This window comes from Gymnogyps californianus, chromosome 13 (assembly GCF_018139145.2).
Source record: "Gymnogyps californianus isolate 813 chromosome 13, ASM1813914v2, whole genome shotgun sequence".
NCBI lineage: Eukaryota > Metazoa > Chordata > Aves > Accipitriformes > Cathartidae > Gymnogyps > Gymnogyps californianus.
In genome coordinates, this window is record NC_059483.1 from 12,867,964 (window position 1) to 13,010,139 (window position 142,176).

General features: G+C 56.4%; 1 protein-coding gene across 1 annotated transcript; it reads right to left on the bottom strand.

The window, feature by feature from the left end:
* Positions 1-12,460: 12,460 nt before the first annotated feature.
* On the bottom strand, positions 12,461-119,770 carry PLXNA1 (plexin A1). The gene is given in 33 exon segments (XM_050904413.1): positions 12,461-12,985; positions 16,509-16,659; positions 20,293-20,505; positions 22,833-23,002; positions 23,907-24,097; positions 24,796-24,892; positions 25,367-25,470; positions 26,052-26,211; positions 27,070-27,216; positions 32,175-32,241; positions 36,576-36,832; positions 40,069-40,211; positions 41,559-41,793; positions 42,561-42,704; positions 42,885-43,124; positions 43,609-43,702; positions 44,594-44,642; positions 44,645-44,760; positions 45,326-45,462; positions 45,808-45,928; positions 46,286-46,437; positions 50,063-50,253; positions 50,627-50,723; positions 60,179-60,222; positions 60,225-60,378; positions 66,447-66,561; positions 75,772-75,871; positions 76,508-76,661; positions 78,779-78,902; positions 79,371-79,471; positions 81,660-81,800; positions 111,982-112,164; positions 118,432-119,770. Coding segments are annotated over 33 exon segments (5,691 nt in total). The 5' UTR covers positions 119,635-119,770; the 3' UTR covers positions 12,461-12,889.
* Positions 119,771-142,176: the final 22,406 nt, after the last annotated feature.

The window sequence follows — 142,176 nt, forward strand, 5'->3', positions numbered from 1 at the left end:
CATTTGGTTTAAAGACCTCAATTTAACACACAGCACAGCAACCTCTAGCCAAGGTATTCTCAGAGATGTGACCCAGAGGTCTGCAAGGTCTCTGCACTTGCAGTGTTTCAACCGCTTTCCCTGGAGCCTCAAGCATCGTAAGACCAATACCTGATGAGAGGTTTACCAGTAGACAAGCCTTTCTTTAAATGGGAAAACTGACTTCAGTTTTCAAACCATGTGTTTTTGGGGACTGCTGCCCCTCTGAGAGCTAATGCTGGACTGGAAAAAAAACTGGTCTGCCACAGGTAGGTTCATCTAATGCCAGGAACCAAGACCAATTAGCAAACTTCAGATGAGGAGCTGGACATCAAGGACATCTGTAACATGAAGCTGGGAATGGCTTCTTGGGTCACTGTACCAAGTCCCTGCCGTCACAGGCACTGTGTTATATTATCCCTTAATAAACATAAAGCTCAAAGCTTTGGTTCAAATCCCCCAAAAGAAGGGTGGAGTAGACATGAGAGACTGAGTGGCTCCCAAAAGCCTTGTGAACCTGAGATTCATGACCTAGCCCTCCTCCCTGCCTCAGACCCGTCCTCAAGCGTCAAAACTTTCCTCAAGGCACAGTGTTCTCCTGCTACTGTGGCAAAGGTGAGAGTTCCCCCCATGCCTCACCCCTTCCAGTAGGAAGGTGTCAAACTCCTTCAAAGAGGCTTTTTCTGCCCAGAGAGCCTGCTTTCAGCCCCAGATCATTTGGAGGCGGCTGAGAAATTCAGCTGCTGCTGGCTCAGCACAGGCAGGGATGAATTATCAAATGCTGTTCCTGAAGGCATGTAAAATGTTCTAGTTGCAGTCACGCTGAACTCCTGGCCATCCTCTTGCTTTCAGTGTAATTTGTAATTTCAATTTGGGCCCCAACAGTTCAATGGCCCTTGGGGCTTGGTTGGGTCAGAAAGACCAGAAGAAGAGGAGGAACAAGGAATTAACGTTTTCAGAGTGCTCTGTCCCAGCAGCTTTCCCAGCTCCCATCTCACCCAGACCCACCTGGGCCCCCAGGCAGCTCCTGCCCTGTAAATCCCATCAGGTTTCACTGACTCCTGCCCGTGCGACCAGCTGCAGCAGTCAGAAGCAAAGGCTGAAGCTGGTGCAGAGGTTCCCTCCTTCCCAGGCAGTGCGTTTCAATTACCACAGCGCAGGCTTCCAAGTGGATTTATCAAACTGGGCCTATAAAGCAAATTGAATAATCTCATGCTTCAGACCTATAAAATATAAGTATTATACTTGAAAGTACTTTGATAAAGTAATAAAGATGGAGAGTGAGGGAAAGGAGTGAGGAGAGCAACCAGCTCTTTGTTAATGTGTTGTAACTGAACCCAATCGACGCCCGACTCCAAGGCACCTCTCCGTCGTGGGAGCCACCGGGGCGCATCCAGCTGTGAGATTGCACAGTCTGGATGGAAAGCTGATAAACTTTAAGATATAAGGCTGTTTGATCACTCATTTTGCCCAAGACCGCTCCCTCGCTGCTGAACCTCCAGATCTCTCCAAAAACAAGACCTGAGGGGAGAGTTGGAGATAACTGAGACCTTGGAGGGGACCTGATAGGAGTTAGATACTGTTCCAAAAACAGCATCTGTGAGCAAAAACAGCATCTGTGAGCAATCTGGTCTTCACGTCTCTGCTGAGCAAGACCAGTAGAAAGGGAATTAAATTGCAACAAGGAAGATTTAGGCTGGTCAGTGGGAAAAACATACTGAGTGTGAGCATGGGGAAGCCCTGTTGTGTGTTGCTAGTGGAGACTGCAAACCTGCAGTTGTTTCAAAGAAGCAGTTAGGGGAGTATCTTGCCACAGTTTGGGATGCGGAGAACACTGATGCATTGGGCAGGTCCAATGTGAAGTCTTTCACGATACTAAATAATTTGAAAATTGGAGTACCAGGCCACGTGAGACACAGCAACAACCCTGGCTCTTTGGGAGCTCTTCTGCTCCACCCGGTTCTGCAGACACTCCAAAGCTCCATTTTTTTAACCCTGTCCCGGACTGTAACACTAACCCTCACCTCGGGTAGACTTTTTCCCATACATCCTGATAGTAAAAATGAACACAGGTTCCTCCCCACAATGGTGTGTTGTCCTTCCCCCTACCTCCATGAGACCCTACATTCAGAGGGACCTCCCAAATCCGGGCCACTGTAACACCATAATACTGGGATTAGCTGCGAACTTCTGCTCTCTCTAGCATAAAAAGTCATCCTCACCCTGCCAGTACCAGTTTTCATCATTTGGTATCCAATGGTAGGAAGAGCACTCCAGGTTTTGCTTTCATGAACCCCAGTTCACTCCCTGCCCTCCATCAGCCCCTGGCAAACCACGCTACCACTGAAGACAAACCACCTATGAAGGAGGCAATGCCAGGAACAACCATCAACTGTGATAATCCAGACAGGATCTGTAACCCCAAATCAGCAGCAAACTACAGAAAGGGCTTAATTCCTTGGCTCTGCCTCCATCCTACCTCTGCAACCCTTACATGATCCAGGAACATTAATCCAAGAAATGGAGCCATGAGTCCCCCTTCTCTATCTCCTCCCAAACACAAACAGGTGGGAGCCCACATCTCCACACCATTCTATCTGCTAAGTCTGGAGTAGCGTGCTCACATACTCATCCAAACTGACAACACACGTTGAGTCAGCCCATGGCACGCACAGTCCTTCAGCTCTAGCAAGCCCTGCTTTGGCCTGAAGCCCCATCCCTTGGCAGGACACCAGCTGAGGGCCACATTTCCACCCAGGTGGGACACGTGCCCAACCTTCCACATCACAGCACCCGGTGTTTCCCCTACTAAATCAGCACGCAGAGCTGCAAGGTGTGATGGAACAGGGTGGTAAAATCATCCAGCCAGCCTTTCAGAAAATTAAAGATAATTATCCAGCCTACGAATTTACCCCCGCGATTTCCCATGGCAGTGAAACCCCCTCTGGCCGTCTGCTCGAGCTCAAGCAAACGTCAGATCCCTCTCCCTTGCTTGTTATTTACTCTCAGCTCGCTGCCTTTCTTCTGCCCCAGTGACCCCACTGTTCACACATCCCTGCTCCGCCTTTAACCCCGTTTTGGTTTAGGGTCTGATTAACTCTTGATGCTGAAGGTTTTCGCCATCAAAAGGCTTTGTTGCCATGGTAACTCCTGGGGGGGATTATTCAAACCAATGTGTCCAGCTAGCGCAGGGTCAGCAGGATGGAGGAGCCCCCAGGGATGCTCAAGTCCCACTCCGCAGCGGTACCTGTGCCTCCTCCCCACCGCCAATTACTGCAGATGAGCGACGAAATCCTGCTGCCCTCTTTAACTCTCTCTCTGCATTAGCACCAGCTCACGCACTTTTTTTTTTCTCCTTTTTTTTTTGCACCATGTGTCACTAATTTTACTCATTTTCTGAGTTTGTCTAGAATAGTAAAAGATTTGATTAGAGTGTTCCTGGTTTTAATTGTAATTAGGACAGTCATTGTACGAGCTATAAAAGGAAATTGGGCTACCGCTGAGTGGAAGAGCCCCTGAGAGAATAGGAGCTGCGAACGGAGAAATTCGTTCATAAAAAAAGAAAAAAAAAATCAGTTTGGGGAAGAAATAAAACTCCAGCTCAGGATAGTGTGACAGCCAAAGTGGCCCAGGCATCTGGGACCATAACAAAAGCGTGCTTCCTAGGGATTTCATGGGTCGCGAGCGGTTTCTTCCTTCTGCAACATTCTGCGTGACCTTGGGCGAAGCATCTCTGCTCTTGTGCCTCAGTTTCCTCTGCTGGGACCGATCTGGGTGGTCTGTGAGCTAATGACTTATTTTACAATGTGCATTGTGATCCTTTGTGATATGGGAGAGGTGACCATTGAAATAACCCGCCCGGTCCCCATCACTTACCAGGAGCCACTTTGCTGGTGGCACCACGGCTGCTGAGGGACACCACCTGCAGCCAGGGGACAGCAGGATGCCCCTGGCCGCCCTCCAGGTCCCAAGGATGGACATTGGACATTTCTGCTTTTTTCCAGCAGAGGGAGGGGAAGGCCGGTTCAGGCCCGTCACAACAGTATTAATGCTGGGAAGAACACCTAGGAATAGCGTGTGCAAAGTCAGACCAGTCACCGCCTTAAAAGCCCCCAGAGAAGTGGGGCTCCCCCAGCGATAGCATCACCCCAGGGTTTGCCAGCCCAGGGTGACCTTGTTGGCCACCCGTGGCAGGCACGTGGCGGTGAGCCACCAAGTCGTTGGGGACCAGAGGGACGGGCAAGACGCCTACAGTGGTGTTTCTAGACTGACTTCACCGCACGGAAAAATTGCTCTTGACAGTCATGGCCAAGATTCCCAGTCATGGTCTCCAGCCCGGCCACCGTGCCCCACCGCCAGCCCCTTCAAAGGGGAAGCCTCTGAAAAGGGGCCCAGAATCATGTCACCTGCCCACCTCCCCACAGCTCTGCAGGGAGGGTGGCTCGTGTCTCTGGAGCTGTCAGTCCGATGCCATAAAATTCAAGATAAATCAATTTTCCCCCTTCCCCCTCCTCTAATTCCACCAGGGGAGACGGTCGTTTTCCTGAAGCAATAATTTGCCTCAGTTAAAAAAAAAACCACAGTGAAGCTCTGACTGCTCATGGCACATTAATGTGTATCAGCCGTCGCCTGCCACCTCCTAATGATCCCACCTCCAATCCAAGCCCAAAACTGTGGGCTTTTTACCACTACATTTAAAGCAAAGAACAAACATAAACCAGTCGCCTCCCAGCATGGCTGCGATTTTCATTAGTCCAGGCGGGGAGAGGAAGGGGGTGTTGCTCTACTCGGCCCTCACTGCCTTCACAATTTATGGATTTTTTTTTTTTTTTCTCTTCCCAGCAGCTCAGAAGAAACTTAATCATCACCTCTGAGTGGGAAGAAACCCCCCGTCGTATCCTTCAACTTGCAGGGCCACGTGATGCTGCTCTGGCCTTTCCTATGTGATATCTGAACCCAGCACATGACCTGGCACTCACAGCCCATGTTAATACTCTAGCTGGGTTTTAATTTATATTATATTATATATATAGTTACAGATTTTATGTATGTATTATGAATATATGTTATATATTATATATATATTTATGTATTTTATATATATCTATATATCTCTTAGGTGTGAGAGCTGAAAGCCTCTCTCCTGTGGGAAGTGGCTGCTCGAGGGCCCCCGTGCCCCCCAAAGACGTGGCAGGTCCCTTTCCTGCAGGATGATGGAGCTCGAGGAGCAGCGATGTACCTGGGACAGCCCAGTTAGCCTGGCTGCTCTGGGACGTGGGTCGGCAGCACCATGGGAAGGACCGGGGCTGCGCGGGGTGATGCTGCAGGAGGGGCAGGGAAGGAGCAGGCTGGTGCTCTCTGCGCTTAAGCGGATGGATCTGGCTGTTAAAGAATTACAGACTTCTCATCAGCTGGAAGAGCAGCCCCACTCCCAGCCCAGCCGCTTGGTCCCGACCTTTCGGCTAAGCCTGAAGAAGAGGATGAGTCTAACCACGTCTTTAGCGGCTTAGCTGCTGGTGGCTCAGCCTCTGGGGCTCTGAGCACATCAGTGGCAACACCAGAAGAAAACACGCACTGGGGGACATCGGTGGCAGGTAAAAGGTGTTAAACCCCCAAGTCAAACCCTCTTGTCTTTCTGGAGCAAAGCTCACCAAAGGCAGGAGGAGCTTTACTGGTGACTGACACACGCACCATGGGCACATGGCTGTCCATGACTGTGTGCCCGGGGACGTGAGCATGACACGTCCCTGTGCTGCAGACCGTGGGTCCCCGTCTCCTGCACCCACCTTACCCCAAGGTGACACACGGCACTGAGCACACAGTGCTTTCTGGAGGAGCAGTGCTACCACATGCATGTCCTGGCCCTCACTGCACGTGTAAGAGAAAAAAAGGAAGGATTATAGAGGGACCCCCAAAGACAGGAGAGCATCTCCACAGGGCTGGAGAGGACAAGGAGCTGCACAGGGAAAGCACAAGACCACGGCCATGGTGTAGGGATAGAGGTCTTGCGCAAAAAGCCCTGGACGAGACCTTCAGACCCCACGTGGGTGCCCTGGGATGTACCACTCACCTGGAGCCCGAGTTCGGGCGAGATGATGGCATGTGGGCCTCCAAGCCCCCCAGGGTCAGCCAGGGTGGCCACGGGCAGAAGGAGGCATGCTGCCGCAGGGAGCGGGCTGCCTTCATTGCCAAGCCCCGGCTGGCTCCGGGCACGCTGCGGCTGCTGCAGATTTGTTGGATTACTGCCGTCTCAGGCGGCAGTGGTGTATGTTACTGCTGGAAGGTTCACATTTTATCATTTAATCAAATAAAGTGCATTTGTGGATTACACAATCATTTGCAGGCCTTGATAATCTTTTTCTGCTTAGCTCTGCACTAGAACTGAGGAGGCAAACAAAGACATTTGTAGCTGTCGTTGGAGGCCCTGGCTTCATGCCAGGAGCTCTTACTCCTTGGGAAAACTGGTGCCATTTGTATTGAAGAACGTCCTGGCGATCGTGAAATACTAGATATTTATTTATTTGGCCAACCAGGAGGTTTTTAAGCTTTTGTTCCCTGGTAAAACAATAGAACAAATACTAAGAGGGAGGAAAAAACATAAAAAATCCTGCCTGCAAAGGGCTCAGAGTAAAGCAACAAGGTCCAGCAAGAGGGTTTATGCGGACAACAGCACATCCCAGATGGGTGCCAAGGACACCCCTTCCCCTCTCTGCACCCTGTCATGGCACACAGATGTCCTCCAGCAAGAAATTTCAACTCAAAGCAGGAGAAGATCCATGGCTGTTGTCCCCAGGGAAGGCAGGGAACCCCAACAGCACTGAGCCCCTAAAGAGGGGAGGGGAGAAGAGGGGTCGGTTCTGCTTCTTGCACTGGTGGGGGGCTGCTGCAGGCTGGAGTGTGGGGTCCCCTCCAACACATCCAACAAGGATGTGCCACCATAGAAACCCAACCTGACTCTTTGGGGAAAGACCCTCACCCCTATGCCTTGAAAAGACCCCAAAAGCAATGAAAGCCCCACTACGTGTTGGACTGAAAACTTCTGGAAAGTGTTATTTAAATACAGTTTCCGTACCCAGCATGGGGCTCAGCTGCCACCAGCTCCCTTGTGGCCACCAGGACGGTGTTTGCAGCTACAAAATTTGGGGAGATGAGGGTCTTTTTCCCATTGCCCTCAGTTAAATCCTTCCAGAAACCTGAACAGAATTCAGTTCAAACATGATTTTCTTAAACATTTGAAAGGTTGGTAAAAGAAAACCTTTTTTTTTTTTTTTTAGGATAGAAAAAAAAGATCAAATTAATCTTTGTTTTAATGGCACTACGGCTAAAATAGTGGATGTTTAATACTTGCTGCTGATGTTCTTCTCGCTGGAGAGTGGGAAAACTGCAGGAGAAAACGGAAAAAACATCCAGTTTATACACACACTAAATGCAGAGAAAAGATGTATTCAGGATCCACAGTACACAACCAGCCCTGTCAGCCCAAACCCTCAGGAGATTGGCCCCAGGAAGGGAAGACGCTAAGGAAAGCAGGAAAAAAAAAGAAGCAGCTTAATTTGTGTGATTTTGGTCTGCGTGCTGGGCAGAGCCCCGGTCGCAACCCCACACCCTGGGGATGCACCCCCCAAACTCACCTCCTTCTGCCTGGGAATGTCTCCCTGCGCCTGCCATGGCCACCCAGCATTGCTGGGGAAGGTCACCACCGTGAGGAGGGTGCCGTGGTGGCCGGCTGCGGGCATGGGCTTCCTCTCCCGGTGCTTTGCTTTAGGATCCTGCACACCCTATAATGCATTTTTGAGGTACCCAGAATTGCAGGGTGACACAGCGGCTTTGCAAGGCTTAAAGACAAGGACCAGGAGCTAGAAAAGACGATGCCGTACAGCGTGCAGAGCCTGCAGAGACATGACGGCAGCATCACCCCACCACTGTGTACCTCTTCCCCATCTTCCCCAAGCACTTGTGCTGTCACCGCCGTTATGTCCCCGTGGGAGGAAGGACCAGGATGGCCGAGAGGCAGAAGTGAAGCTGTCCCAGCCCCGGTCTGCTCCTTTTGACCCTGGCGAGTAGCAGTGCAGCTGGGCAGGTATTTACCTCTTCTTGCTTGCAGCGTAACAGATTCAGCTCTTCTGCATCTGATCAGCAGCTCTGAGCACTTTGAAAGGCAACAAGTGAAATCAAACGGTTTAAAACAATTTAACGTAAGCCACCTGGGAAAGCGGCTGACAGAGAAGCCCCCTCCCACCCCGCATACATCGACTGCCCAAATCCCCCCGTGAGCACCCGGAGCAGCCCCCAGGGCTGCTTTGGGGGAGTAAACAGCCACAACTCAGGGTCCCCATACCCACACATGCACACAGCGGCCCCAGTGATGCTGGCCCATCCCGATGCCGTTTTACATCATGCCACTCTGGCATGGCTGCGGATTCGGCCACTGCTCCCAGGAACAGCCCTTTCCCAAAGCCACCCGCTCCTCCCACCTGTATCACCCCCAAAAACAAAGGCGAGACACCAGCTTTAGCAAAAATGTTTAATCTCTCCTTGATGCGTGTGTTTATTTACAAGTACTAAATCTGAAGAACATTAAAATAGGAAATAGCAGGATATTTACACAATCAAAGGGCGTTCGACCAGCCGCGCTGGTCTGTTGCTTCAAGTCTGAAACAATCACAGAAAGGTAATCAGGACTCCGGATTTTTTTTTTTTTCTTCCCCATTTAATTTTTTAAAACTATTAAAACTCTCTGCCTTTCGCCAGGTCCGCGTTAGGCTTCCCCCTGCTTTCTTAAAGGACAGCTCGTTGTGCGCTTTGGTCGGGAGCGGGTGAGCCCGGGGAGAGGGGGGGTCCCGCCACCAGTCCCCCTGCTCCCTGTCCCCAGGCTGGGGCCAGCCCTGGGCGTGGCACAGGGCTCCTGCCGGAGGGGGACATCGGGGGACACCGGAGCCAGGCACGGGGCACACTTCCAGGCTGGACTGCACTTTTTTTTTAACCCCAAACTAAAGAGAAAAGGCAATGTGAGCAGAAGGGGGCAGGGAGCGACCCGCTTGCTGCAGCAGTCAGGGATCGGCCCGCAGGGTCCAGCTGCCTCCGACAGCGGGGGGCAGAGCAGGAGCTCCCCAAAACGCAGGCTCAGGGTAGGGGATGCTTCTCCGTCTCACCCCATTTTGGGGCACAGGCAATACCACCGGTAAGAGGAGTCCTGCGAATGCTTCCCAGCCCCTCCCCACCTTTCCCCGTTCGTAGGCAGGGTTAGACGGGGACGGCCAGCCCGGCTCTGCCACCCGCCAGGCTGGGGCGAGGAAGAAAGGACAGGCTGCCTGGCACGATTAAGGACGCTGGGCATCACGCGAAAGGCAAAGGTAGCACCAAGAAGCGCCGGAGGCTGCGGGCAGCATTGCAATGCCCACCTCGCCTACCACCACCCTCCCTGTTAGAGGCAGCATGGGGACCCCGGAGGGGTGGGGAGGTGCTGGGGGGATCCTTTGGTGGAGCAAACCGCAGACACCCCAAAGGTCCCCAGGAGGAAGCCAACGGGAACCCATCCTCAGGACCACACCACAGGCTCTCAGCGTCGCCATGGGGTGGGAAGAGCCAGGCTACAGCGCAAGGGGAGCCCAGAGAGCACAGCCACACCATGGCACTGCCAGCCTGCCCGGCATGACCTCCCCTGGGAACCTCTCTGCTGCCAAATCCGACCCAGGCCCACCATGGCCAAGAAACTCGCCTGTCCCTCCAGCCCGGCCGAGGGAGCACCCACAGCATTGCTGCTAGGAAAGCAACAGGCTAATAAACCCTCTGCTCTTAACATTGCTTCCAGCCCTCGTTTATCAACAAGGAAATTTTCAGGGAGATGCTCTTAGAAACACATCTCCATCCCCTCCAACCAGCAAGGGGGAGGGTCCCACCACCCCCTCTCAATCACCACGAAAACTACGCGCTTGGCTCCCTCAACGGCAACCGAAGCTCCCCAAGACGCTCTTACCACTGCAACAGGTAGGACCCACGCCACTTTCGGATAGAGACTTCAAAGCAACCGCTCCCCTTCCACCGGATCGCAATGACCACCAACACACAACTGCCGTCCTCCGCGTGATTTCCAGGACCTCCGCCAATGCCGCCCAGCCGGCAGCGGCGTGAGGAAGGAGCTTTGGGCCAACCTTACACCAAAAGGAGCCATGGGCACCTCTCCGCCCCATCGCAGCAGCAGCAGCGAGTTCTGCAAAGGACCCCCTGAGGGACCCCTGGGGAGGATTTTGTCCCCTTGAAGCGCCCAGGGAGATGCTGGCAGCTGGTGGTGGCCCCGGCGTGGGGCGGGTGGGCACACAGCTGTCCTTTAAGGCTCTCCGAGTACCACATTTGAGATGTGAACCTCTGAAGTCTTTCTTTTTGCTTTTTGTTCTGTGTTTTTTTCTTTTGGACGAGAAAGTGACAAATTAATTTCAAATAAAAAAAAATAGATAACAGGTCTAAACAAACCTCTAGTATTCAACACTTGCAGTTTTTTTGTTTTATGGGTTTTCTTCTGTTTCTTAAAAAGATCAACTCAGACTAAAATCTAGCACAGTCATGCAACAGCCCACAGCTCTCAGAAATCCAGTGACAGCTCAGGGTTCACAGGTTTGGGAAACAATTATTACTTCTTTTTCAAACATAGTTTTGCTGTTGTGGTTGGGTTTTTTGTTGTTGGGGTTTTTTTTAATCAGCATCTTCTCCTTTCCCTCCTTATTAAAACAAAACAAAACCAAACAAAATTACAACATAATGAGAGATGTGCAGGCTTCAAACGATTGTTCTGCATGGTGAGAAAGGCTTGGAAATTTCTTCCAGACCATTTGGCATTCTTTCTTTTTTTTTTTTGTAGTTGTTGTTTGTTTTGTTTTAACTGGCTGTGTAAATTCATTTCATATTTATATTGGTTCGATTCTCCTTCAGTTAACTATACAGCACCCCACTGGGGCACGAGAATTAGATTGTAAGCACATATATATATATACACACTTTTATTTTATTTTTTTTTAATTAAAAACTTCATTATTTCTCCCTCTCCCCCCCTTAACTTGCGATTTAAGGGAACGGACAGAAATCAGCTGCGCTTATTTCCACTTGGATTTCGACAGCCACCCGCTCCTGGCAGGGTTTGGCCCCGTCTGCCATGGCCTGGGCAGCGACAGGAGCTCTCGGTACAGTAAAGGAAAGGGGTTTGCTCATTTTTTTGGAAAATTTTGGTCACCTGCTGCCATTCAGGGCAGCATTCGACACCTTTTCATCTCTGGAAAGCACAAACCTGCAAGGATCTGACATTTCGAAGGGGGCAGCCAATGGAGCGACCTCGGGTTTCCAGCGAACCCCCCGGCAGGGCAGAGGCAGCAGAGGGGAGACAAGGTGACAGCAAGGAGAGAAAGGGGGAGAAAGAAGGAAAAGACAGAGAAAGAAAGGTCAATCTTGGGCGGAAAGTCCTGCACACATTTGGGCTTTCCAGGTGGAGAAGTGGACGACAGCCCCGTGGTGGCCAAGCATCCCAGTCCCTCCGCGGGCTGGTCACCCAGTGGGGTTTGCTGGGGGGGATCCTGTCAGGAGATGCGGAGGAGCTGCCTCCCCTTTCTGCGGGGATCTGGTCCCTTCCCCTGCCATCAGCACAAAAAGATGATGGGGGGCGGAATAAAGGGGCTTTGTTAAGGCTGCTCCAGCACCAGGGGATCTGCCAAAAAAACCCAGGCTGGCTCTCCACAAACCCTCCTGACAGCCCCCAAGCCCTCGCAGCCGTCCTCCACCCCACATCGTCCCGGGACAGGCAGGCGCAGGCAGCGCTGCCCAGACCTCCCGCGGCCACCGGACCGGGAAAATGAGGACGAGCTCAACAAAACACCGACCATCCCGCAGCGAACCCCCAGGAAAAGAAAAACCAACCTTGGGATCTCCCTTCCTCTCTGATCGTGACCTCCAGAACCACTCCAGCAGCATTTAAATAAGAGCATCTATTCAGCTAACAAAACTCCCACCTTTTTTTTCAGTTTTTTTTTTTTCTGCACTAAACAACATTCAAATAAAACATGGCACAGGACATATTTTTAGAAATATCAAAGCTCAGGGATTTCTCCCTTTCCTGCCCACCCCTACTGCCCCCACCCCCAAATCTCCCCAGCATCAGTCCCTTAGCTTATTTTTTAAAACCATTTTTGTTAGTTTGTTGCAAAAATTTAGAATCTTTTTTTTTTCCCTCCCATTTTTTCTTATAATTTTTTTTTCTTTAAATTAAAAATTTTGTTTGTCTCGTGTAAATTGTGCAAATATAGCAGTTAACACTAGTGGCAGAAGGCCAGAGAGAGAGAGAAGGGGGAAGAGACAGAAAAAGAGAGGAGGAGGAGGAGAGGGGGCGGCCAGCTGAGGGGAAGGAGGGGAGAGCAAGTCAAGTACAGTAAAAATAGGAGCCCACCCACCCTCCCTCCACCAAAGTAACAACAACATCCAAACGCCGTCCTAGAAAGCCCCATGGTCCCGACCCTCCTTTCTTGCAGGCTCAGGGGCTCTGCCCGGGCAAGGGATGCCCAGCGGGTCCATGGGGCAGGCGACCCCCTTCTCCTCTGCCCGGCACCGCCTCTCTGCAAGGTCCCTGCTGCATCCCGGTTGGATTGGGGGATTTATGTGTGTGTCAGGGGGTTTTATCGATCTTGCTGCTGTCATCGGGATTTGTTTTTTTTTTTTTCCGCTAAAGCGTGAGGTTTCCTTGTTCGTTCGTGGGAAGCGTGCGGGCGCGGCGGCTCCCGCGGGTCCGGCTGGCCCCAGCCCCAAAGTCTTCTTCTGCCCGTGGCTGCCGCTGGCCAGCCCTCCCTCCTGCCGCCTCCGCTGCCCGGGATGCTGGCACCGCGCCGCCGCCTTCTCAGCTGCTTAAGGCCATTGTGTCGATCGCCTGCTCCAGCTTACTCCTCAGCCGCTGCCTCCGGGCCTGCTCATCCTTCTCCAACGCAGCTAAAATCTGGGGGAGAGAGGGGAGAAGAGAGGGTGAGGAGATGCCCTCCTACCCAAAGCGGCTCCTTTTTGCCCATGGCCACGCTGGCTCATTGACGGCATCAGGGCATGAGGATGTGGCCCCACGGGAAGCGGCACACGCTCGTTCCTGTCCCTAACAGGGCCAGGAAAGGGCCAAAGGAAGAGGACACCGTCTGAGTGCTGCCACCCCACAGACAGAGCCTCCCGGGACCCCCAAGGGGCTGCAGTAACACCAGGGACCTGCTTGATACTAACGAGAGCCAACTTGCACGTGGGGAAACGAAGAAAACGAACATCCATCATCAAATGGAGGGTGAACCCCAAACCCAAGACAAGGACAGCTTCCCACCACATCCATGACTCCAACAAACCTATAACGTCCTAGGGAGGCAGGGGCTGGTTTCAGAGACAACGATCAAGCCATGAACTGGTTGCATGAGCACAAAAAGACCAAATCTATGAGGCTTCAGCTGCTGCCAGTGGTAAAACCCTGCTCATCTCTCCCCAAGGGGGACAACTGGGGGGCACTGAGGTGATGGAAGAGGACACCAGATGGATGCACCAGCAAAGCCTGCCTCGCTGGGAGCCCTCAGCCCTGTGCAAGGTGTGCACCCACAGACATCCGAGGATGACTTTCCTCCCTTGAAATCCCCTTTCTCTAAACAAGCTCCTGGCCATGATGACAGATCGCAGGGTGGAGGGACGGTCCCCTGCCCTGGGCTGGATGCAGCCATGCCCCAGGGCCGGGGAAGGACTGGCGGCAGTGGGAGGGTGAAGGACGAGGCTCAGAGTGGGGAGAAGGGAGTAATCAAGTGTAAAACAAAGGGGCAGTTGCCCTCCCAGCAGCCAGGAGTCTCGTCTCACTAACATCATGCCAGCAGAGCAGAAAAGCTGATTTAAAAAAACAAACCTGAGAGAAATCTCATCTCCTCGGGTGAGCTAGTTGAGAGAGCAAATTTTTTGCAATTAAATATCAAGGCATCCGTCAAAGGGGACTTGATTAACCATTTCATTGGCCGCATAATTGGAAACAAACTGTTGTATAATTAATAGACTTACTAGGAGGCAGGCAAAGTCCATCAGGAGCCCTACAGGTAACTTCTTAATGGGGAATCAGCTCCCTTTGATTAAGAGCTGCTGCAGCGCCGGCGGGCTGTGGAGCGGCGTGCAGGGCGTGCTGTGCAGCATCCACCACGCTGCCATGCAGCAGCCTCCAGCTACTGACAGGCTCTGGCTCTCTGCCAGCCTTTTTGGGACAGGACCAGGCTGGTCCCTGGCTGCTGGGGCAGTAAGAGATGCCCGATGGAGAATCTCTTCCCAAAGGAAAAGGGAAAGCTGCATCTTGACACTGGCATCAGCTCCCGAGGATGGGAAAATTTGCCAGCGAGAGCTGGGCACATCTGATTTACCTCCCCTGGCAGCAACAACCCTGGGCTGCAGCTGGACTCGCGAGAGCTCACAGATTCTGCCACAAACCTGCTACCAGGGACACTCCCCTGCCATCCATCTCCGCAGCCGCTGTTGGCTGTCATGCTACACACGGAATAAAATAACTACAATAACATTCACGCAGAAATCAAAACGCCACGTGCCTGAAAGGTGGCTGAGCTGGAACCAAATGAGATTGGTTCGAGAAGTGGAAGAGAAGCCTATTCCCCCCACCCGCCTCCTCCGCCTCTCCCGACACCTGGGATGCTGAGGTGTCGAAAGATTCACAACCTGCCCCTGCATTTATTTGCTCCTCTTTTATCTCAGCCTTATGGAAACAACGCAGTCAAAGGAAACCTGTACTGAGTGTAGAGAGAGACCCAGGTTTGTCACCTGCTGTAAGGAGCCAGGACCACTGATTACCAAGATGCAAGTACCCAAATGAAAATTAATTATGATTTTCATTCACAGCCAATGACAGAATATTATTGCACCGAACAACAGGAAAAATTATTCTCTCCCATTTTGCATCAAAGAGGGTGCAATCGGGCTGCATATAATTGTGCTTAATGAATGAAAACAAACAAAGGGAACAGCTGCGATTTATTAATCCCATTACAAATAATAAAAGAAGTTCCTGAAAGCTGTGAACACACTTGTGATGCTCAGAGAGCACGCGACAGCAAGACACTCAACAGATGTCAGGCTGCCGTTAGTGGGCAAGAAGAGGACCTGTGCCCCTAAAGAGCAGTTCATTAATGCCACATGGTCCCCTCCCTGCTCTCACCCAGGGCTTGGAGGATTTATTTAAGGCTTGGGGGACTTTTAGCCTGGAGGAAGCGAACACTTGATGATAGCTGAGGGATGACGGCTGCCCCACAGCAGATCTAGATCCTCCAGACTGCTCCTCTTCCACTCTTGTGGTAGCCACAGAGCTGTTGTACAAACTGTAAAACCCCAAAAACCTCCACAGCCAACTGATCACACAGAGCTATGGGGACCTCCTGGATGTGCCATCCCAAGTCGTTTGGGGAGTGGCACAGAGGTCCCACCAGCACGGTCATCACTACATGGCCACCAGCTGCACGGTGACCACCACGCAGCACCTTCCCAAGCACCAGGGTTTCCTCCCATCTCTGTAGGCAAGCTAGGCCCTCCTCCTCCTCCTCCTCCTCACTCCTGCAAAGCACCTAGCTCCACAAAGATTTTGGCCACCACGGTCCCAGTGCTGACCCCTTAGACCCAGGGGCCAGGTCTGCTACGACCTGCTCGTGGACTCCCTAAATTCACACCTCAAAGAGGCGCTGGGAGATGCCTCTCGGGATTGCTGCAGGGTACGACGGGGACCCTGCAGGTCCTCTCCCAGCAGGGCGAGAGGCCAGCTCTCCCAGCTCTCTCTGAGCGAGACGTTCTGGCACTCTGTCACCTAAATAAGCCACCATTCAAACATAGTTGTCAATCCCCTTTACTGGGACAATAAAACCTATACTATCATGTTATATGTATAGATCCATATTTTACTGTAGTTACATATTTTATTGCTTTAATAACAAGATGCGGGGTGTGGATTTGAGCGGTGCTTTACAAAGTTAATTTGTATAAATTACAACAGAGGGGTTTTTAACCATTCTTACTGATGTTCGCAAAGCAAGCACTGAAGAGGCCACCACATCCTCTAGCATCCCCGGGGAGCGGAGCTAGATGCTGCCTGTATAATCACATGGCAGTGGTACCACTGCAGCACCGGGTCGGTGGTGGTGGACAGAGGAGGCACACTGAGATAACGCCGCAAACTCTGCAGCCCCACGGAGCTCATGCGCCAAATGTGTACAAAAATAAGCGTTTCCCACATTACTCACTGCAGCAAATATGGGGAATGAAGCGCTGCCTACGCCAGCGCCTGGCTCCACACCTCCCAAACTTTTCCTTCCCCAGCAGCCCAAGCACAAACACGGACTACGTTGCTCTCCCTCATTTCACGGGGTGTTTTTCTATAGGAAAAAGCAGGGGACTACAGAAACGCAGGCAAAGGGACACGGCTCGCAGCCCAGGCTTGACTCCCCATCGCCGCATCATCTTACCTCGTCCTTGTACTTGGTGATGTAGGAGTAGATCTCGTGCAGCGCGCTCATACTGTTGAACTGGCTGAGGTGTAACCGCGACTGCTCCGCCAGGTACGCGCTCATGTCCTGGTCACTGATCGCTGGCATTTTAGCTATATCTGCATAATATCTGCAAGGGAGAAACAGAAGAGTGGGTCAGAAATAGGGACAGACAGAAGGGGATGGGTCCCCGCCATGACGCTCACTGAGAACAGCCACTGGAGAGGCAAGGTGAAGAGCATCTTGCCTCCGAGCAGTGATGTACCACGATCACCCATTATAACGCCACTGCTCATCAAGAGGTCTCAGAGTACTCCGCGGAGCAGTCAGCATCACTAGGAACACGCTCCCAATGGAGCAGCGCCGAGCGCAGGCCAGCCCAGCTCGCCATGCTGGGAAGCCAGGAGCTGCTGCTCTGAGGGATTTCCCATCCTCTCCTAAACCACACATTTTTCCTCCTTCCCATCCCATTGGCATGTTTTGCCACCAAACCATATCCACCAGAATCCTCCATGCCTGCAGCAACACTTAAGGCTTTGCTACCATTCTCCTAAGGTCGCTGTGTCGCTAAAGCCAACAATGCCCCTTTGCATTCAATTAAATACTTGGTGCATGAACACAAGACAAGTTCACATCCAGCCCTCGCAGTGATGCACACCCGTGTGGTTACGTCTTCCTCGGCAACAGGCATTCAACACAGCCTATGACTGCCGCTGGCCATGCTCAGAAGTTACCGCTGACCAAAAAGCTACAAGGAGCTTCGGTTTTTAGTGAAAACCGAGGTTCTGCAGACACGCCTGTAAACCCAAAGGATCCTGGGCAGCAGAGGAAGTAGCTGATGTCTTAGGGCATGCCTGGGTCAAACGACTTGGTGCTTTCCTGCCCTCCTTGTGCTTCTCTGATGGTTGCTACCAGCAGGATACTACCTTGCATTTCCTAGGACACCTTAAGATTTACCGTCCTATCTCACAGCTGCCTCACTGACACGCTCAGCAAATACAAGGAAACCCAGACACAGCTTATATGGTCCAGAATCGTAGTGGAAAAACAGAATATCCAACAGGATATTCATCAAAACCCAGGGAGATCAAAGCTGCAGCATTCCATTGCAGCAGGAGGGTTAGACCAAGCAGGCACACCAGCGGACTGGCCGCTGAGGTCCTTTTGGAAACCAGGGTTGTATCCACAGGCCTCTATTAAAAAAGAAACCCTACCCACAGCAAACGGGACCTGGCCACTCCTACCACCTGGAAATACAGCATGCCAGTCTCTCCCAGGTTTGCTTTACTCCTCATGACTCCTGACTCAGTGAAGTTTCTGGCACAGTGATTAGCATCATTAGCATCATCAGCTGAACACTGAGATGGAACATGGCTGAAGCACTTGGATAGGAGCAGATGGCAGCAAGACCATTTGAGGAGATGAATACAAGGATCCACTTCATCCCATGGCACTGAACTCAGCTAGTGATAAAATATTTGGGCAGTTTTTACAAGGGGGCTTATTCACACCTGGAAAGTGATGCAAGAGATTTCCTGGATGCTGCCAAGAGAGCAGTGGTCTGAGGTGAGGACCTCTGACTAAACCAGGCATCAAGAGATCTGCTACGCCGCCAGAGAGATCACCCCCAGAGTGACATTTCCTAAAGCTGACATTACTTCTACCTGTGCTGAGGAATATTAGGGACAATATGCCCAACCTTCTCAGTTCCAGCCAGCTTTGATTAGTAAAGAAAACCCACAGAGATCCTCCTGGCCACCCTTTAACTCCATAGGTGAAGGCCCCTCTGGGGAGGGACTCGTGGGAGATGAATGTACAAGGGAGACCTGCTGAAGAAGAAAGTTTTTGTGGCTGCCACAACAAGATGTCCAGGTAACATGCAGCAGTTTTACGTTCTGGGTTTTATCATGACACAAAGGATGGCAGGCAACCATCATTTTTCAATACAAGTGTGCATGGCTCGTATGGACCAAGATCCCAGTCACACCTACCATTTCCAGAGGACACCTACCACAGCCATGACCCCAGCAGCAGTCCCCTTGGGTTTCCCCAGGCTCCCCACCTCCCAAGCCCTTTACACTGTGCTATTCCTGCCTCAGACTGGCAGGATGCCCTTTTTTCAACTGGTGCCTGAACCATGGTGGCAGACAGACCTGCCGTTGGGACTAGCAGTCCCACTCAGCCACCCTCGCACCACTCCCATCCTGCCTCTGCAAAGCTTTGCGACGATAACCATGCCAAAAGCCAGAAATGCTGATTATGCCGTAAATCCCTGCAGCAGAGGAGCGGTAGGAGACGCAGTCACACTCTGCATGGGGCAGCTCTGCCCCCTGCTCGGCTGCCTCTGGGACCGTACCGGTGGTAAGCGATGGCAGGAACATCCGTCACCGGTGAGATCTCCCACCTCTTCCCCAGGGACACAGCATGTCTAGACCAATGTTTTAACTCTGGAATGGTTTTATACCTTTTTTTCTCCAGGCACATGCAGAGCTGAATATTTTTGTCATAGAGATGGCAAGGTCAGAGAAATTCACCTTATGAAGTTTGTGATATTCCTACGGGACCCCACTCCAAAGCCCCCGCCAGCCCCCCCCAAAGAACCTTCTCCTATTACAATGCAGCTCATCTCACCCATCATATTTCAGGGGCACCTTTTCTTCTGATCCTTCCTCGAGGGAAGAAGCTTGTCTTTGTATCTGCCTGTAAAGCACCAGCCACGCCAATGGTGCAACAAAAATAACTGTGTACAAGCGGGTATCCAAAGGATGATTTAGGCTACAAAGTCCCATGCTTGCAAACTAGAGAATATGACGCTTATCGTTGCCCGGACATCTTTCATTTGGTTCATTCTGTATCCAGTCTAGATGCTGAAAAAGGGAAGGGTCCTCAGAAGAGTATGATCCATAGCACAGCATATCAGCACAAGGGGAAAGTTGCATCAGCAACCTGAAATCTGTCATTTTTTTAAGCTTGATGAAGTCCCACTTCACAAGACAGCAACACTTTAACAGCAGCTCTATTTGGAGGGCTTTGGAGGACATCTCCTAGGTTTCTCTCCCAAAAGGATAAAGCTAAACACAGAATTATGCCTGAGCGCATCAATTTGCAATCAGTAGCATTCAAACCCTGAACCTTTAACACTGCATTAATTCAGCGGGACAGAAGGATGTCTCTCATCAGCTAACAGTGACGGTGGAGGGTGTCAGAAGGAGTCAGGGGACCTGCTCCTCTCCCTGCTCCTCAGCACAGCGACAGCAGCCCGAGCACTGCCTCAGAGCATGTGCTCTCATCAGGATCCCAGGCGAGATGTACTGACGGATGAGAGATGGGAAATGGTAATTTTCAACCATTTCAGCAAAACCTGCGTGTATTGTCGTGGTACAAAAAAGGCACTTCTCTAGTCCAAGGCTGACTTCTCACTGCTCTTCGAAAGCAGTCAAGGGAGGTGTTAGCAATTCCCTAGCACAGACCAAGTTTTTACAACAGAAAACATCAGACAACCTGAAAGTGGAGGTTGCTTTTAGCATCCCTTAAGCAAGTCATAAACAGCTATGTCAAACAGTCATTGCAAACTCATTCCAGGAGACAATCACGAGAAAGCATCATCTCCCAGAAGAGAGGATCACCTTCCGCAAGCGTTCGTATGGTCCCTCTTCAGACAGCTGCCAAGAGGAGTCCTCCCAATGACCCAAGGCCCCACACCCACATATGTCCACTGTAAGTCCTCCAGGTGAAGCAAGGAGCTATTGCCAAGTCTACTCACCTTTCTACCCAGCTCTTGTAGTTGGGGATGTCCTTGGCGTACAGTAGTTTATTGGAGGGAGAGTCTTTTCCTAGCTTGTGCTCAGAAGTTGAGCAGGAGTCCATGAATGTCTGAGCCACCACGGATAGGCAGGCATCAGTAATACTGTTCTTGTGAATGTCGAACACAAACTGGGGATTCTTAATCACATTCACCCAAAAACGTAGAGGTAGACTGAGGGATGAAGGAAACAGGAGTCAGCATCTGAACCAAGCCCTACAGGGCAGCTGGCACACACATGCACCTCCAGTTGTGGAGAAGGAGCTCCCAGAACTGGGCAGGATGCTTTTCCCAGCACCCCAGGGATGCAAACATCCTGGGGTAAATGGCCGTTCCCCTCTGCCCACCCCCACACGGCCACAGCTCTCGGTGGAGAAATTCCTCAGCACTGTCAACATCTCCAAAGGCAAACCAGGGCAGTGCAGATCTGCAGTTTCTCCAAGGACCCACTCATACTGAAGAGCCCTTGCTGAGCCCATGGGTCAAACCAGGCATGGTCCCCTTCTCTCGCATTAATAATCCCTTCGAAGGCGCCATGTGACATTTCACACATCTCCCGTGTCAGAGGAAGGAGTTAACTGGACTCCTCATGGGACTCATTAGCACATTTAACACCAGAGGAGAATTTAGGCAGCCTCAGATGCTGGAAATAAAGCTCTCAGCTGTAGAGGCAGCAGGTCTCCTGGCCAGCCACCGACTGGATGTTTGCTGCATACTGACACACATGCCACCTTCCATGGATCCATTTCCCAATCCTGCTGCCCCTCTCCTCTCCCAGGAGCATCTCAGGGCCTCCCCCCATCAGAAAGCCTCTCTGCTCTGTCATCCCTCAGCACCAACACCCACCAAATGCTTTTATCTTAGACAAAACACACTTCGTTCCCCAGGACTTTCCTAATGAGGGTACTGGGTGCATGTACATATTTCATTTGTGAAGGGAATGGCCTCAAGAAATTAGCTCCACACATTGAATTAGCGCCCAGAGATAAGCACAGGCATTAGTATGCAGGAGCCTGCATGCCCAGCCCCTGTGGAGTGGGGCTTTTTTTTCCTCCCTTGCCTTTCGCTCCTTCTTTTAATATAGAAAGCTGAGTTATAAATCAGTTCCAAGCACTTCCGCGCTCTCACATCTCCGTTTAAAAATGTTTCTTTTCCTGCCCTGCTAATTGCCAACAGTTACTGAACTACACAAAAGCAATTTGGCTGCCATTTAACAAATGCCAGACACGGGAATGTACGTACCCGTCGCCAGTAACGGCAAGATCAGAGAGATGAAATCAGTGAGGCAGCAGAAAAGAAAAATGCTGAGGGGGGGCTGCGGAGCAGGAGCCAAGGCCTGCTCGAGCCCTGGCCCCAGCACGGCACTTATGGAGGTCTCATCAGCCGCTCCGCCCCGCTTTTCAGAGAGCGATCAGCAGAGCCGACGGGCTGGCTCTGCGGGCAAGGTTAGGGAGTGTCCTGGTTTTGGCTGCGATAGAGTTAATTTTCTTCCTAGTAGCTGGTATAGTGCTGTGTTTTGGATTTAGGATGAGAATAATGTTGATAACACACTGATATTTTAGCTGTTGCTAAGCAGTGCTTACACTAAGTCAAGGACTTTTCAGCTTCTCATGCTGCCCTGGCAGCGAGTAGGCTGGGGGTGCACAAGAAGCTGGGAGGGGACACAGCCAGGACAGCTGACCCAAACTGGCCAAAGGGATATTCCATACCATATGACGTCATGCTCAGCATATAAACTAGGGGGAAAGGTGGCCAGGGGGCCACTGCTCGGGAAGAGGCTGGGCATCAGCCAGTTGGTGGTGAGTAATTGTTTTTCATTTGCATCACTTGTTTTTCTTGGGTTTTATTTCTCTCTCTTTTTGTTATTTTCCTTTTCATTACAATTTTTTATTATTATTATATTTTATTTCAATTATTAAACTGTTCTTATCTCCACCCACCAGTTTTCTTACTTTTACCCTCACGATTCTCTCCCCCATCCCACTGCGGGGGGGGGAGTGAGCAGGCGGCTGTGTGGTGCTTAGCTGCCAGCTGGGGTTAAACCACAACAGGGAGGATGCACACACGGCTTTACGCTGACTTTGTTAGGGCACGCTCGGCAGAGTGACGGGAGGGAGGGTGGAAACACCTTTAGGACAGTCGAGATGAGAACTGGGGCTGGCATCTCTGGAGGTGCCCGGAGGATGGAGAAGCCTGAGCGGCGTTTGCCCAAGGTGAGAAGGGAACGGAGCCGCTGTGGTCCTCGGCCGAGTCCAGCCGTCAGGGGGAGCGTGGTGCCTGGGATGCGGGGAGGGAAGGGCTGAGGGAGCACTGCATTCCTGGGATTTTTTTCTGCTGCAGGAAGGCATGCAAGGGATTTACCCACACCCGAAATACAGAGATATGGGCCTCTCTTGTCCTGGATCGTTTCCAGGGACATATTTCCGCTCCCTGTGGGAGGGGTTGGAAGTATTGTCAGCTGTGATATTGTTAGCCCCCGTCCCGCTGTCCCTCTCCATTACCAGTTACTCTTCCAGGTGTGCCTGACATCGTAATCATTGATCTGATGCTTATCAGCTTGTTCATCCAGGAAATCAAACATGTATTTGATGGCGAGGGGCAGCGCGCTCCCACGATGCGCTGTGCTGAAGATGGTCTCAAACAGGTCATCCACGAATTTCTGCAGGGTGCCCTGAAGAGGAGAAAGAGAGAACAGCAGAGATGATGAGCCTTTAACTAAAGGTCGGCCTTTAAACCAATTTCACTTCTATTCCTACCACCTGGAAGAGAAGCGCAGCACAGTCTGTGTAACCCTACTGGTTCTCAGTGGTTTATACTGGGAAACAGACACTGCAGTGATGAGATTTCTCCTTCGCTGCATGATCTGGCACACTAAAAGCATACAAATAAAAACTCCATATAGAGCAAAAACCAAGTGAATGTATGTCATATTATGGTCTTTTTTGGGTCCCACTAAGGTACCCAAGACCTGATGACAAACATCGCCGAAACAAGCCATCATCCCACTATGCAGCGAGCCAAGTCACAGGGGAGATAGCTGAGCCCAGTCTCTGCAATCCTGAGACTGCAGATCCTGCAATCCAGTATCTTCAGCACAGCCCTCCGCTCCTCTCTAGGGACATCTCAGACACGCAGCACCCGCTCGGCACTAGAGACGGTTTTGTATGTGCTGAGGGAAGGGGAACCCACTAAGATGCCAAATGCCCCGGGTAATTACGCTTCCCACATCACTGATTTTGGAGCTTTATCCCAAACACCAAAGGGGATGAGGAGCCTGCCCCAGGGCATCTCTGCTTTGCAGTCCAGCAGCTGCTCAAGGATACAGGGAACACTAAAAACGCCAAAGGGTGCAAAAAGCAAGTAGGAAAATCCACTCAAGGGATATTCACTGAGGGTTTTGACACACAAAAACATCACCTCCAGCTCAGGAAAGAGACCAAGAGAGTAGCTCCTCCTGTGCTGAAGCAGAAGGCTAATAAAAAGCGGTGCTTACCACATTTGGACAGCCCAAATCACTGCCCTTCCCCACTCAGATTTAAAAAGCCAGGCAGCAGCTCTGCATCTCTGGGCCATACCTTGGTGGCTAACAGGCGGGTCAAGTAGATTTCGGAGACCATCTTGCTGCCCCGGTCGCCCTCCCGCTGGTCCATGTGGTCGTGGTTTTTCACCAGGTGCCAGAGCTTGGTGCCGCTCTCCAGGTCAGGAGTGATCATGGGGGTCCGTGAGCGCAGGCTGTCGGGGCTGCTGGCTGTCCGCAGCATGCTCTCTGCAAGCACCGAGCAGAGGGGGACGCTCGTACCCTGCCCACCTCCACCTTGCCGCCAGCCCCTCCGTCCCCTTCCCTCCACTGTGGCTTCAGGGCACATCACGGCCATGAAACGGGAGCTTTGGGATGCAGCCTCTGCAGTCACCGTGGACTGGGAGCTCTGCTGGGACCATCCTCACAGCCTGCTGGGCTACGTTCAAGCCTGGCTGATGTACAGGAGCCAGGACCATCATGGAAGGGATTCCGCAGAGGCCTGTGCTGCTCCCAGCACGCAGGTGCCAGGGTCACAGACGCCTCCTGTGTCAGTCTGAGCTGACCACGCTATTCCCTTCCAAACCAAGGCTGAAGTACGCTTGCCAGCACGTTCGCTGGAGTCCTCAACTCTGCTCATTTAAGTGCAAAGTGCCTCTGTGCCTATTTTAATTGGATTTCAGGGGAGTAAAATGGACGGCATCCCTTAGCAGCAGTCATCCGACACGTCTTTCTCCCCTGACACGTCGCAAAGAGAGATGGCTCTGAGGGCATCTGCTCCCTCTCCAACACCAGAATAAATAGCACAGTGCAGGAGAGCTGGGGGTTTGGAGGACCTTGTTCATGTGAGCCACAGTTACAATCACCTGCCCTGTGCCTTGGTCTGCAAGCCCAGCCCAGTGCTGCCTCCCCTGCCAGCACAGCGGAGGATGCCCCTGCGTGCTCACCATATCTGCTGAGGGACTTGGTGAAGGTGGAGGAGTTGGAGATGTTGTACGCCGAGTTCTGCTTGGGCACCAGGGCTACCGAGGAGCCGTCCGTCACCTGGGGGCAGAGATGGCGTGAGCAGGCTGCAATACTGGAGAGGCACAGGAGGAACTGCCCCACAGTATGGAGAAGCCAGCCCAGAAGGGATAAAGCTACACTGCACCCCACCCCAGGGACATCCATCTCCAGCAAAGGAGACCTACATATCTACCTCTGCAACAGCTTGAGGGAAGCGGTCAGAACAGGAACACACCAGAAACCTTGGCATGAAAATGGCAAAGTAAGGTCAGAGCAGGAAACAGCCTCTATGAGTCCTGGAGATGCCCCATTTAGTGCTTCCTCGAACGGAAAGACCATAAACGTGGGGCCCAGGCAGGAAAGTGACCGCAGACCTGCTGCCCATGCTCCTGCATGAGCAGCACGGTCTGGAGAGCTGAGCCCAAGCCCTGACCAAGCTGAGGAGGGAGAAGAGATGCTCAAGCTCAAAGCAGCTGGTGACTGCTCAGTGCTCTCCACCACGGACAGCCTTACCTGGTAGTGGGCCAGAGTGTTCAGCCTTTTCCAGTCATTGTCAATCTTTGTGGTGACATCTTCATCCTGCAGTATGATCCGGGCCATCCTGCCCTGCCGCCACTCTGTCTCCATGAGGAAGAAGGGCTCATGGTTAGGGGGCAATAGGAGCACAAAGCCGAGGCGAGGCTAGGAGCACGGTCTGGGCACAAAAGAGCCCTTCCACCACCTTCTGAACCCCAAGACTGATGACTATCAATATGGTGTTGGACAAAATCTGTTTCTAAGTACTCAAGGAAAGACAGCATCGATTTGACCCTGGCAATCGTTTCCTTTGCTCCTCGCTTCTTCATTCTCCTGCCCGTCCTTTAAGAACAGGACTATTAACACTGTTTTCAACTATTGTTGGCCTCCTTGGACCTCATCCACCTCAAGCCTGCAATCCAGACCACAGCCAGAACCGAGGCGGCTCCTCTCCCCATCCTCTCTACTGGCAGGATCCACACTCTCATGCCAGGGGTCCCCACACACAGTAAGAGCCACCAGCACAGCAGAAGTAGACTGGACAAGCACAAATGCTCTGGTCCTCCCAGGTCCCCTCTCCTGTAGGAGACGGGGATTTTCCTGCCTTGAACAGTTTTTTTGGCACTTCTGCTCTTAGTCACATCCCTGCTCCCCACAGGGAAGTGCTTGGCCTCTGTCTTACCCAGGTCCATGTCTCCGGCTTTGGGTCGCTGGGAATAGGGCACTCCCTTGTAGACAGCATCCAGCAGCTTCTCTTTCACCTGCGTGATGGTGTCGCAATTCAGCACCTTGACAGGGATCTCTGGGGCGTTCTCATTCTCAGGGTTCACGCAGTTGAGGGTCTGCACAGCACAGGGGAGCAAAAAGACTCAAGTGAGAGGTTGTGACGCACTGGCTGCAAAGGCAGGTCCAAGGACACGGGGCTACAGCTGTCTACAGTCCATGTCTTCTCACCTCCCGGGCTGCTGTGGAGATGCAACCACATGGCACATTCCTGCTCCCCCTTTCTCCCCACCTCTCCCCGCCACCCTCAAATCTCCAGCTATTCCCAGAAAGGCAGCACAGTGTCAGTGAAGGTTGGGCCAGCCCAACCATGCCCAACTCACCAAAACCTATCTAGCCTGAGCGATGCCCGGGCACGCTCCACTCCCCTTCCCAACCCCACCCCGGTGGAGACGAGGTGGTGAAGAACGAGCTGCAGGCTCAGCCAGGGGAAGGGCCTAGCTTATCATTCAGCTGGACAGAGGAGATGGCTCATATGGAAGAAGAGAAGTATCTCTTCATCTCCTGCAGTAATCTCAAGGCTCTAACTTCAATCCCCACCCAACATGAGCTGCTGGCTGCTCCAGGTAGAATGTGCTCAACAGCATCTCTGGCCCCATATCTGTCAGGGCCATGGGTTTTGCTGGGAGAGGCATGGAGGGGGATTCAGTTCATGTTTGGCTTTCTCAGCTCCATGGCAAGTGCAAACCTTGCCATGCAAAGGCCCCGTTTCTGACGCTAGCTGAGATGGGCACCACACAGTCAAGGAAGGGGCACCACACAGACAAGGAAGAGGCACCCCACGGATGCTGGAGAGAAGAACAAAAGACAAACCACCCTCTGCAAAGTACTTTGGGTGCCTCCAAGATCTTGTTAAATAGCTGGACCTAGCAGTCCTGGCAAGCACCAGTACCAGTGAGGCTTCCGCTTGCACTAACCAGCGTTTTGTAGTCAATCTGCTGCCGGATAAGCTTGTCTTCACTGAGGGAGTAGCGAGCCTCTCCTGTGATGGCATCAATGGGTCCCTTCTCCATCTGCTGCTTGATGGCGCAGTAGAGCATGAAGAGCGGTTCCCCAGCACACTCCTGTGGGACAGGGGATGGAGGAGAGGGGGAGAGAGGGGTGAGAAGGTGCCAGGCACCACCTTGCCTTTCAAGAACCACCACTGTGTCAGGAGCCTGCTGTGGCCCTGCAGCATTGAGTCCCATGTGTGGCTTTAAAAAGAGTCTCCAGCCCCTGCTCACAGCTGCAAGGAAGGGGGCACATGGCAAAATTCATCCCATGGAGGAACTCATTCTGTCTTTCCAAGCCTGCTGGAGGTTGTTCCCTTGTCTATCAACCCCTAGGCTCAGCTTCCCAGAGTTTCCAGACACTCCCTGGTGAACTCTGCTCATTCTACAGGCCAAAAATGAGCTAAAAAGGTTAAATTCAGGGCTAGCGAAGAGCAAGTTGGGTCTGGGGACTTTGTATATGATGGGATGTAGCCTATCTATTGAGCTGGCCCAGCCTAGAGAAGCCCCTGAGGACTGGAAAAGGCACGCTGCAGTTGTACAGCATGAGGGCTCTTGCCCAGGTATCACAATGCAGTTCTGGCATCTACCAGGAGCCCAGTCTCACATGAGAGAAGGTCAAAGGAGGTTTCTCCATATAACAGCTGGACACAGCTAGCCAGATCCACTGGGAAGGAAAAGCAAGAGGAACTCACTGACAACCCTACTCTGAGTCTCCAGCTGATGGAGCGGACCAGGCAATGAGGTTTCCTGCAGTTAAACTATTTGCCACCTACATGTCCCCACTGCCAAACCCCTATAGTCAGAGCCAGCTTTAGCCACCAGCCAGAGCCACATCAGCATCTATCTCATAGGTGGGAGGAAGGGAGAGGGAAACTGGACCAGACACTTCCCCTGAAGATGCTGGATACTGGAACTGCAGCGACCCAGGAACAGAAAAGGACCCACCAAGGCTAAAAGCACCAACCAGCCTGGAGCCATGAGCTGGCACAGAGGCGCTGGAAGTGGACACCCCTTTATCACCCAGGGCCCAAACCTCTCCCCTGAGCTGCATCCCAATGAGCCCTTCCAGATACAGGCATTAGCCCTAATGGAGAAAAAAGGGTACGATGGGAGCAGAGAGGATGGCGAGAAGTCCCAGCAGATTTTACCCCACCAGCTCTCACCCCTCCCTCCCAGCCGCCTCACAAATAAATTGTACTTTGGTGCAAAGTGTGGCTGCTCTCCCTGTCACCATATGCTGTTAGCATCTCGTTAGCATCTGCGGTAATTAAAGAGACAGCTGCTAACGAGCAGGAACAGGCATACATCATCCCCAGACCTTCCGACAACATGCCTGTCTTTGAAATTATGTTTCATTTGCAAACTTGGCTTCATTAAGTCAGCTTGGAAAAGTGAGAGACCCAAGGTGGGTGCTACGCTGCACATTACCGGCTGCCCAGCAAGGCGGGAGTGCCATGCTGGCTGCAGAGCGGTGAGCCCCCCGCGGCTCCCATGGCACCCTGAGCCCACCCCTCCAGCCACGGTGGAAGGACTCAAGTTGCTTCTTTTGGTTGCTTGTAAAAAATTCTCATAAAACTTCCAAGTCTGTGGAAGTGGTGCGGATGGAGGATAGCCTGGAGCGGGACTCATGCTCACATCTGGCATGGCTGCTCCCATCTCAGCCCACAGATTTCTCTTCTCCAGCGAGGCATGGTTGCTGCCCCCCCATCTGCAGCTCTGTGCCCACCTCTGGGGATCCCCACCGAGAGAGGTGGGTTCAGCCCTTCCCACACTGGCGGCCCGGTTGCACTCCAGACATCACAGCATCACCTCCTCCGCTCCTCGGACGCCAGCTGGGCTGATGGGGAACAAATCTCTTTTTGGATGCATAGATTAGAGCTGGCTCTGTGGCCTCCCCAGAGGGATGGAGGCATCAGTGGTCCTGGTGATGGGTACGTCACTCCTCCAGCACCATGCAGGCTTTCGGGGGCTCCTGCATGACCCTGGATTCTGGTCTCCTTCTGACCTGTCGGGCACCCTAATGTCAACTGAAACAGCCCCTCTGCCCTGTCCCGACTTTGCACATCCTCCACGTTGCAGCTTGGCTTCCCCATCTGTTCCCAATGTGGGTCCTACCCTTAAAAATCCAAAACCTCACTCCCAACCTCCCTGTCCGCACTGGCTCTTGAGGACTGGGGCCGAGATGCTGCTGTAGGTCACCGCTCACTGAGCCACAACCAGATGAGGTCTCTGTCCCTGACAGAGACCAACAAAACGAACAGGGACCACAGAAACCAGCGCCGGGCAGTTGCCCCGAGATGATCTCTGTCGGGTGAGATACAGGAGGGGACCGCTGAGACAGGGCCGGGCGGCCCCGCAGATTGATGGAGGGCAGCCTGCCCCCAAAATGCGGCTGTGCCCACGCTGCCAGCCCTGATGCAGTTTGCTCTCCGCTGGCAGCCTGAGTGAGGGGGGCTTTGGGGGGGGCTCTCCATGCGAGCCGAGCTGGAGGAGGGCAGCTGCAAACACCCCTGTGCATGCACGTGTCGGTACGTTGAGAGCAGGCTGAGGCGAGCCAGCTAACGCTCAAACTGTCTTACTGACTAGATCTAGCTCATCAGGCACCTAATATCGTGCATTTTTCAGCACTTGTCTCGATTTATCCCTCTCCCTTTCCCCAGAGCGTCTCATTAAGAGTCTGATAAATGCTACTACGGGGTCCCCATGAAAGCGCCAGCCCTCGCTGGCTCCCCATGCTGCAAGGCAGGGGGGCCTGGCCTGTCCCTGTCCCCATCCCTCACCCCAGCACATCAAGGCTGCGCGATGCCGAGCATCCAGCCCTGCTCCAGGCAGGTTTGCTGAGAGCCGATCTGGCAGCTGGGCACACGTCCGCCTGCCTCATTTACATGCACAATTACCGCAGTTTGGTGCAGTTTCCCTGCTGGGAAACTGTCTGCTGTGATACCTCTCCATCTACTCCATGGGTTTCTCCTGCTTTTGATGCCACCTGTGATCCTTACTGCCGGGAGACAGGCGGAAACAGCCCCGTGGGTTTCCTCTGGTGGGACTGACCCAGGAGAGGCCATGAGCGCATCCTGAAGTCTCTTCCAGTCTAACTCAAGTGACCCAAGCAATGGAGTTTCAACCACTTCCCCGGGGAAATGACCCCCAGCGTAACAAATTTCACAGCCAGCGGGTTTATCCAGGCCCTCTGCATGTGTTCCTCCTGTAATGGTGCATCTAGATCAGACTTCTCTCTCCTGCTGCTACCACCCAGAGACTGGAGGCGTCTTTCCCCCACCAAAGCCATGGTGCAGCCAAGGACTTTATAAAGAGGCATTGCCCTGGTCCCATCCCCACATCTCTCTCTTCTGCTACTCCTTATCCTCAGACCTGCCCCGCACCGGCGATGCGCCTGGAAGCCTCTCCGAAGGGGGACAGGGCTGTACAAGGACAGGTGCAGGACAGTGGTTGCACATGAGCTGATCCAAAGCAGCTTCTGAACAAGGTGAACATGCCCCTGTCACCTGCCCACATGGCCCAGCCCAGCCAGGGGCAGGCCAAGGCTGTCAAGTCATGCACAGGAACGCAACGTCCCCAAACGCCGCTGTGGGCATTTGAAGGCTGCGCACTGTGCTTTGCTCAGCCAAAGCACAACCTCGTCCACTTCAAGGAGCCCTGAGGGAGTTTATCCACAACGAGAGCTACTCCTGCCTGTCCCACCGACCCCACAGAGCCCAAAGAGCCATCTGCCGATGCCCTACCTGATCCCACCGGGCACTGCCGCTGCAGGGGCGGAGGGTGGCCCTGCTGAGCAAAGCCCCGGCACAAAGAGGCGGTGGGAGGCTTGACATCTCCCTGTGACCGGCACAGCTTTTCTCCTATCCCACCCCTAGAAAGCAATCTCCGCCACACGCTACAGCTAGATTTTTATAGATACAGGCTATCCCTCGACGGAGGCAAAAAGCCAAGTGCATGTAAGTGATATTATAAATCACCTCTCGTTGACGATCACTTGAGTTCTGCACAGACTCTTGCTCGCTCTCATCTCTTGGCTGGAAATGGTTCAAACCCTCTTTATCTTAATGAGGGATGAAATCCCACAAAAACGGCGGCGTGCCACCCAGCCTCGCTGCGCTGACGCCAGGCAGGATCCCAAGAAATTGCTCTGCTGACTGACAAACCAGCGGCAGGACCGCAGGCGCTGTTCACCCCACCGGTGTCATCCCGAAGCAGCAGCAGGACCGAGCCAGGGGTCCCCGGGCTGGAGCTGCAGCTGTGTAACCCACAAGGCCCAAAAACAGCCCTTACACTTTGGCATCCTCTTCAGCTACCCCAATGAAATTGGGAAAAAGGCGAATTCAAGCTAACGGGCTCTGCACCCTCGTGCACGCGCGGTGGAGAGAACTGTGTTCCCGGCTGCCAACAGGCCCCATGGGGTGTCCATCCCCACCGGAGCACCTTTTGGAGGGGAAGCAGCAGCAGAAGTGGAGATGCCTGGGGGAAACAATTCCCCTATCACGGAGCCGCAGTGTCAAAGAGATGAAGGAAAAGCAGCAGCGTTACATGAAGAGTGCAGCACATCAAACTACAGCTCAAACAGGCAGAAATATCCTCCGATCACAGTCATGTCTACAGAAGCACCAGCTCCTGGGGCTTTTTCCTCCCGAGTTACACAAGCAGAGGCAAGAAGGGAGGAATGGGGACCACTCCGAAGGGATTCAAGACTCGGCTGAGTTGCTTCAGATTTATCCTTTCTCCGGGCACCGTTTTTAAGAAGATCTCAAACCCACTACGCATTAAGCAATTCCATTCTGGATTTCATTTCTCAATCATCTCAGCTATTTCCCCAAAAGGAGACCCAGAATCACTAATCACATCTCAGAAACCCAGGATGGGAACGGAGGCCTGGGAACCAATCTCTGCTCCAGGAGGGAGCGGTAGCGCTCAGGAGCACATCAGCCCAGGCTTTGGGTATCACGCTGCCCGTCCCGGCGAGGCAGGAACCACCTCCCTGCCCACGCGGGGTTGCCATCCCTTCCCAGACTCACCTTCAGAAACTTGTACAGCAGAAACGTGAACCAATTCGTCAGCATCTTCTCTGCCACCGACTCCGTTCTGTAGGGAAGGCAGAGAGCAAAGCCGTCAGCAGTGGGTATTAAAGGTCTCTGATCTCACCCGTTGCCACCTCAGCCTTAGATTATGGCTAAATTATTTTTGGCTTTAAAAGGTCACATCTGGAAAGGCAGGAGCCTCGAAGCAAAGGGGCACAAGCAGACAGCAAAAGCTCTAGTGGAAAGCCTACCCGTCTGCAAGGCTGAGCCACAGCAGCCCCCCAGGAGGGAGAAGCAAATTGGTCTCCAGCGTATTTGGAGAACTGGAGAGCCGAACACAACCTTGTCCCATGGGGAGTCTTGCCCAGGGGATGACCAGCTTTCTGCTTCTCCCTGGTACCTTCTGCTTCAATGAAGTTTGTTTCTTCCATCGTGTCCCATTGGAACCAGGCAGTTCCCTCCACAGGAGGATTGTATGAGACACCTCAGCCAGGTAAAATGTCACCAACCCTACCTCAAGTTCCCCAGTTAAAGCACAACCTGAAGGGAAGAGCTGAGGTTGCAAGGCAAAGTCAGATCCTGACCCATGTTCTCACGACAGGAGCACCTCCTCCCACATCACAGCGTGCCTGATCTAGCTGGAAGCCCCTCTCCCTGCTTGGGAGCTGCTGCTGACTTCTGCTCCTGCAATGCACTCAATTGCCCTGACACAGGCCCACCACTACTGGGTGACATGGGACTTCCTGCAACCCCCAAAGTAGCCCTTGATCTCTACAGCCTCAAAGCCCAGGACCCGCAGTAGAGGAGGAGGACAATCACCACCAATACTGCAGGGATAAAGAGAGTTTTCCCCAGCAGCCTGTGCAAGGTCTGCTCAGAACTGCTGGAGGAGAGGACACCTGGTTCTTGGCACTCAGCGGTGGCGACAGTGAAGCTTTAGGAGGCCACGCTCTGCACCCTCGCTTCTCTCCATGCCCCTGCCCTTGGGCCTGGATCTGGGTGGCTCTTGGGCAGGGATGCAGAGCCCTGCAATGTAGAGAGGGCACCGGTCCACTGGCACATGGCCTTGGTTAAAGCCACAGCTGGATTTAGGTCTGGACACTTTGATCCCAGTATGTTGTTGGTCAAACTTATCCCCAGTACTAATTCAGCCAAAACCAAGAGGATTAAAGGAGGAAGGAGTAAGAGTAGTGGCTGGAAGCTTAAGCTGTTTTCCATGTACCTTTGAAGCACCGTGCAAAGACACTGTGCCAGGCTTGGGATTTAACCCTTCCCTGCCTGCATGGTGGAAATCCTGGGTCTCTGTGTGTCTCTGTGATGTAGGAGTTTGCAGTGAACAATGCTGCAACCACCTGCTCCAAAAGGAGTTTAAAAATGGAGCCGTGCCTCTCAGCTTTTGGAGATGCAGTTGAAGGAAGCAGCCAAAACTGCCTTGAGAAAACGTATATATTGTCCCTAATTTCCTAAAGCATGGTTCAAATCCAGATGCCATCGTGCTCCAAAGCAGCATGGCAGGGAAGGTCCAGGGGAGTTGCCCGCGTCTGTTTCGGACCATCGCCGCGCAGCATGTGCACAAGAGGGAGAGCAGGATCCCGCAGGATGGGTGTGAGACATGATGGGTCCGAATAGGACGTGGGGACCTCGGGGTGGTGGTACTGCAGCCAGGATGTGCCACATGAGCAGAGGAGAGGGACAGGCTGGCATGAAGGGAGCTGAGGGTGACACAGGACCCAGGTGAACCATGCAGCCCTACAAGGGCAGCTTAACACGCCTGTCTCTGCACCACAGCCTGGTCTCACTGCCATAAGATTAAAATTCCCCTTAACATGTCCATTTTTTTAAAGTGGTTTTCACTCCCTTTAAAGTAAAAATGCCAGCCAGCCCCTCAACCCTCTCCAGTTAGGCTTCTTCAGCTTATCCACCCATTAATCATCAGATCAGTCACTTCCAAACGCAGATGCTCCTGAAAGCACAAGTAATACTAATAACCTCAGGGACGTGGCTGCGTTCCTGTTGCACCAGGGGAATGGATACAAACGAGTTGACTCAAGAAACAAAACCCAGAAGGAACCCGAACCTCAGAGCCACCAGAAGGAGTCCCACTGCCCAAGGTCATGCACTGCCCAACGGCAATGCCATGCCCGGCAGATGGGCCAGGAGCAGTTCCCGATGGCCAGATGGCTGGGGTAGGAAATCCACTTTCCCAGAGTTTATTCAAGCTGACTCAGGGTCGTATGGTCCCTTCCAAGGCCTTCTCTCGTGCTAATGGGGCTTAGCCCTTTTTGCTCTCCCTGGAATAGCACAGCCCTCCTTAAACCATTAGGGGACAGCAATACCTGAGCCTCCAGGGGAGGGAAGCCTTCCTGCGCCCCGCCCGGGAAGATTAATCCATCAAGAGGAAGAAAAAAGGGAGAAGGAAAGGGACATGGGGAGAAAGCCAAGGGAAGGGTGGACTGAAGTTATTCAGCAGACATCCTCCCCGGCCCCAGACCAGGTCCTTTGCTGACAAGCCTGTAACACTCATCTGAAGTGTCACCACCCGGGGTTCCAGCGGATGTTTGTCTTTATCCACGATAGAGCCAGATGCCACAGCAACGGGGGGATTATCCAATAACAAAATAAATAAATAACAGCTCTCCCCAGTCAGATCAATGTTAATCCAGTTGCCCTGGGCAGTAAGCACACTCTCACGCCCAACAGCAGGGCTAATCAAAAGGATAGAGAAGCACAGCCCTCAGCACCACTCACTCCATGCCGTGGCTGCAGGAAGAACAAAATCTCTTTGTTAAATATCACTTGGGGAGGCACAAGCAAGGTACCGGCCAGGGGACCTCATCCCTGTCCTAAGCCTCCTGCAGCTCCACTTGCGATGAGCCCTTGAGCTCCGTGGCTGGGGACCGACAGTCCTCGGGCTGCCAGCTCTCGCTGCGCTGGCGTGGGCTGGGCTCTGCCCCTGTGCTGCTCCCATGGCTCAGCCGCTGCAGCTGCTGGCCTCCCTGCGCTGCCTTTTATTTATATTTTATTGATTTACTTCATTCCGGAGTTTTGCTCCGATGGCAGTGGCTTCATGATGCTCTAAGAGACCCAGGAGCTGAAAATGCCATTTAAATATTTCAGTGAAGCCTGGTGTCGTGGAGGGACAGTAAGAAGGGAAGACCCTAAGGATGTGCTCAGGGAACAGGGAGGGGGGACAGGGGTCGACACCTCCAAGACCCACCTCTCTCCCAGCCAGCCACAGGTCTGCACCACACACCCTCTCTGGCACATTGCTAATGAGGTACTTTGAGAAATTAAGGGCACTCTTTTAATGTGATAAATGAAGCAGACAGAGTAAGAAAGCAATGTGCCTAAAGAGACTGGCCAAGGGAAGGTAGCAGGGATGTAACTGGGACCAGCTCACATCTGTGCCTTCTCTAGGCGTCTCCCCAGGGCCAGGCATACAAAACCCAATAGGCTTTGTCTGGTCTGGCCATGCCACGAACATTGGTTGATGTTTGAAAGATGCTCTGGTTTTCTTGAGCCTTTCTCATGACACGCCAGCCCCGTGGCTGTCAGCCGTCGCTGCATCTCCACTGGAGGCTGGTGGCACCGGGCTGGTGGAGGCGGAGATGGGGAGGCACGGCACGGCGTGTGAAGCGAGAAGATGGCATGGAGGGCCTTGAGCTAGGCTGGTGGAGCTTATTAATTGTTTTTGTTCAGCACTTGGTGTATCTTTCAATATTCATCAGCCCGTGATGAAGGAGAGCTCAGAGCTATCGTTAAATATTGATGGGCCAGGCAGACTCACGGCAGGGCTTGGCAGGCTGCCTCCTGCTCGCGCTCCCCCCGGCCCCGGCGAGACTCCCAGCTTGCAAAGATCCGCTTGGCTTTCCCAGAAAAACCCCCACATGCCCAGCAAGGTGGGCAATCCCCGAGGAGGCAGCAGGGAAAGGAGGACTCCTGCCTGCTGCCAGCCTGCGGAGGCACCCACGCAGCAAGGCAGTCGCCAGGCAAGGCGAGAGCTGCCCCACGTGCTGAGAGGTGTGGGGGACTGCCTGGTCACCTGGAGAAGGGAAGGGAGGTGGGAGCATCCTCCCTGCACCAGCCTACGCAGCCGGCAGCTGCCGAGCATCTTGCTCCCTCCTTCCCAGACAACATGAACCTGCATGGGCCAAACCAGAGGGAGAACATCCCATCCGTGACTCCTGAGTTGGCTGGGTCCAGGTGGTCCCACATCCCTCTCATACTTGCATGCAGACAGGCAAGGAAATGCTTGACCACAGACCCAGTCCCGACACTGCCACAGCCAACACCAAAGCCATTGCTGATGGCATCCCTAAAGGACACCAGCTCGTGTCCACACACTCAGAAGAGCCTGGGCACTGTCCCACAGCTCCGACCTCTCGGATGGACACTCACCTCCGCAAGAGCAGCTTGGGGTGGTTCTTACTCTCCAGGTTCTTCTCGATGAGGTCGGAGAGGAGCTGCTTCAGCACACCCGTGGCATACTCCATCTCGCCCTGCAGCGCCGTCATGATGAGGGAGGCCACGTTGCCGCGGTCCCGCATGGAGAAGCTCCGCTGAGCCTCCAGAGTGCGGATGAAGGTCAGCAAGAAGTGCTTCTTGTTCAGGAGCTGCCCAAAGAGGGTCAACGACTTCTCCACATTCGCCTGGACCTGCAAGGATACAGCAAAGCTGGGAGACGGGCACAAGGGGGAGGGCGATGAGAAGGTGGTTGGGCTGCACAAGACCCTGGATTCACCCTCATCCCCCAAGAGGAAAGGATGAAAAAGGATCAAAAAGTAGCTGGATTTGCTCTCTCCATACTACCAAGCTTCCGCTTTGGTGATCAGCCTCAGTTCCCTCCAGAAGTATTATCTGGTTTGTAATATCTCAGCATTGGCTTAACACAGTCTCAGGGCATCAATGTGTATATATATATACGCACACACACACACACACACACTTCCACACAAAGAATCTCTCCCACGCATGTGCAGACACATACACACACTTCCCTCTCATAAACAAACTCTCTTTCTCTCCCAAACACACACACAAATTATAATTTTCAATTTCAGCTAACAAGCAGCTCAATTCCCACCCAAGACGCTGCAACACACGCTTCGGGTATTGCACAGAAAGCAAATAAAGCCACAACCCTGAGCTCTGCTGGCAGCAAACCCGCTTGGTTTTGGGGGACTGGATTTTAGACAGGGAAGCAAACAGCAGAAACTTGGGCCTGCCCCACTCCAGACACAGCCTGAAATATTCCCTTTCCTTTTAAGACATTTGAAGGTGTATTTCTGGCCACACTTGGCTGTGTAGGACCCAGCAGGGACTGGGCTGGGATGCTTTCATTCCTGCGCTGCCATTGTCAGCCCAGCTCTGGTCAGCCCTGACCGTATTTCCTATCAAAAATGAACATTTCTACAACACAAACATTTTCCCATTAGAAAAGATGGTTTCCTCTAAATAAAAGCCTTGCTGTGGTAAAACGTCAATTGTAATAATTATTTTTTTTTTCCCCCTTGTCTTCCTGATTGGGAGAATAAGTGAAAAATTTCATTTCATGTTGATATTTGGAGACAAAAACAACACTTTTCATTTCAAAACACCAACTCAAAATGAAGAACAGGGTTTTGACACATCAAATCATTTCACTTCAATCAAAACTTTGGATCGGCACTGTTTGGTTCAGCAAAATTCCTTGTGCTTCTAACTTCCCCCTCCAAAATACTCTTTCCCACTGGACAAAAACCCCGTTTCCCACCCAGTCCTTGTCAATCCTGCGATACAAGCCCCAGGTGCCACTGTTGCCCTCACCACCCAGGCGACCGGGGACGCCTGCCCCAGAGCATCCCAGAAGGGCGATGGGGGAGTGACAAACCCTCTCTGCCCCCGTCCTCGGGGTTCCTCTCGCAGGCACCGCATGAGCAAGCACGTGTCTCAATTTCCCTTAATGCAGGTCAGAAGATAACGTCCTGCTAGGAACAGAAATGCTTTAAATTATGTTTTCCTGGAGTTCCTCCCTCCAGCCTATGCGGGGACCTCGATGCAATGATGCTGGTAACTCAGGCAGATGCCCGAGGTTCAGCAGCATTAGCTGCTCCCTACGGGGACGCAGAGACGCTGGTTGATTCCTCAGCACAGGAAGACCCGAGAGCCAGCTGGAGCACAGTGGCTGCGCTGGAGACCTACCAGGCCCACCAGTAAAACTGAGGCAGAGGGAGACATGCTGCATCCTCACCCCTGCGCATTGCTGGTGCTTTTGCAACCAAGACCAGGCAAAGGAGACCACGGGATGAGAGGCTTTCTCCCTTCAGCGGAGCAGTAGGATCTTGGTAAGATGGGAAACGGGTCCTGCCTAACAGTGACCATCCCACTGGAGCCTTGGCAGGGAGCACGGGAGGACATGAAATCCCCATTGCAAGCAGGACAGCAATGCCTGAGCCCCCCACATGCCTGTCACCTCCCTGGGCTCCCGTGTTTAACTTGCTGATCATTAGCATAAATAAATGAACAATACTGAATTAAATATTTAATCAGGCTTAAATTCACACAAAGCAACAAACCTCCCCCCCAAAACCTAAAGAGAAAGGGAGCTGGTACCGGCAGCCTGATGCTCGCTGTGGATTACCATGTGGGTGAGCAAGTGCCGTTTCCTTCCCGTCACTTGCAATAGCTAATGTTACACTCTGAGTAAAGAGACAAATAAAAGCAAACCTGATTAAATTATATGAAGCTTACACAACTGTAGTTGCTTTATTTAATCTCTTTGGGGGATTTTTTTTTTTTTTTGCTCCTTTGCAATTTAACCCCTTGTTTCCCAGGCCAGGCTGAGCTGGCGTACTCTCTGGAGTGGAATGTTTTGAATTAGGAGCTGGAAGTGGACAAACTCCGCCCAGCTTGCCGCGGCCAATGCAAAATTGCCCCTCTGATACCCTTTTTGATACCCTTTCCACCCCTCTCTCTTTAGGGAAAATCCTTAAGAGCAAGAGCAGAGGTGAGAGGAGAGCCAGGCGTTTGCACAGACAGGAAGGGTTGTGCCCCAGGGAGGGCTGCGCTCACGCCTGCTGTGGCTCAACAGGCTCTGAGCATCCGGAAACCCGAGCTGCAAGGGGAAATCCATGGAAACGGGGTGCCTGCCACCATCCAGAGCTGGGATTAGGGACCAGGGAAAGAGAGCAGGCAGAGGGCCAGGGCCCCACGCTGTAGCCATGCTGGCGTACACACCAGCATGTGCACTTGCAGTTGGTAAGAGCTCGTTGTGTTGTAATTAGTGACCGTGCATCTTGCACCAGGGCCAATTACTTCTCCTAAATACATTGTGAAGCCCACGTCGACATTAATTACTGTGCTGGGTCAGCAGCGAGGGGAAGCTAAGGTCACCCCCCCTCCTTTGTCTAATCAAGAGTGGCCTCGGCAGCCAGCAAACGAGAAGCCAATTGCTGTGCAATTGCATGCACTAAATTAAACAGACGTGGGGAGGCCAGGAGAGGAGAGGGAGCTGGTTTGGGGAGCAGGGGAAGGATGCCAAGGATGGGTTCTGCATGGAGAAAGGGAGCCAAGCAAGCAGGCGATGTCAGACAAGCCTGCTAGAAACGAGCGGCCGGTCAGGCATCAAACAAACCCAATTGAATAAAGCAAGTGCTGTAGAAAATGACAGCAACAATGATATTAAGATAAATATTGATATTAATGTCAGAGAGTGCAGTAACCATTCGCAGCTGGTCTGCATTCGCATTGGCTGCCGTGTGGCGAGATGCTCTTTGCCACGCCAGGCCAGGCCAGCATCCGACCAAAGCATCTCTCCAGCCCTACGCTTGGGGCACAGGGACTCGTGCCGGGGACTTTGCAGGGGCACATCCCCAGCGTGAAACACTACAGAGACAGACAGACAGAACCACACCTCCATCTCCTTCAGCACGGGGTGGTCTTCTATCCCTGGGAAGAGAACCCGCATGGCGTAGGTGCGGTAATCCAGAAAGGGGATGCCAGCCCCGTCCAGGTCGTTGGTCAGCTCGTTAATGTCAGTCTGCAGCTCAGCGAAGGCTGGGGTGGGAAAAGCAGAATTAAGCAACACATCCTGGAGTCCCAGCACACAGCATTGGCACCCAGCCTCTGCCGCACCCCCGGCACCCCATGGGTGGGCCCCCCCCAGGCATGAATTGGCTCCGCATCCCTCCCCCTGGCAGGCTGTGATCGCTGTCCCCATCTCACAGATTGAGAAACTGAGCTGTGGAGGGTGGGGATGACTTCCCCAGAATAAATCAAGTGGCAGATTTGGGAACAGGACTGCCGGGTCCTGGGGGCTCAAATCCCCCTGCTCAGCACTCGTCGCCACAGCAAGGCTTGAACAAAGCCAGAGCTTCTGGGGGAAAATGTTAGCCTAAACCACAAGAATGTCCTCATTTCTTTTTGACCTAAATACTGCTCGAGAGAAGAGCTTGAACACACCCACCCGGCACCTCCCGATCCGAGCAGAGGCAGCTGCGACTCCCAGGGGAACACGATGCGGGGGGGGGGGGGGGGGGGGGGGGGGGTCCTGAACCTTTAATTGCAGCTATAGGGAAAAGCTGACGGGAGAGGAGTCCTGGAGATGCACCAGGGAAAGGGGCGGGGGCGGGGGAGAAAACCCTCAGAAAAATCAAATTAACGGCACTTTAAAGGGAGCTGAAAGCCAGGCAGAGGACTGTAGGCTCGTCAGCCTGATGAGAAAAAACAAACCGTCAGCTTGAAAGGCGTGCTATCTTATCTGTAACTAGTGGGACTAGAAAAGAGAAAAGGCAAGGAAGAGATTGTGCCTTTTAATTAAAAGCAGATCCTTTTATCTGCCAGCTGTGGAAGACAAGACACCATCCCCTCCACCAGCTCCCTCCCCTCTCCCTGTCACCAGTGCCGTCCACAGGCGTGTGTAGGGATCGGGATTTCGGGGAGCAAAGAGTTTTTCTTTCTTTCCCCTTATTATCTTGTTTTCGGTGCCTGCTCCATCCACAGCGCCTGGGCTGGTTGTGGCTGTGGCTGGCAGGGTCGGGGCCTCGGGAGCCAGCTCAGGGGCATAATGGGCAATTAGGTTTTATCAGCAGGATCATACAAGGAATTCTGTCCAATTTCACAGCATCCGTCTGTCACATAATGAGAGACCGACTGCCCGCTCACAGGCAGCCCTCACTACCCTCCTCGCTCTCTTTTCTCCCTTTTGGAGAAACGGAGGGGAATTTCTTAACTGGAAGAATTCCCAAATCCCACCCAAAACAAGTTCGCTTCCTCTGACAAAGCAGCTTTGCCTATTCCCATTCCCTCTCTGGGAAGCAGCAGGGAAGGGTGGGAGCACACTGAGCCTTGGGACGGTACGAGACCCTCCAAGACCCCCACGTTAATGGCACAGGGATCCCTCACCCTCTTTGCACTCCAGGGCCACCCGGGACTCCAGGTTGTCCATCTGCAGCTGGAGGCGTTTCAGAGTCCGGTCGGCATCCCGGGACTTGCGCTTGTAGGCAATGAGGACGATGATGATGATGAGGAGGAGCAGACCACCCCCACCGCCGATCCCGATGATGGCGGGCAGGGTGAGCAGGCTGTCCGAGTAGATCTGCAGCGTCCCCGGGGAGAATTCGAACCCTCCAGCCTTGATCTGCACCATGGTGGGGAAAAAAACGGACCTGGTGTCAGGGGGCATGCGCCCAGGGCAGCCCTCCCCACCATGCCCACTGTGCTGGGAACTGGGGGATGACTCCCAGCCCGGGGGAGGAAGGATGCAGAAAAACGCAGGGATGGCAGGAGCCAGTCCGGAGCAGTATGGTGCTCTTTAATGGGATGCAGGACACACGCTGCCAGCACGCGCACGGAGTGGGCAGAGAGTTTGATGTCTCATTCAGACAACATTACAGTAACAGATGGGATATGAAGTGAGTTCCCCCATGGGTGGGGAGCCTGGAGGGGACCGTGCTAGGTCCCTTTCAACCTGGTGGGGTCCTGGAGCGCGAGCACCGCGGTGCTACAACCCCACAAACAAAGGAGCCTTCCTTACAGTGTGAGCCAGCACCGGGGGGAAGGGGTAGGAACACCCCCCCCCCCGCCCCGCCTTGGCACAGGCTGTGCCTTGGCACCCAGCTGGGAAGGGAGGCTGTTGGCAGGGCCAGCCAGGGCCACTCAGGGCACAGGAACGCCTGGCTGAGCGTGCTGGGGAGGGGACAAAGTATTTGGTCCTACCAAACACGTAATTAGGGAGAGCAAAGCCCAGGGAGCAGGAAAATGGCTCCTGAGGATGCTTCTGCACGTGCACCAACTATCTGGTCCTCATCCAAGGACGAGCATGCAGCAGGGCCGGTGCCGGGATAAAGACTGAACCTCTGTGACACAGAGGACATGAGAAGCAAAGGCACTGGTGTCAGCATTTACCGTAACTTTGTGCTGGCCGGTGAGGTTGGGGGACTCGCAGAGGAGCTGGGTCTCGGAGACGGTCAGGGTGCAGGGAGTGTCTCCGATCAACACCGTGTAGTTCAGGCGGGAGTTACCAGCAGCCGGTGGGAGCAGGTTCCTGCCCTTTGAGGGAACAAGGAATGAGATTGTCAGTTCTCATGCAATGGGGAACGCTTAAAAAAAACCAACATAAAGCAAATTTGTGCTCTCGCAGTGCAGGACTTTGCCCCAGGAGAGACAAAAAGCCACCTCCACAGAGGGACACGTCCCTACCCCTCTTCACCCGGGTGCATGCTGCTTTACCTTCAGGATGAGGGGAGAGCTGGGCTTCAGCTCCAGCATCCCTGTGGGGCTGAGCGGCTCAAAGACAGGGTCCGGGTAGTAGACGAAGTTGGTGGTGTTGATGATCAGCAGGGCCTGGACATTATCCATGACAAAGCCGATCTCATCCGGGCGGTCGCCAACCTCCGGAGGGCTCCGCACAGGGTTGTCGATGGAGGGCGCGTAGCACACCATGGTGGTGTCGTTATAGACGGTGCAGTTCTGCAGGAGGCACAGACCGAGGTCAGACCTGGCTCCTGACAGGGAGGTCAGAATCAGACCCCCCAAGGATGTCCTGCAAGCAGCAGCTCTGGACACAGGGTTTAGACTTGGGATCTCCTGTCCTGTGCTGTTACATCAACAGGTGCCACATCCCACCCCGGGGCAGAGAGAGACTTCTGTCTGCAACAGATGTGTGAGGGCTGGCAGGTGGGAGCTTGCTGGGGACGGGCTCTTTCTGTCCCTATCCTGCAGACATCCCACAAACCTCCCATCAGTTTTGCACACTCAGATCTCAGCCCTCTCCTGGCAGCACCTGGCTGGAGGCTCTGCAGGGAGATCAGTGCCTCTCTTTGGGTAGCAGCCCCTGGACCTCAGCCCTTCCATGCCATCGCAGCTGATGGGCAAGGGATGTGCTTTCTGCCCTGCATTGCAGAGGGACGGCATCCCTCCTCCTCGTGCTCTGCCCCCAGCCAGCACCACTTACGTTCTCCCTTTCAGAGCTGCAGTACTTGGCCCGGATCCTGGGCTCTTTGATGGTGGCCAGGTTGGTGCCAGTCACGGTCAGCAGCGTCCCACCACTAGAGACATGGAGACAATGGGTTAGGAAAGGCAGCTTGGCACTGGGTCCCCACTTCTGGGAGGGAAGCGCCTATCCTCACCAGCCAGACACCCATCTGCCCCAGCCTGGGTGAACCACAATGCCCCGGGGACCGCTTATCCCACCCCGATGTCACCACGGCTGGCAGATCTGGCAGTGCACCACTGCCAAATCATCCCAGCTGACCCAGGGGCCAACTAGAGATCTAAAACCTGCTAATTAACACTAACATCCCACCCTGTGTCTGGGTTTGGGGTCTGAAGGCAGCTCCCAAGCTAAAGGAGACCAGGCATCCACAATGGGAAAGCATCCCGAGGAGGAGGAGGTCCTCTCTGCCACCCCCTTCTCCACCACGCAGGCAGTGGGTGGCAGGGCAGGCTGAGCCCCGCTGGGTTTTCTCCACGGCTTGGTGTTAAAAGCCCTGCAGTCCCGGAGAGCTCGGCCATGCCCCTGGGGAGCTTGCTCCTCATCAACACCCTGGGGAAGGTTTCCCTTGGCACTAGCTCTTAATGGATTCCTTTGCCTCCTCTCCAGCCAATTCAAACCTTTTAGAAAAATATGTAAACATTTCAAAAAATCCCCCGATGGGAAATATTTTAATTTTATTTGCCGCCGCCAAATGTCAAGCTGAAATTAAGCAGATCCAAAGCGCTCTCTGCTCTTGCCCCCTGCCAGGCTGAGCACTGCAGGCCAGGAGTTAGCAGGGCCCCGGTGCCAAGCCATTGCTCACACTCCTCTCGCCACATCTCTGGAGCACAGCCCGGCGGCTATCGCAGCAGCACCGAGATGTACCCATCAGGAGAGGGCAATCCGTGTAGAAAACAGCCCCCCATGCATCCCACAAGCTCCCTGCGGGCACTCCATGATTCACCTGTTGATGCTCCACTCGGGATCGATCTTCTGGATGGTGGGGTCCTCGTGTAGTTGTACTTCACCTCCGGGTTGCTCAGCTCTGCCCGGTTGATGTTGATGAGGATGGGAGAGCCGCCGGGGGTGTGCCCAGGGGGGGTCCTGCACCGGATCTCGCGGGCGCTTCTCCTGGGGCAGAAACACACAACCCATCAGTGCCCGGGCAGGAGGGAGGCGAGGGTGGCTGAGGGTGGCTGGGGGCGGCCGATGCTGCCTGGGAGCCCCCTAGCCCAGCCTCTCTCTCCCCTTCTGAAACTGCCAGGGTGGGGGCAAAGAGAGAAAGGAGGAAAAAAAGAAAAAAAAACCCCAAGAAATGAAACAAAAGGCAACCAGGAAAGGCTGAGCAGCTCCTGAGCGTTCCCATTGCGCGGCTGCTGCAAACAGCAGCGATTAGGGCTGATAACCAGTAATTACCGCAGGAAAATATTTAAAGAGCCGCTCCATTATCATCCCTAATCTAAAAATTATCCACTTCATGCCTCAGGGCTTTGTGCTTTTAGAGAAAAATCTGCTCTTCCTGCAGCCTCTGACACACAGAGGTTTCGGGGGAGATGCCCCTGGCCGCCCGCGGGGTTTGCCTCCCGGGGTCCCTCCTGGCTCCCAGGACGGCCTCCCCGCCACTGCTCTATCTGGAGGTCCCGCTGCCTCCGGAGGGGGTGGTCGCCCATCCTCCACCACCCTCTGTGCCCCTCACCATGAAAAAGCACAGGGCCGTCCCCCGATGGTCACGGAGACGTTGCTGCCGGCATTGAGGTGGCTGCCTTCGATGGCGATCCAGGTGCCGCCGGAGAGAGGACCCCGGGCTGGGACCACACGGGAGAAAGTGGGCGTCTGTCAAAGGAAAAGAGCATCCCTGGCATCAGACGGGCTGGGGACCAAAACCCACGTCCCCAAGCAGACCCAAGTGGGTGACAGGGCCACAGAGGAGAGGGACCTGTGGGACAGCAGCAGGGCACGGTGCTAAGGGCTGGCAGTGCCAGCAGAACCACGGGGAGGCAGAGCGGTGGCAGCCTTGGAGAAATTCAACCAGCACAACCCAATGCCTGCCCAGAGCATCCCCACCTCCCCCCGGGGAAATGATGGCCAATTTTCCAACTCGCCCAGAAAACCACCCAAAACCAGCCGGTATCACCTCCCTCCTGCAGTGCCAGACCTGTCCCCTGGCAGGGGGCTTACCACAAAGGTGAAGCTCTTAGGGGACGTGGCCCGGTAGCTGGGTGAGCAATCGCGGATGCACACTTCTACCCGTGCCTCGTGGACCTTGCTCGGGCTGGCATCTCCGATTTCACACACGATCCTAAGGGATGCAGGGAAGGAGCCCTCAGTGTCCTGGAACAAAGATGCTCCCTGTGCCATGGTGGGGATGGACTGGCTTCAGGAAGGGACAGATCTGACACCAAGCAAAGGTCCCAGGTGCCAGCAGGTTCATGAGAAACCAAGGCAGTGGCTGTTGGCACTGCCAGCCCTGGGGGCAGCTTCCCCAAAGCCTTTGGGCTCCTCCCAGAGCAACCACAACCAGCAGGTCCTTCTCTCCCAGTTCAGCCCAGTCACCTCCATGTCTTCTGCAGCCACAGGCAGCATTTGAACACCAGCACCCCTGTCCCCGACCTACCGAGGTGATCTGGAGCATGCCTACCCCTCGCCAGGCACTTACTGCTCAGCACTGATGTACTCGCTCTCGATGGGGATGCACATCACTTTGCCGACTCGAACGCCCCAGCGAACATCTTCAAACTTCAGGCCCAGGTTCTCGCCGGTGATGGTCAGACGGGTCCCTCCTTGCCTGGGGCCGGTCTCGGGGGACAGCTAGGAGAGAGCATGGCCCGTCAGCCAAGGGAGCAGAGCCGCGGGGACGTCTCGGTCGGGCAGGCTGCAGCCCGGGCAGCCGTGGGATGTGGGTTACTCCCCTACGAGCAGTGAGGAGCAGATGGGTGATGATAAATGCCAGCGCATCTGTAAGGAGCCCACAGAGCGGGAAAGACCTCCCAAATGACAGCTGCATCCACAAATCCCCCAGGAACAAGCCAGGAGATGCCAGATGTGTCCAAGCAGAGCGCTGGGATTGGGACACCCCACTGCAGAGCCACCTCGCAGGTGACAAGGACACAGATGGGAAGGAGACAGGGCAGCGTCAGCCACAGCTCCAGCTGAGCCGATGAGGAAGCACATGGATCTGCCTGGCTTTTGGCCAGGTCCCACGTACCCAGGGATGAGGTCCCCACGTCCAAGATGTCCTCAAAGGAGAAAGCATCTCCAGCAGGCCCCTGCACATGGCAGGCAGGGGGCAAAAGGGTTTCCACTGGCAAACCCTGTGCCGAGGCTGGCTGGGACGGGAAGGGACTTCACGCCGGCGCTGCGCCTCATTTACCAGGATGATGCCCAATAAAGTGGGCAGGTGTGGCTTGACAGACGGTGGCAGGATGAGGGATGAACGGAGGCGCGGGCCCATCGCTGCCTCCAACCAGGCAATTACAGGCAGTTTTACATCAGCGCTCGCCGGCCCTAGGGCCCAGCGCCCACCTGCAGCACTAACTGGGATGAATGGCAGGGCTGCGTGCCCCAGCTGGGACTGGGGACGGGGCTGGATTCCTAGTGACACCGAGACAGAGCAGGGGAAAAGGTAGCTGCAGGCAGCAGGCGAGGGAGATAGTAACGCAGGCTGGGTCGGTCGCAGAGGAAGGTGCGTCCTGACCCAGCAGAAAAGGGATTGTTTTGTTGCAGGTGATGCCCTCCTCTGCTCGTGCTCCTGCGGCGCTGGCAGAGATCCCCTCCAGCACCAGGAGGCACCTCTGCCCAGCGCTTGGACAGGCTCACGCTACGGCCATGTTCACACCGTGACCAAGCACGTGTGAGCTCTTTGCATTCCTGGCAAATCTGGGTGGCTGCAACCCTGGGGCCTGAGCCAGCTGGAGCCTCCTCCTCCTCTTTTTCCTCCTCCTCCTCACACAGGGCTCACTCTTGGACAGCACCCCCGCAGCGAGGAAAGGCAGACGGGCGGAGGGTGGGAAACATGCAGCAGCAGACATTGTCCACATCCCCAGCCCTGATGGACCGCAGGGAGCCAGGGGCTGTTTCTGCACAGCCCCGACGCAGCCATTGCCTCTGGGGTTAACCGCTGTTCTCTGGATCCGCACCAGACTGATCACCTTCAGTGCGCTCCAAGGGGGGCAGCCGGTCCCCCCCACGCACAGGCAGCCTGCAGAACGTGTCCCGGGACAGCATCAGAGCTGGGACCGGCACCTGGGGCCCCGGCTCCCGCCAAGGCAGCCACAACTCACAATTTACACAGCAACAAAACCTTCCGGGGCTGCGGGGAACCGCTGTTTGCCTAAACCCAGCTCAGCCCCTGCCCAAGTCCGGGATCAGAGCTCATTATGGCAGCTGCAGCCAGCATCAGGTTGGGTCTTCCCCCTAAATTGAGCTCCGCTGGGGCGGCTGGCAAGAAGCGGCTGTTTGTTTGGTGTTTCTAAATGAGTGTTAAAAGCTGCTCTGGCATGTTCGATTCCTCCTCTGCAGCAAAGCTGACAAGGGCCACGCGTTCGGGGAGAAATGAGCCCAGGAATGAAATGACATCGTTGGCCGCCCAGCATGGGGAGGTCACAGCTAAACAAGGTGTGTGGGACGAGGGAGCTGACGAGGAGAGCTGGGCTGCTCGAGCCTCCCCTTTCCCCCCTCCACCTCTGAACCCCTAGCCCTGACAAATACCGCCACTTTTCTGCTAATTGGTTTCACAGGGTCCTTTTACATCAACAAGCAAATGGCTCCGGTGGGCGCAAGCAGTGGGCTTGCTCCCAGCTCTGGCAGCCACAGCAGGGCCTGGAGGTGCCAAGGCCGAGGGGTTCCCCCTTCCCAGGGGAAGGGATATCGCTCTGAGGGTCACAGCCAGCACCGGGCAGGACCCCGCAGAGGTTTGGAGGGGGCTTGTCCCCACCACCAAGCAACAGGTAAGTGATTCTTCACTCCAAGGATGAAGAATCACGGTCATCTCCCAGCCCAGCCCCACCACCCATGAAGACGCCTGCACCTCGGTGGGCTGGGCAGGAAGGAGGCTCCAGCTCCTCCTGAAATCACTGTAGGAGACTCTTTTCCCCCACCACCCCATGCTGCCCTCTCTGCACCAGGCTGCTCTCTGGACCATTTCCAAGCCTGCCCACAGCCACGGGTGTGGGACAGGGGTTGTGGGAAGCAGCAGGCAACAGGCAGGCTGCCGGAGGAGCATCACACCAACAGCTACGCACATCCACAATGACCGCCAGCGCCCAGAGCACTAACGCAGAGCAGCACCAAGGTCAAGCCCACCTGCTAACAGATCTGTTTCTGCTGCACCTGCAATTAATGCAAAATTTCATAATGATTCAGGGCGGGAGAGCTGCTACCGAGGCTGGACACCATTAGCTGCTGGGAAGCTGCTGTGAGCAGTGTGTGTGTGGATGCCTACAGCCCTGGCCATGCGAGCACAAGATGACAGAGCACAGTCCACAGCGAGACCATCCTGGGCATGACCCAGCCACTGCGGTCTCCACTCCCACCATCCCCAGGGGTCCAGCTTTGGGAAGTTCAGCCTGAGCATGGTGGCAAGCCATTGGGGACGGGGAGCCCTGCAGTCCAACACACAACAGCCAACCTCCTTGTAGGGATGCAGGCTTTGGGGCTTGACCCCACTCCCCCAGGAGCAGATCCCTTCTCCTGCCAGCACTCCGCCAGCCCCAGGCAACTCTCTGCAGGCAGTACTTCTCGCAGGCAGGGCTCTTTGCTGGCAGGGACGTGCCCGGTGGGGGGGCACCCCCTCTCCCCACGTGGCTGCCATCCAGCACACTGCAGCGCCAGTACCCTGTGAGAGGCAGGCGGTGCGGGGAAAAGGCATGACTCTCATTTCCAGCTTCCATCAGATAAGACACTGAAACCCAAACAGATCAGATCCTGTGCTAAGACTCCGGTAATTAACACCGGCAAGGCCCGGCCAGCTGCGGGTAAACAGAAGGTATCCAGCAGAAATACCCACCAGTCCCTCCTCATGCACTTGGAGCCTGGCCCAACAGGCGTGTGAACATTAATATACACAATCTTATTAAGCGAAGGTCGTAAAAGCTGTCAGGGAAGGGGGGTGATGATGAACTACTGGCCCTGGCAAGCATGGCAACATGAGGAGGAGCAACCTGGAGCCACGGCTTTCCCGGGATCCTCCAGTCACGTGCAGGAGTGGTGGGAATCTCGGAGTGGGCCAGAAAGCCCAGTGCACGGGGGTGGGGGAGAGAGGATTTTAGCCTTGGAAATGAAAGTGGCGACAAGAGATGCTCAGTCCTAAACACCTAGTAGATTTGGCTGCTGTGACGTGCCACCGGAGAGCCCCATCCCCATCTCCATCTCCATCTTCCATCGCCCATCCCGGTCCCCCGGCACGGGGCATCACTGCCCGTCCATCCCCACGTACCTTGGTGATCTTGGGGTCGGTGCAGCGGCTGTTGCCACTGCTGGCGTGCATCCAGCTGCTCTCGTAGGCCAGGCAGTGCTGCCGCAGTGAGCAGCGCCTCTCCGACACGCACCAGCCGCATTCAAAGCGTGGGTCAGCCTTGAGGCACAGACCGCAGCTCTCCCGCAGGGCCGAGCACTTGTACAGGTGGGCTGCAATGGCAGGAGGAGCGTGGGGATCAGCACAGCTCCCCCAGTCCGTGGGCACAGGGTTTTGAGGAGAAGGGCACATGCTCTCATCCCCTCCTGCTGCATGTATGCCACCAGCTCCCAGGGGGACAAACCTCCATGAGGAGGAGGCACCAGCACCCCGGACTCAATGCCGAGGCAGAGCTTTGGGCTCTCTCCCAAAGCTTCCTGGAGAAAAGCCTCTTGTTTAGAAACCCATCTGATCGATGCAGCCAGAGCATCGCTCCCTCCCCCAAGGCACTGGTGTGAACTGTGGTCAGAGCAGGGGAGAGGGGTGGGCTGGAGGCTGCGGGGGGCACCGGGCTGCTTTCCCACCCCTGTCCCATCCCTCACTCACCCTGGATGTTCTGGGGGTTGTCGATGACGAAGTTCCCATTCCAGACCACGGACAAGTTGACTGGCAGGTCGCTGATGTCATTCCCTTCATAGAAATACTGCAGGAGGGGACAGAAGGAGGCAGAGCCCGTTAATTGGCAAGGTGAAACACCCCGGTGAGGGGCACGGAGAGGCATATGACCCCCGTTACATGGATGTCTCCCATCAACCCAGAGGAGAGGGATGGGGGTCTGGTTTGGACTCACTGGCTAGGAACAGACAGGTCTAACAGCCACTGGTCAAAGCATTGGACACAGCGCATGCAAACCAGTAGGCTGGACTGGCAAAAAAAAAAAAAAAAAAAAGGCAAAATAGAGGGTTTCTAAATAGACCCAAAACCCATTAACCCAAAGGTCTGAAGCTGCTGCTGCTGGGAGAGGAGGAAACAGATGGTGTCTCTGTGGCACATACATACGTCTCCCTGCCAGGCACCCGAGCCCTCCCCCATGCCCTCCGCACTCCAGGGACGCTCAGTCAGATGTTTGGGATCACACTCATCACTAGTGAAGCTCGGGGAGGACAGGCTGGGCGCATGGCAGGAGCGGATTCGGTAGAGCTGCCCCCAACACCCGGTGGGAGGATGTCCCCCGTGGTCCGCTCCAGCCCCATCGCCCATAACACAATGGCATAAAGCTGCGGCCACACGGCCGTGGGTGGGACAGAACCAGGCACCAGCCTGCTGCCATGCCAGCCCTCATAAAGATCTCAGGAGACCATCCCTTCCCTCCACACACCTCCGCACTGCACCCCCGGCTGTCCTGCTCCCAGCCCCGCACCGTGCTCGGCCGTTGGCTGTACGCCACTCCAGGACTGGCACCACCACCCTGATCCCCCAAGCTCCCATGTAGGGAGGTGACACCAGGGGATCCCGCCCCCCGGCTCCAGGGGACCCCAAACTCAGGCCCCCGCCACCACTGCTGTCTGGACATGCCCATCTCCATTGCTCCTTCCAGCCTGGCCAGTGCCTCCTCCCCACCCAAACCTCTCTCCCCTGCCTTGACGCCCAAGCCCCAGTCCCGGCAGCCCCATCAATATTCCCTGCACAGCCCCTGCACGCAGGCAGAGAGGTTTAATCGATACGGAGGCAGGAAGGCAGTCGGAACCATCCCTGACAGCTAATGACCTCCTTCGGCAAGAGATTCCCCGCTCCTCGCCCGAGAAAATGACAGGCGTGTCAGGAGAGATTAAATGAATGATTCATGGGTTGCTGGAGTTTGTTAGGGAGCAGCGGACACGCCGGCAGCGGCTCACCCGGCCGCGGGCTGGCCGCAGCCCTGCCACTACCTCCAGCCAGCCCAAGCGTCACCTTTCGCAGCCCCGGTGCCGTACCTGGAGGAGGTGGCCTCAGCATCTCCTCCAGCACTGCCCCAGCTGCTGCCCCACAGAGCACACTTGTCCCCTGCCAGCGCCAGGGACCACTCCGGTGGGTCTGCTCTGCTCGACCCCCTCCACAGGAGGCAGGGACGTGGCCCACGAAGAAAGCCAGCGTGCCCAGGTGGCTGTGGGAATCAAGAGACACTTGGGTCCTTCTCGCCTCTCCATCAAAGCTGGACCCTTCTGTGCTGAGTCTCTCCCAACCAGGCAGCATCACCAGCCACCGTCCAGCATCAGACACGGCATCAAAATGGGGCACACGCCCTATGCGAGACATGGCTATGGCAATGCGCCCCTCCCTCAACCCTACAAGGTGCAAATGAGAGGCCAAGCCTGGTCCTCGGTTACACCTCCACAACTTTTGGCTAGTGGTCCTACGTCCAGGGGCCACCCCACCCAAACGCAGGGTGGAGGACCCCAAAACACAGCCCTCCCCAGGGAGGAAGGCTGCTGCTGATCAACCGCATGCAGCAGCTGCAAGGCATAAGACATCCAACTGCAAACTCAACCCTTTCTTGAGAGCCCAACAGCTCCACCACCATCTCCCCTGTACAGGAAGAGCCCCATCGCCCCCCACCATGCAGCCTCTCAGACACGGCACCTCTCGTGGTGTTTGCTCAGAGGACCTTCAGCCACATCTCCACCACACACCATCTACAACCAGAGCCTCTCAGCAACATTCTCGTGACCAGGTCTGGGAAGATGGAGCCAGAACCGGGCTGGGAGTCCAGATCTGTTCACCTTCCCCTATCCCACACCCACCCAAGGACATCCCCAACAGGACCATGATGAGGAGCCAGCCAGACCCGCAGCAGCGAGCAGAGACCATCCCCTGGCAGCAGAAGGGAGCGCGTGCTGGGAAGGGCGGTGGCGGCGCTGGAGCAGAATTTAGCTGTGACGAGCCACGTGGCAGCGTAAGTGAAATTGGCATTTTCAATTTGTACTCTGACATGTCTCATTTGGGGCTCTGGCATCTCGGGAAGGCATCCAGCCTGCAGCTGTCCAAAACACTTATTTGCATCTCTCTGCCCCGGCTGCTTTTGGAAATTAGTTCTTCTGGGAGGTGGGCTGGAGGAAGAAGAATAGGGGGAGAGGGAGGGAAAGCATTAACTCTTCATGTACCAGCCCTGAGACAGCAACAGGGCAATTGCACAAGAGACGGCGTCCCTCTGGGAAAGGACACCATGCTGAGGATGCTGAATTTGCTGTGGCGTGGAGCTGAAGCGGACAGCGGGGAGCAGCTGGGAGCACAGGACTGCGTGGAGGGAAGCGGCAGGCAGGAGCAGGATTCGTCGCCCCGGCTGGAGTCTGCAGCGTAGGATCACCAAGGGAACACGGATATCAATGAAAAACGTGTCCTCGGCGTCTGCATGTCCATCAGCAGCCTCTCACCTGCTCTGCAGAGACAAGCAGCGAGTCCGCGACTTGGATGCCATTACTGGTCCCTGTAGGATGCCGGAGCTGGAGTCACAGATCAGTTGTGTGCGGGCAGGAGCTGTGGCCGCAGGGGCTCACTCAGGGCTCAGCCTCCTGGGACGCAGAGATCCATGAGATCCCTCTCTAATTTCCAAAGCACCTCTTATTTTGAAGGATGTTTTTGAAAGGCCTCCTCGCAGCTGCTCTTGCCGTAGCACGGGCAGGAAGGTGCCCTCTCCACCCACAGGCACAGCCACAGCCGGGGAGGCAGCAGGATCCAGGCCACAGCAGCTGAGCAAAGCAGCAGCCACTTTCCAGCCCTGAAGGCCCCACAACCGGTAAGGATAAGGCAGGGGGGGTGCTTAGCAATCTGTCCATCCCAGGGGATCCAGACAAGAGCCCACGGACAGCCAGCAGGTCCCATGACGCTGGTTCCTCCCTGCTTCTAGCTAACATGGTGCTAAACATCCATTAAACACTTAACTGTTATTAACTTCCCAGTTAATCAATCGTTGTGGCTGGCAGCGATCTGGGATGAGCTGTGGGAGGGGAGGCCAGGGCAGGCGTGAGCGGGGGGATGCACCTACCCAGGCAGTCCTGCTATCAGACCACCTTTTGCTCTACAAAGGCGCCCGGGACCCCCCGGCTGTGCCAAAGGATGATGTGGCATGGCACCTGCCACGAGGCCGAGATATGGGAAAGGGACGTTTGCTCTGGGAGCAAAAAACAACAGCCGCAGCCCCGAGAGCAAACCAACGGCGCCCAAAAGAGAAGCATTCTCACGCAGCACAGTCCATAGAAGGGGATAGGAGAAAAGATGTCATCAAGTGAGTCAGCAACAGAGATGTGAGCTGCTTGGCTCCTTACCTAACCCGGCCAGCCTTTCCGTCCCTCTCTGGAAGAGCCTACAAGGCAAGCATGAAAGGGCTGACAGAGGATGCGCCAGTCCCACTGACCTGGATACAGTTATTCCCAGCAAGGTCTCCTTCTGCAGGGATGTGGTTCAGGTGAGAGGACTCCTTGCTGAGCCTTTCTCAAGGCTCTTCACCCAAAACTTATCTCAGGCATCTTCCCAAGTAACAGCTGACAACCTCATGTGCTTCTCACATCTCCAATTCTCACACCTGCCCTGTCCTCATGTGGGGGATGCCCACCAGCCCAGCACGCTGCAAGGGCTGTGGGTGCCACCTCCCCTGAAGGTCCCACATTTGGTTCTAGCAAGCCCACTGCTCACCCACCAGCTAGCAGTGACGGGCACTGAGAGCTGCCCAGCTCCCCTTGGGGTGAGGGATTCAGCACTCCGAGAAGGTGCCTCCAGGGAGCCGCACTCCCAGGGGACAGAGCCACAGCCAGCGAGGGGGCACCCCAAATCTGGGGGCAGATCGCACTGAGATGCACTTTGGGATGCTGCTGCAAGCGCCGTGCCAACTAGCCAAGGCACTAGCCCTTCCCAGCCCAGATGAGGCAGGGTGGCCCCAGAGCCATCACACCCCTTGCCACGGGGCATCCATTCCACTCCAGCCACAACCTGCACAACCCAGCCCCGAGGAAGGCAGCGGAGGGGCTGCTCCTCTGCCCTCTGCGAGCAAACCCACACATCCAAATTTCCCTTGCAACCCCCCTCCCTCCCACGTGCACCATCCCCCGGGCTGCATTTCTGGAGGAGCGCTTGGGCTGCAGCTGTGTCCTATTTTTCTGTAGTTGATGACCTCAACTTCTTCCCCGCACTACGGGGATGGCAGTAATGTACATCGCGTCTCGCCAGGGCTCAACTGCAATTCATCATTATTTTATCTGCTGGAATTTAATTGGATCCTATCAAACTCTCCTGATACTCCCTTTTCACTTTAAACACTGCTGCAGGAAAGATAAATGTAGGCACCGCTAGGACGGAGAGCACGGCTTTGTTGGCAAACGGTGCTGGGGTTGTGGGCTCCAATCCTGTTTCCCTCTCCATGGCTGGTTAATTAGAGATACATACACTGGAGGTGTGCGGCGCTCAGAACAGGGCATGTGTGTATGATTTATGTTCCTCTATAAATACACCCTAGGCCTAGTAAAATACCGTCATCCACACAACAGCACAACTTGACGGTAACGCTTGGCCTCTGATTCTGGATCTCCTTTTGCTCTTTTCACATAAATCTCCTCCCTTCCTCCCCCCTCACACACAAGCTTCTTCGCCTGGATTCCTCCTGCCTGAAATTCGGCAGGGTGTAAGTGAGAACTCGAGACCCTGGGAATATGTCAGAGCAACACCCAGGCTCCACCGCAATAAAAAAATACCCAGAAAACTTAAATCTAACAGGTCTGGCCTGCCTTCCCAGCATCCACGCCTGGGGCTGAGCACCCCAGCCTCAGCATCCGCACTGGGTACCACTTGCATGCCCACCCTGCCAGCCCGGCTTGCTCTGCACCCACATCGATTCGTCACGGGAATAAGCCGCTCCTGGGTGAGCATCCCAACCCGAGCCTGGCCGGAGGGGAGCGACCTCCAGAGCGGCAGCCGAAACGGGCAGGCAGGGTGGGCTGCCCGTGCCAGGGGGATCGGTGAGGAAGGAACCAAAGGGGAGCCAGGGAGGTGACACAGCTGCTCCTCGCCACGCAGGGCTTTGGTTAAAAGGAAAGGGAAATAATTGAGGCGTGAGGCTTAATTTGAAGTGCTGAGATGACAAACTCAAATGCTCATGGAAAGGAGATCAGAGGTTCTTCCTATTTTACTTTTAAAGGGAAAGAGCAGCTCTGGGGCTATTCCAGCCTTAAGAGGAACATTCTGGAGAGAAAAAGGCAAACCCTTGGCAGCGAGAAACACCTGTAGCCATTTTGCCAAGGCCAGGATTAAATCAGATGAAGTCCAATGTTACAAGCAGTAGTGCAGATTCGGGACTGCGGTACTTTCCAACAGCAAAATTGTTTATTTTTTGCAGCAATCAGAAGGATGAGCCCCATTGAGGGATGGCAGATGGGAAAGAACAGGCAAAGGCAGGGATGCTTGGAAAATGAAACTCAGTGGCATTACCTGCACACATTAAGACAGGTGACCATTTCTCCATCCTGCGTTGCAAGAAGCAAGCCTGGAAATGTCTGCCTCCAGAAGATCAACCAATTAACAAAAAAATAGTTTACTGGCAAAGAATTTAATTTTCTTAGTTAGGCTTGTCTTCCCTTTTTGCTTCTTTACAATGCACGTGGAAAACCTTTAGGGTTCCTTTCCTTTTGAAGAGCAGAAAGAGACCAAAGTGAGGAGGCAGAAAAGGGTTTTTTCTGCTTGGTTTTTGCCCTGGGATGCGTGGGGAACACCAGGCCTGGTCTCCCTTGAGTTTGCTGAAGATCTATTGGGTGTCTCAAATGATGTTTATAGTCAACACTCAAACCTTAATGAATGGACTGCTGAATATTTAACCAAGATGCCCTTTCTTCAAAGTGCTAACAAGTCATTGGAGTTTGAAAAGCACTAAAACTGAACAAAAGACAAGGAGTTTTAAGCTGCTTGACTTATTATCCCTTCTATTCACCCACAATTCAGGAAAGCATCCCTAATTCCACAGAGTAATTAACCTCTTGTTTAGATCCCACTGAACTCCTGGAAACAAAATGTGCTTAAATGCCTTCCCCAGGAGAGGACATCCATTCCTCACTTGCTGGCTGGGAGGATATCATCCTTTCCCTATTCCTCCACTCCCCAGTGTCCTCCACACCAGGCAAGACCCACAATCCTAACCCAAAGGATGAATCACAATGGAAGAACCCGGAGGGTCACGAGTGGGTGACTGCGCAGGAGCCTGAAGTGCTATCAACCAGCCAGACAAACTGCAAAAAAAGACAGGGAGGAGACAAGCATCACGGAAGTGTGAATCTGAATCCCCCACACCATAAAGCAGCCTGGCTAAATGCCCTCAAATGTTAAAGCAGGCGAGCAGACCCTGAAAGCAAGACAGCTTCTTTCAAGCCAAAACTCTCTTCTTCCATCTGTGAAGCCACACTGCGCCTGAAAGCCACATCTCCTGCCTGAGACCGCAGAGCCCCACGGAGCTGCTGCTGCCTGCTCCCACACCCACGCAGCCTGCAACACCTCCCACGCACTCTCCGGCCGATTTGCTCTGTTTTCAGGGCATCCCTACCAATTTTCATGTCAAACATCCACCACTGTCAGCCCAGGAGAAGGTGCTGGTCACCTCAGCTCTGCATGGGGACCACAGGGCAGGCAGGCATGCCTCAAGCTGTCCTATCCCTTTGGAGAAGAGCTGCAGAGGCTGTGCAGCTCGTGACACCAGTGCTGGCAGCCACAGCACCCCTTGAGAAACACAGGCGGTGGTTTTTGCTTCTGCCTCTCCCTCCTGCCTTGCAAATTGAAACTTAGTGGGGAGAAATGAGTCCAAATGATTCAGACCCCCTCTCCGAGCCCCAGCTCCGTTAGGTAAAGGCTCCAGTCTGGCACAGGCAGCCCTCCCCCGACACCCAACAGGAGCCATCAGGCTGCCGCTGCCGGCACCATGCAGCCACGGCGCTTCTCTACCAGGAGCATCCTGCAGCACACACCGTCCCAAAGTGCTTTTGAATGAACTAAGCCAAACCGCATGCTAAAGAATTGGGCAAGAGAGAGCTGCCAGCTCTGCCAGCTGCAGGCAGAGGAGACCTGGCAGGAGGCTGGGCTGGCTGAGGGGCTCTGGCCAGGCAGGGGCTCACAAGATGTCCTGCAAAGCTGGGGACCAGCAAATCACCGCGAGGGATGAAGGTCTGAGAGCCAACATCTGCTTTCCCCACGGACTTCCCATGCCCTAGGCAGATGCGGTTTCGGCTCCCGGGTGCTGATGCAGTTCTGCGCCCGGCCAGGGTTCCTGCAGGCTGGGCTCTCTCTCTGGGACAAAGAGGCCGTGTTTCTTCCACACTCTGCAACATGGCAATGGTTCCTCCAGCCCGTTTCCAGCCGCAAGTGCACTAGCAGTGGGGCCAGGCATGGACACATTGCAGAAGAGCCCTCAGAGGACCAAGCAGGTACCCAATGTAACCAGCCTTCTGCCGGGACAAGAGTGGCTCGGCTCACCCCCAAGAAACCTCCCACGTGGCTGCAATGGAGACAGAGCAGCCAAGCCTGGCTACCAGCAGCAACGAGACCCCAGTGAAGGGACCCCCAACACCGCGATGTCTCTTTGCACACACATCCATCACGTTCCCCTCGAAGCACTAACACCAAGCCGTGCAGGCGATGGGCAAGACTGGGTCTGGGGGCAGATCCACGTGACGAAGCCCTGGCAAGGGTCATGATCAACATCAGGGACCAGCAGCCAAGCCAGCTCCACTGGGCAGTGCTCCACCTGGCTTCTTTTCTTCCCTGAATGCAGCAGCAAGACAACAAACCTTCGCTTAAGCCGCCTCGCTAATGGCTTCTTGCAACAGAGCCCTGCGGACACCGCTCTGGTCCTGCAGCTCCCTGGAGCTTTCACTTTGTGCTGCTGCTTGCATTCACCTCCGGGCCAAGCACAGACCCACCGACAACATTTCCAGCCAGCAGCTGAGGACAGGGAGCATTTCTGCTCCTCACAAACTGCGTGTTGCCGAGAAAGAGCCCCGGCAGCACAGCGTCCTCCCCGGCACTGCCTCCCAGGGCAGGAGGCAGCAACTTGGGATGCTCCTCCTGCCCAAAGATTCCGCAGCCCTGGGAGTGCAGGAGGAGGGAGGGAGCCAGGGCTCATCTTCAATGGCCTCTAAATGTCACTTGTGCCACCAAAGGACAAGGGAGCAGGGATCAGTGCTGGTGTTAGGCTGCAAATGAGCTTTCACAGTGTGAGTGATGGAAAACAAATTTTGAAAGGATTAAATGAGAGGGAGAAGGGAGGGGCCGGCTCTATGCGGATGAGGGCAGGTTGGTGCAGAGCCCAGCGGGGCAGCCAAGGAGCTGAGCAACGTTGGCTCCTGGGGGGTCTATTAACACCCTGGGTAGGTTTGCTCGTGGGCTTGGTGCTCCCTGCACAGGATTGCTGCACAGCAAGGGGCACACACACAGCTCACCGAGGGGCCACAAAACACCCTCTCACTTAGGGTTAAGGCAACCAAAGAGGGCAGAGCAGGCAGAGCTGCCTGCAGGAGAGAGCTTAAGTGACAGAGCTGCAGGGAGCAAGGACAGAGAGGCAGGGAGCGATGCACCAGCAGGGCCGGGATGGAGGGCAGGCAGGCAGGCAGGGGGATGAGGTAGCTGCCGGTCGGAGCCAGGGATGGACAGGGGCTGCAGGGGAGGAGGGGAAGCACTCGTGGGGCTGGCAGGCACGGCTGCATGCAGGGGAGCGTGTGCGCAGAGGAACACGGAGAAGGTGTTAGCTTGATCCCGCCTGTAAAGCGGCATGGCTCGGTGTCAGGGGGAAGCAAGAGCAGGCAGAGAGAAGGGGGAGGCAAGCCTCCGGCATGTCCGGGCCAGCTGGCTCCAGCCCAGACAACTTTCTTCAGCTTTCCAAAGCCAATTTCCTTGGAAGTGCTCCTAAAGCCTGGTGGCTCCCGCGGGGCGGCTCTGCCGTTGATCCTATCCAGAATGACCCCGAGCAGCAGCCTCCCCGTGCACCTGGGGGAAGCTGGGGGGAGCCCACCTCGCACCCCACAAGCACCAGGAACCCCCGTTACCTGCCCACAGGAGTGCACACCTAGCCGTGCAACGAGCTGGGTAGGTCCCGGGGCAGGGAAGGAACAAGCAGCCCGCAAACGAAGCCCGTGCCGAGGCGAGCCGTGCACTCACCGAGGTGTTCTGGCACTGGATGCTGGTGCTGTTGAAGCGCAGGGCGTGACGCGGGTGGTGCTGCCAGGGATGTGGAAGATGCACTCGTAGTTGCGCTGGCCAGACTGCGGCTGGGGCAGGTTCTTGGCCGTCAGGGTGATGGGTTTCACCACGCCCACAGGGATGTAGATCTGGGTGGAGGGCAGGATCTGGGGGCAGTCCTGCAAGGGGAACAAGGGGTAGCCGATGAGAGGGGAACACCACGCAGCCTCCCCCAGCACCCCTGCGACCCCCCCTTGGCTGGCAGGCTGGGCAATGTGCTGCAAAAATACCACCCTGAGCACACGTTTCAGTAAATCCTTATGTGCAGCCAACCTCAAACCAGCATCTCATGGCTGCTCTGACCAAAGCCCTGAAGACAGAAAAAGAGAGCACAGAGGAATCTGGTGGCAGGGCGGTGGGGTGTTTTCCACAGCTCGGGTTGATCCAGGCGGGAGGTGGGGAGAGGATTCAGCTCTGGGACCTGCAACCTGGTACTGCACCAGCAGCACACGTTTGGGTGAAATGACTGGTAACGAGATGGGGTTTAATGCCATCATTGCAGTCAGTAGGTTTCAGAATTAACACCCACTGGGCTTTGCATTGTCAGGCTACCCTCTCAGCCCTCCTGCTTCCCTTACAGCCTCCACCCCCTTCCTTCACAAGTGGACAGAAAAGCCTTTTCCCCCTTTGACACTGCAACATGCTTCTGCAGTGTTGCAGAGAACCTGCTCTGCAGCAAATTTTGCTACTGCTGCTTCTATCCACAGCCAGCTCAAAGCAGCATCACCCCAACCAGCCCGGCTGCGGGCCGCCCAGAAGACAGCGCCTCCGGCCAGGGGATGCTGGTGAGTCCAAGCCAGAGAAGAAGGCAAGGGGCTCAGCACCACCCTGCCAGCCCCGTGCTCCCCAGGGAAGGAGCTGTCGGGAGGGTAAAGCACTCGACTTTTAATAGCCACAGGCTCCCAGCTGCTCTGGGGGAGCCAGTGAGCCTTGTCTGCAAAGCACAGGGGAGCAGGAGGGAGCAAAAATAAATGAGCTCAGGCAGTAAACCAGCTCCGTGGCCCCGGCGGGTGCCACTTCGGCAACAACAGCCTGATGCAATCCCACGCTGGCTTTGCCGAGCTGGGCGGAGGTCTCGCACCTACGGCAGCAACTAGGGAATAACGTGTGCTGAAACGAGCTGCTCCGAAAACAGAAATGGCAGCAGCAGCGCCGGGGGTGGACGCAGCCGCCCCGCTGCTCTCACAAGGCTGCCGACGGCCGCAGCGCAGCTGCGGGGACAGCTCTTGCCCCAAGGCCACCGGCAGCCACGCATGGCCAATGCTGCCCAGCTGCCTCCTGCTGCCCTGCAGCAAGCCGGGCCGGACCCTGCACAGCACCGGGCTTTATCTCAGTAGGATTAATCTAACTTTCAAACGATGCAGAGAAATGAAAAGGAAATTGTTTCATTTAGCAAACATTGACAGAAAACCCCAACTCATTTCACTCTTTAAGTTTCCTGTTCTTCACAAGCCTGTATTCCCCAAAAGCACAATTTTTAAGGGAAGAAACTATTTATCCCCAAAACATGCTAAACGAAATGAAAGCAGAGAAGAACAGCGATGCCAGCCCCAACCTGGAGATGATGATGGGGCTGGGACAGTCTGGGGACCCTCGGAGCTGCTCTGCCACCTCCCTGCTCCATATCACGGCTGCCCCTCTGCAAAGGGGGGCTTCAGTTGCCCCCCCTTTCCGAATCAGCTCGAGGCTCACAGCGGGGAGACCCTGCGTGCCCGCTGCCATTTACAATGAGTGGCCCCCGCCGCTGCAAGGTGGTTGCTCCCCACTGGCTCCCAGCTCAGAAGTGCTGAGAGAGGGAGAAGTCCCCGCCTGCTTGATCCCCCTCCGCATTGCAGGGGGACCCCACGGGTGGCACACGCCTTCCGCACAGGGCAGGCACACACTTCAGCAAGGATTAGCTCCCAGCTCGCTCTCCAACACCTCCACCTCCTCCTTCTTCTGTAATTATTGCTGCCTGCCCCACCGGGGCGGTGGGTAAGTCCACGCCGCCCCAGCTGGGTTCACCACGGATGTTTGCAAGACCGGTGCCTGGAGAGTGCGGCGGGCACGTGCGTCCCTCTCCCTGCACAGGCAAGCAGGCAGGCGGGCTCGTTTTGCTGACTCGTGGGTTTGAGTCCCCCCGCGATGTCACATGCTCCGCATCTGCCAGCAGAAGTGTCTCATCCAGCAAAAATGTCAGCCTGCGCCCAAACAGGAAGCACCTGGTGCTGGTGGGCGCCCGGGGTGCCCAGAGGGGTGGGGGCACCGGGACAACTCATTTCCCCTACGAGCATTTCCAACCGCTGACAAAACTCGCCCCAGCATTGCCCGGCACTTACATCCCTTGGGAATGCTCTGCACAGCCCACGGAGCTCCCCATCCTGCCGAAAACAGCCCCCCCGGCAGAGCCCCGGCTCCCAGGAGCGGGGAGCTACGAAGGGATGGGACGAGCAGAAAAGCAAGACCCCAACACACACACATTCCCAAACATCACACAACTCGATTTTTGCCGTTAAAGCCGTTTTTCTAGCTGGATGAGAACATGACAAGAGTGTCCAGGTTTGCTTGGACAAGTAAAAGCCTTAGAGTCACGCTGCAAATGCTGCGGTTTGGGTTCCTCTGGCAGCTCCCAGCTCCAGCTGCAAGGCTGTGCCATCAGCAGAGATGGGGATGAAGGCAGTCTGGGGCTGGGCTTGACCCTGGCTTTGAGGTTCCCTCACAAAGTCCTCAGCCATTCCCACTGGTGAGGGAATGAAGAGCAAACACAAGCTGAACCTGCTTAGACTGAACCAACACACTTGGTCCCTGCAGGCCAGGAGCCTTTCACCCTCTGCAGCAGCTCTGCATCAGCAGGCAGCAGGGACTGTCACAGGAGAGCAGCTTTTTGGGACGGGAGACTCCAGCATCCATCACTGATCACCCCACGGCCACCACTGGGCACCACGAGTGGGGAAAAGCGAACAGCAGCCTGTGCTGCTTCATCACCCCTTCCCCAGCCCTGCACCCCGGAGCAAACCACAGAGGAAGGTGATCTCCGGAGCCCAGGCTTCAAAGCCACTGCAGCCAGCAGGCAGGGACATCCTTCCTGCTGCCGCCCGTTCCCAGGCACATTTACATGAGTGGTGGCTCCTACCCACGCCCTGTTCCTGCCCTGCCACCCCCAGAAATCCAGGCAAACATCCCCAGCATGCCCAGGACAGAGTCCCATGGCTCGCTCTTTGCGTTTTCCTACAAAACAGCTGCTTTCCCACCCAGGAAACCGTGGTGAAGCACCTGTGGGAACCAGCAGAGATGGAGTTAAGCGCTGCTGTTAACCCTGTCCCTGTCCTGACCAGTGCCCCCACACTCCAGCCAAAGCAGACAGACCAAATCCTGCTTAAAATAACCCTGCCAGTTAGACATCCTACCACAGAGAGGATGGGGCTGGACCGTCTACCATTAACTCGTCCAGTGGTGCCATGGGCTGGCACTGAGTCCCCCCACCCGCCACACCACCCTGCTGGGGACTGGGACAGCTGGGGATGGGGACGGGATGTCTCATCCCAGCCCGGACACGCAGCCCACAGCAGCAGCCGGTCTGAGGGTGTCTCGCCATCCCTGCCGGGAACTGCTGAGGCCACACCAATGTGCAAACAGGCTGAGCCAGGCGCTCCAAACCTCAAGCCAGGCACCGCTCCAGGTCCCAGTGTGGCCAAAAGGTCTGCTGGGGGACAGCCTGCCCATGCTGGGGAGCGACACGAGTTCCCAAGCAGCTGGTCCGTGGGAGAGCTGCACGCGTCCCAAAGACAACACCCCTGGGGGGTACAGCCAGATGCTTTTGGGTTTGCCTGGTAGGGAAGGGGGAAGAGCCCAGCAGCCTGACCATGCCCTCAGCGAGGGGAATGGGCAGACGAGAGCCACCGGGCTCCAGCGGTCTGGACACCACGTGTCGCATTTGCAGAAGCAATGCCAGGGCTGGCTGGAAGCGCAACCTCAAGAGCAGGCTTCTGGGATGCCTGTGACGGCCAGTCCCTCACCGGATTTCTTCAGGGCACAAGCTAGGAGAAAACAGCTTTTTCTGATCTTCTCACGTTACCAAATCCCCCCTCATGTGGGGCTGGGCTCGTTCTGGCCCATGCCAGACATGCTCGAGCACCCAGGAGCACTGTGCCACCCCCTTGCATTTGGATGACAACTCCAGGGACGTGAGGGACAGTGCCAGAGCCCGGAGTTTGGCCGTTTGGCTGAAGGTGCAGTGCAAAGCCATCGCGGCACCATCCAAGAGGCTGGCAGAGGGGCTGTGGCACAGCCCAGGCAGCTGAACGCTCACCAGTGGCGCAGGGGCAGTAGGGGCTGTTTGACAAGCGGAGTCCCGTTCCCAGCGCTCGCCTGTTGCCGTGCAGAAATGGCAAGCACCAACCCCGCCTGCACACACGCAGGAGCGATGGTTGGGCTTTTCCAGCTCTCCCAATGCACTTGGCTGAGAGGCAGCTTCACTCAGCTCCACGCCTGGAGTAAGGATCACAACGAGAGCCCAGCATGGCCCCATGCAGGGACACCACCATCTTCTGCAAGTCCCTCCACTCCTGAAGTCCTTGGAGGCTCCAAACTAGGGAGCACTCACATATCAGACCCAAGCAGCTGCCTTTGCAAGTTGCAAAGCCCAAATGTTCCCCCATAGACACAGCAGCTCCCCTGGGAGAGGCAGCAGGACCAGGCGCTCCAGCTTTCCACAGGGATGTGGTGGGTCAACCTTGGCTGGACACAGGATGCCCACCAGGTCGACCCACCCCAAGGGAGCAGAGAAGCCATGCAGGGCTCAGCACCAGTACACAGGAAGATGCTCCTCCATCCATCTCATCCCTGGCACGAAAGCGATGGTGCTGCTGGTAGCTGGGCAATTGTTGAGTAACGGCCCAGCTCTCCCATTCTCTCCTGTGAGAGAGCTCTTCGAGTGATGAGAGAGGCAGAGGGGGAGGAAGGGGAAAGAATTAATTGGGGCGTCTCAGCCACAGAGGGATTCGTCTGACTCTACACATGCTCCCAGCCCAGCACGGAAGCAGGGGGACATGGGGAAGACAACAGCCCTGACCTAGGACACCCACGAGCCCACAGGTCCTCACCGAGGATGAGGCCAGACCTCAGAAGACACAAATTATAGGGGATGGAGATTCACTCGGAGACACTGCTCCTCCTGAGTGGAAAGATGCAGAGGCAGGCTTCCTCTTGGTGCCAGCCAGGACAGCAAAGACCTTGGAGGACATCTCGGTTGCTTGCCTTCACACGTGGTCTGTGAAGCAGAGACAAGCCTTTCTTGTTTGCCTCTGCTCCTGGGGACCAGTCCTGGCCTGGGAGGCTGCTGGGACATGAGCTCTGCCAGAGCTCAGAGATGGGACTTTTTCTGAGATGATCTGGGCAAATGCTTTCTCCAGGACAACATGCATTTGAGCTGTTCCCGTGAGGACAGCATACGGCTTCGCTCTCCGCAGCAACCATCAGGCAGCAGGACCCTTCCCACTGGGCCCCTGCACAGGCAACTGGAAACCCAGGTAAGTTCAACCAGAGCCCCCTGCCAGGACAGGGACAGAGGAGAAACTCTCCTTCCCAAAACTCTCTCTTCAGGACCCAAATCAGCATTTACTGTAGAGCCAGCGGTTGCTTGCCAGACCTCCAGACCCAATCCAAGCAGCCAGCGATGCCACCAGAGGCTGGGGATGCCAGGACCTCCTGCAAGCGCCCTGCCAGTGACAGGTTTCCCCGGTGGGCAGCACGGATGCTGCGCAGGATGAATCCCCGCAAAAGAACATGTTTCTTAGCAAAGCATTTGAGACGAAGAAGGCGTGAGGTGTAGCTAAATGGTTTGTTTTACGGATTTCAACCTTCCCCTCTCTGAAAACAAGTTGTTCTGCAATGACAGTTCAGGCTTGCTCCCTTCAAAAACATCAAAGGAAAATGCTTTAGCGTCTCTGCCTTTGTTTTTCCCTTCATTCAGCCTAAAGTGCTCTCGGCTGCGCCCGGCTTCCCAAGCAGCCTCTCTGCAGCGACACAGCCTCTCCCCACCGGCACTTCCCACTCCTCCCTCACTGCTTCCCAGGCAGCGCCAGCACCCCAGGCAAGGCGGTGGGAAAGGTTTCCAAAGCAGTTTGCCCTCTTCTAAACCCTTCCCCGGAGGGCAGGGGGCCACGACAGGACCGGGACAGGAAAGGGGAGCCGGCTCACATCGCCTTACCTCGGAGAGCTTGACACGTCCCTCCAGGAAGGAGCAGTCGGCGGCGTTGTGGGTGCAGATGTGGCGGTACTTGCACCAGTGGCAGGGGAAGGAGCCGTTCACACAGGACAGGCAGCTGTGGAGAGAGAGAAGAGGGCAGTGTTAGGGCAACAGCGAGGCAGGGTCCACTGGGGCACTTCTCGGGATGCTTCAGCAGGACAGCATCCGTAGGCGATCCCGTATCTCTGGGAGGGAAGGACCCCCCATGCGTGGGGTGAGGGCTGTGCACCGGCAGGCTGGGAGGGGAGATGCCCGCACACCCTGGACCCCGGGGCTTTGCCCATGGCAGGGCGAGGGGAAACAGCCTTTCCGGCTTGTGCCCCAGCCAGAGCGGCCACGCTCCCTCCTCCGCTTGGCAAGTTGACCCTGCCCGCCCCACTCCTGGGCAGGGGCCGAGCTCCAGACTTTGGGAGCTTTATTTGGGTTCGCTGAAAGGCGATTTTAGCAAGAGGCGGCAGAACAAGAGCTCTGCACTGCAGGGGAACAGGGGAGAAAGGGCCAGATTAATGCACGCTCATTGAGAGGAAAATTATAACTGGCGAAAGGTTGGGTCAGATTAACATTTCGGGACTGTAGCGCCTTTCAGCCGCTCACAATAGGTTGTGTGTGACCCCCTCCCTCGGCCCCCCTCATCCTCAGCCCTCTACAGCCGCGCGTGCGTGCGTGCGCTTCCACCCCCTCCCTCCAGCCTGAGACGTTTCCGTCTCTCTCCCCAGCCTCCTCTCCAGGCTCTTTGTGCGGTGGGATCGCACGTGCCCCCCTCTCCTCGCCTTTCCTGGGGGATGCGCTTGGGCACCCAGGGATGCTGGGAGCCCCATGCTCTGCTCTGCACCCCTCTCACCAAAGAAACCAGCCCTGGGGACGTGATGCCTCTCCCCGACGCAGGAGGGGACATACAGAGTCCCCTCCTTGTGCAACCATTCACACGAGCAGCAGCCCAACAGCCTGTCCCCTTGCTAACCCTCCCCAAACGCACGCCCTCCCAGCACCACGAGGCATCCCTGTTTACAAGCACAGGGGATCCCCCAGACCCCCACATCCAGAGGGCGGCTTTCGGGGCCCTCACCCCTGTGGGGATGGAAGGGGCTGAGCCCTCCCCACCACGCTGTCCCGGGGCAGCAGCGAGGTCCCGCATTAATGCAGCAAGCCTTCACAGGGCAGGTCTGTACCAGGCATGTCCCGCGCAGCCCAAGCTGCCCTCCTGAGGAGGAGACGGGAGAGCTGCTGAGGCATAAGCTCAAAGGCAAGAAAAATAATCAGCCTGGCTTTAAAAAAAAAAAAAAAGAGAAGGAAAAAAAAAAAAGCAGCAGCACCGTTTTTCTCCCTAGAAGGCTCATACCTGCTCTCACTAATCCAAGCATGAACAAGATCAGGCCCAAAGCAATTATATTTAAACAAAGGCACGATCTTCCCCTGAACACAGCTCTGGCAGGAGGCAGGCAGCCCTGCCCAGTCTGATCCCGCTCCTAAATCACAGCTACCTCTCTGCCTCTACCCCCCAGGAAATGACGGGGAAAACACAGCATCACCTTGCAAGGCAGCAGAAAGAAAACCTTCCTGGAAAGGGAGATCCTCAGGTGGCAGGGCTTGGCACACCGAATCCCTCACCCTCCAGCACACTTGTCACTTTGGAGGTGTGGGGACGGCGCACGAGGGAGCCGCAGCAGCAGGCAGCTCAGGGTGTGGGCAGCGCAGGGTGCAAAAGCACACCTAGGGCTTCGCAGGCCACCGCTCCCTGCCCGCCCTGGGGTTTCACACACCATTACATATACAGCAAGAGCTTCCCAAATCCGTGCGCACACACTAAGGAAATATTTAATTAAGCTGCTTGCAAAGGGGGCTGGAAGTCATTTCCATGTTTTGCTCACATTTTCACTTCCAAATGAACAGCCCTTTTAGCTTTACCCACAAATATGCTAATGGAGATGCTCCTTATGCAAATATATGCAATTTTATTTCAGCTGCAGAGATTCAACTTAAAAGCAGAGCCATAGCCTCCTATCTCTGGTTGCTTTGATGGAGGGATGTGCGGAGGGTGGGGGAGCAGGGGACACAAACAAAGCAAAAGGACGGCTCCAGCCCTCTGGATAAGGGCTCAAGCAGCGACCGGTGGGCAGGCAAATCCAAGATGTGGAGGCAGCGGGGCAGGGAAAGCACGGGCTAATCCTCATGGAAGCAGAGCAACCACAGAGAGGTCATGTAAGAGAGGAGTGTGGTCCAAGCAGTTGCAAGCCACACACCAGGGCATAACCACCAACACTCCCATGAAACCAGCCCTCCGCAAAGGAGAGATTTTCCAGCCACCAGGTCTTTCAGGGTCTGCAAAAAGACTCCCTAGTCCCCTCTCCACCACCTCCCAAGGCACCTCAAAGCAGTCGGGTGAAGCACCCAGCGCAGCCCTGCCCCGGGCACCCCGACCCCCAGAGTTGCAGCTCAGCTCTGCAGTTCCACTCTGCAGTTCTTCAGGGCCAAAGCCAAATCTTGGCTATTTTGGGACCCTCCTCACCTGAGGGTCTCCTTTGCCATTTAACTACTGCAGGTCCCAGCTGGTCTCCTGCTCTCCATTTGCCAAAGGACCTAAAGCATCTCAGGTTATCCTCCACATATGCCTCAAGGTGCATGGTTCCCTCCCTCTTACTTCAGCCCTCGCAGCTGCTTTTAACTTAACCGAGCCATTTCTAAAGCCCCATCCTCAGAGACGGTTTTCACACTCTCCCTTCTGCCGAGGTTCTCCATCTGCCATAAGGACATCAAACGCCGCAGTAAGAGCACTCACCACCACACATCTCGCTCCACAGCATCTCTGCTGCATTTAGAGCCTGTCTGGGTCAGCACCCACCCCAGCCGGCCAAAGACTCTGTAAAGTGGCGAGCAAGTCAGGGCCCAGGTGCCAGTAACACGGCGAAACCCCGTTTCCAGTCTGCCACGGTCCTGCCGGCCTCGGCATGTCCGTTTGACCGCCCCAGCTCCCTGCAAGGCTGCCCAAAACGCCGGGCAGGAGCCGAGGCAGGGCTCCCTGGCTGCAGGTCAGGCTGGGCGGCGTGGCCAGGGCTGTATCCCCAGTGTGTCCGTGTGTCGCTGCTGTCTGTTCCCAGCGCAGGAGCAGGTTGCTCGGCAGCATGATGCCATCTGTGCCGTCTCTCTCCTTCCCACGGTCAGGCACTCTTCCCTCATCACTTCTTGCCTAAGAGGCTTTCATCACTCCTGATAATTAGAGGGAGGCTCTCCTTCATGTGTTGAAGTCCCTCCCCTCCCTGAAGCGTGCCGGGAGTGCAAGAAGCCCAGCCAGGCAGAAAACCGATGCTGGGGGTGCAGCGCAGACACGGACCCACAGCTTGCTCCCCATCTGCCTCCTCCCCAGCCCTGCCAGGGGCCAGGTGGAGACGAAGCCCAGGCTGGGCAGGGGGAAGGGGGTCAGACCCACCAGTGGTGCCCCCCTTGCCTCCTAATGTCCTTGTGCAGGAGGAGTGGCACCAGCCTCAGAGCTGCGTTTCAGGATCGCTCTGTGCAAAGTGTCCCATCCCAAAACAAGTCCAGGTTCGCTGCTGGCTTGCAACCTCCCTCAGAAAGAGCAGGCAGCCCTGCAGGCAGCAGGGCAGCTCTGCCCACCTCTAACTGACCCGGGGCAAAGCTGGAGCCTCCCCACAGCCTCCACACTTGCCCCCAACTCACTACGCAGCTGGGTCAAGACCTCCTGACACTGTTCCCCTCCACTTTCATAACCAATCCCAAACTTGCTAAGGTCGTGCTAGAGAAACACCTGACATGGCTGCAGAAAAGCAGCGGTGCAGACAGGGCAGCAGGACAGAGAAGGAGCATCTCAGAGCTGGGCACATCTCCAGGTGGGTGCAAGGCCACAAGCATTGCTGCAGGATGAGCCCAGACCCAGGGGTGGCTTCAGGGACCAGCTCCTCGCTGGGCGTGCGGGCAGCTCTGCAGATGGCACCTCCAGCCGCCACGGCGAGGCTGCAGCTGTCTCCACGCCTGATCCAAAGTGATGCTGCAGCTGATGGGAAGCACGGGAAGCCAGCGGCGCTGGATCCAGGCTCCTTGCTCACTCTCCTTCCCGCACTCCCAGCCCCAGGCGTGCCACATGCCTGAAGGAGCCCAGAGCTCTTCAGCGTGCTGAGCAGGGAACGCAGAAAACAAAACCTGCGTCCACAGGGGTGAGATAAGCCTAAGCAGCAAACATGAGAGGAACAGGGGGTGCAAGTATTGCACACACACGCACAGACACTGAGACTATTTCCATGGAGCAGCGTGTTCCTGGAGGAAGGACACAGAGTGAAGGGTAGGGCGGAGGGATGGGGGCAAGCTGAACGGCATCAAGAGCAGAGCAGGGGAGGTCCATGAGAAGGGAAATTATCAACACAGTGCTGATGGAAACAGCATCTGCGCACGCACAGCACAGCCTGCCTGTGAGCCCCCCGACTGCTCCTCAGACCTCCTCTTGGCAGAAGGATGCATCCTTAGCGAATACTCAGCTCCGGCGCAGCCTGCAGCTGGAGCAACAGCTGTCAGGGGTGAGGGGCTGAACTGGAGTGCTTTGGGCTTTACATCCGTCTCTCTGCCCCAGGGAGAGGGGGAAATCCTGAAGAGCAGCGGGAACAGACAGTCAGTACCCTCCAGGCTCCTACACAGACCTACGGGCAGCCCTGCTCTTCCCGACCAGTGCCCAGATCCAAAGCCGGGAGAGGCGCGGGGTGGGAGATCAGCTCTCGCCTCCCTCCATCCCTGCCTATCTCAGTCCGTTTCTGCCCTTCCTTTCATGCCAGCCTGATGCTTTTCCATTCCTGCTGGGTTTTGCCAAGGGCCTTACTCACAGGGTAAGGGGCTGGGCATGCAGACCCGCTGCAGGGTGGTCCAGGGCATCCACCATCACGCTGGCTGGAGGATGCAGAATCAGGCCCTGGTTTTTAAGGTAATTCACTTGAAACACGTCCAGCTGCCTCCCCTCACTGAAACACAACACCAAGCTGTACCAGCCCTCCTCATTCACAACAAACGTGACATAAACCAGGTTATCCCAAGCAGTCTCTGGGGCCATCCTACAGGATTTTCCACCTGCCCCAGCCCAGGAATACACAGGGATCTGTTACCGCCTCACAGCTCAGCCATGCTAACTCAGATACACTCACTCAACTGCTTGCAGCCATCTGTCCATGCCTTCGAAAAGAAAGCATCTGTAAGCATCTGGAAACAAGCAGCGCTGGGCCAGCGGAGAAGCAGCCACGCCGTGTGCAGGCAGCTCGGTGGTGCGGGCAGCCTGGAGGCGCAGGCAGCCAGAAAGGCTGCAGCAAGGAGCCCAGCAGCACAAGGGCTGGCATCGTCCCACGGGTGCCAATGGGTGCCTCAGCCACCAGAGCAGCCCAGCCCTGCGGCTCCCAGCCCCTGGCACATGCATTAAAATCCCATTTACTTAATGGAGGCTTATAGGGAAAGCCTGACCTGTGGGACAGGGCCACGGCACAGTCACACCTCTCCGGCCAGGAGGAGTTAGAGCCGCTTGGCATGTCTGGCCCTTGCTCAAGCCTCAGAGAAATTCAGCACCCTGCAGCTGATGGGACCCGGGTGTCACAACCACCACTGCAGCGAGGCACAACCATGAGGCTGGAAGCATCACGACCACCTCCTGGATAGGAGACACAGCACGAGCGTGCACCAGTACAGGTTTCCAGGCTGCTCGGATCCCCTCTCGGCATCAGACCCGCTGACATGTGATTTTCCCCCTTCCCCTGTGCCACCACCTGGATTTTTGCTTCCACGTTGCAATGGCTGGTCATGCTGGTGGGGAGATGTGCTGGGCACGTCGGTGCTCGAAAAACCAGCAGCACTGCAAAACCTACCCACAGCGTCGAAGGAAGCGCCAAAGGCTCTCGTCTTCCTCCCCGTTCCCCTCCACTTGCCACCCACCTCCCCGCAGCCAGGCTCTCTGAAAAGCCAAACCACAACAGGATTTACGAAGCAGAGTTTCCAGAGGAGAAACCCAGAGAGCAAACACAGAAATAGTGGGAAGAAATACATCTTGGTATTCGCTGGAATTGCTCGCTGGCTTTCCGGGAGGATTCCCCACTCGCCCACCTTGCCGGCAAGTGCGGGCTCTGCTGGAGGCAGGCAGGGAGCCTGGTGTTACATCTTTATCTTGAAAGAGGACTCATTTTCCCACAAATGCTTTGAAGAGGGAGTTTAATGCTGACAAAGACGACCTCAACATCTGCCCGCGCACGTGCTGGACACGGGCTGATTCATTAAACGATCAAAGGCACCGAGCGGTCTTTAAATGCCTGCGCTTCATCGGTGCCCCATAGGAAAGCCCCAAGGGAATCCACCCCGGTCCCTGCCACGGGGTTTTCCATCCCATCCTCCACCGCAGGAACCAGAGCCTGTCCCCAGGAGCTGCAGACGAGCCTTCACGGGCAGCCCTGCTCCCGCACCATGGGCTGGCAGCGACCCTCAGCCACCCACGTCCCCCTTTGCAAGGGACCCATTTTTCTGCATCGACCTCCAGGTTTCCACTCCCCTGTTCAATGCATCTCTCACAGCTCAGCCAGAAACATCCCCTGCCTGATGCACAAACCTTCAGGAGCAAGATGCCCAAAAGATGCCACTGCCTGGAAACACCTGCCTGAGCCCCACAGGAGCCCTGAGGCTGCCAGGGTGCTGTACACCAAGCTGGGACCCCCAGAAACTTGCCAGGTGACCCTGCTGGAGCAAGGAATGGAGCCCCAGAGAGGGCACGGAGAAGTACCCTGGGAGCCAGTGATGCTGGTCTGCGATGGGAACAGTCCTGTCACACCGGGTGACACTATAAAGCCCTGCAATAACAGATGGGACAGCAACAGGACTCTATCTGGAAGGCACCCCCTCAGCCTGGACCATCACAAGCCCAACATACAGGCAGCGCAACCTCCTCTGTATCCCTCCTTCCCTGTAGGAGAAGGTATTAGACATATCTTCCCTTCTGCAACCCCTCCCTGGACCAGGCTGGTTCCAGCAGTCCTTGAAAACGCACGGGAAGAAGAGTTTTGCAAGGCTGTGAGAAACAAGAGCCTGGATGCTTGCACAGGATCAGTCCCACAGCCTGCAAAAGGGCTTTAACGGCGCCTTTTGCTGATGCCTTTCCAGATGTCTGCTGAAAATAAGAAGGGTCAGACTCTCCCTGGTGTACACAGTGGAGCTGTGTTGGCTTCCCTGGAGCCACCCCAGCTGACACCAGTGAAGAGCTGCCTTATAATCCTCCCATCTCTCCACAACCATCTGAAAAATCTCACCTAAACGTTTCATCCTCAGCTGAGAAATGATTCAACACGCAGGCCTCTGGCTTCCAACCTAAGCAAAGCCACCCAAATATAAAAAGAAAACATAATGCACAGCGATCGGAGATCTCCACAGGAAAAACATTAGCCTTGTGGAAAAGCATATTGTACCTAATACAGAATTTATCAGGCTGACGTATAGATTTTCCTCCACAAAATATGAAACCTGGATCTGAAAGGCTATTAACTCCAAAGAGATCCATTAAAGACGCCTGTCTGCAAATGGTATTTAAAAGTATTGCATCACCCTAGGTATAGTCATGCTCTTTGGCCATGACTCGACTGCAGGTCACATAGTTAAAACTGCCTCCAAACCCTAAAATTCTTGACGTAAAGAAAATAATAATACTGTTCACCAGCCTAGAACATGGACTTTTCTATCAGCTCCAACCGGAGTCCATAAATATTAATGTATCCATAATTAGCCTTTTTAAATAATGCATCCAAAATTAAACATCAACTCGGTAATAAATCAGTCAGGGCTCTTTGTTGTAGGTTTGTTGGGGGGCGGGGGGGGTTCCCCCTCCTGTGTCAGGCACATAAAATAAAATGCCAATTCCCTCACCACCTCTTCCCGCTGGATCAAGATGCTGGAGCCCCAATTGGACCGAATCCGATGCCATTTGTACTTAAAAGTTTTCTTTCTTTCATTTAGAAAAATAAAAGTCACATCTGCTTTTTGATTTGCAAAATAATGACATGCAGCCAGCCCGAGCCAAAGCTGAGCTAATGTTATTGAAACCACACGACGTGAAGGGAGACAAAGCTCATCATCTCGGGAGTCAAGGTGAGGGAGAAAGTCAAGTTTGCAAACTCTCTTCTCCCTCGCTGGCACAGCACTCCCAGGAGCCGAGACCCACTCCCTGTGCAAAGAGCGGGCAGGGCAGAAATCCCTGTGATGCACAAGGTTTGAAGGGGCTCTCTCTGACCCATCCCCCTCGGAGCTCACTGCAGGTACCCAACCGGGGCACCCGCATCTCACCTGCTTTTCCCCGATCAAAGTGGGAAATCCGAACAGGCTTTGGAGGAGCCGCCTGCAGCAGAGCCCCCCAAGCCAGGTTAGACACTTCGCAAAAAGCCGCCCAAAAGAGATCACTCTGCATTTGCTTATCTATAATTACTGATCAGCCGGAGCGCCACCATCCGTGGGAGGTTTCTGGCAGGGTAATGAAATCGCTTGCATTCTTGAGCTCCAAATTCTTTGCCCAAATACACCCCAGCATCTCCTCTGATGTTCCCACAGCAGAGCCATCTCCCCGCCACTCAAGCACACCGTCCGCAGCTTCTCATCAGGAGCTCGCTGTTAGAGGCTTTAGACACTCTGCTTAGACAGCATATCAATAATCCACACCTCCTCTATTTTATCACATGCATATCTCAAACTGCCTAAAAACCCATATGTGGAGTACATTTCACAGCAGCCTGACAAGAAAGCAAATTCACAATTACTTCCAGTTAGGAAATTCTTGGGTAAACGCCCCAGGACATGCAGCATGTTCCATCCCATGTTGCTCTAACTTTCCAGCTTGCTCTCCAGCAAGCCTGGGAAGCAGGTACTGTCACAGGAAAACACAGGCTTCTCCTTTTGCATCACCAAGTCACTCCTATTAACTGTTTCCAGGAATAAGAAGATGCTCGGCATTTTCGGTCACATGGATTGCTACAGTCTGCAATGCAGTAAACTCGCTTTTTCTTCCAAAGCTTTGCCAAACCCAAAGCCCTGTTTTTAAGTGAGGTTCTGCCCTGATGCTACAAGTTCCCACACGCTCAAACCAGCTGTGGGTGCTCTGGTCACCATCCCAGTTTACAAGGCCAAAAGGAGGAGGTTTCTCACTGCAAACACCATTATACTCGACTGCCCCTTCCTCTTGCAACATCAGCATGCACAAAGCTGAGATCTCTCTCTCCCAGTCTCACATTGCCCCACCAATCTGTTCCCGGAGCACTCTCACGAAGCCCAGGCCACTTACGACTGATGGACGCTGCAGTTGTAGAAGACAAAATCCACGGAGGCAAACTTCTTCCCCGTCTCCTTAGATTTCAGGTAGAGCTTCACCACTCGCTTGTCCCCTGGGAGAGAACCAGGCAGAAAAAGGCATCAGAAAGGACACAGTGCACAGCCCAGCATTCAGCCCAAGGCTTGTGATGGGCTGGAGGGAGCTGGGCATCACCACTCAGCCCAGTTAACTAACAAAATCCCCTGAATCTGGCAATAAAAAGAGTGTTCACCCACTCCCGCTCAGCTGCCAAAGAGGCCAGCAGAGCCCAAGTACAGCTCTGAGCCCCTACAGCTAACTGCAGCCTGCTGGCATGGAGGCAGGTGCCTTGGGTTGTACTGGTGGTACTGAAGGGGAGCTTAACAGTTCTGGGGTCAGCAGAATGTCCTAGAGCCCATGGCCACCTACAGCACATCTGCCCAGGAACAGTCCATAGGTGGGAACGAGGCCAGGGTGCCCAGGACTGGTGCACAGACCACTACAGTGTCAGCAAGTAACTGTGCCCATGGCTTGGAGGAGACCAAGGACCAGTCCCCCATGAGCAGCAACGTCCTTCTCCTCCTACACCCTGAGAACACAACTCAGGTCCTGCTCAGGGGCCAGGGATCGCTGTCACGGGAGGACTGTCCTCCTCCACATCTGCCTGTGGGGCAACAAGTAGGACAAAGTTTGCCTCGGGCTTTCTTCCCACCCTGGGGCACAAGCTCACCGCGGCCCCTGGTGATGGGGATGACATCCTTGGCAGAAGGAGAGCTGCAGTAGATCTTCCCATCTTCAATGCGGCTCTCGGACTCGGTGAAGTCTTCGAAAGAGCAGTTGACTCCCGCCGAGAGGTCTGGGACATTCCAGGCCTGCAGGACCAGCTGGGGAAGAGAGGCAAGAGCATCAACACAGAAAACTAGCAAAAGACTCCTCTGTGTCTGCTATATGTAAGTCCAGCCAACAGAAAAGACCAGGGGTGCAATCCCTCCTCTGCCACCCACACGTGGTGGGGAGACTTGCTCCGGGCTTTTGCAAGCAAGCCCCATCCATGGACCTCCCCGCTCAAGCAAGGAGCGTGGATTTAAATGGGTTAAAAGACAGAACGACTCACAGCCTCCTGTCCTCACCATACCACAAGCCATTACACCTCACCTCTCTACAGAGACCAAGCACAGCGTCTGGGCTAAAGACTGTTTCGCGGAAAGGCATCCACTCCGGCAGAGCCAAGGAGGGGAGGAATCCACCTCTTCCTTTGCAAAGTCATTCCCAGGGTCAGCAGTTCTCACTTTACAAAACACTTGCCTTATTTCTAATTTGAATTTTTCACAGCTTCCAGCCATTAGTTCTTGTTATGCCTTTCCCTGATAGATTAAAAAGCCCTTTAGTCCCTGATATTTGCTCCTTGTAAAGGCACTTATACTCTGTAATCAAGTCACCTCTTAATCTTCTTTTTGATAAGCTAAGCAGATTGAGCTCTGGAAGTCTCTCACTGCAAGGCATTTTCTCCAGCCTTCAACTCATTTACATGATGTTTACGGGAGGTTTTCAGCCTCTCCCTTTAAAAGCTGGACTCCAGCCTGAGCACAGCATCCCCATGTCGACCGTACCAGACCTCTGCGCAGCACCCAGCCATCGGTCAGGGAGATAACCACCTGAGAGGTGAAAACACCGCCCAGCTCCTGGCTTCGCCCAAGGAGCATCGAGAGCCCCACAGCAAGGGCTCAGACCCGGCACCACTTTCCAGGACACCGGGCGAACGCCGGTCTTCTCCCTCCATGTCTAACTTTAGACTTGGCAATATCAACCCCCAATTTCTCTGCTAAACCAGCCCCACTCAAACCCAACTGCTCTGAAGGAAATCTCACCCCATGCCACCCACTCAGTCCCAGCATCCCAGCAGGTCCCATCCGCAGCCGTCTCGCATTTATCTCCACGTTCCCAATGAACGTTAGCCCCTGCAGAAGCGCTTTCCAAACCATTTCCATCCGGTGACAATTCCCCTCTGATGAGGACTTTTTGAGATCTGTCACGGAGCCAATTTTTAATCCACTTAACACGTGCTTTATCAATATTGTATAATGCTAATTTTTAATCAGAACTTTGTGTTGTACCAAGTCAAATGCCTTGTAGAAGCCTAAAGACATCACATCCCCGCAGTCTCTCTTCTAATTCAAGTCATAATTTCATCAAAGAACAAAATGTGGTTTGCTTGACATAAAACCATGTTGACTGGCTTTAATTATATTCCCATCCTTAAATCTTTATCAGTTGTATCCTGCACCAGTTTTTTTCCTTTAGTTTTTCTAAACCTGATGTCAAACTAAGCAGTCTCTGACCATTTGGTCCTTTCTGCATCTGGGCAAAAAAAACGAGCACCTTTTCTGTTTCCGGGGCTTTTCTCAACATTCACTTATTTATTACAAAGTCATATTATTACAAATATCCGCAGGCCACGGAACTCTTTGGTCAACTCTTCTAGGACTCCTGAGTGCCAGATATCCAGACATGGCAGTTTTCAAAACTTTATTGCTAGTATACGCTGTTTTGTATTCTCTTCATAGTGCTAATGGCCTGGAAAATACTTCAGGGAAGTCCATCATCCTTTCTGTCTGCACAAAGAGAGCAGTGAGTTGTGCATCGAAGTCTCATCCCAAAATATCTACTGGAGGCCAGGGTCAGAGACAGGCTATTGAGCTAGATAGATCGCTGGCCTACAAATGGCATCTCTGATGTTGGAGTTTGTATTACGGAGAAATATTTATTGCTCAGTTATGTCTTTTCTGAATAATCATCAACTGGTTTATTATCTCCATCAATAGCCCAGCCCTCATCAATGCCCTGCACTTTGCTATGTTTTATTTGTCTCGGACCTCTCTTCCCCTTTCTCCCTATTTGTCGTATACTCATTATTTATTTTTAATTGCTGCCTCCCCAGCTGTTGCCTCCAGAGGGTCAGGAGGTGGCTGGGGGGGGTCCGTGGGCTGCAGATGTGGCTTACCGGGACCTCCGACATGGTGACCGAGATGTTCTTCGGCTGGACGGTGAGCTGGACGCACTGCCGCAGGTCAGAGGCAAAGCGCTGGGGCTCATCTGCCCGCTCGCACCGGTCCTTGCGTGAGCATCTGGAGGGGGATGAAACCACCACGGTGAGGAGGAGAATCCCCCGGGGTCCTGCACAGCTCTGGACTGACCTCACAGCAGACAGACCCTTTGGCACGGAGGTGATGCCCAGCTAGGGACCTTGGGTGCCTTGGGCCTGTACGGGAGCTCTGCTTTCCCCTGGTGCCAGCACTGGGGACTTCTAGGGGTCTTTTATGTTCAGCTTTTCTTATTGGCACAAAGATGCCGAACCCGGGAGCCCATGGGCAGGATTAGGGGCCCTGCCAGCGGCTGCGCTGCACGTGGGTGCTTATGAGCACTGCCCGGGTGCCGTGGGAAGGGATGACAGACCCCTTGGACCACTCCATCCCCCCATGGTTCAAGGCTGAATTCCAGGAGATAGTCCCCAAGGAGAACAGCGGTGGAGATGGGCACAGTTTGCAAACCGTGGTTTGCTGGCATGGCCCCGGGGCCGAGCCTGTGGTACTTACATGTTGTGGAGGACGCACCAGCCGCAGTGGGGGTCCCGGGAGCCCAGGCACAGCTCGCAGCTCTCATACTGCTCGCAGCTCTCCACCGGCACCCGCATCACCTGCAGGGAACAGGCAGGGAGTGAAGGGGGACGGGCTGTGTGCTTCCCCGCTGTGTCCATGCCCAGACCTCACAGAGACGGGACTCACCCTGGCCTGCGGCTCCCGTCCCGTTAGAGAGGAGGCAGCGGTGGGGAGCAGGCTGAGCCCCCACCATCACCCGCTCCTCTCCCGGGCAGCACATTTGCAGGCAACGCTTCCACCCCAGGGAGGCTTTTACCCCAACCAAGCTCCTTCCGCCATTGCATCTTTGTAGGGTTGCAGGAGCGGGCTGTGCCAGCTCAGCCCCGCGCCAGCTCCCGGTGCCAGCCAGGCATCCCACGGCTGCCGCAGCCCTGCTCCGAAAGGGTTACCAGTTCTTTATTAATTGCTCCTCCAGATTTGATTAAAATCCCCTCATTCTCCAAGCCCTTCGAGCTCTGTTACAACTGTTCATTTAATTACTTTCCACCAGCACTCTGATAACACCGAGCTGTAGCAGGGAAGAGAGCAGGTTTTATTAAGGAGAGGGGAGGAGAAGAGGGGGGACGGGGAGGGGGTGCAGGGAGCTGCCTGCTCACCTGCTGTGAGGAGCCGGCAGCACTGAGCAGCTGCCCGCACCTGCCGCACTCGTGCCTCAGTTTCCCCACTGCTGCCACGGGGCAGGACTCACTCGTTAATTAAAATATGCAAACTTCTCTACTGAAGGCTAAACCCAGGGTGCTCTCCCTCCTCCCAGCCCAGCAGGGCATGGGCTCAGCGTGATGCCTACAGGGCTGGGATAAGGCTGGCCAACCAGTACCCTTTGGTTTGCATACCGATGAGGATACCTGTAGCGTTCCCATTTGTTTGTCCCTGACATTGCCTCAGGCAGGCAGTGGCGAGGGGGTTGGCAGCGGGTCCCCCCCAGGCAGACCCCGCACAGGCACGTGCTGGCTCCCAGCAACCATGGTGGCCCTTGGGGGAGATCCCCAGTCCAGGTCAGCATAACTGCCCCCCACCCGGCATCCACGTCTCCAACACCTCCCCTGCAGAGGGGAGGCTTAGCTGAGCCAGGCCTGGGACAGAAACACAGCCAGGGACAGAAACACGGCCCAGGACAGCTGCACAGAGGAGCGCAAACGCAGTTTCTGCCTTGCCTGGAAAGCCGCAGGTTTCCTGCAGCAGAGCAGAAACCAGAGACAGGCACTGGGTGGAGGAGGGAAAGGGCTCTGCTGTCCCCACAGGGCTGTCTAGACAAACCCACTGCCCTACTCCAGCATCCTTCCCCCTCCCAAGCCCCTGGGCTGGCAGCCAGGAGACCTGTTATGCTCCGAGCTGCACTGCAGTCCCACTCGCACACATCTCTGCTGGGCATAGGAGTGGAGATGCTGCGCGACACAGGCATACCACATCCCAGCACGGCCACCCTGCATCACCCCACCGGGCACAGCGTGAGTCCCCGCTGACACTGGATCCAAAAAGTGCCACCACTATGGCATGAATCTGCTTCACTCGCTCCAATGCAGCCTGTGGATGGATGAACTCGCACCAGCAAGCTCTCCGGCAGGTCAGGGATCATGCAAACACTTGCAAAGCCAACCAAAACTTCCTACCATGAGCCCCAACCGCACTGCCAGGACGGCAGCACCGGATCCGGATCGGGTCTGTACCTCCAGTTGGCTCAGTATGAGCAGAAGCAGGGACCGAGGGGTGCACGCCAGGGCCTGGGGGCACACCAGCCCCATGTCCTCTCTGCCCCAACGTGCAAAAGCAGCCGCTCCAGAGGAGAAAAAGCCATTTGGAGCAAGGAGCTTCTGCTAACCTGCAAAAACCCTGCTCGGGAGGGGATGGCCAGAACAGGGAGGAGGTTTATGGCCAGCCTCTTGCAGCAAGGAAGGGTCAAGGAAGCCCTTGGTCTCCAGGGACCATGGGGATTTCAAGCAGCTGCTGCTAACAATTAATGCCTGGGGCATGGCCCCAGGGAGGAGAGGAGCAGCAGGGCCACAGAGTCAGTGCCTCGGGGCAGTGTTTTTGCAGAGAGGAGCAGGGACGAGCTGCCTCCGCGCTCTGGGACAGGAGTCTCCAGGCAGCCCCAACGCCAGGATGCAAAGGTCAGACCCCACCAGGGAGCTGCCCGAAAGGCTTCCCAGCGCACGGGACTGGAGGCTGGGGCTGCAATGTGGGCTGCTAAGTCAGGATTGCAGAGGGGCTGCCGTCCCCTCCCCTTACCTGTTTCTCAGTCATGGCATAGATGTGCTGGCGGTCGGGGCTCAGCACCAGGTCTCGCAGGATGGAGCTGCCCTCATGGGCCACAACGTTCTCATACTGCAGCGCTTGGTGCTTCCTCTCGGCTGGCAAGTCCACCAGGATCTGCGGGGAGAGCAAGAGGGGGTGAGCACAGTCCCACGTGCACCTCAGCCCCTACCCAAGGAGTGGGATGGGGAGTGTCCCCCTCCATCCCACACCAGTGTGGCCACGCCACAGCCACTGCAGCCTGGCAAAGTAGCAGCCGCTCTGCAAACATCCCGACCCTTTCCAGAAGGCCAATCTGCAAAGTTTGCTTCCCTTTTTTGCATTTTTCTGGTGCATTTGCACCATGTTTATGCTGATGGCGTTCACCTCCCTCCAGGAAGGGAAGCCACATCCGTGGTTCTCACGCTGCACCCCCCTACATGCTGCCCTGCTTCCCCCACTGCTGCTCAGCCCCAAAGCCCCTCCAACTTGCAGCATGGCATAGACGAGCCCCCAGCTTGTAGCAAAGCAGCAAATCCCATCTTGCCGCAGCGGTACCAAAAGCGGCCTGCATGCTGCACCAAGCCCCAGCCGGGCAGGATGCTGCGGCGCACGCAGGCAGCACTCCCATCTCCCCATCCATCAGAGGAAACGCTTGGGCTCGTGACCGGGTAAGTCAAGAGGGTCTGAAGGAAGCTGGGGGTCAACAGAGGTTCAGAAAGCGCCTTTGTTGTCTGAGCAGGAACGTGGCGAAGACTTTAATCCCCTTACGGCTCACAATTACGTTAAAGCTCTTCCTAAGTACACCGTTTTCTGGCTGTACCGGTGATAACCACATCAGGAGGCACCATGGGGCTGGAGGCACCCACTGAGCAGGAGCTAAACTCGGCTGCGCTACTTTCTATAACCTGATTGCCACCTCTGTGAGCGAGAGATGCTTCCTGCTAATGCCATCGTTCGTGATGCTCCCAGATTCAGGCTGTCCCCTGGCATGGGGCAGCCTCAGGGGAGACAGTGCCGGTGAAATTGTTCAGTGGGTCTGGTCTGCTCCCATAGGATGGGATGGGATGGGGGCCAAGCCAGCAGCACATGCTGCAAAAAACCCAGCAGCAGGCGGAGAAGCAGTGTGCCCAGCGAGACGGAGCAAACGCTGCCCGGGATCAGCTCCACGCTGCTGCCAGCACATGCAGGGAGCCAGTCCGGCACCCCCATCCGCAGAACTCGGGATCTCCCCACTGCATGGGGCCAAATCCACTGCTTTGAAGCACCCCCAAAATGCATCCCACAGCCCTGCCCTGATCATCACACCCACTCCAACGGCCCGGCACAGCCCTTGTGCTCCCCACGGCAGCCACGCTAGCATTCCGGCCGCCTCGTCCCCCCTCCTGCAATAAATCACTGCCGGCATTTGCATAGTTCCCAATCAGGAGGATACGGGGCCGGGAAAGCAGGATCCCGGTGTGCAGCTGATTAGCATGGAAATGTATGCGGCTCACAAACAAACCGGGGCCCGTTTAATTAGAGCGGCGCCTTTGATTCACCGCCAGCCTCCTGCATGCACCAGCCCCGGATTATTTTTAGGCAGTTTTACAAAACAAATGTATTTAATTAAGAAAGAGACCCCTGAGCAACCAGAGAGTGAGTCCTGCACGGCAGTGAGCAAAGGGGCCGCCCTCTCCCCAGGGGGACGTGGCGACCGGGCTTGCAGGGCCAGGCTAACCCTCAGGAGCCCACGGCACAGCCAAAAACCCCCTGTACGTCCTGCCACAGGACTGAAGAGCTTTTGCCGTAACCCAAACTGGTCCTGGTACTTACCTGCCTTCTCAGCATCCTTTGCCAGACCCCTACAGACACTCTGCTCCCCATCACCCCTGCACTGGGTACCACTGTGTGCTGGGGAAGCCAGAGACGCCGAAAGCCCATCCTAAAGCCTCTGCTTGCCCTTTGTGTGTGGGGGGGGGGGGGGGGGGGGGGGGGGGGGAGGGTGTCTTTCTGCCCAGGTCCAGGACCACATCTGCCGCTGCTCCAAACATCAGAGGATGTCAAGCCCCAGACACCTGTGGTACAGGGCCATGTGGCACCCCCTGCCCTGTGGTACGTTGTTCAGTGGTACCCAGCATCACCCCCCGAGCCCAACCCTGCCTCCCTGCATCCCCTTGCAGGTCGCTCCCCTCCTGGCTCTCAGCTTTTCCCCTACAAAGTCCTGTCCAAGCCAGCTCTCCGGAGGAGGGTAACAAGGAGCATATCCCCTCCCCAGCAAGGCACTGTCTCCCCTCCTTGCTACGGCAACGTGACAAACGCACCTTTCCAACCCTTTTATGGGCCGCAGTTGCGGCACAGAAGAATCGATATAGTTTTACCCTGGTTCTAAAATAGATCTATGGCTGGATGTCGCGCTGGCACTAATTTTTAACTAGCGGGGTAATTTCCCCATTACATTATTGCACTGCGCAGTGCTGGGAAAGAGAAAGAGATGTATTAAAAAAAACAACAGACGTGAAGCACTTCCAGTTAATTTGAGGCTCCAGGAAGAACCTAAAAATACTCTCAGTAGTCAAACAGGGCTGGAGCCCAGCCTGCCATATGTCAGGGTGCTCTGGTGGGGGGCACGGGGCCACCCCAGGCATGCACACGTGGGACCTCTTCTCTCTGGCACCTCTCCTCCCACTAAGGATGCTCTATAGGCAGGTTTGGGATTCAGGAAAATGAAATTTGGAAGACCTGGCAATCAAGCAGTTTTCTGGTTGGCCAAAAGGCAGGGCACGGAGGGAGCTTTTGAGTTAGCTTGTGGTAGGCAAATCCATCCTGCCACTCCTCCCCAGCACGAGGAGATCACCAGCAGATAGACCCCAATGTCATCATCCCATGCCAGGAGGACCCGACTGCCCACGGGAACCCAGCATCAGGGCCTTTCCAGCGGGATTAGCCCAACGGGAACCTACCCATCCCAGCTGGCGGGAAGGGGACGGGCTGTTTAGACCATAACACGGCGGAGCAGCGCATGGGATGTGCAAGGTGCTTCCCATCTCTTACAGACGCTGGGAGGGACCACTTCCCTCCCCTCTCCCCACACCCGCGGGGTAGCTGGGGGCAGGGGGAGAGGATGCGGTTTAATCAGAGCAGCCCCCCTCGGAAACACGCTCCTTCCTGCCCACCCTGCCTGCCTTCCCACCTGGGGGAAAAGACATTTACCAAAAATAAATAAATAAATAAACCTATTAACCTTTCTCCTCATCCTGACGCTGATATAATTACCCAATACTAATAATTACTCACACTAATTTCTCGCTCAGGATTCCTGCCCTCACTCTTTGCCTGCCTCGGGCTGGCTTCAGGCAGCAGCTCGTCAGCACTGCCTTCTGCAAGGGGCTGGCAGGAGCCCCAGCGGGCGGCCGGACCCCGGGACCATGATGAGGCGGAGGAGCAGGAGCGAGGGTCAGCTTGTTGGGCTCCTGCCTCGTTAAGTAAACGGAGGAGACCAGAGGCAAGAAATTACAAGCTCCTTGCTGGGATGAATCATCTCAAAGCAAGCCCAGAGGCTGCTCTGCCAGAAATCCACGTGCATGCCCTCCCCACCCAAGCGAGAAGCCTACCCCACGGGGTGAGCACCCAGCACAACTTCACTCTGAAGAGGGAAGGGTTTAAGACCTGGTCCCCCAGCAGCCAAGTGGGCTGGTGGAGGCAGCCCAAGGCCAGGAGATGCAAAGGCGTCTCACCTGACCAAGAGGCCCCTCACCTCCCAGGCCAGCCATGGAGAACCCCAGCAAAGGAACGATGAGGGAAAGGACAGTGTGCAATGCTTCAACCCCCGGGCACCCCGGTATAATGAGTGACGGTGCACAGCATGCCCTGGCTAGGCAGAGGCAAAGTCCTCCCTCAGGAGGCCCAGAGAGGGTTCCTGGGGATGGTTTTGTCTGGCTGGAGAAGGGAGTTGCCATCCCATACGGGTTTTGGAAGAGGAGAGCACATCACCTTGCTAAGAAGCATGCAGTGGTGCAGGGTTATGGCCGGACAACAGCACCGACCGGCCCTGCTGCTGCCTCGAGCCCAATGCTCCCTCCAAAGCTCAGCTCTCCTTTACAAACCATGATGCTGGAGCATCCAGAAGCTTCTGCAGGGCCCAGGCCCCACCACAGCCAGCGCTAGTGAAGAGCCACTGCCCTGAGGAGCTGTACAAGACAAGGCTGGGACCTGAAACCCACGTGAAAGGCATGGGGAAGCGAAAGCACCGGGAGGGCAGAGACAACACATCAGAGGAGAGACAGCTCCTTCCATTGCAGCACGCTTGCTCCTCTGGGCAAGCCACTCTCCAGGCTTGTCCAGGTGAGGAGGCACCTCCCCACTGCCATAACCACTGCCCGACTGCCGCTTGCCAAACCACCACAGGGAAAACCTCTCAACTTCCTTATGGCCACCTGCAATGGGCACAAGGCGGAGAGGAGCATCTCCCCAGGGCCACCTTTTGGAAAGACGGTCAATGAGAGGAACGAAGGGCAGCAGCCATGACCTGGCGGCCACCCAGCGCTGGCAGCGGGTGCGGAGGAGGACAGCAACGGAGGATGGGACTTTACAGCTCAGCCTGGGCCAGGGACGCCAGGCGGAAAGGGAGGAAGCACAGCCGGAGAGGGAAGGCAGCTGCAGACATGCCAAGGCTGCTTTCAGATTTAACACGCACCAGCAGGGATTTGGCCGGGGTCCGAGGGGTGCTGACGTGGGCCACCGGCTCCCCGCGGGACCGAAAACACGTGCTTGGGGGCACATGCGGAGGGTCCCCAAGAGACCCGGTCTCACTGCAGGGGACAGCCCCCAAGCCCACCACCAGGAAGAGGGGGCTCTTCACCGCCCCACAGCCGGTCCCCCCGTGGGGCTCTCCCACCCCAGCCCTCTATCTCTCCCCCTCCAGGCTCCCAAGTCCCCATCCTGGGTCCCAAGCAGTCCCCCACAGACCACTCCTCCGGGCAGGAGAAGTGCTCAGCCAGGCTTTGTACTCTTATCTGTACAGGGCTGTGATTAATTCGCAGCGGCTGGCAGCAGCTACAAGAGGAGGGCGCTTTCGCCCGCCTGCCACACTTCAAAGGCAGGGACTTATCTGCCTGAAACACACTCCGCAGCCTTTTCACGGGGACCCTTTCCAGTTCCATGGGGCTCGTGCGGCACTGATGGGCAACGCGAAAGAAAGTCTTATTTACGGGAGTGCATTTCAAAGCCTCCTCCCTTCCCTCTCAACACTCGCTGGGGGAAGCGGAGAGTCCCCCAGCCTCAGGGATGTCCATCAGGGACAGAGACTGAGCAGGGAAGGACAAGACAGGGCTGCGACGAGAGGATGCTGGATCAAGGTCCCTGTCCCACCTTCGCCCACGTCCTGGTCCCCTCCTGCCCAAACCTCTTGCCAGTGAGCAGCTCCGCAGCACGTCCCTGAGTTGGGAGGAGGAAAAAGCTTTGACATGTGCGGAGGGCAGAGCCCAGCCCCGGGACCAAAACCTTCCCCTCCCCATGCCACTGGTGCTCACCGCTCAGGCACCACCAAAGCCCCGGGCTCCGGCACCCAAACCAGCAGGTGTGCATTCCCCCTCCACGGGAGCGGGGCCATGCTAACACCCTCAGCATTCTGCTCTGATTTTGGCACTGTCCGCCCAAAGGGCACAGGACAGAGCAAATAAAACCAAGACAGGAGCGGGTCCCGGCAGAGCTGACCCCCCAAACCATGGGGCCACCTCCCGCAGGCAACAGAGGACCTGTGCAGCCCAGCCACCCCGGGGCAGAGGTGACAGCTGCCGGGTAGTGTCACACAACACCGCGCCAACAAGCCTACAGCCGGAAAGGGAGTATCCCGTGTCCAGCCAGGGGGGCTGGCGGGGGAGAGGGACCCCCCTGGGGTGCCAGCCTGCATGGCCCCTCCTGGCACGTGGCCTGGGCTCACCCCGAGGCAGCAGGCAGCGTGGGGACGGGGACATCGGCTGCCCCTCCACATGCCTCCCCCCGCCAGCCGTCCCCCGGGGACCAGCAGCGCCAGCAGCTGCTGCCCGCATGCCCCTCTCCAGTTTCCAAAGGAGGGAGAGGGGTTTAAAATGAGGTTCCCAGATCAGCTGCTCCAGGGGGACACACACTCCTCTTCCCCCCACCCCAGGAAGGTGCAGGGGCTGCCCAGCGAAACACGGGGCTGGGAGCAGCTGCCGGGCCATGGCATCGTCTGTCCTGGGGGGCAAAGCCAGTGGGGACGGGGGGCTGGGTACTGCTGGAGAGGGGGACACCAGCGTGCCGGGGGACAAGAGCGGAGAGGAGGCAGCGGGAGAAGGCAGTGGCTCCTGCTCCCTCCTGTATTGCAGGTTACCGAACTTTGGCACCCAGGGTGACGAGGATTCGCCTCTGGTTTTGCTCAGGCATCAAGAAAATTGCCACCAGCAGAGCCCTAGCCATGCTTTACCAGGGCTCACCGTACAGCTGCTCGGTGCCGTGGGGCAGGAGCCGCACACCCAGCCGGAAGGGTACAGGCAGCCGGCAGCAGGGGTGCAGGCAGGGCTTTAGGGACGCATCTCCCAAGGGCTCACACCCAGGACTGGGGACAGGATGGCCCCGCAGAAACATCCCAGCTATGCGGGGCGGGCTGGCAGCCAGCACCCCAGCTACCTCCGCTCCCCCGGCCAGCCACCCTCCCTGCTGGCCCAGCCAGCTGCCCGTGCAGGAATGCACCAGCCGGGCGCCGATCAGACACATGTCTCCTACCAGACAGGCAGGCAGCTGCCTGCTGCCGGTTGCTCGAACCCGGCATGCCAGGGCCCTGCAGAGGTGGCTGCCGTCCTCCCAGCCTCCTCTGCAGGGAGTAGGTTTCGCCAGCCCCTTGCACGGGGGGCTGGGATGCTCCTGCCTCATCACTAAGCCACCAAGGGAAAGCGGCGAGATGAGCTGCCTACTTCCACCCAGTGAAACCCATTTGCTTTATAAAGATGAATACAAACAAGACTTTCGTCCTGGGCCCGACATCGCCCTGAGCTGGAGACTATTGGGACTTTAATTATATCAGTATAATAAAGCAAAAACCAAGGAGATACTTAATCTAAATCAATGCTCGTAACAGCAAATGCCAGCGACTTGCCGACACTGACAGATATGACACCAATTCATCTAACCGGTTTCGAAGCACACGTTATTGCTGGTGCGTTGTCCCTGGGCGGTATCCCGAGCTCGGCCACGTGGGCTGAGGACAGACGCGCTCGCTGCACCTCTCCGGGGAGGTGGGGTGGGAACTGCGTGAAGGCACTGGGGTTTGCCATAGGAGATAGGGGAGATGGGGGAGGCAGGGGGGCAACCCTGCCCAGCAGGACCCCGAAACACAGCACCACCTTCCCCAAAACTCCTCAACCGCCTTTTTCTTTCACTCAAACTCATTTCCATCTTTTCCTCTTGTTCAGCCACCCACACGAGCGGCGCTCCCCCGCACTGAGCGGGCTCAGCAGAGCTGGCCAGACCAGTGCCAGCCCATGCGGCATGGCATGGCGTGGCATGGCACGGCACAGCACTGACTGGCCCCGCACCCACCGTCTGCAAACCTTCCCAAAACCTCCCCTGACCAGGTCTGCCCCCATTGCTCTATCAGCAGGATGGGGAAGTACAGCCCAACACACCATTCCAGCAATTTTGACAGAACTAAAACACTGTCAGAAGAATCTTTTTGATCTTTCTGTACCAAAACTGAACTGCTGGAAAGAGGGAGTGAGTGCCAGGGCACCGCACGGGAACAGCACCTTCACCAAAGTCAAACCTGGCTGCAGGAGGGACTGACAGAGACAATGAATAAGGGAAAGGAATTACAAGCACCACCCCGTTGGGAGCCACATGGAGTGGGACAGGTAAAGGCACTTGTCCTGCTCCCCTCCCCAGCAAAGCCCCAGGTCCCGTCCCCATCCCCCCCAGCCCCACAGTTGCTCTGGCAGTCTCGAGCCATTGATTTCCCAGCTTTGCCCTTCAAAACTCTCCTGGCTCAGTGCCTGGTTCGTATCGTCTAGTCACTCAGGAGCAAAATATCTCTATTATTATTGCAATTATTTCCCAATCAGCATCGCTCAGGGCTGAGGCGGTCAGAGGGGGGGCCCTCGACAAGCGAATCGATGGGCAGCCTCTGCCCCAGGGGCTGCCAGGGACGAACGGGAGGCGCTGGCAGCTGCCGAGCAGCGTGAGGAAGGGCGGGCAGAGGACGGGGGACCCCAGGGACCTCTCCGTGCAATGCCGTGGACCGGCAGGGTGGCAGTCCTCAGTCTTTGCTGACTCTCAGCCAAGCAACAGTGATGCAAAATAACCTGTGCACGGAGCATGCATGCAGCCACCAACCCCACACGCTCTGGATGTGATGCAAGGGCTTTACCTCCGAGGCGCCTCATGGCTAAAGAGAACCGAGAACCGACGGGAGCTCCAGGGCATCCCCGGGGGCAGCACAGCAGCCACCGGGGCATCAGTTCCCTGGGGAGGGAGCAATAGAGCATCCCAAAACTACCCCTCCCGCGGCACGGTGCCTGCACCCGGCTGTGCCCTCTCCAGCGTATATGCAGAGCGAAACCCCAGCACCACACCTCACCGCAGACCCGTCCCTCTCGAGGGAGGGGAACGCAGGCAGGTAAGCGGGTCCCGCTGTTTCTCAAGCCACAGGAAGCAAGGAGGGAGCTGCCGAGGTAGGAGAGCCCAGTAACAGATAGGGAAGGAATTTTAGCCCTGCAAAACGGAAGGTAAGGGCAGAAAAAGCACACAGCAAAATGGGATGGGGACCTTTTCACCGCATCCCACTGTTCCCCTCCATGTAGGAAAAAGCCCTGGGTGACAGCAGTGAAGGGCAGAGCACGTCACAGAAATACAGGATTATTTTTTTCCCCGTTTATTAATTACTGTAGGCATCCCAAGCGTCCCAGCAGGCCTCAGGCACACTGAAGCCATGAAAGTGTGTCACCCTCCCGGCTCCCACGGGACTCGGACTGCACGTGACCAGCCTGGGGCAAGTTAATAACTAAACGTCCCAGAGAAGTCCCTGGGAAGAAAGCTCTCGCTTGAAGGACTCAGTACTCAGTTTTCCAAACAAAAGCCAGCCCTTTACTGCCAAGGCACCAGCTCCTCCAAGGAGACCACATCCTTCTGTCCCATTGGGACCAGCCCAGACCGTTGGCTACCAGTCTCCTGCGATGCACAGCCCATCGCCCTGGCTGGCGAGCAGAACAGACCCAGAGCCGCCATCCTCAGCCTCTCCACAGCTTAGGAGTTGCTATTTCTCCTGCAAATCCGAAGCACCACTTGTTTTCCTCCTAACGATGCTGCTTAGCTCAACAGGGCAGCACAAGCCCCCCTTCCCGAGCCTCACTGCACTTCTGACCATGCAATCAGACCAAGATAATCCCAACACAAACGCCGAGGGCTTGTCCCACCTCCCGCACCCTCCTGGCCGCTTGGGACATGCCTATGGCCAGGGGCTCAAACCCCCACTGCCTGCCAACAGTGATGGGGACGCTCCCCTTTCTAGATCTCCATCAGGGGATCCCAAAAGGCAGGGAGGAGGCAGCTGGGCTTCACCAGGGATGCGGCGGGGAGGAAGGACAGGCTCCCGGGGCTGCAGCACAGCTGGAGATCAGCTGGATCCTTCCTCCCCCCTCGACTCCAGGAAAACAGCTGTTTCCTTCCTGGTCCCTAAAACAACACAGCAGCAAGAAAGGAGCTGCCTGAGGACAAGGCAGGGGCCGTCGGTCTTGCAAACAGAGGAGCCAGCAGCAGGAAAAGCCCACGCAGGGGACGCTGCAGAGGGACAGACCCCAAGGTGGGGATTTGCTTCAGGGTACCCCCGCGGTCGGGTCCCCTCCCACCCCAGTGCCCGCACCAGCAGCCCCAGGCGCAGATTCAGCACCAGCCAAGCCCCCATTTCGGCGGGGCTGCCTGTGCAGGGCACCATGGCTTGTGTCTGGATTTATCCATCCATCAGACTCTAAAGCCTTCTGCAACCCCATCTCAGCAGCTCCCCATTCATTCAGCTCCAGCCGCGTAAATGCACCAGCCGTTACTTCCACGGCGTGCAAGCCAAAAGCCGTTTGCTGCAGCAATACATTGCAGCAAGGGGCATATAACAGGAATTAAATCCGCTGCCTATTCACCTCCACCTAGGGAGAAGGACAACGCTGACTGCACAGGGGGGATTCGGCTTCACCCGTTTAACACCGGCTTTGATCCCTTCCTACCAATCAGGCCTCTTGTTAATGCAGCTCTGGGCTGTCTTGGTGTTTTATCTCCATGGACAAATCATACCAGACTGCCCAGGAGAAGCCGATAAGCAATAAACGATCAGGGTCTAAATATCACAGGGCACAGTGACAACATTAAATATTAACACCCAGCACAGGCAGCAGGACTGGACATGCAGAATCTCTTACAAATTCAATGACAAAATCATACATCACATGATGTACTTCATGGGAACGTAACCCATGGCATTCAGGAGGAGGCAGAAAGTTACAGCCACACTTTTTTTTTTTTTTTCTTTTTAGATCGACATCTCTGCTATTGACACGCCATGATCAAAACTCCAGGCTCTGCCTTTCCTTCTGAAACAGTCCCTGCTCCAAACATAAACACCCCCAAGATTAGGGAAGAAACCTTCCGCTGTTCCATGCTCGGTGTTCCCAGCGATAACAGCCAGCTAAGCTTGGCTTCGGGCTGAGCACACTGGAGAGTGCCTGCAAATATTTTGTTTCAAATACACTCAGACCCTCTCGCTCACTCCACCTTGAGCTCTTGTCGTGTTTGCTAAATTCCCTGCTCTCACCTTTTGTTTGCATTTTAAGGCTTCATTCCCACACCCTAAATCTCTGGCCCTCCTACAGCATCTCCAATCCTGAGAGCCGCATCCCTGGCTACACTACAGCCTTCTCCGCATCTCCGTAAAGCCAGGGGAAAGCTATGGGGCAACGGCTCCCCACCACGCAGAACTTGGAGCGATGAAAACCACTTCTCTGCAGTGGGCCCTCCGTTCAAAACCAGGATGAAAATTAGGCTCTTCAGTCTGCGGATAGGAGCAATTTCGAAGGAGAGATTGAGAAGATTTCAATATAGAGATTGTTTTCCCTAAGGGCACTGCTCGAGATATTTAAGAGCTCAGGTTTTACACGGCATGGATTTCCTTTGGCACCGATGCAGAACTCCCCGCCCCGATTCTCCAGGGAGCAATCCCTTCTCCAGGCTGTTGGGGAGTGCTGGGTCCCGTTGGCTAACGTGGAGCCCATCGGTGACTGAGGGACTCACCCAGTAGGTAAACTGGGGCGCAGGTGGGCTGGAGCCCACCTTGAGCTTTCCAGGTGCAACAGCACTTGGCCACAAATTGTGGTAACCTCAGCTCTGGCAGGTCCATGCAATGGGAAACAAAGAGCCCAGCTAACTTCTTAATAAATTACTCCTGGGGATGCGGGGCTGCTCTCTGAAAGCCCAGCTCTTGCTAAGACCAGACCAGAGCACATGCCACACTCAAAACCAAGTTCTCAGAAGATCTTTGAGGAACATCTACCACCCTCCCCACCATTCCCACCACTGCCAGGGGACCTCAAGCAGAGCTGCCACCCACCGCGACTTGCCAGCACCATGGCCAAGGAGCTGCTCCCAGCCGGGGATGCCGGTTGGCACCCGGCAGCCCAGCGAGAGATGGTCAAGCACCAAGCACGGCCGGACCTTGCTGGCCTGATGCTGGAGGGAGCGGAGATGGGGACGTGCAGACAGCTCCCGGATAAAAAGCTTTATCCTGAGATGCAACCCTGGCAGGCACCCATCGCATGCCTGAATATCTATAGAGGGAGGCCAAGGGGTGGGAAATGATGTTAATTAAAGTTTTAATTACTGTAACCAAACGAGTAGTATAATTACTTTATTCTCACAGAGACGTCAAACTGATTAAGGACCACGTGCACAATCTTCAGGTTGATGTGGTTTTTAATTAAACGTGCCATCAAAGATGGTGAGAAGGGTGGGCAGGACGATGGCTCAGCCCTGCCTGCTCCTGCCTGGACCCCCCGGAGACCTCGTGCGAGGAAGGAGCCCAGGCTGGCAGAAACACGAAGGTCAAGGGCAGCAACTGGTGCAAAAGGCCAAAGACAGCTGCTTTGGGAAGACCGAAGCCGGTCGGATGCACGCAGGTGTCTCGAAGGAGAAACTCCTCTCCTATACATTGGCCCACAGCTTCACATACCCCCAAAACATCTACCTTTACAAACATCTCCAAAACAACTCCGCACAGGCCCCAAAAATATTAATGAACTGTGCTGCCAACTGGAGGGAATGATTAAAAAACAATTTTGCAAAGGTATCCTTTTCAAATAATAATAACACTAAAAGACAAAGCAGTAGAAATTAAATTCCCAGTCCCCTACCTCAAATAAATAGTATCAGAATTTGAAATGAGACATAATTACCCCGGCAAGGTTAAAGCCGCTAATGCACGCGGAATACAGAATCACCATCCATCATAATCATATCTTGTATCGCAGCCATTATTTATAATTAGGAGGCATGGTTTAAAAAACACATAAAGACGCCCATGCAATACAGTAATTCTTCTGTTATTGCTCCTGGAGGGCCAATCCTGCTCCGATTTGTGGAGTCCAGGATCAGGCAAAAGTAATTCCCAAAAAAACCCCAGAAGTCACTCCCAAAGAGCCTCTCACCAGCAGCCCTTCCTAAGCGCTGGGCTGGCATCAGTAGGACACAGCTGGGCTGCACTGGATCCCTCCCAGCCGTTTCAAACCCAAGCAGGCTCACAAGGCATCCAGATAGTCCTTCTCCCTTAACTATATTGAATTTATATTTTTTTCCCCCAAATGCCAAAGCAGGAAGAGTGGAGCTGAGCAGACACCAGAGCCGCAAGCCAGCTCAGCACGGCAGTGGCATGCAGGCGATGGCCGGCCTGGTGGGCTTTGCCCAGGCTTTCTCGCCTGCTGGGTGGTTTCTTACATATTTTTAAAACCACAGAATGAGTTATAGCAAAAGCTGGGGAAACCAAAAGCTAAACCCAAAGCTGCTGAAAGCTGCCCTCCTTTGAAGCACGGGCTTTGCAGGCTGCCCCCATTTCCCAGTGAAATATTAACAAGCTCCCAGCAAAGCAGGAGGAAATTACCCTAAATACATTCTGGGAAGTCTGCAGATGGTGGTGCCTACGCAGCAGAGCCCGGCTCTTGAGGTACCTACCTCCAAATCCCTTCTCCTCCCAGCAACGGGAGCAGCAGGTCTGCAGCCCCGCAGGGACCCGCAGTAGCTCCATCGCACACACAAGCACTGAAGCCAGAGCAAAGCCCTTGCACAGAAAAGCACAAACACCAGGACGTGGTGGGGTATGCAGCTGGTTCAGAGCCCCAGAAGTCTGGGAGAGGCGGTTTTGCACCCTTTGGTGGCAAATTAGAAAGCAACAGTGGTTGGAGAGGGTGTCCTGGGGACACAGAGCTGTGATGGCAGAGGCTACAGCAAAAGCCCAGGGATAAGACCATGGAAAGGACAGACATACACATGCACACGCATGTGTAAATCTAAGCTATGGTGTTTTCAGAGATGGAAAAGCAATCTGGGATAAGGACAGGGGAGAGCCGAGGCATGGCCAGAGAGGCACAAGTCCCCAGCAGAAGCAGCCCCGAGAAGGAGCTCAGCCCCACCACTGGCTGCAAGCAGCCCAAGGGAAACAGCCAAAGCCGCTTGCCCCGCCAGTCTCATGACTCTTACTCACAACCAGAGCTGCACTTTCTCAGAAGTTTCATGAAGCTATAAAACAAGGGGGAGGAAAAAAAAAAAAAAAAAAAAAAACCAAACAGGAAAAAAAAAAAACCACCCCAAGTAAAAGTCAGCTCGCAGATACACGTACAAACACACACTCTCCAGAACCCAGGAAACACATTTCTAATGAAGGTTGCCGCAAACACAGTGAAACACCAGCCGGCGTTTCCAGCCAGGGTCCCCATACTGGAGGTGCCACGCTCCTGCGGCACGAGGGGACAACAGGCGCAGGCAGTAGCTGGCAGGGGGGCACATCCAGAGAGAGGGGCTCTGTGCACAGCAGCACCATGCCACTGCCACCACGGAAGGGGAGGATGAGCCTTTTTGGGGTTCAGGCACCGTGCCCACCCGGCTGTCAGCTCTCCAGGGCAGGTTGTCTTCTCGCACGGTGGGTACCAGCCTATGCACCCCATCATGAATGATCGCTCTGACCTCCGGGGCTGCACGCAGGGGATGTGGGGCATCTCTTGGACTTGTGCTGAGCATTCTCCAGCTCCTCCTCTATTTCAGACAGCCAGCACACTGCCTAACATGCCAGGGATCAGGCCAGTCGTGCAGGATCGGATAAGTTTGGGGAAGACCACCTCGGGATGCCAGAGAGGAGATGCTCCCCACAGGGCTACGGAGGAGGAGTACTGCAAAGCCAAAGGGGACTGGGTCATCCCCCTGCAGCCAGTGCCTCCCCAGGCCCTGAAATGGCCATCAGTGCCTCGCCAGGCTCTGGCTGCCGTCCTTCAGCCATCTCAGCCCCGACGGCACACGCCAGAAGGACTTTTAACATCAGTGGCGGCAAGTTTACTGCAACCGAAAGGAGCAGAGAGAGGAGGCGGTGCTTTGCAGAGGATCACTATTTGCCCTTCCAAGTGCTGAAAACTAATCCTCCCTTCCCCCTTTTTATCCCATTGAAAACTTGACAGAACCTCCTAGCGCTTTGCAGTTGAAATTGGCAGGTCTTAAATTAATTGACTGCAATTTTACACAGCAACATGTTTAGCTGTGAGCTGGCCCACAGCCCGCTTGGCTTGCCACCGTTCCCCAGACACTTTTCAAGCAACCTCCGAAACTTCATAACACATCTAAGGCGAGGCAAGCAGGCTGCCAACGTGACCCGCTCCCTGCCAAAAATGAGCCCTGCCTCCCCGCGCCCCCACCCCGACCCTCCTCCAGCTCCTCCGGTGTTTTCCCCCGCTCTCGTTAATGGCTTGTTAAATTATTCTCATCGTCTCCAAGGATTTTTGCTCCTCCAAATGGCGAGGAGCACGGGGCAGGCTGGGTTACAGGCCCGCTGCTTTGCCATGGAAACGGCAGCAATGGGACCGATACGCGCAACAGGGGTGAGAAAAGTCAGGGGGTTTTTTTATTTCGATCCATCCTGACACATTCCTGCTCTCCTTCCGCTTAATACCCCGAAGGACGAAGCCCAAAGCAAAAGACGACGACGCAATCGCAGGTCTGCAACGTCCCCATTCGGGGCTGGGTGCTCAGGGTAATGCAAAAAACACACAACCCCAGCGCCCAGGAACGAGACGGCACCTGCAACCCACCTCCGACCCAGCCAAAAAACAACCGCGCTCTTCTTAGGAAAGGGTCTGAGCTGGCATCGCTGCTCGCGTGGAGCCTGCCTGCAACCCAGCCCCCAAAACGCGGGGCTGGTCCCGCCTGGTCCCGGCTCAAGGTCTCCGAGCCTCCCCGCGAGCTCCCGCGAGATGCTGCTGCCGCCGCCTCGGCCAAGCGCGAGCCCCAGCGATGAGTCAGCCCCTGCTCCCAGCCCTAATCTAATCCCGGGTGCCGGGCGGCTTTCCAGGGCATGTCCGCAACATGAAAGGCGCGCTCTCGCCGCGCTGCCGGGTCGAGAGCCGGAGGAGGAGGAGAGGGGAGGATTGCTCCGGCTCTGCTTGACTTGGGTCGAGCAGCTGATGCTCTGCGAAAGCCAAACTGGGGGTGGGTTGTTTGTGTGATTTCATTGCTTGAACAAACAGAAACATCCTGTATGTGATTAAGAGCCTTTATGAAAAACACACCAGCGCTGAGCCCCACAGCTGGGGCCGAAGGTACGGCTGTGGCTGGAAGACAGCGCGCAGCAGGGCTCGGAGCACTGGGGTGAGCGGAGCTCACAGGCAGATTCACGCAGCCACAGCATCCCAGGGATGTTTCAGACCATGCACGGAGAGAGACATCCCCCCTAGGAAATCATCTTCCCCATAAAATGTCATTTTTTTCATGCCAACCTACCCAAGCCCTCACTTGCTCTAGGGAGCAAGAGGCACAGCAGGGTTACCAACAGCCCATGAGCCACAGACGATGGCTGCACGGGGAGAGGCAGCCAAGGCGCTAACATCACTCTGAAGCATTAATTCTTTACTTTATCACCTTCTGCCCCAGGATATCAAAGTACTCAGCGCATGCCTATAGCTTGCTCCTCCTTTTGGCTGCGGGCATCGCCATCTGCAGATGGCACGGAGGAGAAACGGGCAGCACAGGCAGGAGAAGCTAACTGACCACAGTCCACCCCACCCCACCCCCCGAAAAACCCCAGCTCCTCCCAAAAACCAAGACTTGCCTGGACTCGTGCGGCCGTCACCTCCGCAGCCCCTGCCCTCCGCTCCAGCAGAGCTGCCTCTGGGGAGCCGCGCCAGGAAAACACATGCTTTTGTTTAAGGAGCACAGGCTGAGGGGGGAAAAAAGCACTTAAACGTTACACACACACACCAAAAAAAAGAAAATTGAAGTTTTGAAGTTGTTTCTCTTTGGCAAGGTTCAAAATAGGGCAAGGTTTTTGTTTTTTCTGGGAGGCCTTAAAAAAAAAAATGTATTTCATCCAAACCATCCTTGAAACATTTTTGACATTTATTACCATAAACTTTTACTCCAATTAATTGCTTCTATACAACTATCATTTTCCTGATAAAAAACATCACCAGAAACTCACAAGCCATTAAAAAAACGCTTGCTCGCTCTCTCTGTTTCTGCCTGCTCACGACCATAAACAGAATTAGGGAGGTTAGGGGGGTCAGAAACAACAGTTTTAACTCAACAGCCTTGGCCAGCGAGAGCTGCCACCCGCGGCAGGGACACCGAGGGCAAGACTTGGAGCTCACTAGATACTTGCAAAAATACCCCGGCTCCACAGGTATGCGGTACCACCTCCAACACTGACTCAGAAATGCACAGAGGGCCAAATCTCAGCCAAAAAATCATGTTCTTGGGGATTTGGGCTGGCTGTACAGCATGGCGGTCAGGATGCTCACAAGAGTGCAGCAGCACATGGGGGTGGGGGGAAGCGAAGCCGAGCAGAGGTGAGCAGAGATGCTTCCATCCCAGGAGGGAGGCACCGACAGCCACCTGGGTAGATACGGTGTCGAGGAGGATTGGAACTGTTTGCGTGCTCTTTAATTGCTTCCATTTCCAAAATGAAGCCCAGGTCTCGTTTCAGCAGCCCCGGCGAGCACACATCAGGCAGAAAGGCATCCCCAGCTGCGGTGTGAAAGGACAAGGCTGCAGAGGGGAAGGTGAGCCGTGACGCTGGACTCCATGAAAGGGCACAGAGGAAGCCCCTCCACCTCTCCTTAAGCCGGTGGGACGCAGTTGCTCTCCACCTCTGGGATCAGTGGCTAAGGAGGGGATGAGGCGCAAGGGGACATGCTTGAGGCACCCCAAGCAGCACACCCCATGGGGACCACGGGCGGTAAGTGCCACCCCAGGCTGTGCCAGACCCCACACAGCCTCCAGCCAGAAACGCTGACACTGCCATACAACCAAGTTACTGCGATTTAACGAGCCCTCCCGCAGATGAGCGGCGGTACCACATCGTCACACGGCGTGCCCTTAGTCACAGAGATGAACCACACTTTGAAGCTCGAGCAAGCACATTTCCCCCCCCTACTCCCTCCTCCTCCATCCCCATGCCAAAGGTAGCAATTTTTGCCCTCTTTTAAAACAAGAAGCCACCGGAGGAAGAAGCCAAAGCTCACACATCCCGTGTTGAAGCCGACTCATCCCCATGGGAGGAGAGCCCAGGCATCTCATTCCCAGGTTATTTGCTCCAGCTGCAGGCTCGCACTTTCCCCCCAGCAGATTAGGGGTGGGGGGGAAGGAGAGGCAGGAAGGAAACCCCCAGCTGAGACCGGGAGTGTTTATCTCACCTGCTAGAAGAGAAACACATCTTTAATTTTAAACGTTGAGTGTAAAACCAGATCCCTCGAGGCTCATAAACATAGCAGAAAGAGAGGGAGAGTAACACGGAGAAACTCTGGGGAAATAAATGGAGAATTCAATTTGGGAAGTTCCCATCCCTCGCGCGAGGTGGGAATCAGCTGGCACAGGCCACAGGCGAGGTGCACTTTTGGGGTCTTTTTAAAGGACTTCGCTCATTTCTCACAAAAACCATCACATGCATCACACACCCCACACACACACCCCCCCCAGGAAACCAAGCGTGGCAGCAATGAGCCCAACCCCATCCAGCACCTCCATCCAGGGGGGCAGAGGCTGCTCCCCTCCCTCTGCCATGAAAGCTGCCGGTACAGAGCACACCATGGGAGCCCACTGCCTGCAGCCCCCAGCCCTCCAGCTGTGCCCACCACCAAGGTCCCGCATCCCGACCTCCTTGCCAAGGATGCTGAGCCTTTCTGCGTGGTTGTGTACGTACCAGCCTTGCTAAGACACCCACTTTCCATAGCTAATTACAGATGCAGTCACCCTGGCCAAGACACAGGCCTGTTTTTGGAAGCTTTTAAAGAAAAATAAATACATACATATACACACACACACACACACGCACATCAAAACTGTATCATATTTTTCCTCCGTGAATTTTTTCAGTTGCATTTTGCTCAACAGCTACCGGTTAATTTTGACCGCCATCAATGGAAAGCAAAAAGCCAGGGGAGCCAGAGAACAGCCAGGCGCTGACCCAGCCTCCGAGACCAGCAGACCTGCTGCTTTCACAGCTTCCAAGCCTGCAAACTGCTCTACAGACCTCAAGCTTGTCTGTGGGCACCCCTGCTGAGCCCAAAATCCACCCTTGGAAGGATTTTGCTGCATCTTTCAGTGAAAATTTACCTTTACGTCCTGACTGGGAAGAGCATCACCAGTGACACGAGCTTGGTGTAGCTCCGGTTTTGGTATGGGTTGTTGCTGGGCGGATTGGGAGGACGCGAGAGGGCCAGGGAGGACTTCTGCAGGTGAGATACGTCCTGCTGGGGACCCCCGGTCCCGTTTCCCACCCCAAAGGAGACGGCATCCGTGTGTCTCCAGCTCCCTCCTCCCTGAGCTTCACCAGAGAACAGCCACAGCGAAATCATCCACACGTACATTTAACATCGTCCGTTCACCCGCCACTGCCCCAGCTCCCACCCACGTGGCTCTAGAGGTCCATCACATCTGGCAAGGATGTCCCCAAAAAGGCAAGGAAGCCCCTTACCTCAGCAGCCACCCAGCCCAGCAAGCAGCGTTGCCAGCGTTAAGCCTCCAGCTATGGCAGCACCAGGTTTGTTCTGCGGATGCCGGCACATAATTAAGATCTACGGGGCTCTGTCAATCACCGAGGGGAAAGAAACGGCAGGGAAACCTCTCCTGGGACACAGCAGAAGCCTACGCGTTACTGGTGCCAGGGTGCCTGAGGGATGCTGGCGGGGTGGCACAAATCCAATCCACCCCTGGAGCAAGCAGCCGGGCTCTCCGCCCTCCAAACTGGCTCTTCTCATCTGCTTCGCAAACCGTAACCCCCGCAAAGACAAGCCTGTGCTCTCCCAGTGCAGCATCCCTCCTAACTCTTGCTACAAAGGGAACAGCCTCAGTTAACAGCCCCGCGGATACTGCAACCCAGGGTGGCCCTGGAGGCAATCACTGTTGGGAAGAGTCAGCGCTGCATGCATGGGAGATGGGGTCCTACAGCATCTGAGGCTTTGATCTGGCACCCCAAAGCAGGGGCTGGGGGAGGAGAGCATGTTTGCACAGCTCTCCTCAGCCCCGAGGAGAAGCCCTCCAGGATGCAGATCCAGCACAAGAAAATGGCTCCTCTCCCCTCTCTGCGCTCTGCCTGCTACCTGCCCTTGCCAAGCGGCATCCCTGGGACCAGCAGGGACAAGAAGTCTCCAGGAGCAGCTGGAGATCAGCAGCAAGATGGCCAGGAGCCCTTTGCCTGGATTCATTCATTGCCAAACCCTCCTCTGGTACCCAGCCCTGGGGGGCAATTCCCTGGCCCTGCCCTCAGCAAAAGGCACCCCTAGCAGGGACCCCCCCGCTAAGGGGGTTTGGGGGGTGAAGGGACCTTCCTGGGGCTCCAGGCAAAGGGAGGAAAGGACCAGGGAAGGCAGAGCCTGCAGAGAGCAAGCCCCCTCCTGCCCCAAAACACTCTCATTAACTCTTCTCCTCCCGGCCAAACCACAGAGCTTGGACCCACCGGCTCTCAGCCCACACCGCAGCAGCACTGGGGAGCAGGACAGGAAAGCTGCACCCCAAAAGCACACACAGCCTGGGGAGCAGCAGGACAACCCCCTCCTTTCCCCTGGAGCATCAACCTTTCCCCGGCTCGTCCCCAAAGAGGGACCGCCCAGCGGGATGGAGCAGCACCCCCACTACCCCAGAGCCGCACGCAGCCACGCTAGCACACAAATTGCTTCATTAAATGTTGTCGCATTAAGCCAGTTTCATGAATTTAACATTGTCCCCGGACTATTGTTTGCCTGAAAATTAAATTACAGCAACATTTGTTGTTTCAACAAGTCTGTCAGTTAGGGACGGGGCTGGAGGAGGGGATGCAGGCGGGTGATGCCATTTCGGCAGCGGGACTCCTCCGGGTGGGCAACTCCGGTGAAGGTGGGAAAGGCAGCCACGGCTTCTTCCACGGGGGAGGGAGAAGGGAAGAATTAAGCTAACATGCTGTTTCAACCCAAGCCAACCGTGCCAGATGTGGAGAAGTGAGCCACGCTGCCCGGGAAGGGAAAGCATCACTGTTTTGGAGCAGATAAAGGCTCCAACCGGTCCCAGCAGCCATTGGCCAGCATGGCAGAACACCATCCCGTACCCCTCTGGGCAGCACGGACCCTGCCTACATCCGCACGAGGAGCTCAGCGCAGCAGTCCAGGGCTTTTTGATCTTTCCGGATTACAAAGCTTTGCCGCATACAGGAACACTCTGAAAAATTTCTCATTTATTCTTCCTTTTCCCTTGAGCAGCTCCTCTCTGCAGTATCAGAAACAAAGGTGACAACCTTTCGCTTTGTAAAGAAAACCGTCAAGCGGAGTGGACTATAAATAGCACCCAAAACTGACCCGCATCCCCAGCTGAGGGGAATGAAATGAAGACAAGTGAACGAACAGCTTCAAGGTCAGAGAGACTTTTTTTTTTTCCCCTTTGTTCAAGGTCTGGTAATTTTTATCCACGCAGGAGAGTAATCCAAAATACATCATTAGGGTTGTAGCTAATAAAAACCACGCGGGCTTTTTGCAGCCCGGCGTCATTTCCTTTCCCATACGGGGATTACAGCGGGAGGGAGATGCTTTCCCCAGCACCGGCTCTACTAGTACGACCCCTCCTCGCATCCTCCGCATCCTTGCACTGAGCTCCCCGGCCATGCCAGATCTGTCCCGGCACAGAGCGACCGACCAATGCTGCCCTCAAGAGCATGAAGCGTGGCAAAATTAAAGCGCTATCACATTATCCTGCCTTTGTCTGCCAGACCGTAGGGATGCTCCCCACCACCTCAGCCTGTCCTCGGTCTGCAGAGAGCTGGCTTGTCACACAGCACTGGCTCTCTTCCTTCTCTCCAGCTGCTAAACAACATTAAAAGAACTAAGCATGCATTAAATAAAACTTTCCCACTATTGCTTGCCATGTAGACAATTGCTCTTGCTGCCACAGGAAGGTTTCATGTTGGTGGCTGGTCCATGGGCACACAAAGAACGTGGAGGTGCCAGGATCAGCTCTGGGAGAGCACGGGCCACCCGGGGAAAGCGCCCGGGGGCCCCGAAATCCAGCACCAAACCTCAAACAATAGCACTCCCCCTGCCTGTCATGTCCCCCGCTGCACCTCACTGCAGCCCTGCTCTCCCCCTCCAGTCTCGACCCAATTGCAATGGCTAAGGAAAGGGAGAGGGGGGGTTATGGGGAAACGTCCCTGCTTGGAAGCAGCTGGGGAGGGTTCAGGAAGGTTTACTCAGTGCAAAGCCCTTCAACACCACTCCTCTGATCAGTCAGAGGTGAGATACGGGAACCTCAAGGACCCACCAAAGGGCAGGAGAGGAAGAACGTGGGGCTGGTGTGCAGCAGCCGGAGCTATTTTGAGCACTGGTGGGGGTAGAAGAGACAAAAGAGAAAGGCAAAATGGAGGACAAAAGTAAGAATGGGAAATGTTTCCATTCTGAGTAGAAAGTGAACAGAAAGTGGACACAGTACCTGCAGTCCATGCCATGGGCTCGGGACTCTGACACTCCTCCTGCCCCTCCTGAGATGTTCTGCCCACCAGCCTACTCCAATTCACCCTCAGCCACACAACTGCGTCCAATCGAGTGATTAAAGTGAGAACCCATCAAACTCATTTCATTGTGAAGCACCATCATGTAAAATGCTAAGCATTATTGTTATTGTGGTGGCCTAAGCCAGGATTAGCATGCACGCCCCCAAGGCTGGGAGACCCCTTTTCCCTAGCTGGGCGGCACATCCAAACCCCGGTGCGGTGGCTCTGGTGGCTCTGGCTCCGCCACCCTTTAATGAGCATAGCTCCCAGGTATTTGCTAATCCGTGAGGCACGGCAGGATTACCAGCACAGCCCTGATCCCCAGGTTTGTTTGCCCTGTATCACACAGGCTAAGTATGACCCAGGCAAGATGCAGGCTGCGCACTCCGGTCCCACTCCGGGTGCTTCTTGGGTACTCGATGGGACAGGGTTTAACTCCCATCCCGTACCCTGCCACCCAACAAGGCCAGCCCCCAGGAGAAACAGGGGCGCAGTCCCAGGGGTCTGCACCCTCACCACCACCCAGCGCCCACCCCAGCTCCTCCACCTCCGTATTTCACCCCACAATGTCAATCCCATGGGGCACCTTCCTGCTGCCTTCCCCATCAGTACCAGCCTGCCATTAGCATCTGTTCTCCTGCTCCATTTCAGAAAAGGCTATCATTAACAAGGGCAGGGGATAACGGAGGCCAAAGAGCAGCTCTTCCATGCGGCCTGGGGCTGAGCGCTGTCCCTGCCTGGACCTGCAGTGGAGACAAATGACCCCCATGTGTATCAAAGCCTCAGAGATGGATGATGGGCTCCAACAGCCACCAAGGCGCAGCCAGAGTCCACACCCTGCATGCTCAAGTGCCATACCGCACCTCCAACTCGCTCTTGATTTATGGTGGATTTTCCTCCTAGTCCAGAGGGGAGAAACAGGAAGGTCAGCCCAAAGGTACCGGGGATGACTGACTTTCCCCGCTGTCACGTTTCTACCTGAGGCAGTGCTGGGACACGCGGGGACCCAGACAACATCAAAATCAGCTTGGCCCCTGCTGAGACGCATCTTTCCTCCTCCAGCATCTTCCCTCCTCCAGCGGGCCACAGGCTCAGGGCAAATTCCTCAGGCACCATTAAATCTGGGTTAATGAGGCTGCACAAAGGCGAGGCAGAACACCAGCACTGCCCCTTCCCACCCAGGCATATCCGCAGCCCCTGCCTCCCAAACCACTGCCTTCCTGATGAGCAGGGGGCTCCCCGCATCCTCCCTCTTCTCCGCTGCCGTTGGTGGGAGGCCGGGGCTATTCTCCCACCTGAAAAGCCAAAATTAGTCAGTGTTTGTGCCAGTGAATAGGCACAATGGCTCCAACAGGAGGGACCCAACAGAGCTGGGGCCTCCCAGCTCATTTCCATCTCAATGGGGTGGCTTTTCACCCTGCCCTGTCCCCACGGGGCCACCGCAGAGGTCCCCAGCAAGAAGCAAGATAGACAGCAAGAGTCGTGCTCCTGCTCTTCCCAGCAGAATAGGGGTCGCAGGCGGCAGAGAGATGCAGAAGAAAATGCTCAGCAGCTTCATGCTTCACCAACCAAACCGACCCCGCCAGCCAGGAGGTAAAACCCAGTGCTTGCTGCTGCCGCTGCACGCCTCCAGCGATGGGCAAGTCCACACACCCCTTTTCCTAACACAGGCCCCTAGCGACTCTCACCCAGAGGCTTTTATGGGGGCTCAGCTTCCCCACCAACGACCCCAAAGCACTGCTCTTCCGTCTTGCTCTCCCAGCGCTGCTGAGCCATGGCCACCACTGCCTTACACAGCCCCGCAACAACAGGGGCATGACTAGCGACGGTATGCAGGCACAAACCTGCAGGCTCTTGCTTTTTCCTTTCCCAGCCCTATTTCCACCCTATTTCCAGGGTGGCAGCCCCTGCTGGGGCACATTATGGTCTGCCGGGACCAGCTGCGAAGGCGATGCTGCTGCATTTGGCTGGTACAGACCCGCCAGCTCCTAGGCACACCCCACGGAACAGCACTGAGCCGGCTCAGGGGGCTGCCAAGAGGCATTTTGCCCTCAAACCCCTTTTTTGGGGTGATTACAGAAGCCAGGTTCGCACCCAGCAGCCCTTCTGAAGACGCGGGGTCTTCGGGATCCACCTCCATCCCTGAGCCTCCTCCAGTTTCTGCAACGCGCTGCTCCCCAAAAGTCACCTTGCCCCGACACCGGCAAAGCCCAGCAGCAATGCTGCCTTACCCGTCGGCGGCTCCGCCGCAGCCGGAGCGGGCTGATGGATGGGGGTTAGGCGGCACGCTGCCTGCAGGCGCCCAGCGCTGGAGCCAGGGAGAGGCGAAACGTGCACCGTCAGCGCTTTCGGCGGGGAAGGTTGGAGCAGGGCTGGCTGCTGCTGCCGCCCCAGCTGGCCGGGTGCCAGGCTCCCAGGCCTCGCTCACCTGCCGGCTTTGTGCAGAGAGCAGAGCAGATGGGGAGGGGGGGGAGGAAAGGGTTATGGTTTGTGAGTCAAAAAGCCTGGGGGCACAGGGGGTGGAAGGAGTGGGGTTTGGGGGAAGGGAGCCCCCTGACACCTCCTCTGACACCCAAGGCTGCGTGAGCACGCTGGAGCATCCCTCGGAGAGCCAGGAGTGTGGAAACGTTCATCCCCATCCATCCCGCACAAGGGAGGAGCACGAACCCTGGTGGCATCCCCCTCCAGGAGTCACTCGAGGACGGAGCTGGCAGCTGCCTGCAGCCCCGGCCCCGCCGCCCCGGCCGGTCCCCAAGGCCAACGGTTCACGATGAATTTCTAATTGTTTCCTCCAACAATGAGACATCCTGTTCGGAGCCAGGCGGCTCAACAAAGCCCGACGCCGGCAAGCAGGGCCCCTTCCTGCTGAGCAGGAACGGGGCGATGCCGAGAGCTCCCCGTGACGAGTCGGGGGACGGGGAAGGCTCCACCACCCCCTCCCCACCATCCCATCCACTTAACACACCAGCTCTCCAGCCTCCACCTTGATTAAAACAGCTTAACGACTCCGGCGAGAGCTCTCAAGGGGGCGCAGAGCTGCCGAGAGGTATTTGATGGATTCACTTTGGCAACCGTCAGCTACCTTGTCATGCCAATAAAATTATTGCCATTGATTGGGGAGAGGCGCAGACGCGTGCTCCGAGGAGCGGATCTCCCTCGTGGGGCTGGGCGCAGGCGCCCACGGGGGCTGTGTGCATATGGGGAGGGGGCAAGGGGTCCCCAGGGGATGAGATGGGGATGGAGCGGGAGAGGGCAGAGGGAAGAGGCAGGAGGAACAAAAGGCCCTTGTGCCGAGCGGCCAGCTGGGGAGAGGCAGCAACACGGGCAGGAGAGGATTTCCAGGGGCTGCACCAGGGTCGATGCTTGGGGAGTCCTCAAGGGTCACTGGCTGACACCGCCGGGGCCAGGGCAGGCTTCATGCTCCAAATCTGCCCCCCCCCCCCAAAAAAGCCCGCTGAGAAGCAGGCAGTAAGTAGGGTAGCCGGCAGCAGGGTCACGAGGGGGGCCGAGCCCTCCCGCGCACTCTGGGAGCCGGATTTCACGCGCCGAGACACAAAGGGCCCCTTTTCAGCAGGAGCTGCTTACCCTGAGCACTAAGCAGAGGGCAACGCAAAAGGACCCACGGGGACGGGGACCGGCAGAGCAGGCAGGGAGCCTGATGGCTTCTCCTTCCAGCTCACGTGGACCACTATCAGGTCATGCATCATACCCAAGAGGCCGACACATGGGGGCTTTTTTGATGGGAAGAGAGCCAGCAGGCAAGAGGAAAATTCCTGAAAAGCCCCCAGTCAGCAGCTCTCCCTCCCCACAGCACCTATTTTCGGGTCATACTGCCTGGACACGCCAAGGGTTGTGAACACACCGAAGCATCCTTCTCCAAAGCTTCAAGAGAACCCTCCACGGGCTGCCAAATCTGGTCCCCTGAAGCACCCTCATCTCTCTGCCCTCAGCAGAACAGGGGGCTGCAGGGGAGCCCCTCAACCCTCCCCAGGACAGGAGACAAGCACCGCGTCCCGTTGTGTAGGGATGGGGATGACCCACTTAGCATGAAGAGTTTATTTATTGTTATTATTATTAAAGTGGAGAAGCCAAAGAAGCCAGACATGGGGCCAGTTCAGCTGTGCTTTCCGTGGGAGAGAATAAACAAGCTGCGGCAAGCATGAGCCCTGGGGGGGAGCAGATTCCCAACAGAGACATGTCCTGATGCGTTCATGCCCGAGGCCAGCCGGTTTCAGGACAGGGCAGGGAGCTGCAGGGATTACGGTGGCAACCGGGCAGCCAGATAATCTTCAAAAAAATGAGAGCTCGGCTGGCTGTGAGGGATGTGTATTCTGATGCTATCCTAGCTGCGATGCACTGGCTGCACCGTCCCACGACCATGCCTGCCTTAGGGATCTCCAGCGCCTGGATCCCAAGTGGCGCTGGATATCTCCTGTGGGGCTGTGGCAGGAGGGACAGCTCGCAGCCTCCTTGCTCCACAGCAGCTGGGGAATGGCAGTGGGCAGGGCGTCACCAGCTGCTTTGAGGGAGGAGCTCAGCTCACCCCCCCAAAAATAACCAGGCAGCACCCAAAACTGGGTCAACCCACAAGGGCCACACCAGAGCTCAATGGAGCCCTAAGGCAGTGCCTTGTTTGCGTAACGAGGAGCAGATGGCAAGCGAACGAGGGCAGCCCAGTCTCTGTGCTGCACCTCCCAGGACACCCCACTGCCCCGGCTCCGAGCCGCCAGCCCAGCGCAGTGCAGTTACCGGGAGGGTGTTGCACCATCAGCACACCCCCTCCAGCATTGTCCTTCTTCCCTCTCTCCATACAATGCTTCAGGCACACCCAAAATCGAGTCCTTGGTACATGCAGGTTAAGAGGTGACTATGGGTACAGTGTCAAACGTGCCTTTCCAGCATGTGACTGAGCGCTCCCACTGTAATTACACACGCAGCCTTCTGTCCAACCGAAAAATAGGAAAGACAACCTGGGAAAATGACAACCGCCCAATAAAAGACTGTCAAGCGAGGGGAGGTGGTTTCCAGGAAAAATCCAAGCATTAGGAAGCAAGCCTCGCTTCCCTTGCACAAATATCCCCTGGACATCCCCACTGCAGCATGCTCATGGCTCACGTCCTCATGTCACTTCCCCATCCACAGCACCCTCAGACCACAGGGTGCAAGGCCGGGTCCCCAACGCACCAGCTCAGGAGTGCGGAGGAAGTGGCTCACCGCCAGCCCCAGCAGCGTGAGAAGTCATCCCCGCATTGCTCACCCGGGGAGCGGCAGGAATTCCCCAAGCGCCCCAATCCCATGACTGCTGGCACGGAGGACAGCAAGCACGCGGGGCCGAGGGCTTTCCAAGCCTGGCCTCTCTGCATAACTCAGGGCCAGCCAAAGATAACCGCCTGCCTGATAACCCTGCAGGGACAAAGCTGAGAGCGGGCTGCCATGAACTTTGCTGCTGTGACCCGCTCAGCATCCCCGTGGTCCTGTATCTCCACCCCCCCCATACCTCCCCAGCCCACAGCCCCTGTCCCGCAGCCAGTTTGGCAAATCTGGCATTGCTTGCAATATCCTTCCACCCCCCCCGAAATGAGGGTCTCCCTGCAGCTGCGGTGGCAGCAGGTGCAGCCCAGCACCCCGGCCTCGCAGCGGCAACTGTTGGCGGCAGGGCTGGGGAGAGGCTGCAGGGCAGCCAGAGGCTCGCGTGGCTTTTTTTGGGGGGGACAAAGGGAGGCTCTGTCTGCACGCAACAGCCTGGACAAATGCTGGGCATGGGAGCTGCCATCCAAGGAAAATCCAGACGCGGCAGTGACTCTGCCCTGACCTTACCCCGGCCCAGATGGTGGGATCGGTGCCCCCTCAGCAGAGCAGCATCCATTACAGGGCTCCTGGGGATGGGGAGGGGAGCACTCAGCTGTTGGCGCAGCCCTCCCTCCCCAAAGGAGATGCCCCTGCAAGGGCAGGGGGGACCAGCAGGAGGGCAGAGAAGCCACCAGTCTGTGCCAAGCCTAACGCAGGTGCTTGCCAAGGGGACGGTGGGAAATGCCGGCGGCTTAAAAGCAGAGGGATTGCGACCGCTGCTGACAGATGCACCCCTCCTGCACCCTCTGCCTGGGGGAGCCACCTTGGCCACACACTGCTGTACCCCTGCCGGGCGTCCCATCCCCTGGTTGGGGACACGTCGGCACCACTCGGGGACAGGTCAGCAGCCCCCCTCTCGCACTCCCCAGGCAGGGGGGAGCCCTCCCCTCCCTCCGCCCCCGCTGGCAGCCAGGCGGCAAGATCAGGTAGCTGCTGAGGCAGCGCTTTGCCAGGCCGGCCAGGCAGGGGCTGCCGCAGAAAGGTTGGGCTGCCCACCCCAAGGTCACAGCAGGGGACAAGGTGGGGACCTGGCAGTGCAGGGCTCGGAGCCTGCAAAGTGCTCCCACGCTGCCATCGGAGAGCTCTGCGACCCCAGGGGTTTTGGGGGCTCCAGGCAGTATGAGCCTACAAAACCTGCCCAGCGTCCCAGTGCTGGGACAGGACTGAGACCCACCTCTTCGCTCCCCATGGACCTCCTGCTCCGTGTCCTCGTGCCCTGCAGGGGTACTGCAGGCTATTTGGGGTACTGACTTTAGAAACCCGCAAAAAAGAAAGTTGGGGAAAGCTCTGCAGGAGAGGAGGAGGCTCAAACCACACCTGAGCTCCAAGTCCTGGCCTCAGCCATGACTTTGTAGGATGCAGCCTGCACCCTGGCCAGGCACCCACCCTAAATCGCTGCTTGCAAGTGGCTCTGAAGGTGCAAAGACTGGAGAAAAACTGAAAGAAGGAGGGAGAGGAAAATAAAAATCTGCTGTGTAAAAAGCAACTGCCAGCCCCTCTAGATAAATAAGGAACTAGAGGTGTAACACTGTCCCTGGGGCTTTGTGAACCCTCCTCCCACACACTCCTTCCTTCCCATCCCCATTTAAAACCTCCCATCTGGAGCCCAGCGGCAGGAGAAGCTGCCAGCAACGCGACACCAGTCCCTCCGGATCCCTCATCGATCCGGAAGGGAGGACGAGCTGCCTCCGTCAGCTCCCCGCAGCCCTGCTCAGCCCTGGCGCCACCGTGCCCGCCCCAAGGGCCACAGAAAGCCAAGCAGAGGATGTGGGGCTGGAGAGGACCACCAGCATCCTGCCCCCCACCCCAACACATGCTGCCCATGTGCCCCCTGCCGCTAAACATGCTGCTAATAGGCAGGGCTGCAGGCAGGTCAGGGGTCTAGGGGGAACACAGGCAGGGCAAGCAGGACATATGGCGACTATTGCCTGCAACGGCACCCTGCTCCTGATTCCTGCCAGGGAAGCCACCCTGCCTCCTCCAGGGCACCCTGACCAGCACAGATCAGAAGAAGCAGCAAAAATGCAGGGTGCTGTGCCCAGGACAGGGTGCTGGAGCACCTTGCAAGCCACAGAGCAACAGGCCGGACCCCCCGGCCAAGACGTGGTCCTTCTGCCCCTGGCAGGGACCATACCAAGACCTTCGCACTGCCTTTCCCTGGCTGAGGATGCAGTTAATGCAAGCTGTGTTTATACAGGGCATGTACAGCTGTAATTATAGGCACGATGTTATGATAACAGGAAATCCGTGCCCTGTGGAGATGCAGGCAGAGAAAGGCAGACACGGAGCTATTTGCTAATTGCCACCAACAAGCAGCCTTTTGTGCCGTGGCAGGGTACGGGAAGAGAAGTCTCCCCCGCGCCGGGCTGGAGCCATCAGCACCCACCTCCACCCATCCTGCCCAGGTCATTGGCAAAGCCATATGGACCCGGACAGACAGAGCCCGCCCCGTGGCAGCTACAGGGCAAACCCACCTGCCCTGACACACAACGGGACAGGCTCAGATCCACCAGCAGCCAGGACTCAACTTCCCTAGGTTATAACCCTTCCAAAAGACAGAGGTTTTGTAAATTTGGCTGGCAGAGAGGAAAAAGGGGAAATTGCCCCTCACTGGCCCGTTGCACATTATCCCCAATACATCAAGTCATGCTACGATGGAGGCACAGCCCGACCTGTACCCCCAAAGGGCCGGCGAGGCGAGCGGTTATCCCTCCCCATCAGCATCACTGAGGGCTTTCCTACCTTTTTGATCTTCCCACTCCGTGTGCCCGCAAAGACGACCGTTTGTCCTCTGTAGTCGTAGGCAGCCACCGAGGTCATCCCATCCTCCTTATCCACAAAGAGCGGGGTCCCCTCGATGGTGACGGTCCCTCCCAGTGGCTGGTTAAAATCCTGGCCACAGAAATTGTCATCGATCTGCAGTGGCTGTCAGAAGAAAATAGACGAGAGATGAGTTTTTTGCCAATGCCTCGACATGCTGGACCTCTCAGATGGCCATCAGCCATCTCCCACCTCCACCCCATCAACTACAGCAACTTCGGCAGCCCCATCCCTTGCCCCTCCTGTCCCAGCCATCCCCCTCACCAGCTGAGGGAAGGGATGAGCTGATGCTTTCCTAAAATTCCCTATGCACTGATGTAAGGCACTTGGGACACATCCAAGGCATGCAGCCCCTCTCTGCATCTGAACAAGCTTTGCAGACCAAGACCAAGGCTCTCAGTCCTCTGCATCTTACAGAGCAGCACTTACAAACCCAGTGGGAGCCAGCGCAGCATCCCTGCTCCCCCTCCATCCCCACCGCTGCCATCTCAGACACGTGGGATGCCGGCACAACCTCCCCAGCACGCACACATCCCTCTCCTCCTCACCCCGGCACTAGCTTCAAAAAGAAAATGGCTTGGCAGTTAAGGCAGAAGGGGCTGAATCCTGCGCCCCAGCCTTTCCCCAGAGACAAAACACTTTCCAGCCAAGGCCGTGCCAAGACAAACGGGTCAGGGCTCCTGAAAGAGCCTCACTTCACCTAGCAGAGCCTCCAGCAAACACGCTACCCACCTGCCAGCCCTGTTCCTCCTCCCACAGGAATGTCTTTGGGAAATCCCCGCATTTTTTTCATGCTGCCTTGCCCCAGACAAGGCGCCTGGCTCAGCCAGCTGCTTTCTCGGTTCAGCACTCGCCCACGGGTCTGGGAGAAGCTTCTGCAAGCTCTGCCCGGGGAGAGGCAGAGGCAGGGCTGCACTGGCCCCTCTCCGCCCTCGGGGCTGCGACAGCAGGGACCTCCAGCGAGGACGGTCGCACCGATGGGCAAGGCAAAGCCAGAGGGATGCCCCCTGTGAAAGCTGGGATGCAGGCGGGGGAGCGGGACCAGGACCAGCTCTGCAGCACTTGTCCCCTCCATCGAGCATCCTGGCCATGTCACCCTGACCTGCTGAGCAGAACAACAGACCCTGGCCACGGGTATCCAAGCCTGCGGGGCACACGGGCCTCCCGGAGGTCCCACGCTAGGCAATGGCCTCACGTGGTCGCGCAGCACCAGCAAAATCCACCCCCAGCAGCCCCCAGCCTGTCCAAGACCAGCGAGGGGCTCTGGCCAAATCCCTAAGGGTGGCAGCGAGCCTGGGTGCAGGAGGTTAGGGCAGCAAGGCAAGCATGGCCGATGGTGAGACAGCCTGCTCCAGCCATGGGATTTTTCTGCTTCACAAGGTTCCTTATGTAACTTTGAATTTAAAGGGGAGAGAGGTTTTTTGGCAAGCAGCGGCCTCCAAATGCATGCCAGTCCCCAAGGGGTTTTAAATCCATACAGCATGTGCACAAAGCATATGGGAAAACGCCGAGCTCCCGAGCTCCACGTACACAAGGGCAGTACATAGCTCCACAATTCCCACTCGCCGCTGCCTGGGAAGCAAGGGTCAGCCCGGACTGGCTCCCACCAGCAACCCGCAGTTGCCCATGGGGAGGAGGGAAAACACAGCGCTTTTCCGTGCCCCGGCAGAATGCACTTGCAGCCACAATGGCTTCAGCCTCCTGCAGCCACGGCGAGGCTGCTCACCCTCCTCACCGTGCCGCCACACTGGCCCCAAGGCCAGTGGTCCTGCTCCCGGCTGCAGCGGGGACTCAGCACCATGCCAGCCTTCTAGCAGGGGAGGACCAGGAACGACGCCAGCCGGTCACGTTCGGCCTCCCCGGGTGGTCTGGGGATGCTGGGCTGCTTCCTCACTTACTCTAACTTCTGTTTTTGGTGGGTGCCTGAGTTAGTACACAACCAAAGATTGACACCCTTCCCCGCCTGACCTTTGCTCGTCCTTCCCTAAACTGGGGAACTCCTACAGCCAGGCGTGAGAGATGGGGGGTCCCCAAAACAGGAACGTGGGGCACCACGTGCCTCTGCAACCACAGGAAAAGGGGGGAAGGGGAATTAGGATCTCTCCACCCATCCTCTGAATCCCAGCCTTGCAAGCGCCCTCTCCTATCCATCAGCCAGCACACACACTAAGCATCCTCCTCTGCATCACCAGGCTAGACATTTTAAAACAGCAGATCCCAGAAAATTATCTTCCCAACCATGGAGCGAGACGGGAGCGATGCTCCAGCCAATACCCAGCTCCCATCCGGATACCCAGGATTCTTCAGACGCTTTGCTGGGAAAAAAACACTCTTTGGCCCCAACAGCCCCTCTGCCCTGGTAAAGCATCCCAGCACCTTCCACCCGGCCACCAGCAGTAGCAGAGGAGTTAAGGGCAATGCCATGAAGGTATTTAAGCCCCGGCAGCCCCTGGGTGCAGTTTCTGCTTTCTCCGCACTCAATCTGCAGCTTCCCCAACCCCTCAGCTGCTGAATATGCAAGAGGAGAGATGTTTACGGTGTTTACTCCTCTCTGCTTTGTCTCAACAAACTCTCTGGGAAACGACAAATACAGCTGCGCTCCGGGACCGCAAGGAGCGCCCGCCGCCGCCACGATGCCGACACCACCTCGATAAATAATTACACCGACAATTAGCTCATTAACAGCAAACTGCTTCGTTTAGGGAAGCGCAGGCAGCACAGCGAGGTCAGGCCAAGGGCAGCAGTACGGGGGTGACGGCACCAACCGACATCCCTGGTGGATGCGGGCTGTGAGGAGAGGCAAGGCAGAGGGATGGAGGGACGGAAGGACAGAGGGACAGCTGTCCCCCGGCCGGTGCCGGCAGGGACTGACACGCACCACAGCACGCGAGGGCCAGTGACCTTGCAGCATTTCAGCTTGCAGACGCTGGGATCTTGCAGGAGCTGTCAAGCTCTGCCCGCTCTCCCATTTGCACAGGTATTTGCAAGGACCATGGCCTCAGCCCATTGCAAGGGAGGGCCTGTTTGTTTTGGGGTGGTTTTGTGGGGTTTTTTTAATATTTTTTTCTTGTTTTTATTTCAGTGCTTTCCTTCAGCACCCCTCTCGGCTGCCCCTGGCCCCCAGACACCCCAGGCCCCCACCTCCACAGTGCGGCAGCCTTCTCCTCTCTCCCCACACTAACCTGCCTCCCCAAAATAGGGTCAGGAAACTCGGATTTCCTGGGGGAAGAGGCCTGCAGGAGCGGAGAAAGCAGGCCCGCAGCACCCAGCGAGCGGGAGCGGGCGTCTCCTTGACGTGCCTTGTCTCATTGCCTCCCTTCAAGCCCACTTACGAAAGCAATGAGGGAGCAGACAGCAGAGGTGAGGCTCATGCCGCTCAGCGTTATTAATTAGCCAGTAATTCGCCAGTTAACACCATTACAGGCTCATCCCATCCCCCTGTGCCCCCCAGGGGCTGCGGTGGAGGATGCGGGGGGGACACGAAGAGCCAGGGAGGAGGTTCCAGGAGGCAGGTACCAAGTGCCAGGCTGGGATGCCAGGCTTTTTGCACGTTAATCGCTGCCCAGGAATAATCCCAGTGTGGTACAGTTTGTTAACACCTGCATTTCTCTGGCTGGCCCCGGGAAGGATTTGGCTTATCCTGGCCCAGTTAGGGCCAGTTTGTCACCAGCCATTGCCCTGTGCCAGCAGGCTGGGCAGCAAGCCCCACCAAGGAGTCAAAACTCATTTTCCCCCTGGGGCAGCCGAGGGAAAGCTGCTGCCCACGTCCTGCCAGCTCCAGGCACTGGCTCTGCTCACGCTGCCAGCCCAGGGGTCAAGGACTCCGGGAACCCCAAATCGCTCCCTACTGCAACATCCCCACTCCAGCTCCAACCCGCTGCCCTTTCCCTGCCCTGTTACATCAGACCCTCATCCCCCCGTTTTGGGGACAGAGGCGTGCTGGGCAGATGCTCTGAGCACGTCTGGCTGCAGGCACGCAGACCTCCAGTCCCTGCACTGCACAGGGGAAGCAAAGAGCCGGGCTACACAACACTGAACCCCTCTTCAGTGAAACACCACGAGCAGCAAAACCTCTGGACGGGCTCAGGAGCGATTTAGGCAGTGGGGCTGGCGCAGGGGAATGGACCGGACGGTCCTGCAAGGTGCCTTTGCTGCATGTGCGTGTCCGTGCTTGCGTCTGAGCGCACTAGCATGAGGGGTCTCTTTCCTGAGCTGGCTCCGCTCGCCTTCCCACTGCTAGATCGCTGGATCCCAGAATGTGAGAGAGAGAAACAGGAGACAGGAATTCGCTCCGCTTGCCAGCACTGGGGAGGAACCACTAACATCTCCTGAGCTGGCTGCCAAGCCTGGCGGCCTCTTCTCCTGACTCCGGCACCGGCTCCAGAGAATCGGAGCTGCCCTGCAGCACTGGGGGATGAGCATCCCTTGGCCCCGCGCTGCTTGACGTCTGGGAGTGGGGTGCCAGCAAAGCCTCCTTCAGCACGGACCAGCCTCAGCCCCTTGTCACCGCGAAGGAGCGGACCAAGAGAGCTCCTAGGACATTTTCCATACGGATGGGGTGTAAATCCCAAGCAACTACTGACTTGAGCAATTACATTCTGCCTCCTTAAAAATAAAAAAACAACATGCCCTTTATTTTCTGGCCAGCCCTCACCACCAAGAGATCCATCACTGCCACAACCCACCCCAGAGGTGGCCGCATTTTAGTAGGGGCACAGACATTCCTGCCAGAAGGAGGTCACATGCTCCACGGGGTCTGGTTTGGCTTGCGCTCAGCACAGCAAAGGGCTGAGGGCTTGACTCACGATCCAGTCGTGCCTTTCCCACCTCTGCTTGGCAGCCGGAGCAGGACGGGGACAGAAAACACCACCTGGCTCCCCTGGGGGAGGGCGGCATCCCCCAACCCAACCCATTTGAAAGCAGGAGCCACCCCATCGTGGCACACATCCTTCCACCCTGCAAGAGCCACATCTGCAGGACCCAAAGAGCACCTTGAGATCCACCCACTTGCGCGGGCTGGCCACCAAGTAGCAATCCTAGGACCTTCCTAGCATGAAACCACCCTCAAAGTGCAGGGGGGCAGAGCCCCCTCTCCAAACCCAGGGGGCACGGCACTGCCATGGGGCACCGGGAAAGGCAAGCCAGGAGCACAGGAGAAAGCGGCGAGCATCTCCACCGCCGGAGCCAGCAGCTGCGCAACCCAACAGGCAGCAGTGTAACGATTTCATCATTTTCCAGCAAATTGAATTAGTTCAAAGCCAAAATCTGATTTGCGAGCCCAGCGCTCTTGACAGCAAACCCTTTACTTTGTCAGGCAGCTGTTAGCTGTCTCTTCCAGAGCTGCGGGGAGGACGGTGAGAGGGAAGGCAGGGCTGCTCCGCAAGGACCCCCTACCCACCTGCCTGCACCACCAGCCACCCAAAACCCTGCTCGGGCAGGGCTGGGGGCTTGGTGATGGGTGCCAAGCACCAGCAAACAGGGCTGGGGGGAGGTGAGCAATAGTAGGGGTGTCGGGACTTCCACCAGACCCTCCCAAATGCACACACCAGCACCCCAAAACCCCTCTCTCCACTGCTCATAGGTCCCACACAGAGCAGCTGAGCCACAAGCAGGGGCCAGACACGCCCCCATGAGCACCAGGCAGGAGGACACGTCTCTGGGGACAGAGGGGAGCGCTCCCTCGGTTGGGAATCACTGCTCTGGGATGTCGGCACTCGCCTCCTGCACCTCTGGACGACAGTTTGCACTGGCCACGCTCAAAACCCACCTCGCTGACAGCACCTTGTGCCCTCTGTCCTCCTCTCCAGCACCCCATGGAGAGGACGTGGTCCCTCCACGCTGAGCATCTGACCGACTTCTACCGGGACCGCCAACCACCCCGCCTCCCTCCATCAGGTCTGCACTCCCTGTCCCCCACATCCTACTGCCCCCAACACCTTCTGCGTGGCCACTGTCAAGCCCCAGGTGACACGACACTCACAAATTCACACGTGCCATCTGCAAGGGACTCCCCAGCAGAGCTGCAACAGATGTCCTGAGGACTGAGCATCCAGCCCTCCAGCCCAACTCACCAACACTTCCCAAATCCACGCGGCAGGGGCACCAGAAGCAGACACCTGCATCGGCACAGGGCCCCTAGCTTGGGGCTCTCCGCGGGCACCAATGCAACCCAAACCCAGATGGCCACCCCACAATGAAGCCGTGATCTCTGTGAGGAATGCTACCGAGCAAGCCGAGCGCCCAGCCCTAACGGCGCCAGTCCTCCCACCGGGAAAACACGGCTCAGGTCAGGTCACCAGGAAGGGTCTGGCCAGAGAGCACCACCAGGAACCAGAAACAGCCCGGCTTGGGTAGAGACAAGCGGGAACTTACCGAGTTGATGCAGCCCAGCTCCTTATTCAAGAGCCAGGGCAGCGACAGTTTCCCTTCCCCTCTGTAGCACGACTGGATACGCTCCTTGATCTTATCTTTGATCTTCTTCAACGTGAAGAGGCAGAGCACAGACTCCTTGGGAGGCTTAACTCTGTTTTTCTGGCCCTGGGAGAAGATGGTGAAGAGGATATCCTCCCGCTCCGAGATGCCCAGGTACTTGGCCAAAGCCTTGCCAGGCTTGGTCAGGTAGGCGTCCTGGATCAGGCGGTACTCGATGCCGTCCTGCACACAGCCGATGGGGAACTCCACGTAGGAGTAGAACTTGGGGTCGTCCACGCAGAGGCGGACGATCTTGGAGGTGAAAAACTGCTCCCCGGTGGAGTCAGGCGAGGTGAGCTGGGTGTCCAGCTGCAGGGTCAGGTAGTAAACAAACTGCTCACTGCTGAAGCTGTAGATGTAGTAGATGTCGAAGGTGGGGAACTTGGAGAGCGTATCCGAGGGGATCTTGAGCTGGGAGGAAACAAACTCGTCCTGGTAGACAAAGCCAAACATCTCCGCGTTCTCCTCGTTGGCCATCAGCTTGCGGCTGGAGAGTGTGGGGAAGTACTCCGACTTCCCATCGATGGGCGTCCCAATGAAGAGCTTGTTCTGCCCATTCAGCACCTCGATGATGACCCCAGACATGGTGCCTGACTCATTGACGCTGGAGAGGTAGTGCTCCTTGCGGTGGTGGGGCTCACCCAACTTGAAGAGGTCGTCCAGCCGCAGGAACTGGCAAATACCCTGGGAGGCACTGCCGCAGGCAATCAGCCGGTTCCCCGAGTAGTCCACCAGCAGCAGTTTGTTCACATTGTTGGTGGTGACCAGCCCGTGCGGGCAGGACTGAACGCTGGGCGGAGGGTAACACTTCTCATTGTCCTCCACGGGACCCGTCACGTGGGTCCGCAGGAGCGTGAGGTTATTGGAGAGCTTGTAGATCCGATTGACAGCCCCGACGTAGACCTCCCCGGTTTTGTTGTGGACCACCAAGTGCGTCAAGCTCCAGTCTGTAACCGGGAAAGTCCTAAAGGGAGACTTGGGGCTGCCTTCCGCCAGCGGTAGCCAGGTGCTCCCCAAAAGCAGCAAGGTCCAAACGTTGATGGACAAGTGGTGCTTGAGCCAAAGGAGCCACATTGCAGCAGCCTCACATCCAGTCAAGGCCATGCCCAAACCCAGCCACAAAATAAATAGAAACAAACCCAAACTAAAGGGATGCGGGGGGAGGAGGAGCTAATGGGACACAGTCTCCTCTGCTTCCACTGCGCTCAGCATTCAGGGCATCGTGGGCACAGCCAGTCCGGTCAGCCCTAGAGGGAGGAAGACAAGAAGAGTGGGGTTAGGAGGCTTTCCTGCACGGTGTCAAGCCTGTTCCACCCCATCCAGCAGAGGCTTTGCTGCTTCACGCCTTTCTAGCAGGCAGCCTAACAAAACATCCCCCACCACCTCCTGCCCCGGAGGAAGATGCGTCCCGGATGCAGGGACCAAGGGAGCCTGCAAGATGCTAAGGACAACTCCACCTGGTTGCACATCGCTGCGCACAGCATGTCCCAGCCAAGGAGCTACCACGTGCTTTGTCTCACCGTCCCAGCCTCAACCACCAGCCCGTGGCCCCCTCTAAGGGGAACCACCCTGCCCTTGCCCCCACCCAAGCCCCCCTCGGGAAGAGCAGCAGCTGTTTGAGCACGCCTGCAGCCGCTGCCTGGACCAGACCAGCACATCCCCGCAGGCAGCAGCCTGGCGATGTGCTCCGGCACACCTACCGCATACAAACGCCTCAGCGGGGCGTAGCTGGCCCTGACCTGCTTTTAAGACCACGAGCAGCACCAAAGTGTTAGGCGAGGATGGCTGCTAACAAGCCTCGAGAGAAGCCCCATGGCCTGCTGCCCCCGCCCAGCTCCACCACAGCACTGGGAGCGGATGCAAAAACCCAGTTTGTAGCAAGCACAGCCCAAGCCCCTACACAGAGGAGGATCTTGAAAGCACCTTTTAAAGGAGCTGGGAGAGCAGAGAGCCCTGGCATGCTGCCTGTCGTCCCTGCCACCTGCCTGCCTGACAAACCTCAGGAGGGCCATGGGCAGGAGGAGTTGCGGGGGGAGCAAGCGGGCACGGCAAGGAGAAGCACGTCCTTCTGGCATTTATATGCATTAAGAAACACAGGGCCAGCCATCAGGTAGTTGGCTTGAGAGGCTCCGGAGGGGTGAGGGAGCACACACAGGGAGGATGGAGAGCTCTGCATGCTGCTGTGCCGCGGCTGGGGCTCACCAACATGGAGCAGCAAAGCAGCAGAGAGCCAGCCAAAAACCCCACACCAGTGTGACCTTTGCATCCCCGGCAGCGGGGAGGAAATCGCCGCAGATAGCTGACGCAGACAGCTCTGCCCTCCACGGCTGCTCAGCAGCCCCTCAGTTACACCCTGCTCCCTGTCTTCTCCATCCCCCCCCCCCCCCCCCCCCCCCCCCCCCCCCCCCCCCCCCCGCCAGGCACAAGCACCCCTGGGCTAACGTGGCATTGTGCAACCCCCCCCCGCCAGCACACAGCCCGTCCCACTGACACCATCACAACCCATCCACCCAGGGTGGGACCATCGCTCCCCAAGGTCCACGGCCAGGACATGAGCTCAGCCCTCAGTTCCCCACCCCAGCCACTGCAGATAAGCCGCTTCGAAAGCAAGTGGAGGAGGAAAGCCTCCCTCTCCTTATCACCCATCTCTGACTCAGCCCGGGATAACCTGCAGGATGGTCCCCTCCGGGGAGCGACGCGGGTAGGAAATATGGCCCGTGGTGACTGTGCGGCTCTGTGGGCATCCCAGGCCAGGCAGGCTGTCTGATCAGAGGGCAGCCGGCTGCACATGCCATAACGGCAGGGCTGCGGGGGGCCAAATGGCTACCCCAGAGCTCAGCAGCCTGCTCTTAAGCACAGCTGTGGGACCCGCCAGCCAGGCCCCATGAAAACCTTGGGGGGCTGCATCATCCCTGGGCCAGTGGCTGGGCCATACGTGTACATCCCATATAGCATCTTTCAATTCTGCTGCCCCCTTCCCAAGCCACAGAGACAGCCAGGGAGAGGTCTCAGGGAAGGGAGAGACTTTCCTCCCCTTCTCCCACTCCCAACAAACACAAAACCCCACTCTCCCTTCCCAGGGCAAGCCCAGCCCAGGCCACCGCTGCAGCCCTGCCAGCTCCGCTGGGCCCCCAGTGCTTTGGGCAAAGCTTCTGCACCACTTCCAAACCCTCTCTGCAGATCTGCCATCTCCACCAGCTCTCCCCTGCCCACGCGCTCGCCACCCCACTCCCTTGCACCCCCCAACACATCCACCTCCAAGGCAATAGCCTCAAGGGAGCTTTGGGCAACCGCGTACAAGCAACACCGAGACCAAAGCCAGGTGCCACAAAGCTCCTGTGGGTATGGAGACAGCCAAAGCGTGAAGGCATCAGCCCTAGAAATTATCCCCATGGTCCTAATCCCCCATTCCTACCACCTTTTCCAACATTGGGAGCCTGCTAGCAAAGAGCACGCAGCCACACCACTGCCGGGGCGAGTGCGCTCCCAGGGGACAGCCACGCTGCCCAGCATCTTCATTTTTACGAGCTTGTCGGTAAGAGCATAACCACGAGCACCCCAGATCGGAGCTTATTAGCCCCAAACCACACTGAGGCACGGGACCAAGCCGCGCTGTCGGCACAAACCCGCCGGTTAGCTCAGAAAGCTGCCAGCCCGGCAGCGGCAGTGCGGTTTCCTGCCGGGTTGCTGGAGGGAGGTTTCCCACTCCAAGAAACCAGTACGGCTCTCACCAAGCTGCCACGAGCCATGGGGCTGAGACCCTCCAGGAACAGTACGGCCAGCTGCCTCGCAAGAAGATCACCATTGACACGGAACTCATGGGTCAGCGACACGCTGCAGAGAGAAGAAGGAGCAGGGAAGGCGGTGGAGGCGAAAGCGGGAGCTCAGCGCAGTGTGGGGATGCCAGGCGGAGCATCGCCCTGCCTGGACGGGCGAGCAGGACAGGTAAGTCACTTTCTCGGTGCATTTCTATGATTCATCGCTTTTGTTTCAGGGAGTGGGAGAGCTGGAGGTCGGGCTGCTGCCACAAAGCAGGGCTAGAAATCCCAACAGGAGATTCCCAAATTAACGTAGGGAACTGCTACTCAGGAGCTAGAACAAGAGCAAAGTGAGGCAGAGCTGCGGCGAGCAGAGAGACGACACCCTGCAGAGCTCTGCCGAGATTTCTGCTCCTAAATATATGTTAGCAGCAACATCTCATCCTAGTGCCCTGACACCAGCAGGGGTTTTGTCCAGTCCTGCTTAAAACCATCAGCAGTGATTATTAAAAAAAAACAGCAGGAATAGTTAGCTTGTCTGCTTTCTTCAGGATTAAATGATCTGGGTACTTGAGACTTGAATCGAATTGAAGTGGTGTCCAACCTCACAGCGGTGGGGGCAGCAGGCAGCCCTGCACTGGAGCACAGGCGCCTGCATGGCCTCAGCTCCCTGCCCGCAGGAGCAGCCAGGGAGGAGCGGCGCGGGGGCCAAAGGGCACTTCCCTCCCGTCACAACGCCTCCAACCCCCACGGAGCGGTCACAGTACGGCTAACGGCACGGCAGCTCCTCCGCCGGCACGCATTTTAAACCACGCAGCACCCAAACCCCATGGGGCTGCACTCAAGTAGCATCTTGCCCCAGGGAGGACCCAGCCCAGGACCACCATGCGAGCGCCGCCAGGAAGCGAGACCTGCGCCGCACACATGGCCACCACGGTCCAAAAGCATGGAAAACCCCGAGCAGACATCCTGGAGCCGAGCCCAGCCCTGAAACAGGCTGCAATAAAATAGCACACCCCAGCCTGGGTGCACACGTGCCAACCGGGAGAGCAGGACCAAAAATACACCCCGTTACGCTGCCTGGGCAGCAAGTGATGCAGCGCAGAGCATCCTGCAGTGCTGAGCATCCCCACGCAGGGCTGGCTCACCCCGCAGCAGGGCCACACCGCCGGCGAGACAGCACCGCAGGCTTGTGCTTTGTTTTCCATGCACACACACACATATATACACACAAACGCACGCATATATATATAGCAGGAAACCTGCCATCAGAAACAAAGCCGGCGAAGCAATCGCGCAAGCGCCAAATCCACCCCAGCCCCTTTCATCCCACGCCGGAGGAACATTTGCTCACGGTTTCACCTCGAAAGTGGCCACGCTGAGACAGTCGCAGCTGCTGCATGACCTGGATGGGGCTGCCCGCCTCGTCACGGCCAACGCTCACTCACCCTGACTTCAAAAGAGCCTTTCATCAAAAAGCCATTGACATGCCCCACAAATGCCTGCGTCCCGCTTGCTCGCTGCTGAAGATGTGGCAAGGGGCTGCCATCCCCCACGGCTGCGAGCTTCCTGGTCCCACAGCACCGCCAGAAACCTGGGTTTGGGACGGGAGATCACACTTTGGGAAAATAATCATCACTTTTGATAGCACAAAGCAGGAGTACTGGGATGGAAAAACTAACCTTAAAAGGCAAAGACTGGACAGAGCATTAAGGACCAGCTCTCCACTTGTCCGGGCAGTGAGTCCAGAGCACTGATGGATGCCGAGTCAGCACAGGCGGCTAGGCTACAAAGCGGCAGCCCCCGCAGAAACAGCCGAAGCCAGGGTTTAAAACATGCCGACGAGCACAGAGGTGCACATCTGGCACTCTCAGACCCGCTTGCTGTCCCCACTCCTGCATCACCAAGACCCTGGCAGGCTCACATCACCACTGGTGCCGTCTGCCACTGTGCAACGCCCCGGGAGGAGCCTCGCACTGTTACTGGGGTCCCAGGCAGGTCTGCACCCCCAGGGTTAGGGAAAGCATTGTTTGTCTTGGAGAGAAGCTGCTCTCAAGCAGTGGGATGAGGCTGCAAACTGCCCCAAGAGCTTTACAGCCTTGCACTTTCCAAGGGAGGCTGGAAGAGCGAAGCAATGGGATTGAAAACCCCCATATAACCGACCCCCGAAAGGAGAAATGGCATCTAATGGGTCTTTACCTGCAATCTCTCCAAGTCAATTGCTGCTCTCAGCAATAGGAAACCCTCTGAGAAGGGACCAGCTCCATTTTCAAACACATGAGCTGCTGAGCTGCCAGTAATTAGCAAAAGGGAGAGAGGGGAGATTATCCGGGGGAGAGAAAAGCCCACAGGCCACAGAAGAGTCAGCCTCACCATACAGCTGGTGTATTTTTAGGTTCGTCTGCCTGGGAAAAACCTTGCAACAATGAGGAAAGGCTGGTGGTGGTACCGAGTCAGAGCTGCACGACATATGCAATCATCTACAACAGGGCTAAACTTTAACTCCTTCCTTCACCGCACACAGTCATTAAAAACTATTTGGCTGGGGTCTCTCCCTAGCAAGGGAGTTAAATCATTACAAATCTCATCCCTGGCTCAAACCACACCCTGATGAAATCAATGGCAAGCTCAGAAGCTGCCCCCCTCCAATCTCCATTACTATCACACACATCAGGAATATCTTTAGCATCTTCAGTTTCCTGCCAGGCTCCTGCCGTCCCCCTGGGCAGGGGCTGAGGACCCTGTCCTGCCCTGCCACTGCAGCACACGTGGGCACAGCAGCTTCCACTCCGGCCCTGCAAGGATCTTTTGGGCAAGGAATTCAGCCTCTTCTGTCCTGAGAAACACAACAAGGAGAAGCAGCCATCTACTGCCCAAGGGCTTCAAGAAGCAGCTTGACCCTCATCAAAAAGGGGCATAAAAGAACAAGTAGTGAGGAAATTAAATAGCATTTCTCAAGCGTGCAATTCCCCTTCTCTGGTCCCCCGCAAGAAGTCACATCACACCAAGGAGAACAGGTCTGGAGCCACTACATGCTCTCACCATCAAGAGACCACATGTTGCCCTGCAGAAAGCCTTTCCCAAATGGGCTCACAAGCGTTTCCGAGATGGAAACGCAGGCTTTCCCCAACCACAATGTCCCAAGGCAGAGGGGCACGTGAGGACAGTCTCAGCAGGTCCTGCCAGGACTGCCTGTCCCTGCCACAGAAACCGGGCATGGACTGAGACCTTACACATACTCCCCGACTCTGCTCAGCTATGCTGAAAGTGAAAGCTGATGGCTGTCCCCTCCCTTATTCTCACAACTCATCTGGGTATCAAAGTCCCTATAGGGACCCTATAAGAGCTGCCAAGGGGCTTTCTATATGCAGCCCACATGCTGGATGTGTACTTCCCAGGAGGAGAGTGCACCCCATCCTTTCCTTGAGCTCCTGCAGCCAAGGGAGCAATATAAAGACCTGGATCGACCGATGCCTGGGATGGAGACCAATGCACAGCCCACGGCTGACCATCCCCACAGGATACAGCCTGCTGCCTCCCCATCCTGCTTCAGGAAGGTTGTCCATCAGCATACACGGAGCACAACACCTCACCCCAAGCCCCTCCACACCTCTCGTCATGCTGCAGACCCTGACCCAAGGCACCAGGACCCCAGCTACAGGACTGCTGCTTCCTACTATCAACACCCAGGCCAGCTCAAGGCTTCAAACCCCAGACTGATGTGAATTTTGCCACCTCAACCAGGACCAATTAACAACGTTTCGTCCCCAGCTTCAGAGCAAAGAAGCCTAGACCAAGACCCCTGAAGGCCACCTTCCACCTTGGCTTTGGCCCATATGCTCCAGAGCCTGGTTCTCACATCCCATCAGTCCACTGCCCACGTAAATGTCCTGAAAACCAGCCCTGCTGGCAGAGGTCACCTCGGTCCAGCTGAACCTGCAGAGACCCAGGTCACCCACAAGCCAGGTCTCCCAACAGCCAGCAGAGAAGTCCAACAAGAGGTCCTCTGGCCACCAGCATCCCTCCCTTGTCCAATCTCACTCTCTGTGGCATAACACATCACTCCTCGCTCCTGAACCTGCTGCTCCACGTCCTTCACTGGACCAGGGCAGCCACGAGCACAAGTCGATGACCTGACCCTCCCCAGATCAATGTACCTCTTCCAGCCTGGCTCTCCAGGCTGGGTTTTCCCCTCTCTGACACACACACACACACACCCTCCGCACCTCCTAACCGCCTCCGCAAGGCCAGCGGGAGAGCTGTGCTTCCTCCAAAGCTCAGAGGGAATCCGGGGAGCTCCCACTTTGCAACGAAGTGCTGCCACTGGAGGATTCCTGGTTGCTGGATCCCCTCTGCTCCCAGCAAAGGGAGGTCACTCTGGGGCTGGTTTAATCCCAGCTGAGCTGAAATTCCCATGCTTCCGCCCAGTCCCGTGCCAACACCAGCGCTTGCATCGTCACATGGTGAGCTGAGCACAACCACCGCTAGAGTTAGCTCTGATTAAAACAGACCACAAAATCTCTCCAAACAAGGTTTCCCCAGCTAAACCCCAAGCTGTGCCTGCCTTTCCTTCCCCACAACCTCCCGTCCTTCCCTCTCTGCCATCCCAGTCGTGCTGCCCCGAGCACCGCAGCTGGAATCGGCTCAGGTCCTGGCTCTGCTTCTCCTGCGAAGGTCCCGGCTCAGCACGACCCCATGTTTTATTTGCCCAAGGTGGAGCTGACCCAGGAGCAGCGAGACAGCCGGAGAGCTAGCGGAGCCTCACTTGGCAGCGGGACGGGCAGAGAGGGGAAGGGGAAGAGCCCAAAAACCTCCCCACACCACCACCACCACAGGGGAAACTGCTCCGAGAGACTAACAGGGGCTTCATTCGCAGCACGACGGGCACAGGGCATCTGATAAAAACAGGGAGGCACCGCGCGCACCATGGCAGGGCTGTGCCTGCACTCTGCTCTCCTGCTGGCAGCGCCGCCCTGACCAGCAGTGCCAGCACAGCCCCCCCGCTCCAGCATACCTCCACCCCAGCCGCCCGCAGCAAGGGGGTCTTACCCAACCGACCTGGGCTCAGCAATCTTCGAAGCGTGGGTGCAGCACTGCCCAAGAGGTGCTGCCTAGGTAAGAGCAGAGCAAGGCTGCTTCTCTCCCTGCAGATCCTGGTTGCAGCCCCAACCCACGCTAGGCACAGGCGCACTGCTACAGCCTGACACTGTGCACGACGGGCTGAGACCCCAACAGGCATCAGCGTAATGGATCTGCTCGTTTGCCGCGAAACCAAGGGAGGCGGCTGCCTGCCTGTGCTGGGAGGGCTGTCCAAGCACCTCTGCCAAAAATCCACTTTCTGTTAATGAAGGTGGCTGGATGGTGGCTCCAGCGAGCGCCGTCACCCCACGGAGGGCCAGGGAGCTGTGCAAGGCACACTCAGCGAGCCAAAAGACATCCTGCTCGGAGTCCCGGTGCAAGATGACGCACGCCCCTGGCACGGGCGCATCCCTCCCTCCCGCCTCTCACCCACGCCTGCACGAGGCCGTGCAGAGCAGGACCTCTCCCGCGTGTGACGGCAGGCCCGCAGGCACCACCACCGTGCCGATAATAAGGAATAATAGCGGGTGTCGGTGGAAGCAGGGGTTGCCGGCGGCGTCAAGGGCTCTGTGGTGGCTCTCCTTCGGAAGCGGCGCTGCCTTCCTGCCTTCCTCCTCCCCCATTTCTTCCCGATGACATCAGCCTGAAAAACAGGTTCCTGACTTCAGAAGGGCTCATCGGGCCGATTCTGGTCCCGCCGGAGAGGGGAGAGCCCCCCGTTACTCCGGAAAGGATGTAGCCATCCAGGAGCCGGACCCTGAGATAAGCAGCAGTGGGCAGGCAGGCAGGCGGCAGGCAGGGACCCTGCCGGCATGCTAGCACTTCTAGGAATAAAAACCACCGAGGAGGAGATGGGGGTGGAGGGAGTGCAACGCTGCGGTGCTGGGGAACAGATTTTAAATATTTTACAGAGGCCTCTGCAGCTGTAAGCTTGAGCTTGGGCTCACACCCCGGCTCTGCCACTGCTCAGGTACGGGGCAGCCCGACCCACCCAGCGCAAAAGCCAAAAGCCAGGGCCAGCTCCTGGCCCCTCCGGCTCCTGGCCCCTCCGGCTCCCAGAGACTGACAGCAAGTCCTCAGGCTAGCCAAAGTGACAAGACAGGACTTTAACACCGCCCAGCAAAGCCTTCCGAGGGCCACAGGGCTGGACTTGGACCAGCAGGGAACAAGATTCTGCGAAACATCCTGCCCACCAGCCAAGCTCGAAGATTATTTTTAAACTCCTCCTAAAATATTTTTGGGTTTTCCTCTTCCCTTGTTGAAACTAACAGTCTGCACAGGAAGAGCGAAGCAGCCGCCCGTACAGAGAGCACGGCCGCACTCACAAAGCAAATAACTTATTGCCATTATAATTACCTATGATGTTATCGGCAGCTCTGACGGGGTCGGCATTTGCAGAAGGAAATGTGGTTTTCACATGGTGTCATTCGAAACATGAGACCATCCTTCCTCCCACCCTGCCCAAGGAGCCAGCCACCAGCAGTACCCACTCGCGCCGACGTGACATTAATGGGGGGAACAGCCCCCGGACACGGGGCTACATCACGCAGGAAATTTCTTCCCCCAACACAAGCACCGACAGGAATTATATTTTGACACACAAGCAGCTGCTTAACTAAGCACATAAAGCAAAGGGACTTGCAGGGCTCCTACAGTGATGCCAAGATTTGCCTGGATGGGGGTAGCGGCGGTTGTGTCGGGGCCCGATCCTCTGCTTAAGCAGAGGATCGGGCCCCGACACAACCGACGCTACCCTAGAGGGGCTTGGAGCATCCCAGGAGGGCGAGTATCCCAGCCGGCTTCCTGGTAACGGTGGGAAACCAGCCCTGCTCCTAACCCCTCACGCGCCAGACCACAGCTCTGCTCCACCAAACTTCCAAAAAAACGCGAATCGCTCAACACTTATCAGTTCAAAACACCCATGCAATTAGGAAGATTTTTTTTTTCTCCCTCCAGTATAATTATATACATTTTAACGCAATTACCACCCCTGTATTTTGTACATTAAACAGTAGGCAACCGAAGGAAGAGAGAGGCTTTATTTTTCTTGGTTTCGCATTTCTGAAAATAATAGTATGTTGCAAAACAGCTCCGGCAGAAGGGCTTATCTTCACCAGAGAAAGAGGGGGAGCAGATGGAAAACGAGAAGGGGGAAGGTGGGATCTCCCAAAGGGAAAGCGGGGATTGCAGTGCCTCTCCACACTGCCCTCACCCTCTGGTCCCTACACGTACCTACACCTGGAAACCGTCCCCAATACCAAGGGCAGGACTCGGAAACAGCCTCAGCCTCCGTCCTCCACCGCCGACAGAAAGGAAAACCAAATCAAGCAAATGGTCGTCAGTTACTCAACCCCCGAAGCCAGGGTCATTAGCCGGATTAAAGCTCTCAAGCTCTGGCCAGCAGCACGGATAGCAAAGTGCAGCTAAACTGCCCAAATTGGATTACTACCGCTCCTGGTTCTCCGTGCCAAGTTGGCCAGCGGATTGCGGGATGCTCGAGACAGGGAGGCAGGCGCCGAGCCCCGGGGCTGATCTGCAGGCTGCCGGGGAGGAGGAGGAGAGATGGGGAGGAGATGGTCCCCGCAAAGCAAGTCCCCCAGAGCCATGCAGCCCATCCCCGGCACACCTGCCATGCTCTCACCCCAGGCACTTTCTCCAGCGAAATCCCTCACAAGCTGAGCTCAAGAAGCAAAGAGGATATCGCACCGTGGCTCGCACCAGGCCCCGGATCGACGCCAGCGATAACAAATCTCCTCTACGGTTCAGGCGGCTCACAAGGGTCTCAGCCCCCAGGCACAGACCAGCACGCAGGAGCCCACAGGGCAGGGGTGGACTCGGCCCCCATCACGCCAAGGCACCCCACATCATAGGGACAGAGGGGTCACCCAGAATAGTCCGCCTTGCACCACGCAAGGAGACTTCAGAGGAGAAAGGAGCAAAAGTGTTTGTGGAGCGCGAGCCCCACGGTCTGGACGTGGAGTCTTTCTCCAGGCTCAAACATCTCGGCACACCAGCAACAAGGAGGAGGTTTGCCAAGCCTTAGCTAAAGGGAAAATAAACTTTTAAATGTTTTTAATTCAGAGTTTTAAGTGGTGGCTTCCACCTGGAACAAGGGCTGGAGGCAGCTGCGGATGCGGGATGCTCAGGGAAGCAAGGCAAACAAGGACACCGCCCCGTGCCCGGCCGCGCTCTGACGAGCCGGTGAGAAGACGTGCGTTTTGGCTACACATGCCGAGTGCAGGGGAGACGAGCCATGTCTGCCCGTGCCTGGCATGGAAACCATCAAGATTTATTTATTGGCTGGAGCTTTTCTCCTCCATGATGCACAAGATGTTTACTCAAACTTGGCTTCCATGCGTAGCTGGAGGACCACACTGGGGTATCTGCATGGTTTCCATGCTGCATCCTGGCCAGGACTAAGAGGGGCATGGCTGAGGCTGTGGGTCAGAGCTGGTGTCAGAACACACGTGTTCTCACCACATACCATCTATCTGTAGTGGGATGTTCCCCATAGCACTGCCCAGAACATGTCATGGGCTACAGCCAGAGAAGCAGCTGGTTGTCTCCAGCCTGAAGCCAAACCAGCCACCCCAGCACTGGACGGTGGCAAACGCTCGCTCCTCCTCATTCCGCATGCAGCCACAGCACTCAGCACCTTGCTGGGAAAAGGGGCCCCAGCCCAAACCCAGGAGAGGTAAGGGATTGTGGGCCACGCTGAACCAAGCTCCCCAACACTCATGATTCCCAGCCCTTGGGCCTTCCTCCACACACATGGCACACCACCGAGCCATTCACAGGTAAAACACTGGCCAGGAGCCCTCTGCCCACTGGTTTCTTCCATATAGCACACAAGTATCTAATGACAGAATTTGGAGGAGACATCAATGGATCACAGAGAGCAGCAACCCAAGGTCTCCATGCATATATCCCACCAGCCCAGGTCAACGCAAAATCCGAGCTTGCAGGCAGTGAGGATGGCATATGGTCATCGGGGTGACCCATGCCCACCTTCCCATTGCTGCACAGAGGGATGGCAGCACCTCCACTGCCCTGCCTCTTCCAAGGTCCACCTTCCTTCTGTTGTGCCGGGAGTGCCAAAAACCACGACTGACCCCTCACTTCGGGCACAAATGACCGCAGCACCGAAATACCCTATACAGAGAGGTGGTCACAACAAAGCCCAGCAGGACTCAGCAGAAGCCTGATGCTGCAGGCAAGGCTCCCTGCGGTTTGCAGGGAGCCGGCGGCGCCAGCACGGCAGCACCGGGCACTCCTGCTCGGAAATTCCCAGCTCAGGGCCGAGTTCGGCTCTCGCCAGTGGTTAGTGCTACAGCCAGGAGCAAGGCAGGCAACAACAAAGGCCCTGACCTGCGCTCAGCCTAGAGAATAAACACGTATAAGTTTCCTTCATCGAGTCTGATCCCAGGGCCGGATCCTTCCCTTTGTTCAATGGATGTCAAACACAGCGAACCACCAAAATGAATTGCCTGGCATGACATTTACACCCAGGGAGCAGGGCAGAGGCCAGCCCCGGCTGCTGCCGGGATGGAGGAGGGGAGGCAGCCCTGCCAGCACGCAGCAGCGCCGCTTTTATTACCCTCTTCCATTTCGGCTGTGCAAAGCTCTGGCGAAACAGCGCTCACCCGGAGCCGCCAGCGTGGCCCTCGGCCCCGTCTCCGCCAGAGTTCAGAGGAGTTTGTTTATCTCTCGCAGGGCACTCTGCCTCGCATGGGAAAAAGGCTTTGTGTTATGGAGAGGCACAAGGGCTCTTCTCCACAGCTCCATGCACAGCCCGAGCGTGCACGAAGGCGGATGCCTCCGCTCTGCTCCAAATCCGATGCATCTATTAAAAAACAAATAAGCCAGGAGGGGAAAACTCTCGCCAGTGCCGCTATCGCCATGCTAACAAAAACAACGCCACCAAAACTTTAATCTTCAGGGTATCAGCTGCAGAAAGCCCAGCCACCCAACAGAGAGCGAGCCAGCCAGCCCCCGGTGCTGCCTCCCCGCAGCCCCTCGGGAAGCAGCACATCCAGGCTCACCGCTCTCGGAGGAGCGGCACCAGCAGCCAAAGCCGCAGGCAGATGGGGAGCACAGGATCACACGCACAATCGGGTATTTTGAATCCAAACTTCCTTACCAGCCTTCCTTACAGCCCCGTGCCGCCGCATCGCTGCCAGTGCCGGCATCCACCGGCACCAGCAGACCGCACCGCAGCGAGCAGGCAGAAGCAAAAAACCTTCCCCCCTCGCAGCCGCTTAAGAAATTATCCGTGCATCCTCCCAGAGGCTTCTGCCCCGCTGCTTTTCCTTGGCTTCTCCACCTTTCCACCCCATTCGGTCACCAGTGTCTTGCGAGAGAGACATCGAGTCACTCATTTTACCCACTGAGTATATACAAAAGACCCTGAGATTGTTCAGGAAGCAATTAGCCACTGTTCAGAGGAAAATGGTGTTTTCAAATGGATAACCTTTGATGTAGTCAATAGCCTCGGCTCATCTTTTTTTTTCTTTTTTTTTTTCCTTGCAGTGGCACACAAAAGAAATAAAAAAAAAAAAAAAAAAAGAAATCCAGCAGAAGGCTGGTAATTCCCCCCGACACAGCCCTCGCTCAGCAAAAAGGGATTTTCTCGCAAGCCAGAGGAAAAGCAGCTTCGGAAAGGCAGCTCATCTGCCCAACTTTTCTCCCCTCCGTGTCCCAGAGCATATGAGAAGGATCATGAATATTCATTCCCCCCGTTAGCAGGTTCTGCTTTTGTTTTGTCCTCCCCAAAGCAGGAGGAAGGGGGGAGCTAACAAGTGAGGTTAATGCCTGTCTTTTCTCTCCCATCCATCTCCTCTTTAACCAGTGACCTTCATGTTAAGCCCTGTTTACACACCAGCCCCCCTCCCCTGGCTCCCCCCACCCCGGCACTCAGCCAGGGGCAGAAGGAAGAATTTCCCCGCAAGGAGGACGAGGGAGAAGAAGGGATTTCAGGATTTATTTCAGCATGCCACAGAGATTTTGCAAATCCCTCCCCGCTCGCACGCCGGAGCTGCCGTGGGTGTTTGCAGGGCAGAAACGGGAAAGGGAGAGGGCTAAGGGACACCAAACGTGCAGGCAGCTTTATTTGCCACCTTCCACGGTGATATTGGAGGCGGCAGGCATGCACCGGCACACAGCCCCGCACACAGGTATCGCAGCCTCCCACGCCTCGGTCAGAGAGGTGCCCAGGCGCTGCGCTGCAAAACTACAACACGATCACAATAGTAACGATTATAACGAGGGCGACGGCAGCCATCCCACAGGGCACCCTGCCTTACTGAGCAAACCCGACCCGGTCTGCCAGCATCCCCACCGCATCCCTCCGCCGGCTGCTGGGGAAAGGGAAGCGCAGGGGGAACGGCGGCTCTGCGGGTTTCGGGGCGAGCCCAGCCCGGATGCCGCGCACCGCGCCCCGGCGGGATGCGGGGATGCAAGAGTGGGGATGCGGGGATGCGAAGCAGCGGGGATGCGAGGCTGCGGGGATGGCAACGAGGACGTGAGCATGGATGTGGGGCAGCACGATGCGGGGATGGCAGCGAGGATGCAAGCGAGGATGCGGGGCAGCGTGGATGCAGGGATGACAGCGAGGATATGAACAAGGATACGGGGCAGGGCGGATGCGGGGATGGCAGCGAGGATGCAGGGCAGGGCGGATGCGGGGATCCGAGGCAGCAAGCCCGAGAAAGGCTGCGCCCCGCTCACGTCTCCAGCGGTGCCGGACTCGGGTGGGCAGCGGGGCGGGGGGCTCCCCGCGGTGCAGCACTAGGGAAGCAAACCCCGCCGAGACCCGGAGCGAGCGAGCGAGCGGGCTGCAGGAGGGAGGGAAGGAGGCAGCCAGCCCCGCCGCTGCGCCGGGCAGGGAGGCACCCGCGGCCCCGGCACCCCCGCGGGACCGCCCGCCCCGGCCCGAGCAGCTCCGAGCAGGGTGGCGGCCCCCGCCCGGTCCAGCCCGCACCTGCCCGTTCCCCGGCACCCCGCTGCGAAATCCACGCGGGGCGTGGGGTGGATAAAGAAAAAGGCTCGGTCCCCGGCGGGTTTTTGTCCCCCCCACGGGAGGCGGTTCCCGCGGCCGCGCTCCCGGAGCCGCGGGGCGCAATGCGGGCTGGCCCCGGGCGGCAGCAGCGCGGCGCCGGCCCGGCCCGGCCCAGCCCAGCCCGCCCGCCGCGGCCCCTCCGCGCCCCCCGACGGGCCGCCGCTGCCCTGCCCGGGCCAGCCCCGCTTCGCCGCCGCCTCCGTGTATTTTTGGGGGCGATAAAGCCAAATCCGTGTATTTTTAACAGATCAACCAATCGGGCACGTAAAGGCACGCGCCGCGCCCGCGGAGGAAAGTTGCAACCGGGTTACTCACGGCTCCGGTCCCCATTCGCCTCCGCCGTGCCAGCCATAATTGCATTCCACACCGAGCCGCCCGCCGGGCCGCCGCCGCCGCCGCCGCCGCCGCCTTCTCCCCCTCCTCCTCCTCCGCCGCCGCCTCCTCCGCGCCCGCCTGCCCCCGCCGCCGCCGCCGCCCGGGGCTCCGCGCCCGCCTCGCTCGCGCCGCCGCCGCCGCCGCTGCCCCGCATGAATGGGACGGCGGCGCGGGGCCCCGACGGAACGCCGCCCGCCGCGCGCCCCCGCCGCCGCGCGCACGCGCACGCCCGCACCGGCGGCGCGAGGGAGGGGAGGCGGTGGCGCCTTCACGCGCCACCTCCAGGGGGCGCCCAAGGGGGGAAGAGGGAGGGGAGAGAGGTGGGCGGAGCCGCCCCGCCCTCCGCCCGCCCTTAAAAGGGCGATGGCGCGCGGGGAGGGGCTCTAAAAGCGGCCACGGCGCGGTGGGCACCGAGCGCCCCACGCAACGCGACCGGGCTGTGGGGCAACCGGGGGACCGGGACCCACCTGAGGGCGGAGCAGCGCGGAGGGTCCTCCTCGGCCGCCCTCCTGCAGCCCACAGCAGGGCTGCGTTCCCCAGCAATGTCCATTCAGCATCTTTCCACTGGCACTGCATCCACTCCGCCTAAAAATAAAATTACAAAGGGGGAAAAAAAATAATAAGAGCCATAAAAAAAGATTAACTGGGGGGCTGAGGTGATTGTTTGTCTTTTTTAAGCACACTCCATGCCAGCCACTTTTGTCACCTTCATTCCCCAACCCTTACGCTCTCTCTCTTGCTTTTCCCTCTTACCATGCCAGCCACGGCTTCCCTTCCCGGAGGCAGCGGTGCTCCCCTGCCACCCTGCCTGCCCCCAGCACAGCACACCCCCATGGCAAGGGGTCCTGCTTGTTTGTGTAGGCCCTACAGAAATGCTCCGCCATCTCTCAGTTGGGAAGAGACCTTTGTGAAGACCAACAGAAATAAACAGAGTGTTTATAATCAGGACCTCCACTGATTTCATGGGCCACCTTTGGGATGGAAATGGCAGGGAGCGGCTCTATCCAGATCTGCCCACCAGGAGATGGAGCTGCAGATGGTTGTGATTTACTGGGACCCCATGGGGGCCACCTCTCCATGGGCAATCAAGGCATGGTGGCTTGTTCACCCAGGTTTTCATGGGTGCAACCAGCCAGATATTTATCCCCGCCAAATCTCAGCACTGGGACACACTTTGCTCTTTAGACGAGGACGTGCTGTTGTAGTTTGGGAGTTGCCCCCATCCGTGATGGGAGGCGTGCGCTCACCTTGTGTGGGCACATGCGCACAGACCTCCTCCGCCGGCATCCCGGCAGGCGTGCATGCCTCTGCATGGGCCAAGGTATGAGCACGTACACAGCTGCTTGTCCCGGCTGACGGGAGGAACTGACTCCCGAAGCCATGGAGACTGGGAAGCCTCCTTCAGCAAGAGCAGCACAGAGGTCACTGTGGGTCCTTTGGGAGAGGACAAGGAAGGAGAGCCGGGGGCTCCTGGTGAATCTCAAGCACCAGAAAGGAGAAGCAAAGGGACCCTCAGAGGCTCCAGCAAGGGTAGGAAGGAAGATGGAGGGGAAAATAGGTGATTTGTACAACAGCAGAAGTGCTCTTTCCTTCCAGCCCTCAGCACCTCAATGCTCAAACCTTGCTCAAAGCCCACCTGAGAGCAAAGATGACGTCCCTGCGACTTGGACAACATGTCCCTTCCGACACAAACAGGGTTTTCTCATTTATCCCCGCACACTGCCCTTGCCAGCATCCCTCTCCTGGAGGCCAGGAGGAGCCCGAACGGGCGCATTCCCCCAGGACATGGTCAGTGTCAGTGCCTGCCATTCTCCCACCTCTTGTTTGTGCACAGACACACATGGGGCCCAGACTTAAAAGCTTTCAAGACCAAGAGGAGAAGAAATCAGTGAGCTCTGCTGGCAGGGAAGTGGCTGGGGTTTGGATCACTTCCTCCGGATTGAAAGAAACACTTCTCTTTTTTTTTCCTTCCTCCAAGAGACTAAATTTAGTAAATCCCTTTCACATTAAAAACTTGTCAGGTATTCACATCCAAAGAGGCTGCTGCTCAGGTCTCTCAGGGGAGTTACCGAGACAGCAAAACCTCTTAAACATACAAAGAAGAAGGGAGAGATATTCAGGCAATCTCCCACCACCACTTTTAAACCCACTCTCTCCCAGGACCGGTGCACGGGCACCTTGGTCCTACGGCTGCTGTCTCCTGCTGCAGAGGCAAGAGGAGAAGGATGAATTCTTCCTCCCCGGGACAGGACTGAGTGATGCAGCAGCACCAACCCCCAGGCCATCGCTGCCGTTCCCGTGTCCCCCTGCTCGGCGCCGGTGGGAAGGAAACCAGAGCAATTAATTTATTTTTGCTGAAAGATGGATTGTCAACATCCATCCAGCAATGAGGGAAACCAAGGCGGTGGAGCTGAGAAAAGAGCGGGCGTCCCGGCTGTGGGCGCACCTCCAGCCCCCTCCTGAGCCGCCAAGGAGGGTCCAGCCCTGAGAGAGGGGAATAAAAAAAAGACAGCAAGAAAACCCAAGCATCCTCCATGCCAGGAGCCCAGCACAGGGTCAGGGAGGGACCTGGCAGGGGAGCATCCCGAGTTTGTACCGGGTGCGAAGCAGCCCCGGGCTCGCAGTGACCCACAGAGCTCACACAGCCGGTCCGATGGCTCGTCCAGCACCGTGCCCGGCGGGCACTGGGACACGCTTGTCACTCACATGCCTTCCCCCCGGGTCTGGGCACCTCACCCCCACAGAAAGACCCTCGTTATCTCAGGAAGCTTGGCCTTTTATCCTGCTTCCCATGGGGCTTTAATTGCTCTGTTCACTCCTCAACCTCCCTGTGCACCCTCACCCCCCTTCCCCGACAGTCCCCGCGGGCTGACAGCCTGGCCGTGCCCGGAGGACAGCCAGCTTGAGTGGCACCTCAAAGGCAGTTGAAAGCTCTGCGCTCGGCAGGGTGCTGGGAGGAAGGGCTGGAGGTAGAAGATGGCTCCGGTGGCAGCTGGACCCAAAGCCCAGCGGTGAGGGGTTTGCCCGGCTCCTTCTCATTATGCTAAAAGCTGACTCAGCTTTTCTTACCCACAACTTTGACCAAAATTACATTGAGAGACAATCTGTTCTCGGTGTGTCTGGTGCGCTTTCCCTACGTTACCGAAGAGACCGAGGGGCATTTCGTTCTCTAAAAGCAGCCTGACAACTACTTTGTAAAAAAGAAACTAATTGGGAGAGGATTAGGTTGCTGGAGAGAGCCCGAAGAGATAGGGAGGCTCTTCTGCTCAGCTTACTGGGTTAACCCAGTCCGAGTGGTGAGGGGCTAAAAATAATCAGCTAAATTCACGATTTCTCAACTGTTTGCAATTTTTGATAGCTAAAAATTTCTGCTAAAAGGCAGACTCCTGCACAGTGCGCCCAGGTCCTCAAGCACGCGCCGCCTCCCTTGGTTATCACCCATGGACCATCGCAAGATGGAACCCCCAGAATCTGCGACCACGGTTTAAACGCCCTGCGCTGAACAGCGACACATAGGGATGAGATAAATCCAGTGGCCTCAGCCCAGAGGCCTTTTGGGCTGTGAAATCTGGCTGGCCCAGAGAACAGCCTGCAACCCAAATGTGGGCTGTGGGGACCTTCACACCCAAACTCTGCAGCTCAGCTCTGCCCAGCCGGTCCCAGGGCATCCTCCAAAAGGGCATGGGCCCCAGGAGGGGATCAGCTCTGCCCAGATGTCAGTGATGGGGTTTTTTTTTTTCTTCCTCCCATCCTTGCAGACGTCTTTGCTAATCAAGACCCAGGAACAGAAAGGCTGGACAGACCGGCTGGGGAGGCAGCGCTAGGTCCAGCCAGAGGGTTTGTCAAAGTTTTCCAGGAGGCGTCAGCAGCTCTTTAAGCTTCTTGACAGCCGGGATAACAAACTGTGTCTGCAGAGCTCTGGGGATCCAGGGTGAAATTAAAACGGGTAATGAATAGAGCCATTTTTCAGGGGATCGCAGCTGCAGAGGCAAGCGGGGCCAGCGGGCAAAAGGTGCTGAAAAGGCACATGGGGAAGGGACCCGGGGTGGCACAGGGGCTGTCACCAGGGCGGCGTGTGTTCCTCCTCTCGAGCTCTGCCCAAGAAGGAAGGCACTTTGCTGCCTGCCAGCTCGGCTTTTATCCTGCGCCTGCTGCTACAGGCACCCTCCGGATCAGCGGGGTCCACAAAGCACTGCTGGCGAGCAGCCCCTTCCTCCACCCCACCATGCTTGTGTTCCTCAAAATGGGGAATTTTCTGTTAGAGGCCTCGGTGGGCAGCCAGCGCCGCTGTTAATTACAGCAAGAAGCTGCCCCCCAGCCAGGGCTGGGAAGGAAGAGGTCCGCAGGGGAAGTGGGTCACCTCCAAGGGATCGGGAGAAAGAGGGGTCTGGGAGCATCCTTGTTTCCCCAGCCTGTCACACTGGCAGCAATGCACCCTTTGATTTGGGAAGAGGTTTGGTGGGATGGGCGCTGGGAGCTCTGGTTGTGGGAGATGCTCTGGGGGACCCTGCCAGGTCTGTGACAGGAGGTCTGGGCATCAGTGCCAGCACGTGGGATGCAGGGGAAGACACACAGCCGCAGTGGGAGAGGACGAACACCCAGTGGCTCTGCTCTTCTCAAAGCTGATCCCCAGCTCCCAAAAGACTTGCCTGCCCCAATGACTGTGTATCCACCAGCCGACAAGCCATGCATGCACCGGTCCTTCCCCGATGGGCAGGGAGGTCCTGCAGAGATCCCCCCTGGCCATACCTGCTCCGGCTGAGCTCCTTCCCAGCTCCTTCATCCCTCGGCCCCGTGACTCACAACGGTGCTTAATTAGCAGGAAGCCTGATGCAGACACCTGTCAACTCCTCCGAGACAAGCAGCATTTCATGTTAGCTGCCCCGGGGCTGTTCAGCAGGAACAGCTCGCTCTCCGTATTGATATTCCTTCATCTCAGCCTATTTTCCAAGCCGTCAAGCTGCCATCTCAACCCTCCCAGGCCCGGCAGCACCGGGGAAAGCAGCCTCATGTCTGTCAGCTCCTGGACTCCGATCCCACCTTTGCAGCCGCTCAAGAGCGCTGAAACCGCTTTGTGCTTCCCCCCAGCAGCCCAAGGGCTCCCCGCCAAGGAAATCAGGCAGCCCTTGATGAGTCAAGCCCCGGCATCCCTGCACAGCGTGCACCAAACACAGACTTCAAGTCAGGGCAACTTTGAAGGTAGAAAAGAGAGTCACTGCCCGACTCCCCAGCTCCGCAGAGAGTCTCCGAGTTGCAGACCTCCGCCACCATGGACGTGACATCACCACCCTGGCCGTGGCATGGGACACCCACCCCACCGGGAGCCGTGGCGATAGCCGGCAGAGGCTACATGGCTGCTTTGATTTATTGCAGCCGGCAGAAGGGTGCGGTGCCATCACCAGCGTGTTTAGTGCCCGGGGCATTTTGTGACGCAGCGGTGCGCCGTGGCCGCTGTGCTAGGTCCTGCGGCAGATTACCTGGGGTGGGCTGCGGTTTGCGGCCAGTCTTGCAGAGACAGGAAAAGGCAGGACAGACTGACCCGACGGTTCTAACTGAGGTATAAAGCGATCCCCTGTTAATTGCAAAAGGTGTTAACTCTGAAACCTAATGGTTGAGGGCTGAATAGCAACCTGAGGTCCGTGCTTACCACCTTGGCTGGCCTGTCACCAGCTGGAACCAGGCAGAGCATCCCTCCTGGGGAAACGCCGCATCCTTTGGAACACCCCTCCGTCCTCCCTGTGCCATAGCCCACCGTACTGCTGCTTACTCCCGCCTCCCCCGTACCCTCGTTTGCCAGGGCCAGCTGAGGACCCCTTTCATGGAGCAGATTCACCTCCTCCCTCACCATCAGGATGACATGTGTCATTGTCCGCAGGGACAAGGAGAGGTTGCAGTGGTCTAAGAGCATCCCCCCTCCATTTCATGCATGGGGAGAAGACAGAAAACAACACAATTAAGACCCGACGATGCATCAGCCAGACTAAACCCCAGGCCATAGTTGCCCTTACTTGTAGGTGCCAGGCTCCATCCTCAGGCTGGCTGTTTCCCCCATGACTCAAGTCAGTGGAAAGATCAACACCAAATCCTTCGGCAGCTCGGAAACTCATCTCCTTCACATGGAACAAGTAGGTGGCCACAAGACGCCAAGGAGTCCCTTCCCTTTCTCCAGTGCCCATGTAAAATTAAAATGGACAAGGAAGAAGCTGCTGTAAATAATGCATTTGTGGTGCACTACACGGCTTCAGGAGCACATATTCATTGTCTAGTCTTATTTAAAGAAACCCAGCCCTGCCTGCGTCATTAAAAATGCATCCTGGTTTCAGCTTCATCCCATATACACTCACCACTGTGAAGCAGGTGGCTCGGTGGCTGTTTTCATGCCTTCCCACTCTCAGCTGCTCCCGGGCAGCCCCATGCTGGTATGAGCGAGGCCTCTGGGTCACATGAAAAATTCACGCGCTTGGCATCAGGCGTTTTCCATCCCTCTGCGCCCTGCTCCTCCCTCGCACCTGGGCCTGAGGACCTGCTCTCTGCCGCTGCCTCCCAGACCCCAGCAGCATCCTCTGAGCTAATAAAGGATGCTAACGAGAACTGCTAAGCCCCAGTCTGGCCACAGCATCAATCCCACCACTTTCCCATCCTGCTGCCTTCTCCCCACCTCCCTCTGGCCAGTGTTAATTCTCCCCTGCACGTTTCCCTTGCTCGTACCCTGCATCTCCTCCCCACCCACAGCCTGCCATGCTGCGGGGTGCACTGGCTCTTGGCCGGGTGTGAACGGCCAGTGGGAGCCGAGCCCGCAGGGAGGCAGTTTCCCTACGGCATCCTCCTGCCTCGCCGGAGACGGCAGCGAGGAGTCAGGCCCCTTAGGACCGGCAGGCTGTGGCGTCATGTTTGCTCTTCATTTTCATTCCAGGGACGCGGTGCCCAAGGCTGGTGCCTTGCACAGCTCCTGGCAGGCACCAGAGGGAACTTAATTCGCCCTTGGTGCTCTGGAAATGGTGGCTGGGGGTGAGGAGGAGAGGCTAGACCCAAGGCTGGGAATGAGGAGAGGAAAGTGAAGTAGCCCAACGCCTGGCTGAAATTCGCCACGTGCCGTTCAACAACCAGGCAGCCACAAGCTCAAACGCCTCATTGATGGGGCAGCACTTCAAATAACACAGCTGAAGCAACAGCGGCTCGTTAACGATGAAGATCCACCGCTTGCAGGCTGAGCCAAGGCAGGGTGGTAGGAGCAGGGCTGCATGCGGGGTGGCGAGGAGGGCAGCCACGAGCAGCTCCGTGCCAAGGGCATGTGCCCCTGGCGCATGCAATGCCCAGGAACAACCCGTGTTGCACTTTGCTGCAGAAGCAGGACAGCTCCAGCAGCTCCTGAAACAG